This window comes from Lichenostomus cassidix, chromosome 20 (assembly GCF_008360975.1).
Source record: "Lichenostomus cassidix isolate B80296 chromosome 20, HeHo_3.0, whole genome shotgun sequence".
NCBI classification, from domain to species: Eukaryota; Metazoa; Chordata; class Aves; order Passeriformes; family Meliphagidae; genus Lichenostomus; species Lichenostomus cassidix.
In genome coordinates this window covers 3112656-3256026 of record NC_139500.1, presented here as the reverse complement: position 1 = coordinate 3256026, position 143371 = coordinate 3112656, and the positions used below count along the sequence as shown (strand labels likewise).

At 42.5% G+C, this 143371-nt stretch overlaps 4 protein-coding genes across 9 annotated transcripts; 2 read left to right on the top strand and 2 right to left on the bottom strand.

The window, feature by feature from the left end:
• Nucleotides 1-39545: 39545 nt before the first annotated feature.
• APCDD1L (APC down-regulated 1 like) lies at nucleotides 39546-59191 on the top strand. Its single transcript, XM_085079623.1, has 4 exons — nucleotides 39546-39945; nucleotides 50687-50798; nucleotides 51411-51969; nucleotides 54311-59191. The coding sequence occupies exons 1-4, from the start codon at nucleotides 39909-39911 to the stop codon at nucleotides 55073-55075; spliced, it is 1473 nt and encodes a 490-aa protein (XP_084935749.1). The 5' UTR covers nucleotides 39546-39908; the 3' UTR covers nucleotides 55076-59191.
• A 2398-nt stretch (nucleotides 59192-61589) lies between these two features.
• Nucleotides 61590-94139, bottom strand: VAPB (VAMP associated protein B and C). 3 transcript variants are annotated; one of them, XM_085079625.1, is made up of 7 exons: nucleotides 93740-94139; nucleotides 77981-78133; nucleotides 70454-70557; nucleotides 68148-68228; nucleotides 67832-67885; nucleotides 67533-67571; nucleotides 61590-65444 (listed from the first exon to the last, which is right to left on the bottom strand). In XM_085079625.1, the coding sequence occupies exons 1-7, from the start codon at nucleotides 93795-93797 to the stop codon at nucleotides 65286-65288; spliced, it is 648 nt and encodes a 215-aa protein (XP_084935751.1). In that variant the 5' UTR covers nucleotides 93798-94139; the 3' UTR covers nucleotides 61590-65285. The 3 variants fall into 3 exon arrangements, with proteins under 3 accessions (XP_084935751.1, XP_084935752.1, XP_084935750.1); XM_085079626.1 differs by lacking the exon at nucleotides 67832-67885 and having other exon boundaries at nucleotides 93740-94131; XM_085079624.1 differs by lacking the exons at nucleotides 67533-67571; nucleotides 67832-67885 and adding an exon at nucleotides 67600-67776 and having other exon boundaries at nucleotides 93740-94119.
• Nucleotides 94140-97762: 3623 nt separating this feature from the next.
• RAB22A (RAB22A, member RAS oncogene family) lies at nucleotides 97763-117083 on the bottom strand. 2 transcript variants are annotated; one of them, XM_085079627.1, is made up of 7 exons: nucleotides 116907-117083; nucleotides 115031-115110; nucleotides 111490-111571; nucleotides 107461-107532; nucleotides 107236-107342; nucleotides 105318-105427; nucleotides 97763-103984 (listed from the first exon to the last, which is right to left on the bottom strand). In XM_085079627.1, the coding sequence occupies exons 1-7, from the start codon at nucleotides 116940-116942 to the stop codon at nucleotides 103887-103889; spliced, it is 585 nt and encodes a 194-aa protein (XP_084935753.1). In that variant the 5' UTR covers nucleotides 116943-117083; the 3' UTR covers nucleotides 97763-103886. The 2 variants fall into 2 exon arrangements, with proteins under 2 accessions (XP_084935753.1, XP_084935754.1); XM_085079628.1 differs by lacking the exon at nucleotides 116907-117083 and adding an exon at nucleotides 116194-116423.
• Nucleotide 117084: 1 nt separating this feature from the next.
• LOC146428550 (serine/threonine-protein phosphatase 4 regulatory subunit 1-like) lies at nucleotides 117085-137783 on the top strand. 3 transcript variants are annotated; one of them, XM_085079620.1, is made up of 20 exons: nucleotides 117085-117284; nucleotides 117387-117431; nucleotides 120957-121089; nucleotides 121411-121517; nucleotides 121945-122087; nucleotides 122611-122757; nucleotides 124382-124489; nucleotides 125632-125697; nucleotides 126296-126454; nucleotides 126954-127147; nucleotides 127485-127903; nucleotides 128581-128813; nucleotides 129382-129474; nucleotides 129969-130154; nucleotides 130434-130595; nucleotides 131194-131294; nucleotides 132384-132504; nucleotides 133004-133138; nucleotides 133807-133948; nucleotides 134673-137783. In XM_085079620.1, the coding sequence occupies exons 1-20, from the start codon at nucleotides 117278-117280 to the stop codon at nucleotides 134825-134827; spliced, it is 2856 nt and encodes a 951-aa protein (XP_084935746.1). In that variant the 5' UTR covers nucleotides 117085-117277; the 3' UTR covers nucleotides 134828-137783. The 3 variants fall into 3 exon arrangements, with proteins under 3 accessions (XP_084935746.1, XP_084935747.1, XP_084935748.1); XM_085079621.1 differs by lacking the exon at nucleotides 117387-117431; XM_085079622.1 differs by lacking the exons at nucleotides 117085-117284; nucleotides 117387-117431 and adding an exon at nucleotides 117720-117865.
• The last annotated feature ends 5588 nt before the right edge of the window (nucleotides 137784-143371 follow it).

Genomic DNA, 143371 nt, shown 5'->3' with positions numbered 1-143371 from the left:
TGAATATCTGTTAACATTGGCTTTTTATCTACAGGTCTCTTTTCAACTGTGCAATGCTGTTGATCCATCATGAAGTCTTGTCATGTGCTTGCTAATTATATGTTTTGTTGTTCTTCAAATGAAAACAAATGATTTTGGGATTTGGGGTGGTAGGGAAAATTCCTGATGATCAAGTAAAAATACACTAATGGCACATGTGACAATTAAACCCCTAATTAAGTTTGTAAGGGTAGTATTTTTAAACACCCTGAGCACCTACAGCTCCTGCTGTCTGCAGTGTTATATGCTGAACTCCAACGGACCCAGCACAGCACTACATTAAATAAATGTCACATTTTATGTACAGTGTGAAAGAGAATTATCTGTGAAGCAAAGGTCAATGAAGTCAGATTTTCTGCTGTGTTTATTGGCGATAAACATCTCGAGAGAGAATGTGAGCATCTCCAAACACAGGGCAATAATGTTAATATAGTCCCTTATCGCTTTATAAACGATCTGTATCCTGACACGGGAAGTGAGCTTCAGTCCCACATGAATTACGAATGAGGGACTCCCTAATATAAATAAAAGCAGGAGGATGGGCCCTGTGGAGCAGTCTGAGCACAAGAGCTGGAAATAGGAGCCAGGGACTTATCTCAGCTTTGGAGAGTGAGCTGCTTTGGAGTCTGGTCCAAAGCTCTGGTAATTAGGTGGGAGTCATTCCAGCCATATCAAAGGACTTTATCACTCTTTATTAGGGCTACCATATGTCCACGTTTTTCTCTTACATTTGTCTTCTTTTTCTGCCCCCCAAGTTCTTTTTCAGTGGGTTTTTGATAGGTGCAGCCCATGTCAATGTCACATCAACACAGTGCCCCTGTGTGCTGCCAGTGCCTGCCTGGGCTGGGGGAGAGGGTGGCTCTACTTGTGGCCTTGGAAATGTCACCAATGCTCCAACTATCCTGCTGCATGTCAGGGTGAGTGCCATAGTCACCTTCCAGCCAGGAGAGCTAGGAGGTTCAGATCCTGTCTGTGAAGGCTAAGGGAGGAAGCCATGCTGTGTTATCAAACTGATCCCTTGGAGCAACAAAAGAAATGTCTGAAGCCTGAAATTCAAGGAAAAAGTTGTTGGAAGAAAATAGCTTAATGAAATGATATTTGGAAGTGGAGGCCTTTCCTGTCATAGCAGTGCAGATGACTGAGGCAGTGATGGTTCTTCTCCAGCCCCTCCTGCTCCTCAGGATGTCTGGCTGGGGTGGAACATGGCCACTGCACAGTGGGAGATGTCCAGGTGAGCTTTAGGTGGCTTCACCTGGTTCTGGGTTCACCCCAGCTGGTTCACAGCCCCTTCTCCCACTCCCTGCCACCAGATGTGTCTCTCCTCTCCTACACTTTACGTCTCAGACAAGACATCCTGTGACTTCATCCCTCCTCATGGATTTCCAGTGTCCTGCTTGCAGCTGAACTCCAAATGCACACATGTCTGGAGCTGGGGCTATTCTTTCCTCTGACAAATTTTTCAGACCTCACACCTCTACAGCTAAACAAATGTAATCCAAGCATCAGATCATAAAATTTTGGAAAAAAATGGTTTGAACTGCTGGCATGGTTTCTAGCAGTGCACTGGGGGCAGCTCTCCTTTCACATGTCTCCGGAGGCAAGTAAAGCATTTCACTCCTGGTAACTGAGCTATAACTGTAGGTCTCAAGCAGCCCATGTTCCACGTTACAACGTGAGAAACCTGAGGGCTTTTGCTTTTTGTGCAGGAGATTATCAAAGCACCTTTAAAGGGAGCCAGATTTCCTGCCTCACCTTTCCTCTCCCCTTGCTCCCACATCCACTCCTCGAGAAAGGAAAAGGTGTCAAACTTTCTTCCACACGTCCAGACAAGCCACACTGCCCGGGCAAGTGGGGAGGAAAGATTTTGGCCTCTTGAAGGCTCTGTGCTGGCAGCTCACAGGCAGGTAGCAGCTCTCTGGTACCAGTGACAGTAATACAGGGACAAAGACAGCTGATAACCACAGGCACAAAGCTTTATTTCCCTAAACTGCTTGTGCTCCATCACCACCAAACCCAACATGCTGCAGCAAGCAAGTCCCTTCGAGTTTTAGGGGAAAGAATGTGATTTTGCAACTCACTGATCTGCTTTTCCCTCTAGTTACTTGTGGTCCACACTTGGCTTTGCAGGAGTAAAAGCTTTGGGGAGTCAGGCTAACATATAGAGGGCTGATCCTCACTCTTCACCCAGGTCTCCCAATTACTTGAGCTGTTATTAATTAACTGTGAGAAACAGTTTATTAAAATCAAAATTTGGGCTTGTCCTTGCAAATGACCTTGGAAGCTTCGGATGTGGCAGGACTGATGGAGAGGGAGTGCTGGTGTCAGGGAGCTGGAGAAGCTGGTGGGTTCAAATCTGGGTCACTGAAGGGTCACCATGCCACTCAAATGCCAGGGACAACTGAAACACCAACAGTTACCTCTTGAGAAACAGGTAGGTGTCAACATTTGCTTTGTTTTGCAAAGGAATGAAATTGAAAACTCCTGGTGTTGGGTTTTTTTTAACGGGAAAAATAAGGGAATTGTTTTATTCTGGATGAATGCCTGAGGCAGCAGGTTAGAGCATCCCTCCCTCACAGTGAGGAAACCAGTGATTTCTCTGCTCCCTCACCCATTGGTTGGGGCACCAGGTGAAAGATTTTGCACCATTTATAAAAAAAGACTTGAAAATAACTTTCCACGGTGCAGGTGAGGGGCCTGGATACCAGATACTCTCCTGGCTGATGAGGACAGGAGAGACAGAAGGGGGAATGCTGCTGCTCTGCCTTCTTGCTCAGCAGTTTCACACCTTGTCTTGAGTTAAATTTAGCAGAACAAATACATTTGCACAGAACTCTTTGGTACTAATTAACTGCCATTTTCCAACAACACAAACCCCAATTCACTGAAAACTTGCTAGTGACTTGGATAGAACTGCCACTGGTTTGATGGTGCTCCTGACAGAAGGCAGGATCAGTCTCGGCAATGGAAGGATAAATAATCAATTTTCGCATGCTGGAGGAGCAAAACTGAAAGCTTTTGATGTGAAAATGCACCTGAACAATCAGATGCTGCATTCATAGCACTGGAAAATTCGACTCTGAGAATGGGCACTGAGCTTGAAGGAGCAAAGAGAGGTCACATGTATTTTTTTGGGAAGACAGTGGCTGCACCTGCCAGCTCATCCTAAGAACTCTGCTGAGATGGGAGGATGGAGCTTAAGGATGTGCCAGTTCTTTTCTGTGAGGTGGCTCTCTGCCCACTGCAATTATGGAAGGAGGAAAACAGCAGTTTTGTGAATAAAGCTGGCAGAGGCCCAACACAGCCCGGAGAAACAACCGTACCTTGGAGAACCCTTCCTTTTTCTCTCTGGGCTGGGCCAAGCTCTTTAAAGGAGTTTAGCACTCATGTAAGCATCTTCGTTTCAAGATGCTCATTATTGATAAAACCCATCCTGGTCCCTGAGCAGTCTCCAGCCTGAGCTGGTATGAAATGCCTACGATGCTAGTGTGGGAGGTTTGCCTGCTTTAGACGCTTCTTAATCTGTAATGAGTGAAACTTGGTTTCAGCTCAGAAGCATTAGGTTCAAAAATACTTCCAGGGCTTAACAGTAACCATTACAGCTCTGGACAAGTTTATTATCCTATATGGTTGCTGAACAAGCTTAATTCTCAACCACAAAGCCTTCCTCTGGTACTAAAATCTGACTTTTAATAAGGTTTCACATGGGAAAAAACCATCCTTGGATCAGTTCTGACCACACTCCCTTTTGCTGTGGCTGGATGCAGGAGGACTTTGTTTTCCCAGTCTGAGGCATCATGCACAGAGCTCCTCACCTCTGTGGATCACGTTGGTTTAAAAGCACTGGTTCTGAGCCTGCCTGTGTCCTTACAATCCTTCCCAATCCTTCCCTGGATCGCAAAGCTGTGCTCAAGTCTCTTTGCAGCCGTCCTTGGGGTTACAAACTAAGCCCATACACTTTGAGCTCCTCTCCATCATGTATTTCAGCAAGTTATTCTGCAGAGTGATGAGGCCATTTCCCACATCCCACACATCTCCTTACACCAGGGAAGTGAAGGAAAACAGTGTAAAGGAGTAATAATCCCCCCACATGCTGAGGCTGGAGGGAGAGGAACAGCTCTGCAGTTATTACTGAGTATTGGCAGCCTCCTGGTAACAGCAAAGCCTCCTCCAATGGATGTATCAATAAATCAAATGTATGAACATTAACACCATGTGGTTCTTTAAAGTGGATCTTTGTTCATATGGTGAGAAGCTGTATTACTGAAGTTTTACAAACAGAAAAGACACAAATTTAGTCTTCTGGAGTACGAATTTTGGCTCATACTGAGCAAAGGCCAACATTCCTTTGCTGATCAGTCCTAGTGGTTTTGTCTGCATAAAACTAACAAGAAAAAAGATTCAAGAAGGGCAGAGAAGTCATCAAGAAGATAAGATGAAATGAGAGGGAATGCAAAATAATGCAGAAATTTAGAAAGAGTCTGCTAGCAACAAAAGTTGCATAAAGGTTAAAGCAGAACTGCAGACAATGAAATGTGAGTTCTTGCAAACCCTTTTATGCAATTATGGCAGAAGGGCTAATGCGAAGAAGAACATTATGCAAAGAAAATAAATAACGTAGAGAAAAAGAAAGGTGAATCCAGGTTACGGCAATGTAAATAGCTTTCTGATATACACACACCCTCCATGTCCTTCATTCCTTCTGAAGAAAAGTATTACATTTTTAAGTCAATAGATGTGTTTATCCAAGTCACTCCTAGCTCAATTCACAAGGAAGGCTTTGGGGTTTTTACTTTTTTGTTCCAGACAAAGTAATTTTTCTTTGTCCTTTTTTTTTTCCCTTTTAGAAAAATGCAATACATTTTTCATATTAAGAAAACAAGAAATTGAAAGATTACTTTTGGCACTTCCCTTCCATGACCCATTTGCTGCTTATATGAGGGGAAAAAGGCAGGGGATGGTCCTTGCTGAGACTGCAATCCCTGCAAATACCAGTTTTTTTCCTTTGGAATATCTTCCCCCATGTAATTTTAAAGCAAACTGTATCAGATTGATTACAGAATTCCTGATGTGGCCAGATGAGGGGAGCATTTATGTCCTTTGCTTTGGAACCCCAGCCCTCACCATCCCCAGCCCTGGCTGACTGCTTTGCAGCTACTGCTGCCAGCAGGTCTGTTTCCCCTTTGGTTTCCTCATGAACATTCCCATCCAAAGTATATTTTGCATTTTTATTGGTCGTCCCCAGACGTGTGGCCTTTCATCTGCTGACATTGAATCCATATGCGGATCTCAGCGGGGCGTGCAGGCTGCAGCAGCTTCCCATGCCACACCTTCCACGCATCGCTGCTGATGTTCCAGGTCACATCCCATCCCCATCCCATGTTTCACGAGCCTCAGCATCCCTTCCAGGCTCTGTCCTGCACACCATGCAGCTGCCCCAAATCCTCTCTTCCACACTCCTGTGCCACAGCACTGCAAAGAGCTTCTCCATGCTTCCTCCCAGAAAATACTCTCATTTACCTGGTGACCACTCCTGCCCAATAACCCAAACTGTCTGTGGCCTCACTGACACCCACAGTGGGGATAAAGCACCCTGGTGACCTTCAGTCACTGGGGGATGGTTCCAACCCCCTCCAAAATCCACAGAGATTTTGTTAAACTATGGGGTGGTGCTCTCCATCAGCTTCTCCAATTGGCAGCTGTGGGAAGGGGATCACAGAGGGCTAGAGGCGATGCCCAAGAGCCCCAGATTTTTCCATACTGTGAATGAACTCTGCCAGGTTTTCCATTGGCCCTAAGCCAGCTCTGCTGATCTATTTTGGCCAGGATTTTGGTTAAACAGTCAAACGAAGTGAGGAGTGCTGGGAGAGATGGTGGAGGTGTGGGAAGAGCTCAGCCCTGACGTGGTGCCTTGGATGTACCTGAGGCATGACTGAGTCTGGAAACACATGGGCCTGGTCCTGAGTTAACATCTGCTTCTCCTGCCTGCCATGTGCGGCTCCAGCTGATGTTGACAGGAGTCCCATGTGTGTCTGGACAGAAAAGCTGCAGAGCCTGAAGCAGCACCACGGTGCTCTCAGAGTTTCACACCTGATTCTTCCTCACGCACTACAAAGCAAAAAAATCCCTCCTGCTTGTTCTGGTTTGATCTTTTTCACAGATCCCAACCCAGCAGGCAGCCTCAGAGCTGCCCCCAGAAAGGGTTTCTGCTCGGTTTGGATCGTGAACGAGTTGTCAGAGAAAATTATGCTGTAATCCTGGGAGATCCAATAAAACTGTCCCACAGGTTAGGGCCTTGCCAGTTGGAGGCAGTTCTTAATGCAGATTTCACTCTGCGTGTGTCACATTTACTAATTTTCCATGAATGATTCCTGATTTTCAATCGACCTTGGTCTTTAGGTTCATAAAACTTTGTTCTGCATTGAAGTTTTTTGGCAATGTGGAGTTTTGCCTGAAATAAAGCAGGAAAGAGACATCCTAAAATATAAATTCAGTAAGCTTTTGCATAGGGAGCAGCATTACTGTCAAATGGTACATTTTGTGCTGCTTCTACTGAATGAGAAGTTCCCATAGAGAAGGTGATAGGATTTAAGGAATATGGATTCAGCTTGTATTTCTGAAAGACTTTAGACTGAGTTTGTAAATGCTTTGGGACTCAACTTTTCCCCTGTAAATACAGTCTCTATTTTTCCTGTTGTGTCTGTACAGCCTGTAGCTTTCAAAGGGACCCAGTGGAATTGCCGTACAAGTTGCATGGAATAATCCATCTGTTCCAGATTCATTAAATGCCTCACTGATGCCCTTTCCTGGGAGAGTAGATCATTCTCCCTGCTTTCCTACACATCAGCCTGGCACTATTTACATGAGCTGACAGACTACCTGATGGAGCCATTATTCTTTTCTCACATACAGTCTAAACTATTTCCTCTTGCTGGGCACAGAGCAGTTTTAAATCAAGATGTCTTAGTTCATGGAGGCTAGGAACAGTCTTATAAAACGCCCTATTTCTTCCTTGCTTCTATGTAAATCTATTTTATTGGACAATTGGAAAACATAACACTTGGCTTGTGTGGATAACGCCCTATGTGCTTCCAAACACAATATACAGGGTGTTTTTCAGAATAAGCTTTTCATGAAAGCCTGTTTTCCCTGCATCCAGACTGAGCTTTTGGAGAGCAACCTGCCCTTCTGCCTGAAATAACACCCAAACCCAACCCTTGGCTGGGAACTCTGCACAAAAAGGCGTTTCAGGGCTGACATTCAGGTCACATCGAGGTGGTTTTGTGTGATTTTAAGCCTGAGAATACAGGTTGGAGCAGCGCTAGAATCAATGGAAAAACCTCCAAGGGGTTTTAATAATTCTCTATCACCTGCTCTGCCTGGTGAAAGGAGGTGCCCAAGCAGAAATTAACCCATGAAGCCCCTTTGCCCATTGCTCTGCCAGGCAGCCTCTCCTCCCTGCCATCCCTCCCAAATGTGTTCTGGCAGGCAGAGTTTGTTCTGGCCGGGAATTGGGTTTACAGAGATTAAAGAGACGCTGTGTGGTGGGCAGCGAGCCTCGGCAAGCCGGCAGATAAAGGCAGCATTGGAGGCAGAATGGGCACGGTGTGGATGGGGGAGCTGGGGGAATGGGCCAGCCAGGGACACGGGGGGAGGTTACACACCCAGAATACACATGGATTAGTGATAAATGCACCAATCTCCACACTTGGAGCAAGAAGTGCTGGCCTGCTGGAAGCCCCTGTCCCTCCTATCGCAGGGTCTGGCTCTCTCTCGGCTCTGGGGTGATACAGTGCAACCCTTATGCTCTGCAGGACTCCTTGTCAGCTGCCCAGCGCTGTACAAACACGGCAGGAAAACACCAACTGAATATTTAAAATCATCAACAGGCTCCTTTAATGCCTCTGCTTGACATTTAATGTTTTGCATTGAGAAAGAAATAGTTAACTGAAGCAACAATTCGCTTTTGCAGTCAGGCAGTATCTTGCACTTATTGTCACTGTCAAAAAATGTTTTCACTTAAACCATGCTACTGCAGCACAGGGCACAAAAAAGAAAAGGATTTACTGCTGAATGCTAAGTCATACTTCATTTTGCTATTTAAGGAGCTAATACAGTAATGGAACAGAGCAGAGGCCCAAATAAAAGTTCATATGTTACTGCCAACTCCAAGCAATTTAATTTTGTGACTCAGGCAGCATAATTGTGAAATTGGCTTAGAGCTCATTGCGTTGTTTTATTTTTATCTGTTTGTATGTTTAAATGCATGCTTGAGGTTCATTATGACCCAAAGGTTCATCTCAGTTACATATTGAGGATTTTCAGTGTAATTGTATGGGTTATGAGGCTGTTTTTTATGGCTGAGAGCAGAGATCCTCTCACGATTGTCTGCAAGATTTGGACTGAAAATAAAATACTAAATGCACCAAAACACAATAAAACAAAGAGGACATTGGAAGCCCCAGCACAGACGTGCTGTGGTTCTGTTCCATCTGGCCACCCACCTACCCTGCTCACCCACAGGGTGCAGGGATACAGGGAGAAAGGGATAAGCAAAATACCTTAAATGCATTTTCTGAAAGGGCACCAAACAGATTTGACTGTTTGTCTCCAAACCCAGAGATAAAAAAAAAAAGTGAAATTCTAAAACATTCGTTACAAAGAGGAGGGTGACAGCTTTGTTTGGTGTCAGGGTGCTTTCCATAAGGCAGTCTGAGGCTGTGTGCGGGTGCTGAGTGTTTTCAAATGTAAATCTGATGGCAGGCTGCAGCCCGTGGGGTAGATAAACAAGCTGTATTTTTAAACGCAGTGTGAAATGTGGGGGCTGACGTGACCATTATCAGAGCCTCACACATGACTTATGAGGCATCATAAAATACTTTCATATTGCAACAATGAAAGCTGAAGCTGCTCTGTGGTAGGCTTGTTTGATCTGATAGCTCACCCGGCTCCCCTCACCAGGGTCTAGCAGGAGGGAGAAATGTTTTCCAAGAGCTGAACTTCTGAATGCCAAGCTGTTCTCTCATAGATTTTTACAAAGAAAAAAAAAAATCTTGTTGAATGACTGATGAGGAGCTGACTATCAAGACAATGCAGGTAACATTTTCAGGGACTTAGAGACATTCCAGCCCTCCCATGAATCAGCTGAACTAATCACCTGGATCAGGGTTGTGGTATGAACATAAAGAATTAGCTCACTTCCTTTTATTAACTAGTTCATTAATGTATTATATCTGAAAATGAGTATTCTTAAGGTTTCTTCTGAATAGTGGTACATAGCTGGATGGATATAACAAATGCAGTCACTTCACCTCTTTTAAACAACCAGTTTCCAGATAACTTGGCGAGTAAATTCCCCTAAATTCTTAATGCCACAGATTTTCTGTTCCTCTGAAAGCCGCTTTCATCTTAATTTATTCTAAAAGCATTGGTTATGTAAGTGATTCTTCTTAGCCTTATTTGCATATCCAGGTGATATTTTTCAGAAAATCACAATATAGAGATATTTCACCTGCCAGCTGTATATTGTTTCTGTATGTTAGTGTCCAGTATTAGTGTTAGAATTTAGCTGTAGAGATCTCAGGTGCTGCATTTTATTCCTCCCAGTGATATTGGTTTCCTGCGTGATCTTGAATGAATCATCTGATTTCGCTGTGTTTCACTGCTGCAGTTAATCTGCAAACGCAGGAGACGCAGCTGTCTCTGAATTCTGTGAAAATCCTCCTGTGAAAATGCTAGGCTGGGTCACTCCTCCCAGCAGATGGAAATGCTTCCTTTCATCAAGTGACAAGTGGGACCAGCGGGGCAGGACAGCCCAGCGGTGCCACTGCTGCTGCGAGCAGCGGGGCTGAGATGCCCTGACAGCCACAGGGGAAGGAGGCATCGTGTCCCGGGGACAATTCCCACTCCGGCCAGCACCGACCAGGCATTGGCTTGCGGACTTGGCTGGGATCCGAGCGGCTGGGAGCTGCAGCAGCATGTGGCCAGCGCTGGAAGGGCTGCTGGGGCAGCCGTGCCCTTCCAAAGAGCCAGTCCAGCTCTGCGGTTTCTGGCACTGCAGGAATGACTTCAATGGCACGAACCCACGGGAAGAGCTGCACCTCGGAGAGTATTGCAGGGAGTCTAATTTGTCTTCCTGTCATGGGCATGAGGTTCAATTACCTTTTCCCCTTTCGTTCTATTTATTGAAGAATATGATGAAAATGTATGTAAGCAGTCAAATATTCAGAACTGTTTCAGCTTGGCAAAGTACCCTTCTCTTCTTGTTTTCACACCATTTTACTTCGGGGACACACAGGCACACCAAATTCATGTCTGTGGTGCTTTTGCACTGAGCTGATTCCAGTCAGCCTAATCGCAAAGCCGGGCAAAGGAAAAACTGAATTTTCAAACTGATGACACATTTATACCAGAATTGTAACTTTATAATATTAATGTATCATTTAACTTACATGTATACTTTGGAATGTTTATAACTACTGTAAATCACAGGCAAGAGGGGCCAAGAGAGTGCCACACAGCATTCCTAGTACAACTTGTAAAATAAATACAACAATCACAGGAGAACAACATTCCCTGTTTCCAAAGGGAAAAGGGAGCTGTTCTGCTGCACATGAGAAATGTGTTTGGTTAGATCTTCACCAGGAACAAGGAGAGGCAGTACTGTGGTCTTTTCTCTGCCACCACACTGGTGTTGGGCAGGGATTTCTAAGGATGAAATGCCATCGAGCCAGCACCAACCAGGAGCTGTGTCCATGGGAAAGGACACCAGGCAGTTGCTGCTGGCATCATTGTTGTCTTCAGCACAAGAGCCCAGATTTTGGGATGCGATTTTCCTCCCTTTCCCACACGGTGACTGCCCAAGACCATCCCACGTTTCAGACTGTGAAACTCTCTGACCTCGGTCCACCTTGTCTTGCAAGAACAAAACCTTGAAAGGAACAAAACCTGCTGTTCCCTGACCTGTAAAATTCTGTGGCTGAATTCTGACCTATTAACCTTCAGTCCTCCCTTTAAGATTTAACTGTACTTTTATGACTTGACCAGTGGACTGTAAAATACACATTTAAATGCATTCAACTCAGATAAAGATCTCATCATTAGAACAACCTAACTTTTTTGTTAGAAGCTAATCACTCTCAGATTCTTCTGGATTCATCAGCACACTTACCAATACCTGGTTTTTCCTCCTGAAGTTGGAAATGCAACAGGACACAAAGGCTTTCAGTCCTGAAAAGACATAAAAATGATGGTAAATCTTATAAAAAATTACCATCTACGTTAGAGACAAATCTACAGAAAACTCACATCCCAGTTTGAATTCAGGACAGCTTTAAATATTAAAAATGAATAAGTTTCTGTGATTTAGGTGAAAGGATGACCTTTTCCTTAGCTTTATTATGCTAAAAACACAGTTGAGCAGCAAGCACAATGTGGTAACATTGCACAGGCAGCAAAATACCAAAATAACACCAAGGACAGGAGACTGTTTTAATGTACTTTCTGGTAAGTTATTTAACATGCTTTTGTTGGCAGGGCAGATGGTTTGGGGCTTTGGATCAGGCCTGGATTATTTAGAACAGGCAGTAGGCAGTGCCTCTCACGTAATGGTTGTTCCCAAATACAGCTGAAAGTCGGTGTAATGGGACACTCAGTTCTGTTTCTCTTCCCTAACACTGACACCACAAGTATCCCGGCATGTCCTTAAGTTTGGAAGGAAAAAACCTCTCCATTTCACTGCGTCTGCAGATGCTGAACTGGGGTCCTGATCTTACCAAGAGGTCCCGACTGCCCCTTCCTGGCAGGAAGGACAGGACCCAGAGCTCTCTCCTGGGCTGCACAAGCCAAGTGAGTTATGTGGAGAGCAAAGCTGATGTCAGAAATGGGTTGGCAGAGCCCAGGGCAGGTTCTTGGCACTGCTGTCTGCCAAGGGCAGGTGGAGAAGAAGAGCTGTGAACAGCAGAATCAGCCCCTCTGCCTGTTTGATGTTTCTGCACAGTAACTTTGCCCTGGAAACACTCTGACAGGTTAACGACCCAAAAAATGTGTTTCCTTTTCTCCCTTATTGGATCATTTCTTGTTACAGTCAACAATTAAAAGTTTTATTTTAATACACTGCATAATCAATGATGGCTTCTGCCCATCATACACAGAAATGTCCATTTTTTGAGTCAAATATAACTGTGCCCGTGTTCATACACTTTCTCCACGCAATCCTTGGCCTCAGCATTTCAGAAACGTGACCCTGTGAGGTGTTTATAGAAGGCTAAATATAGGTTTATCTGTTCTAGTTTTCCATGAAAGATCTTTTTCCTTCAACACATGGAGATTAAACACACGGAGCAATATTAGTTAACACTTAAGTAATGGCATGCTGTGAAAAACGCCAGGAAATTCCGTTTTGAAGTTGACGTTCCAGCCCGAACTTCTGTTGATTTTATATTTCTTTTCTCCCAGAGGCATGAACTGAGGATAGGGTGTTGCTGGAAGCTGAGTGACGCTGCTGCAGACGGGTATTTGGAGACACACCTTGCATTAAGCTCTCTAGGTGCACTCTGAGGGTTCATTAGGGCCATGGTGGGAAGCAAGAGCAAAAATCCCACCGTTCTCAGCACCCCAGAACCTATTGAAAGTAATATCTGGAAGGCCAGTGTATTAACTCCGAGGTAAATAAAAGAAAATGAACCAAACTTGAGGGAATTAGTGTCAGGGCAGCTGTTTGCGTGCATCTTCTGCTGGTCTTAACCCTCACACATTGGGCTTTCCTGTTAGCGTTTACAATAACATCATTGCATCACAGTCCTAGTGTTTAATATTCCCTCTTTCAAAATATGAAGTTGCAGCTGACTCCCTGTATCCTTCTGGGATAAACGCAGAAAAAAGCTTTCCTTAACAGCTGCTATATATTATTATTATTACCTATTACATCATATCTTATTACAGCTCTATTACAAGTTTCCCTTAAAATCTAATCACATTCTGAAATTGTTTACAGCGAAACTAGAAATGGGCTCGAGACAGAAAGTTCACATCCCAGCATGGGCCTGAACTTTCTTGCAGTTCAGATTTGTTCAGACACAGCATTTAACTCTCTTGCTCCTGGAAGATGGGAGCGACTGCAGAGTTTGGATGAGCAGAACTACAGCTCTGAATACGTGTTGGAACACCTGAGAGGTGACAGGAGTGGTGGCAGCTGAGACAGGGTTTTACCTTCTGGTGTGTCAGATGGAAAAGCAGAGAGATAGGGAGTGAAATTGTGCTCCCATATGTGTGAATAGCAAAACATCACTGATTTCAGCAGAGCCAGAATGTCACTCCAGCTGAAGAGATGGATGACAGAGAGACAGACAGACAGACAGATACTAATTAATTAACTTATTTGAGCTAAGCTAGGCTTATTTCTCTGCCAGTGAGCTCTGACAGAAGTGTGTCATTTACCCATCCTCAGCTCCTTATGGCACATGTCTGGGAGCCCAGCACGGGGAAGGACAGAGGATTGGGAATGGTTTGAGGCTCCCAGGATGTAGAGAAAAGCTGTTCTGTGCTCAGATGTCCCTGATGAAAAGGGTCCAGAGCTCACCTGAGCCTCCAGAGGCCTGGTCCACCCCTCAGGAGCTACACCATGATGCCCAAACCTCTCTTGCCTCCACCTCCCAGCCTCCAGCCTCATGCAGAGCATGAAACATCCCCTTGGCAAGGCAGCAATGGTGCTGCTGCATGGAGCAGCTCCTGCTACTGTGGGCAAAGCTTCCCAGGATGGTCCCTCACAGAAGTGCAGGCTCATGACAATGGAATAAAGCCAGGTCACCAGTCTCATCCCCACTCTGACATTTCCATAGGTCTTTGCTTTACAGCTCTGGTATTAAGTAGTTTGGCTAACTTGGTAGAAATGTTACTATTTTCTCGACAAAATGTCAAGTAAGTTTTCAGGGGGGAATACTTCATAACTGAAGTATGTTTTCCTAAGGGCAATAAACCACTAAGAAATGTACTTTTTTTCCCACCCAGCCTTTGAGCCAAAAGTTTCACATGTTTTTCAAAGAAATAAAATTATAGGTGTTTTTCTGTAGTAAGGTGAAGTACCACCTGGGTGGCAGTGGTAGAAAGCTGGGCAAACTTTATAAATCTAGAAGGGGGAGATTGTTTTGGCATGACTTAGGGTTACAGCCTGGGTTTCCTATGCATAATTTTAAAAGGAATTGCTCAAACCATCAGGAAACTATGCCCAGTGTACAATTCCTACCTCTTCAGACTCATGGAAGATTGCCACGGCCATAGAGGACTTTTTCAGTGGAATGAACAATGGAGTCAAGAGGCAGATGTTTATTTCTTTATCTGACAAGCCCAAACCCCTGCACATGCTGGTTGAGGAACGTAGAGCCAGTTGAAAATAAAGAGTTGGTCAACAGGGTTTAATTTGGTTCCTATTCCGGGGTCACTGTGGGTTCCCATTGTCTGCTGGCCATGAGGACAGCACTGAACTGGGACACCTCCAGTCTACTTTCAGCTCCACAAGAGTGTGGGGGATTTTATAGTCACTGGTAAAGAGCTGAGGGGCTGAAAATGCAGTTTGGGTTTGGTCATTTTAATCTCTGGCATCACAGTGCTCAGAATGTGATGAATGTACTGAGAATGTACCTTTTCTGATTTGAATAATAGAGAAAATGAGCGTCAGTTAATCCACAATCACTTTACATTAGATAGGGAAGCTGAGGAAAGGTGACGGACAAAGAAAATTTTGCTAAACCCTTTGACAGTGGTGTAAGAGCTCTAAGGGTTAAGAAGGGCCTTGCAGGGCTGTCGGGCACCCCGAGTAATTTTTTTTAAATCAGGCAACATAAAATCCCTCTCCTGGAAATCAAACAGAAGGAAAAGTAAAGCTACAAAGGAGCTCTCGTTCCCTGGCCTGCTCTGCCTGCTGGCTTCCTACGTGCTGGGCTGAGGAAACTCTGAATCCTGTGGAAGAAATCCATGGAGAGGAAGCAACAGCCATCACACAGTATAAAAGATGTGGCTGGTTTTAATCAGGGCTGAGTCTTCACAAATAACAAACGGGAAGGAGAGGTTAAAGTGGGGCAAAAGGCTAAGCCAATAAAGCCTTTTCTGAGACAAAATAAGAAGGGTGTATTTCAATATGCCACCGAGGGGAGAGCTGCACAAAGTAATGTGTCCAGGAGGTACAAACCCTGTCTGACTCCAGGCTCACGCTGCTGCCCAGCTCGTGGCCAGCAGCAGGCTCCTAATTTAGGAGTTCTGAGTAACCCCTGTTGGAAGGCAAGGCTTTTTGACTATGTAACCGGGCCAGACCTTAATTGAATTAGACATCTAAAATTAGACAGTGTGAACATCCACACTCCCCCATCCCCTCCCCAGCCCCTCAACATGCACATGAATCACTTGCCTGGGAGCGTCCTGGCATTTTTCAAACTTTATTGCGGGAAAAAATACCATTTTTGGAACATTGAGTTAGTGAGAAATGTGTGAACAAGAGCAGTGCTTGGCTCTGCCTGCATCTGGGATGCAGAGAGCTTTCCTGCCCGGGTGGGTGATGGGGTCTCCTGCCAGGGTGGATTGGGGAAAGGGGTTACTGGTGCTGCTGGTGAGCCCAGTGAACATTTCCAGTGGGATGTGCATTTCCAGGGCACAGTTTTGAACAGTTCTGCTGCAGCCTGTGTCTAACACCAGCCCTTAAACTGTCATGCCCCTTTTCCTGATATTCTGCTGTGTTCAGAGCCTGGATAACCCAGCTGGAATCAGGAGAGTGCTGGCGGCAGAAAGCAACATTTCAGAAGATCTGGGTCTGTTGGCCATGTGGGGGGTTGGCACTAAATCATTAAGTGCTGCAGCACTAAGGGTAAATAACAATTCCAGCCTTGGGCACCAGCTGATGTGAAGGCCAGGGGGAAAAACAGCTTTCTGGATTTCTGTACCAGATATTGGCAACACCTTGGAACAGAATCTTCCAAGACCACAACAAAATTTTCAGAGCTTACTGGATTTTTTTTCAGCATAAAGCTGTGGTTTGTGTGGGTTGTTTCTTAGTGTCTTTCAAGTAACCAGCCTGCTGCTATGCAAACATTTGGGGTATGCAGTGGCCTGTGTGGATGCTGCCTTGATTTATATTAAACCTTGGGAAGAACTCCTACAGCACCTGAAAGCAATCTTTCAGCAGCTCAAGGAAGCAGAGTTGACTTTTAATTCCCCAGTGTTCAGTAAGAAAGCAGGAAACCATTTATAAATATATATATATTCTATCTCATATGTATAAATAAATATATATATGAGATATAGAAGGGAAGGGAAGTTATGAAACCAGAGGTACCCAAAATGCAAGCTATTAAAATGCACCTATTACTGCCTGCTAAACGGCAGGTGAGATCTTCTCTGGGTATTGCGGTATAGTATTGGAAATTTATTCCACATTTTGCAACACTGGCTGCTCCATCAACTGATCTCACTAGGAAAAAATCATCTCATAAAATAAATATGACCCCATGGCGTGTGCTAGCCTTTCAAGGACTGAAATCAGTTCCTAGAGATCAAATAGTTTTCATGAGCCTGGAATTTTAAGGTCCGTAGAGGGCAAATCTCAGTGTTAATAATCTTAAATCAGGGTCAAAATTAGCACAAAACTTAAAAGTAGGATAAAAAAAATATCCACATTTGCTTGATAAATTATCTGAAAGAAGTTGAATTCCCTAGGTATGCAGAAATTTTAATGAAGTGGATCACAGCATTTCCCTGGAAGGAATTACATGGCGCACTAAGGCATAGGTGGTTAAACAACAGGAAATTCATAAAGCCAAGCAGAAACTTAGTGATCACGCAATTTTACATGATCAGTTTAGTAACTTACATTTGTGTTGGACCAAATCTACCAAAGAACGTATTTTTCCCAGAGCGACTGAGAATACAGGGATCAGTTTCTCATAATGGAATTGGTCTTTGCTGAAGTGATTTGGAACAGATCTTCCAAAGTATAAATATTTTATTGAAAAAAAGAAATCATTAAAAATTTATCAAATACAAGCTAGGAGCCTTGCAGTAAGGCAGTGCTGCCTGTTATTCCCAGGATGCCAGAGATCACCCTGGTCTCCTCTCCAGTTTGCCTGGCTTGACTCAGAGAGCAACAAATGTGGGATGCAAACAACTATTCATGCAGAAAACTCACTGGTGTAAGATTGTTTCCTTCAAAGAAAATAACTTTTCTGAGTCTGGGTTTTATGATTCTTCACTCCTGAAGCAAACAATATTCAGCAATAAAGGAAAGGAAAACCCAGCGGGTCTGGAATATAATTTCCATTCCTAGAAGTGAAGGATGGTCTTGGCCAAAACAAAAAAGACTAAATCTGTCCTGAAGGTGGGAGGAAAGTGTGCAAGTGACACAAGCCAGTGCCTCACCTGCTCTCTGGCAGTGTGTGCATGTGCTGTGGAGAGAGAAACTGCAGACACACTGAGAGCCCACCCTGTGCATGCTGGGCTCCCAGAGCCCTCCAGGACACCCCTGAGCCTGTGCTTCGGTGCAGCTGAACCAAGCCATGTCCTCAGTCTGAGAAACTGCACTACATCCATCCCTCTCATTAATCTTTCTCTACATCTCATGTCTTAAGTGGTTTCTGAGGAGCTTTGAGTTGTTTTCTTTTTCCCAAAGAATACAACTTTGCACAGCTTGAAGGAAAACATCCATCCAGCAACACCAGTAATTGCAATAGTGGTTCACACAACTCCAGCTCTTCCAGCCCTGCTGCTACATGGAGCGAAGTGATATTTCCTCGGAGGCAGTGGCTCTCCACAGTGTTTGCTACAGGTGCTCCTCTTCACCTGGCTGAGAAATCTGCAGCACAGTCACTGAGATGAGGGTATTAAATTAAGTCTTTGGGGTTTTTGTGAGCTCAGGTGTCCAACTCACATCTGAGCCCAGGTTCTCTCCACGGAGAGCTGACTGGGGTCTGCAAGAGGGAGAGGAAGGAAATGGAAGTGCAGGGGATTTGACCCCATGTTCTGCATTGCCCATTTATTCACCAAGTCACACATCCCACAGCTCAGAGGATTCCCTGCAGGACAGCAGTGGTTCAGACAGGGTGTTGTTAAAGAAGGGACACTATTTGCTTTTATCCTTTGGGTATTTGCACTTGGGAGATTTATTGGAAACAACACGGAAAACAGCTAATCTCTACACCCTGAATAAAAAATCCTCACACTGCTTCCCTCTGTGAAACACGACATGTGCCCCGGTCATTTGGTTTTCCATCCAAAATCCTTGACCTTGAGTTCTATTTTCTTAGGCAGGCTTACACTTAATTAAAAAGAGAGTATCAGGCATAAAAGTCTCTCTCAGATATGCTGCATCCAGTCCCAGGCTAGGCCTGCTCATGACTTCTCCATGTACAATTTCCTCCAGGATTCCAGCCTATCCCGGGACCCAGTGTGATGCAACAGCACTTTCAGCACAGCAGATAGGGTAATGCTGGCCTGACAAGTGAAATTAATTATTGCATTCCATTAATTTTGAGTCATGAGCCCAGCCCATGGAAGCTGGGAGAGCCTTGTGAAAAACAAACTCACTACATTGTGCTCTGATGTTATTCTTGGCCGGAGTTTGAGGCAGCCTGCTGGGGTCCTCCAGAGCGGCTGAGCATCCGTAGAGCAGCTGCTGTCTTCAGAGAGAGGAATAGAGGCTCATTCTTCATCTGGGACTACAATGGGGACAGCAAGGGCCTCCCTGGGATCTTTAAATGCAGGCATGACTTGGGAGGGTGGTGATGTTGGCTCCTGACACTTTTGAGTGTTGAGCTCCAATTACATATTTACTTGCAATTGCTAAGTGACTGCTTTGAGCGTTTCCTGTGCAAAGCTGAGCCCCTGGAGCACGCTGTAGGAATGGCTGTGGTAGGGAAGGGACTTTGATACTCCTGAGAACAATGTGACCTCCACGAAGGCCCCGTGACAACTGCACGAAATCCTCTGTGCCGCAGCTCTCGGCTGGGACCCCGTGGTAGCATCTTCCCAGCCGTCAAGAGGAATGGCTCAGTGTGACTCAGAGCAGAAACACTGCCCATCCCAAATGTTGTATGGAAATCCTGAGCGTGACTCAGCCCAGGCCCCTCTGGGGAGCACAATTACTGTCAGCGAGTGTCTGCTAAGCAAGGCCCTGCTCAGGGATGGCGTCCAGGGGTTTCTCCCATGGGAACCTGAGCTGGAGACACCCGGGCAGGGCGCAGGGCTGGCGCTGTGTCAGGCAGTCCGTGAGTCACAGCAGTGTCTGCCTTGCAGTACTGACTCCATCAAACCTGGAGTGCTGATGGGCAACTGCCGGAGAATGGGACAAAGCAGCACTTCCCAGGCTCCTCTGTAGGTCCCACAAAGAAAAGACAGTTTGAGCCCTTGTCCTTCAGTAAGGACAGCAGCTAAGCCCTGAGGAGACAAAATTGATGGACAAGCCTTCTGCACCATCACAGTAAGGAGCAGACACCATGTCCGTAGCCTGCAGGGCAGGGCAACAGTCCCCATCCCAATCCCTGCTCTTTTCTTCTTTTTTCCTGGCTGACTGAACTGGGCTGGGTCTCTATATTGAATGACTTCACTCACTTTGGTAAACAAAGTAAACCTTTTGCCCTGCCTGCACGATGGCTTGTGCTCAGCAGTGCTCTGGGTTACTTCTGTATGTGCTGCTGGGCTGAGGAGACTCAAGCCTTGCCTCTCTCTGAGAGCCTGGACCTGCCACCACGACTTCCCCAAGGCCACCCAAGAGCCTCCACACTCACTTCTTCCCTACCAATGTCAACAGAGTGCTTCCCACCCCACCTGTTTTCCTTATCACCATTTTCCATCTCTGTCTGACAGATAATGAAGTGTATAAGTGCTGTCTTGTCTCAGGTATCTGTCTGGGGCATCAAAAGATGTGCCCTGCAGTGAGGGGAGGTGAGTTCAGGCAGTGCTGTTTGCACGCACCGCTGCTCCTGATGGGCTGCTGCTGTCAGGCTGCTCGTTCTGAGTGGGAACAGAAGTGAGGAGGTAAAATTACCTGTGCAGGCAACCTGAATAGCCTTTCTTTGAGCACAAGGACAAAGTGAGGGTGTAACAGGTGGAAGGCAGCAAGTCAGGAGAGATGGCAAGGTGACAGAGCATCTCCTTGTGCCCCAGAACAGCCTCCTTGCCTGTGTCCGTGCTCTGACCTCGTGGCATGAGAGGAGAGGATGAGAAGGAGCTCCTTTTCCCAGCACAGCCTGGCCTTGCCACCATTGCACCTTTGCTCCGGGGGCTCCTCAAGCCAGCAAAAAGGAGGCGCTGACCCGAGATGTGGGAGGCTTGGAAGAAATCCTGTTGGCATTTTTTTTCAGCGGAGGAATTTCCAGTTAGTAGAATTATTTCAAGGAGGAAAGTTCTCTTCTCACAGAGTCCCACCTTTTCAAGAGCTGAAAGATCTCGAGTTGCGCTTCTTCATTGTTGAGTATGAAAATTCTCTGCAAGAATATTCCAAGGAAATCACTGGTATTTCTGTGATTTTTTCTGCTTTCATCAGCTAGTCCTTGGAGGAAGAAGAAACAGGACAACTACCAGAAAAACAGCTTCCCTTCAGGAGAGCACATGAAGTTCTTTTTGCTTTCAGTGTCCCAACAGTTCTGTCTGTAGAAGATGCTGAGTTTTCATGCTGGTTCTGACCCTGCTGCTCAGGAACAGCTGAAGAACCACAGTGAAGACAACTCAGTGTACCCAGATGTCAATGCCACACCAGCAGGATGTACAGCCAAGTGCATTTATCTTTTGCAGCTAAACCTCTTGTATCAGGGCAAATGATACCAAAGTCATCCTAACTTCCTGACTTTTCATCTCAAAGGAAATTTCATTTCTGGATGAGTGAAATGGAACACGTTGGCTCCCACTTCACAGCCAAGAATCTGAATCTGAAGATGACGAACCCAAACCATGTGGAAGACTAAAGCCAGACTATTCCCATTCCTGTGCTAACCATGATACGAAATTCAAAGTTAGAGTAGCTCACCAACAGTAGGGAGCAACTTAGTCTTCCAGGTGTGAAAATATGGGTAATAAATATTAATAGAGCAAGGCTCTGAGAATAGCCAGGGAAAACAAGTCAGAAACACTTTGCAGAATCTCACTGATTAAAGTAAAATCTCATTTAAAATAGTCAAAAGAGGCAGTTCTGCCTTTACCATTTCATTTTTGTCACATCCAAATGTTTCAGTTTGGTAAGAAAAAGCAGCTTTGTTTTAACAGTCTCAGTTGGGCTACTTCTGATTTATGCTGCACATCAATCTTAGAATAGGTGGTTTGTTGTATTTTTTTTTTTTGGAAGAACTGCAGTTTTCAGTATGATGAGAAAAATGCCATTTTTGACCCACGGCTTCACAAGCTCCTGCTTTGTCCAGGGAGGAGCCAGGACCACATTGGTAATTACAGCCCCACGACCATCCCAGCCGGGCTGGAGTAGGGTTTTGCAGAATGTGCTGATGGATTTGGGAGACATTTCCCCACATTCTGTGCAAACCACTGCGGGAAACAAACCCGGGGAACAACTGTGATGGAGTGACTGCCTGTCCTTTGAGGACTCCATATAAATCTCTGCAGCCCCTGTAACCACTGACCCAGACAGTGCCCAGCTCTAATTAAGGCCTTGGAAGACTTCTTGGGGTGTGCAGTGGGATGTCCCTTAATGGCTCCTGCAGCAAAACCCCAACTCTGTCCTGCCAGCCTCCCATACTCAACTGCCCACTGGAGTCAGGAGGAATTTAGCATGCAGAGGTTTTTTAAGGTCAAGCCTTACACAGATTTTGATCCATCCTGGTCCCAGTTTTCAGGATGGAGGATTCCAGCACTATTTCACTGTCTGGACTGTTGAACACACAGGTATGAGACACCACTTTACCTCAAAAGGTTCAGAGAGGCACCCACAATGATTTGCTGCTGACTCTTTTATGGAATATAATCATATTACTCTGTTGTGCAGCTGCAACTGATGGCAGTAAAACTTGATGTATTGGGAGGACAAACAATTTTGCAATGGCCCATGAAAAATCAGTTTTAGAATGACACAGATTTTACCAAAAGACTTGATCTTGCTAAATAATGCAGAACTAAATGAATGGTTATAAAGGCTCTGAAATGGATGGTGTGTCCCATTTAATTTTATAACAGGAGACGATAATAAACTACATTTAAAAACTTATTACTTCAACATCATCCTTGGTGCAAAATGCCATGTTCTATTCATTAGCAGGTAGTTTCCTGGGATCACTCATCCAGGGACTGGGCATTTGATGCATTCTTTGACTGTAACAGACTGTCTCTCTCAGACTCCTTCCTTATGTATAGCAAGCTTGAAACAGAGCTAATGAAGGCCAGATGGCTGCAGGCTCCTTCTCACACCCATAATATTGATGGGAACATTCTGGAGGGAGTGGATTCTGCCTGAGTCTTTTCCTTGTGCCTGACATGATGATAACCACATTGCAGCCTCTGCACTGTTTGGTCCTAACTCGATTCAAATGTTTCCTGGATTTCCAGCAAATGAATGAAGTGCAGCTCAAAAGGAAATATATGCAGGCGTTATTAGAAAAGGTTGTACTCATCCCGAATCAGCTAAATACCTCGTTTCTGACAGTGGGGAAATCCTTTTATTACTGGGTTTGTTTGGAAAGATTTTGAATAGTTCATTATAAAAATGCATTCGTCTCTGCCAGAATATATAAAAGCAGCCAAAGTACAAAATCTGGCCCCACTCAAATCCATGGGATTTGGCATAAACTGGCAGAACTACTGGGCAGAGTACTTTCATCTGGATTAAAGTAGTACATCTTGTGTGCTAATGGAACCCACTGAAGTGTACTCTCCAACCTGAGAAGGCCTTGCAGTTAGGTTCTGTCTAACTACGCTAATTAAGAAGAATAATTAATGCCCAAATATAATTCTCTGGAATGCTGCAGATATCCCAGATATTTCACGATTGCACAGGATATTGCACAGGCTTAGATACTGTCTCTGTTAGTAAATTCCTCGTGGTTAGTAATCTCATCTTTTATATTTTGTTTTTAATAAGGAGCTGCCTTCATTCTGAAGCCAGCTCTGTTTAAAGCTGCAAGAAAAAAGTAATTAAATCTGACAGGACTCGCTTTCATGACATATATTGCAGGCTATCTCATGACACACAGACCTGGTCATATTTTTGTTATAAGGAGTTGATTTATTTTCACCAAGTATCTCTTTTAGAATCAGAGTTTTCCTGAATTCTGTATTTCTTTGGCAAAACAAGCCCTGCTGCCTGTCTGTGGCTCAGTGCTCAGCAGCAGTGCTGGCTGCACACCCTGGGTATGTTGACATGTAACGGTTTGAACATTTGACATTTATATGTGGCTGGCATTCGTTTTGTTGCCTTGCAACCATCTGGTTCCAGAAGAAACTCATAAACTTATCCCAGATCATACAACCACCAGACAGCAAACAGATAGAGCTGTAGGACTCTGACAGCACATTTATCACCCTCCTGTGATAGCTGACACAAACTGCACTGCACTGTCTTCTCCAGTCTCTGTCACACAGACCGGCCAGGGTGGCACTGGAAAAAGAGGATTTGATTCTTCTCATTTTGATTTCTTCTCAGAAACTGAGTTTCTGGTTCACCCAGACTGTGGTCCATCCTGTGTGCAGGCTCTGTGTGCCCCCAAATCTCTGCATGTGCCACTGGGTCCCTGCATATGGCATATGGGAACAAACCACCCCAAGCTGGAGGGGATGACTCCAAAGCCCAGATTTTGAGTTGAATTTTTCTGAACTTTGGAAATACCAGGGGGAAGATTTCAAGTCAGAACCTTTCATGTTTGTGCATGAAAAGAAAATGACAAATGTACAGCCCATGCTGGTCCTGATGGCGTTGGCACAGCTGAGGACAGGGAAGTGGCAGTGAAGTGCTGTCCTTTTCTGGCTCATCACCCAGGCCAGCAGCAGCAGGGAACAAGGCAGCCTGTTCTAACAGAGAGAATTTTAACCCAAATATTCTTGCTACTAAAGCTATATTCTTCATTGTCAAGTGTTTTTCTCAGTAGATTAACTGATACAGGAATGAAAAGCTTCTAGGAACAAAGTGCATTCTTTAAAATAAAGCAAGGGGAGTGCAATTGCATTTTTCTTGGCTGTGGTTTATTTAGGAGGACAGCAACTCCCCTGTTATTTCGCTTGATTGTCCTCTCCTTTTTACTTTCAGTTCCTAAATCTCTGACAGTGGTCTCATGTCCATGAAGAAAAGAGATCACTTTTCTCAATAAATACAAAAACTGAAAAATGCAGGAAGACCAGGTTATTAAATCCAAAGAACTTACACATTATGTAATACCAATTTAACAAGAATTTTGCTCTGTAATCAAATCCACATAACTGGAACCTGCTATTTCCAATTTAAACAGTGCTTATATTTATAATTGGATAATATGAGAGTACTGCAGCAATTTGGGTTAAGATTTCATTATTAGAATCCATTTTTATTTTCAGCTTCCACACGTGTATGCAAACACACACTACACACTAATGCAAAAGAATGACCTTTACAGTACAAAATTCAGCAAATAATAGTAGCAGACACTGGAGGGCACCTGCCTCAAATTCTCACCTGCTTAAAAATGCCAGAAAGGAAAAGTAAGGACTTACGGTGACTGGAAGGGCTTCCTTTTCAATTTCAATTCAAAGTGCCTGTAAAAATGTTTTATCAGGTTTACACTGGTCTTCTGAATCTTTAGGATATATGTGTGTATCAGAGATGGAACCAGACAGATTCAGAGCTGACCAAGGTCAGCACCTACATTAGTATTTACTCTGTTCATTATTCTTATCTTACCAAAAAAAAAAAAAAAAAAAAGAGGCCATATAGAGGCCATTCCTGTGCCAGGGATCCTTATATGTCTATGGACAAGACAGCAAAGGCAGGGAGGGATGCACAGGGAATTAAGGATCCAAAGCAGGAGCAGAGCTTTGTTATCAACACTGGTCTGAACTTGACAGAGGCAGGGATTCCCAGTGCCCTTTAATGGTATTGGCTCTTCAGGGAGGCTTAAAATCTTATTCTTGAAAACTGCATCTCTGTAAGTGGTAGATAAAAAGAGAGGCTTGCAAAGAGTCAGAGAGCTGCATCCAAGTCCTTTGCAGTATTTTCAACAGCCCACAGGAGTATCTTTGCACTCCTTCAGAGCATTTTCCTCCTGCTCAGGCCAGCAGATTGAACAGATTTTGTATTTTTACTCTTTTACATTCTGTATTAAAGCAAGGCAGGTCACAGCATCACTCACTGATGTTCAGATTGCAAAGGTATGGAATGCTGATCTGTGTAAATGTTCAGTGGGTCTTGGACATAGGAACTCTCCCTAGCCCAAATCTTGTCCACTACACCCTGTCTCTCCACAAACCTGAGTTCATTGCACCAGGCATCAATATATTTCAATACACAGATAGCAGGGGTCAAAAGGATTTTATAGAAAATAATTTTTGCAGGAAAAGAAGGACCTCTTCAACTGAAAAGCATTCACAAGTTGAGTTATTTGGATTTTAGCTTTAATTTAAACTATTGATTGATTATTCAAATTCTTCTAGTGCAGCAAAAAGTGCACTTTATTCCGTACACATATATTGGAACAGAAACCTTATTAAAAAGCCAGTGGAGGTTTCCAATAAGCAGGGCCATTTGATAGAATAAGCTATCTTTAGGGGAAAGCATGTTTGCTGTGTTAAGATTAAAAGTCCTAAGTTAGTGTCTGGGATATTGTCCAGCCCACCACGGAGATGTGCAGTAGGCATTGCTTGTGTTTCTACACAGCATGAAGTGATCTTTAGGCAGAGGAGTTCTGCCTGAACTGAGACTTCACATAGGTTTAAGAAAGAAAAGCACTGAGAAACAGATTGGGAGAGTAAATTATGGCAATATCTGAGTGTCTGCTCCCATGTGAGTGTAGCTGCTGGTGTCTATATTGCAGCTATGCACACTAAAACAATAGGAGATTGGAGTCTGGCTTTTCCCAGCACCAAATCAAAGCCTGGATTCCTCTTGCACCACAGTTAGGTGCTCCTGTCTTTCTACCTTTTTCTTCTTCAGAGGATGTTCAATTTGATTGTACAACTTCGGTTTTCCATGTAACAGAGCACACAGCTTAACCCCCCCACTCCACTGCCTCACGGACCTCAGTTGTTTTCCAACTTAGGCTGCACTAAATATCCTAACACCAGGTGTATCATTTTTTTTCCCCTGGCCTCTCAATTTACTGAAAAGCACAAAGAAATGCAATGAAATTCCTCTCCACAGAGAAATTCTCTCTCTTTATAAAACAAACTGAAAGGAAGAAGCTTTGTGAAAGGAAACTCTGGGAACTATTCACACAGCTACAGCTGTCCTAGGGCTGCTGTGTTGAAATATCTGTACATGACAGGTAAGAGCAACCAGGATAGAGGAGAATTACCCTGGCCCATTTTCCTCTGATTGCTGAAACTCAGTTGCTCACTAGGAGGAAACCACAGAAATGGGCACGTTTTATAGTGCTGTGTATTAGAAACCTTCATAAATGGGCACGTTGTGTGAGCTTTGCTCTGAGAGCCATTATTGTCACTGCCAATATGTCTGAGAAGCTGGGACAAGGCTGGAATGATGGCAGATGATGATTTAAGGCATGACAGCGAGGGGCTCAGGAGGGAGCCTGCTTCTGAGAGCTGATGGCAGCAGCAACTTCCAAAATGCACGGCAGGCTGCAATAACAGGGTGTCCCAAGGGCTCGTGGTGCAGGGAGAGAAAGGGAGGATGGCTGTGAGCTTCCTGCCTGGAGCAAGCCCCAGCACAGTGGCTCTGGCAGCGATGCCTGCTGCTCAGGAATTCTTTCTGGATTTCAGTGATCCCCCTGGGAATTGCCGAGGGCTTTTCCAGCTGAGGCTGGCACTGGGATCTCTCAGCAGCAGGGCAGCGTGGCTGGCATTTAGAAGCACAAATGGTGCGAGAGGATTCCTTGCTGTTCACCCCCATGACATGGCACAAGCCCCAAAGTCCTTTTCCAAACAAGATAGAGCATTTCCAAGCTATTTAAATCTATTGGAAAACCTCTCTATCCTGACTCTCCTGCTGCAAATGCCTCTCTGAGGGTATGCAGGCAGCAAACCACAACCGGAGGGGAGCACTGGGGGTGAGGAGAGAAAAATGAAATGTTTTGCAGGCTGTGGTGCAGGGAGGCTCTGCCAAAACTGCCTGTGCTTGGGTGCCTGTCCCCCACTGAGGACAGGGCTGCTCCTCCAGGACCAGGCTCCAAGGTGGGCTCTGGAAGGAGCTGGGAGAGCAGGATGGCCCCTGGTGAGAATTTCCAAGCTCAGACTGTGGTCTTGATGCTCTGCTGAGGCAGATGAGTGTGGAAGTGCTGAAGTACAATGTGCCCATCAAACCACATCTGTCACAGGATCCAGAGTCCCACGTTCTGCAGAGCATCCTGTCCCCAGAGGATGGATCCTGTGATACCCGAGCAGCAGAGCAAGGAACAGCCTGCCCCACTTGCAGCCAGTGGGATACCAGTTGCCAACTGGGCCATAACTCTTATCTATGCATCTTTATCTATGCCTCATCTCTTTCCCTACATGCAAGAAGCTTTAAAAATATTTAAGGATAATTTGTGTTGATCCTTCCAACACAGCTATGCTACTGCTGAGGCCTTGCTATGGCTGTGTGTCTTTGGTATCAAAAGCATTTGGTTTTATTATCTCTGAGCAACTATTTCTTATCATCAGCTTTAATAACTTTTTCTTATCACTTTCCCCTCCTGTGTTTTTGTTTATTTTCCTAAATTTTTTTTCTGTTTTTATACTACAGGTGAGAAGCTGAATGTCTGTTCAATCTCCAGTACCAGAATAAAATATCTATCAATGCAAACAAAGGAGAAGTAAGTTCCAGATTTTTTTTCACCATCCTTGCAAAAGACAAGACTGCAGTAACTTTTAGAAAGGTTTTTTTTCCTGGAGATTTTTTTTGCATTTGAACCAGCCAACACAAAAGTCATTCTTAGGCAATATTTAAGGAGGTATTTCACTCAAGTTCTGAACACTCCTGGAATGTTTTCAAAGGAGAAAATGAAGGAAAGTCCACTATTAACAGGCAGTTAGAGAAATTTTCAGATTACTTTCAGTTTCTTACTTATCTTGGCACTCCATTAAAATAATTGCATTTGCTGTAGTACCAGAGAGATTGATTAGACTGAAAACTTTATTGTTAGCCTGTTTAACGTTATATTTACCCCTTTTAACAGCTTTTGATTCAGAGTGAGGCACGAAGAATAAGAAATGGGAAGTAATGTCTCTGAAGAAGCTTCCATTTTAGTAGCTTTAGTTTAATAACTATAAAGGGGAACTCTGGTTTAATCTAGTTTTCTTGGGATTAGAAGACTTTTAATTATTGCTTGCAATCAAGCTTTCTAGCATTGCGTGAAGCAACACATTAAAGCTGGGATTTTAAAAGAGCCTAAGGAACACATTCATGATTAAAATTCAATGACACTAGCAGCTTAGCTCCCTGCCTCCTTTGAACATCTCAGGGTTTCCTTTTAATAGAGTAACATCTGTGAAATTTAGAAAATAATATTAATTTTGACCCCCTCTGGATTTTTAATGGGTCTATTGACCCAGTGCAAACCCATCTGCCACTCATGGAACTCCTTCCTGCACATTTCACTTTCCTGGGAGCAGTTTTTCATCCCAGCATTTTTTTAATAGGAATATGATGTTTCTTCAAAGTAGCAAACCTTCAGGGCCAGAGTGAGTGGATTCTCTAAGAATTTCCTGAGCTCTGATCATGGACCAGATGACGAAGTGGCTGCAGAGCATCCCTGAAATGTCTGGTCCAGAATTTGGCCAAGCTGGTGTCTGTGCATGTGTGTGTAAGAGTGAATGAGTCTGGAGGGCCTGACCTCTGTTTGTGCTAAATTCTTAATGGATAATGATAATTTTACACTCTGGGAAGTCACCCTGGTACTCTGGCAAAGGCTCCCAAAAGGAAACCAGCACACTCTCCTGCTCACCTGAGACCAGTCCTTAAAACTGCACTCTGCCAGCCCCCACCAAATATCCTTAGACAAAGCTCCTGCACTAAAAGTGGCATTTATCTTTAATTCTTTCTCCCCCACCCCGAGTTTCCACTGGATTCCCATTACAGACAGAAAACTGGCAACTGTTCAGATTAAACACCAGAGTGAATTTGCTTGGCTCCAAGGAAGACATTTCTGTGTCGAAAGGTAAATTATGTTGCTGTTTTTCCACCTGTTAATGTGCAGATTATATAATAGAGACATTTTTCAATTTATTTTTTTCTTCTTATGATTGCAATGACGTAGAAGATTTGACCTTCACAGCTTTTTCTTTGATCCATAGAATAATGCCAATGCTTTCGTCAAAAAGATCAAAAAGTAGTATTTGAAACCCTAAGGATTTTGCTTACTGCTTACAGAGATGGTTTTAGTGGTAAATCTTACAGAAACTTTAGTCCAAAGCCACTTTTTAGGTTTAAATCTTTGGCAATACAAGAGCTCAATCCTAAAATTTAGATGGTTGTGGGCAATGCTGTTAGAAATGCAGATGTGTGGGTCCCAATTTGTGTGTGTTTTGGGATGTCTTGATTTCAGGGTAGCCAGGCTGTAACATCTTTTGAAACTCCCAACTTCCTGGGATGGTGTAGTCAGGACATTTGAAGAGCAATCCCAAGACATAATGAAAGGGTGAGTACAAGTGGTGAGAACCCCAAATCAGTGGCCTTGACTTGGAAGTTGAACACAGTCTGAGCTCTAACCAGTGATGATTTCCTCCAGAGGACTCAAGCTACACACACAGCTACAGCAGGGATGTCACACACGAGCTTACTAAAGCAGCTGGGCTTTATATTTTCAGATTTCTTCTGAACATGCTATGGCAATTTCTTGTTCCTTTTTAATCTCTCCTTAAACAAAGTCATAGTTCTTACACAGTCACCTCGGAGACAGGGAGAGAAATATTTTCCTAACAATTACTGCAGTCAGCTTAGCTGGGCATTTGAAAGTAACAGACATTTAAAAATATACAATAACAGTAATCTTTAAAAATACTTTATTTTAAAAATATTATTTGGGGAAAAAAGTCCTTGCTCCCTTTATTCAGCAGGAAATGCCACACAATTATCTTTGTTTTCTTAATGTTTGTGGGATGAATTGAAAATCAGTGTTTTAGATAAATTTACCTAGCAGCAATTAACATTTAATTTCCTTTAAAAATATAGAAACAAGATTAAAATGCCCATTGGGGGTGATTTCTCCCTGATTAAAGTTTAGAAGTGACTGAGACAAGTTGATGCTCAATGCATTAATCAAGAAATAAGAGAATGAAAACTTATGCATGATATTCCAGAAGCAAACTTGGAAGTGGCTCGGAAACTGGCTAAGTTTATTTTTATTATCAGGGAAATAAGTGTCTTGCAGGCACACAGGGGTGACCACAGTGAAGCAAAAGAGCAGCTTTTCACTGAACCCAGTGATTTGGCACAGTCAGAAAGATGGGCTAATATTTGCACAGTCGGTATTTTCTATTTCCTCAGATGTTGAAGCACAGAAGGAATTCAAATGTGATAACCTGTGACAACTTGCAATGATCTGTATTAATATATTATTTATTACTATGATTATCTCACTGGAGAGTGACTGGATCTATGATTTAGCCCTGCCCATCTCTACACAAACTCTCTGTTTTTCCTTTGTGGGGATCTTGTCCAGCTCCCTGCACGAAGGGCTGACACCTCTGTGGACACAGTGATTCTGGAGTGGACACATAAAGATGGAGACAGAATCATGACATTTTTATGGCATTTTGACTCTTTGCAGAATGTCTGAATAATTTGGAATCTGGTCCATAAAAAATAATATTCCAGATTGTTCAAAATGCATATGCAGTTGAATAATCAGTTCATATGTCCAATTATTTGACTTGTGAGTAGATTGGGTAAAACTTGGCGCATTTTTTCCACCATATGGTTGTACTAACTTGTTTGAAAGAAAAAATGACCCAAAAATCACATAAATAACTGTCCCACAGTTTTTCCTGTCTGCCTAATTTTGTCCATTTTCCCCACTAGCAACCAGAGATCCAATAAACTTTTGAAGGCTAAAGGCTGATGTAAGTCCTTTTTTAGGGCAGTGATTTCAACAAAAGTGTATGAAGAGTTTTCTTTAAATGAGGGAAGAAGAGCAAACAGCTAGAAAAACAAAAAATGTAAAGTACTTATGCAAAAATCTGTCATGGACATCTGGACCACCCTTGTCCAGCTCAGGAAATGTAACACCAGTCATGCTTCTAAGTGAAGAGAATCAATTGCACTTTCTGTTTGCAGAGGATCAAAGGTCCCCTGTCAGCTCTGCTTTCAGGCTGGGCAGGAACTTGGGGTGCAGGTCCCTGTCTCCCCTCAGTCCTGCAGCACAGCCAGGGCATTACAAGGTGGTTCCAGCCCTGCTGGAGCTGTGGCTCCTCAGCATCCCTGAAATCAGCAGCTGTGCACTGCGATGCTGCAGTGGTGATGCAGAAAAAGGGAGAGGCTGGCCTGAAAGTCACAGAAGTTATCTCTTTTTGTGAACACTTGACTCTGGAGCCCAACTGTATCATTGTTGCTGTAGCACACATGCAGCCTTGCTGAGATACTGGTGTTTAAATCTTATTTCTGTAAATGCAGAGTATCTCTGCTTTATCCCTAAGATTTTGGGACAGAGGAGTACAGAGCATAGATTTATAACCATCTTATTTTTGGAATACCTAAACTGTTGCTGACGTGATAGACTGTATTGGCTCCAAAGGACTGGTATAACCAAACAGAGACACAGCTTGATTTAAGATTAGATACTTTTGTAAAAACAAAACTTTACAAAATATAAGATGAGGGGAAATTTGCCATATTTATAGTTCAAATACCAAAGAAATCTCTCTCCCCAACACTAATGGGTCTAGACATCTGTTTTTCATGCCTAAAATACAAATGCTGTAACAGCAAACCAGTTCACAACTGCAGGAATTGAAGCTGTCTAGAAACGAGAATAAAAATGACTGGTCCTCCACAGCAAGCAAAAAGCAGGAGGAAAAAACCTCTTGCAATTAGTGGTGGAAAATAAAATTAGGTTTTCAAAATTATTGCAGCCATATGTAAGATGGACTCCCTCACCACTGAAACCACAGGCAAAGCACAGTTTGGAGAACTCTTCATGCATGATCCCTAAATAGCTGGGAGCGATTGGGACTTTTTGGGTCCAAGCTATCCCATACAACCACATCAGAAAGTACCAGGAAAAATTTTCTCCATGTGTTCCCCCTCTCTCCCCAGTCCTCATTCCCACAGCAGAAGGTTGTACATGCAGTCAAAAGGCAGTCCCAATCCATCATCAGCTATCCAAGGTTACATCCATCTTCTCTCAGGTCTTTTCTTTTATAATGAACTCTGCTCTCTGCTGACCTAATCCTCATGAGAGCCATTGATTCACAGTTTCAAATGTAACATGGATAACATGAAAAGAATCATCTATAAAAAAATACAGATGGCCAACTTCACTGGCTAACCTGGACAATGTTCCTTTAAGTCTAAAGCTGCTATTGTGCTAAATACCCAGCTGTTAACAATCTCTTCTAGAGGCTATTGAACGCAGGAAGGACATGTTTTTAGCAATTAGAAAAATAATAGTACACTTACACATGGCAATATTTAGCAGAGTTTGTTTGGTTAATAGGTCAGCAGTTTGGGACAGTTGGTGGTTGTTATGGGGCAGCACAGAGGGTTTGTGCAATGAGAAGTCCTGGCAAGAACACTGAACCCCCAGGTACCTGTGGGGCACTCTCAGATGAACATGTGCTGTATAATCCAAAGCACTCAAAAGACATCCTTCATTCCATATCTTCCTTGTATACTTAAAAAAAAGCTTTGAAAACATTTTTGACAGGTTTGTACAGTGTCAGGGAAAATGCACATACATAAACCAGAAAAAATGCACATGGTAGAATAATATTTTGGGCACTCGGGGATATTACACATGCAAGGCTTGAACCAAAGTTCATATCCTTAAATACTTTTTAGGTGGAGCAAGAATTTAATAAGTGATTAAGTGCTTTCCTGACACTTTGGAAATGAGGAATATGCCATGCAAGGGGCTGGTCTGAGGGGTGAGCAGGTGCATGTTGACACTGCTGCAGGAGCAGACGTGTCTGCTGCAGCGATTTATGCTGCATCTCTCACAGCAGCTTGAGTTTGGCTGGTGGCCTTTGTAATTTATCTCTGCTGATATCATTATGTGCCTTGAGAACATTTATCTTCCTCAAAGTAAAGAGTAAATGATTGTTTTAACGAGGAGAAAACAAGCCTTATTACAACAGCCCTGGACTAGGGACCACAGAAAGGCTTGGATTTTTAACGCGCTCCAATCTGTTTTAACAGCTGCTTATGGTTACTATAGTCACTGAACAAAGATATGGTTATTTTACCTTTCCTCACTGATGGCCCAAGTTCCCTCTTATTTTCTCTGTCTTTGCAGAATGGCAGAGGCCATGCTTGGAGCTGCTGGAGTCAGACAGGTCTGCGCAGTTTTGTGCCTGCAGTGGTGCAACTGGCACGCTGAAATCTCACCCTGAAAATTACATAAAAGGATGTGAGAAAAGGGGCCACATCCAATCCAAATAATCCATCCATTGACCTTGGTGGTGGTTTCCAGTCTTTTCAGATTCATGGACCTCCATGGAGTCTCTGACAATAGACCTGCTTTTCTTGGTTATATTTTTTGCAGAACCTTAAAATTAGTTCAGTCACCACAAGGTCCATGGAAAACATACATAAAATCACACGTCTAAGGTATTTATAAGACACTGGCACCTAAATTCCTACAATCCTAATGGGTGAGCATTAAAAAACATTGAGGAGTTTTTATTACTTGCCCAACAATCAGACTAGATAAATGATTTTATTTCCCTGTTGTTTCTAAGCCACATGTTGCCCTAAAAAAACAATTCCAGCACAGACTATGTCTGAATCTATAGCAGATTCTCTTCTAGCCAAAGACAGAGCTAGTGGTAATTTTGCAATTCATCAGAATAAGAGCAATTTCTTTCCAGATTTGTTATTCTTCTCCCTTCCTGGGTATGGGCAGAAACATAAAAGAACAGGACCTCCCACTAATCTGAAAAAGCTAAATACTAGAGAGAAGTAAAATGAGATTTTCATAAGGAATCAGGGCTTTGGAGGTGTCAAGTGTTGGAATATGACTGTCCCAGCCCTCATGCCACTAGAAGGGAAAATAGAAATTAATGCTGGACTGCTGGGGTTGTGAAGGAAGCAGCATAACCACAGAATCAGCACCAGTTTTTTTGAATACAGGCCCAGTTTTTACTTTGGAACAAGAACTTGGACTCACATGAATTGTGTGAGGGCCTGGCCTTGGATAATCAGTGGGTGCTCAGTATCTGGCAGGATCAAGTCCATGGTGAACAAGAATCTTGGCCCAGATTTGAAACACCACTTCTTCTGCTTTCCAACCCCATGGTGTAACCACCAGACCACAAACGTCTTTCCCACTTTTTGCTGTTAAGAAGGAAGCGTCAGTTTTCAGGCTTGGAGAAATGTGGTGGACTGAGGGCAGGAAGGATCTGTCATTCATAAGAAAACGTGGGCTAGAATTTCAAGATTTATTTAAATTTTAAATTTCCTTAATGCTGATAGAGTCAGGGGGCAGAAGAAGGTTCCTTGCCCATGGCTCTCACTGCAGCATGCACCGAGCTCTCTCCTCTAGCTGCCTTTTAACGTGTCTGCAAACACTAATGACACATTTAATTCCTTCACACTTTGGCAAACAGTGGCACCTTGCACAAAATAGAAATCTGGCTCATTTTTGATTCTTCCTTCTTCCCAAGGCCCCAGAAGGGACCTTGAATTAATGCGCATTCCTGATTAGCATGATGATATAAACCACAGCAAGCTGCTTTCATGTGGAGATGTGAAGCCAGGCTCCAGAGTGCCCTGCAGTGCACATTCTCTCAGCAATGTGTAGAGCAGTGACACCAAACAAAGCTGCTGCTGGTGTCATGTGCTACACAAACTGTTGCAATTATCTCCAAGGATGTGGGAACTTTGTCTGTTTCAACCCTTTGCTCTCAGACATTATAAAGTTAATGATAAAATGTGCCAAGGGGGAGGCAAGGAGAAACCTTGTTAACCTTTTCTTTCTGCGGTTTTCCCCCCTCATTGCATTTACATTGGCCTTGAAGAGCTGGGACATTTTGCAGATGGTTTAGGGTCTATAAATTCTTATTTAAATCATCGTGAGCCAAGTATAACAGGTAGCAGCCCAGACTTCTCTAGAAAGGACAAACTCCAGCTAAGCATGTAAATAATACTCCAGTGCTTTTTAGTATATAAATACATCCACTGAGCCAGGTGCTCTGGAAGGTTTATTCACATTTTCCTATTGTTGCTCTGTAAAATGCACTGGGTATGCATTGCATGACGCTGCAATATTTTTTTAAATGCTGTTTCTCAGTGAATAGTGCAAACTAACAGGCTAAAGGAAGGTGATACTTCCCTCACTGCTCATCTCAGGTGTGTGGCAAAGACAACCAAAACTCTGCCTTTATCCACCAAGCCTCGAATGGCCAAGTCCAAATAGGCTGTTCCCAGTCATGGAAAACTGAGAGGAAACTACCTGCTCGCGATCAGGTTGGTGTAAGAAACTATGGGTGATCAAGAAGGACCGTGTTATGTTTTCTTTACTAATGGTGAAGAGTGTGGCAATAATACAGCAGGAAAGTACTGTTGTGTGGTGAGTTCAGAGAAACAGGGTACTCACTGCCACTCATGACTGCCCATTCCAGTTGGGAAATGGCCTGGGAAATGCCCTGATGGCACCTTTCACAGGTTTGACAAGACATATCCACCATGTGTCCCTGTGGGGAAGATGCTCCCATCTTCCTCTAAGTGTTTTGAGAGTTAAGGAATAAAGACTCTACATGTATTTCTGAAGACGAATCTTCTGTGCATATTAACTGTTTTTACTTAGGAGTGAAAGGAATAGCATTTGCACCTTATATTTATTTTTTCTAAGAAATTAAAGCACCTTTTCCAGGTTTGTTTATTTTTATACCTTTTTAAATTTTTTTTCTTCAGTCCCCACCTTCCAACTGCACATCATGTCCATCTGTTGGTGAGCCTAAGAGTGTTAAACGTATAGAGCTCCCTCCAGAGCTTCCCAGTGAGATTCAATGAAGTTCCATGAGGGACACCTTGCCCTTCTCCCACAAGTGGCCCAAAAGAGGGATATGTTATTCAATTCCATCTTTCTTTCATTGAGACATGACATAAGAAGCTGTAGATCAGAAGTCATTCACAAGCATTAAGAGGTTGGCTGTACCTTTAAAGTCTATTCTGAAGCAGAATAACTTTTTACAGGTGACCATCCACAGAAGCTGAAACCACCTGGATGAAAACAGAGTTTTTTCAAGAAAGAACTTTAATATTGTACCTTCACTAATATTTTGTAGTAGTCTTGTGCCTAAACCTAAAGGATATCCTAGAAAGCTGCTAGGGCACACTAATTCCCATTCCCCCATAAAATACATGCCTGAAATAGAATGTAAGTGGTTCTACAGGGTATATATTAGTTTTAAATGCACATACTCAGCACTTTCAGGTCACCCAGTATAACCCTTGGTACTCCCTCTTCTTGCTCTCCAGAAGCAGCATTGCTATGGCTTATGGATATGGCTTTTTGGGGACCAGAGTATATACTCAGAGTATCTCTTTATTCAGACAACAGTATTTTCAGGGCTGTTGGCTGATCAATCTTTGGTTTCCTGGCCTGATGCCTTCATGTGTGGTTGCCCATCCTTGCTGTTCTGGCAAGGAGAAGAGAAAATATTTGGCCTTTGGGAACTAGATAACTCAATGCCCTCTATAGCTAACAGGAGTACATGATCCTGAGTTCAAATATTCTGTACCTGTTTTGCACAGGAATGAATATTATACAAGGTGCCAGGTAACTGAAGCATAGCTAATGTAAAAACACCTTGGTCTGGTTCCCAGTTACCCTGCAGCTGTGTTAGTATTTACAGCACCGTGAGTGAAGTGCCCCTGAATCAGAATAGGAACAGCTTTTATTCTCTTTGAATGCATAAATAAGGCCACATAGTTCTGCTGGAATTACAGGCTATTTGCACTCATTTGTGTCCCTCCACGTGCTTTGCCCAGCAGGTAGCCTGTAATTATTTGATAATAAAAATTATAGGCATTTTTACATTGCTGGTCCTCTGCAGGAGCTGAAGATTACCCAGCAATTTTTACACGAGCTGAGAATGTAAGCCTGATGTCCTGGCAGGCTTCCAGATTGGAAGACTCCATCGCCTGTCTAAATCCTCCTGGTATTTCTAACAGGCTGTGGCACTCTTCTCATCCTCCCAGGGCGGTGCACAGCCAAACAGCTGCATCGCCGCACTCGGGCAGCTCTGCAGCATCAGGGTGGTGGGAGGAATTCTTCCCAAAAAAAAAAGTGTTCGCAGCTTGGTTACTTTGATAAGGTCCCTTGGGAGCTGCAGGGATGAAAGAGGCCATATGAATGAAATCTATCGCTATGCCCTGTGGGTCTGATATGTGATAAAAGCTCATGATAGTTTACATGTGATTATTGAAATTTTCAGACACCTGCATGAAAATTACTCTGCTTTGGTTTTATGCCTTCCCTCAAACAAACGTTTTTAAAATACTCCAAAAGAAATAAAGGAGATTAGTGTTAGAGGTTGGAAGTGTCATATGAGAGGTGTATAGCCAAAATAAAAGCTTGTTTGTGGTAAAAGATTACCTGTTCTATCATTTTTCTCATTTTAAGTTGGCGATGCCTGAAAAGAGTAAGTGCTGCTTTGTAAGGAAACTTCTTGCAAAATTATTTCTTTCTCTCTATTATCATTATAAAGGACAACTTTTTTTGTCTATGCATTTGATAATTTATGTATTTGTAAATATAATAAAACCACAGTGGTTTGGACATTTACCGAGAATGACTGGTTTGGGGAATTTGAGAAACAAAAGGAGATAAAAACTTCGGCTAGAAAAAGGAGTGCCTGCATTACAAATGGACTTTGTTATTTTTTATCTTGGCAAGTATCATTAAACTTTAATTCTTTATGCACCCGTGACAGATAAGTTTGTCCCATGTCGCATTAAAGATGTTATGCATTATTTTTGACAAAGTCATTAAACCCATTGCAGCGAGACCTCACCCCAGCACAATGAAGGTCCTGCTTTAGCAAATATGGGACTGTGTTATTGGGCCTCAACTTCTCCCCACTACAATCAGCAGGAATACTGCTGTGAACTTGGAGACAAGCTTCCTTTTTCCCCCTAAAGTTTCCTTTTATTTGGTGAAACAGCCAGTTTCACCAGGAAAAGTGAGTGTGCAGGGTCCTGGGGTTCTGCCGGGGGCATACATGTGTTTTGATTTCTTTGCCTCATTTGCAAAAACTGGACCTAGTTCTTCAGCCTGGAAAAATGCATTAAACTTCAGCCTTTTGTGCCAGCATTTTAAGTGTTGACCTGGCAGAGCCATGGCAGCTTGGCCTCTTCCCTCACTGCTTCCAAAGGCAGCCGAGCCCTCACACTGTGGGACATGGGTTATTTTACGCTCAAAGAGAGTGAACAAGCTGGTTCATTGATACCAATACAAAGAAAAGTGTTGTTCTGTCCCAGACACACCTAAGTTCAGATATGGGCTTTGTTTCATGCTAAGAGATGATTTTGAGTCCTTTATCAATCGTGGCTCCATCCCACAGGCCTGGTTTGAGGAATGGCGAGGGAATGGCTGGCATGGGCAAGCACCCGCCTGAGGTGGGCATTGAGAGTTGAGTGTATTTTTTCTGTGTAGAGTGTTGAGAGGGTTTTTAAGAGTTTTACCCCATTCTTTTGATGACCCTGGCAATAATGGAGGGTCTGAGGGAGCCAGAGACACAGTGGGAAGGAGGACAGGCTGTGGGGATGTGGGGACAATCCCCTCATGGCCTGGGGATAGAGGGATGATCTTGTCATGTTGTGGGGATGGTCCCCTCATGACTTGGGGATGGAGAAACGATCCCCTCACAGCGTGGGGATGATGGGATGATCCCCTGATGGCATGGGGACAGAGGGATGATCTTGTCATGTTGTGGGGATGGGGGATGATCCCCTCAGGGCATGTGGATGATCCACTCATGGCATGGGGACAGAGAGATGATCTTGTCATGTTGTGGGGATGATGGAACGATCCCCTCATGGCGTCCCACAGTGCAGATCTGGCCCGAGACTCCAGCGGCCTCCAAGACCTCGGGCAGCCCCACCGCCGCGGCTGGGGTGATGCGGGGCCCCATGCCGTGTCTGAGGGAGAAACGCCGGTTTCCAGGCCGGTGCCGGTCTCAGTCTGTGGTGCCGGGCCGGGCGGCCCGTCTCCTTCTCCTCCTCCTCCTTCTCCTCCTCCTCCCCCGCGTGTGCGGTGCGCGGCCGCATGTGGGGCGCAGGCGGCGGAGTCTCCACCTCTTCTGGCAGCGGGAACCTGTGGCTGCCAAGCTCCATTAAAGCCATCAGCAGCCGGGGGGACGCGCTCCGCGGCGAAGGCGGGGTGGGCTGTGGTGTTTTATTTTAAAATATATACTTCCCCCCCACACGCCCCCCGGCTTTTTCCCTTCGCAAGGCTCGGGCTGAGCAGGACGCCTGCGGGCTGAAGTCGGGGTGCAGCCGCCGCGGGCACCGGAACGCCGGAGGCGGCCCATGGCTGCACCGCCGGGCGCCGCGCCCCGCTGAGCTCCGCGGGCACCGGCGGCGATCGCGCCTCTGGCCGGGACACACAGCGGGCACCATGGTGCGGTGCTGGTGGCTCGCAGGGCTGCTTGTAGGTAGGTGCCACCGGCGGCCGGTGCCGTCCCGCGGCGGGAGGACGGGAGGGCGAGTGTGTGGCGGAGTCGGGTCGTACCCTCAGGGGGCTGCCCGTCACCTCCCTCACCCATCCGGGCGACGTGAAGGGGCAGGAGGGTGCAAGCAGGGTGCAAAGAGTTGGAGTGCGGCGGGACTGACTCCATGCAAAGGGACAGCGGGGAGTGTGCAAGAAGTGTGCGAGGAGAGCGCAGCGGACTGGGAAAGAGGATGCAGGAAAATCCAAGGGGAGTGCGAAGAGGGTGCAAAGAAGCGGCGAGGAGAGGGCGAGAGGACCAGGAGGGCGCTAGGAAGTCGCACGGCGTCGGGACGGGGATCCCGGGGTGCCCTCGCCCGGGCAGGAGGCACCTGGCGCCCGGAGCGGAGCCCGCTCGCTGCTCCCGCCCGGGTCACCCGCGGTGCCCGCCCGGCCCGGGCAGGGTTTCCCTCAGCCTCGGTGCCCGCCCGGCCCGGGCAGGGTTTCTGTCACCCTCAGTGCCCGCCCGGCCCGGGCAGGGTTTCCTGTCCGTGCGCCCGCGGAGTGCCAGGAGCCCCGCAGCCGCACCGCCGCTAGCCGGAGCAGGGACGGGCGGGGAGCGCTCCGGAGGGACCCCGGAGCCCCGGGATGCTGACCCCGAGCTGTGGGGTCGGGAGCGGGGACAGCACCCCTGAAAGCTTTCCCGTGTCCCGCTCAGAGTGAGCGCCGTGCGGGGATGCCAGAAGGGCTGGCGGTGCGGTGCTGAGCTGCCCAGGGAGGTGCTGGGCTGGGGCTCAGCCTTTGCCTCCCACCCGAGGCTCCCGAAGTGCTGAGGGTCGCTGTCCCCTCCCCGGAAACCCTGGGCATCCCCTGTGCCGCCGCAGCTCGCTCCTGTCCCGAGCGTGGTGCACGGTGAGCACTGAGCAGAGTTTTGCTGCAGGAAGGGCTTAGAGGTGATTCTCACCGGAGTTGGGAATTATCCCTGCGAGAATCCAGCACCTGCCCTGGCAAGGGAAAACCTCACAAGTAGACTCCTGCTCCAGGGACATGACACTGAGCCCCAGCTGTGCAGACAGACCCTCAGAGCAGCACAAGCTGCATCTTTGCGGCTCCATTTCAGAAAGGCATCTTTCAACCCCACAGTTCTTGGAGCAGTTTCAGAAGAAAAGGTTCTGGCTTAAGAGACCATATGGGAGAACAAAGGCAACTATGCTGGGAAAAAAAACACAAAACGATTTCTGTTTGTGACAAGGAGCAGAGTCTGAGGGGGACTCCTCCATCCTCAGACAGTATTTTCCTAGGAAATGCAAACGAGACCCTTGGTTGAGACTCAGCACTCCTGAACAGAAGGGGCAGGTGAAAGCAAGGGTGGGAGGATGTCCCTGAGGGCCCAGTGCAGTCTGGACACTGCAAATCCAGGCACCTGGTTCCTACTGCTTTTTCTACCATTTAGTTCACTCATCTGAGGTTTTGGGCAGCAAAATACCACACTGACTGGCCTCTCGAGCTCAGGACGTAATGATCATGGCAAAAGAACCATGTAGCTATTGGATGTTAGTTGTATTAAGTGTAAAGGACCAGACTGTAGAAATAGATTTCTGAGCAGGACACTCATATAGTTACTTTCCTGTTCTGTGGGATCTTTGTAATGTGTTGTTGGCAAAGTAAGCCTTAGCAGGTTGAGAAGTATGCATTCTCTATGTATATTACTAGCTCAGGTTGCTCTGCTCAGGCATCTGTTATGCTGCATTATGTAAGTTTACTCACTGAAGTCTAATTAGAATAATTGTTTCTTAAATCCTCATACAGTTTCTCCAAGTCCAGTCTAACTTAAACCCTCTGTTTCTTGCATCTGATGTCAGTGAGAGAATTTCCATCAGTTGTAGTAAGAACAGAAAGTGAACCTTAACTGTTTAAATACCTAAGTCAGACACAGAACTCATTAAAATCAAAGTAAGCTTTGCCAGTGACTTCACCGTGAGCAAGACTGGCATTCTGCATTTTACATAAGGCTGAACATCAGCATGAGCATGACACCAGTGCATAATTAGTTGAAAAACCACTTTAGTTAGGTAACTGGATCTGGCTTTGGAGTCTCCTCCAGAAAAGAATCACTCATTCCTGGAAAGGTCCCCAGAGACTTGCTGAATTTTACCTAAGCTTTCATTAAAGTCTTTACATTCCAATAACATTGCCCTGATATTTTTTCATGTGCAGCTTCTCCTACGTGGTTTTAGCATAAAAGATCTATTCTTGCTTTCAATGTTTGTTTTTAAATTTGAAAATGACAGTGTTGAGGTAAGATAAGATCACCAGTTGCATTCGGTTATGAGATTAGCAAGAGAATCCCATACGTGATAGAATAACATTCAGTATAAAGTTGTGTGGCTATTTACACATGTATATATCTGTACTTACTGTAAACCAACATCATTGTCTTTGGTTCAAATATTTATTTGGGAAATGTTTACTTAAATTTTTTTTTCCAAGTTGGTGGTTTTTATTCTTCATTTCTCAAGCTGGCCAAAAAAAATCAACAACTAATGTGCTATGCTGGATCGTGTGATATGACTCTGTTCTTTCAATAATTATAGGTTAGCCACGTTTCAAAGTATATGGATATAGATAAAAACAGGGCTGAGATGTAAAAAAAGCACAAGTGAAAAAAAAATCGTGTGGTTTCTATATTTTCCCCACAAGCACAAATTGTTGAGTAAGGAGATTTTCAAAAGCCAGAAATTGCTGTGAAGAAAACCAAAGCTGGAATCCAATGCTAAGGGAGGCTGCATCTGGCAGAACAAAGTTTGGAAAGAGATTCTGCTTTCAGTGGGATCCTGTGTTTCCCCACAACATAGCATATGTCATCTATAAAGACAACGCTTTCATGGGTGAGATACAATCACTGCTAAAATCAGCCTCAAAATTAGGAAGCACCTATACAATGCTCTTGCACAAGTGCTTTGGTTTTCTTACTCATTTGCTGAGGAAGATAAAGGTGTGAAAGAAGAGAAGCTTCCTGATTTTAAGATGGTGTATCTCAGATATAATAGTCCCAAGAAACTGACAGTGAGAACGTGAGAATTTCAATGTGTAACCCTTCTTCTGTAGGCTAAGAGTGCTGCCAGAAATTGAAAATATGATTCATAGAACAGCTCCTTCTCTTCCCATTTTAAATTGTGTAAGATCTGAGGGGTTAGTAAGCTGCAATCTGTGGGGTTTTTTTTCTTTAAGGAGTTAAAAGGTGTCATGGTTTAAAATGCAAAATTAGAAAAGTTCTGTTTCTGTGTCTTAGAAAAGAAACTCTGATGTCTATTTGAAAATGCCAGAACTTCAGAGTGTTAAGTGATAAGAGGGTTGAAATCCATCATTAGTTTTGAGTTTGAGCAGGGTGATGGTATAATAATTGTGGCTTTCATAGTGGTGCTTTCTCATTTTCAGTGAATAGCTTATTAAATCATCATGCTTTGAATTCAGCTGAAACTGAATGCTGCTCAGCTTCTGTGGCACTGTTAGATAGACATTTGAATTGGTGCAACAACAGCTCTCTGCTTACAGCTGGGGTGAGGGGACATAAATCAACAGGAGAAGTCTCACCACAGAGTGCTTGAAGAGATTTGCTTGAGTTTAGATTTTAAAATATGCTCTAAATTTGAGTGTATGTTGAGCACTGAAAAAGTCCCCCATGGTTTCTCCTGGGTTAACAAGAAACACTGACAAATGTGTGACATTTTGGCCTTGTCTAACTCCAAGACTGTGGTCTTTGGAAGCAGCTTTCTCCCTGCACTCTGGGATCAATGTATACACCAAGCTCCCCACTGAGACAATTGGATTCACCTTGTTCACACTCTCACTAAATCCACAAGTGCTGGACATGGCAGGTTATGGCTTGGCTCTCCCCTGTTGATACGAAAACACAATGACATATTATTTTTAAAGCTTTTTTGAGGAAAAAAAGAATCACTTTTTCCCCTTAGGCTGCCTGGAAAAGACATGAAGATATAAATGACAGCAAGGTTTTGCTGCAGAAAAGCTCCCAAAGTTTGTTAGTTTTGAGTAGCACAAGTCCCATTATTAGATTATGCAGCGCGTAGGTTGAATGTCAGCTTTGATTTTAGCATCTGTCGGCAGAGCTTAGGAGAACTGGAACACATCAAAACTTGGCTAATGTGGACAGGCAAAACAGTAGACTGAAATTTCAGGCTATCTAGAAACCACACCCAGACCCCAAAACACATGTTAGAAGTAACTTTAATTCTGTGCTTCAGCTGAACAAGTAACCTTTTTCTGTGGTCACTTGTGACTCTAAGTTAAACATGTGTGTATTGCTGGTGTGGGCTTTGGATCAGTTTCCCACCTTTCTGCAGAGCTTTTTTCCTGAGGATACCTTCTGTTACGACTGCTTTTGAATGCCCTTCTCATCCTTGGCTTCACAGGAGCCAAGTAACCTCAGAATATTAGATCCTATTAGATCCTATTTTTATTACTACAAACAGTATCCTTGCAGCAGCGCCAAGAGTCCTGTTGTGTTAGGTGCTAAATAAGGAGAGAACAAAAGGATTGTTCTTGCTTTAATGGGTTTATAACCTAATTTCCTGGACTTAGATTTTCAACAGTGAGTACTTGACATGGCAGGGACCTTCTGGGATTCCCAGCTGTATCCAGCAGTATAGTACCTATTGCAGTTGCTTGGGTCGCTACATCCCTAAAATGCCTTTGTGCATCCAGCCCTTATTTCTAGTCCCACAGAGGCCAGGCAGGGATTCTGGTGAGCAGGACAGTGAACAATGTGCTTACACAGGAGAGCAGCTGCCTCCCGTGGGAGCAGAGAACTGGGACGGCTCCATGGCAGTGGGAGACTGAAAGGCCACTCAGATTATCCCACCAACTCTCTGCCAAGAGCGGGTTGTTCCCTGCTGAACTAATGCTTTGCTCAATCCCTCAAAATCCTGCCAAGCAAGTGGACTTACGTTGCCTACTACACTGTGCCTCGAGAAGTTCACCCTGCCATACAAGCCACATGTTTTTCCTCTCTTCATTCACTCCCAACAGAATCCCTTTATTCACTGCAAGGAATTCCTTCCCTTCCTTGGTGTTTGTGCTTTGTGAATATTTATAGGCTGTTATCATATCCATCTTGCTCAGCCAGGCTATATGTACTCTGCTCTTTTAATCTTGCTTCGTAACTCAATCCCTCCCACCCCCTCATCATTTTTTGTTGTTCTACTCTCAACTCCCGCCAGTTCCAGTTGCTCGTTTTGCTTTGGGTAAACGCTGTATTTATGTTAATATTATGTGGTGGGTGGTCCTCTCTGCACTCTTGGTCCATGTGAGTGATTTAGATATTTGAAATGAGGTTGACATTCTATAGCCAAGCCATGGCTGATTACTGGTTCCGCTCTTCAAAGTACTCCAGGAAAAAATATGCTTAGCCATCACTATTAAAAATGGCCACGATAGCCACTAATAAAGTGTCTGTGCAGGGTTCAGGGGCATTGCCAAAACCTGCATGGGTGCTCTATACATTTGAAACAACAGTGTGGCATTAATTTCACATCTGGGTGCTATTTTTTCTGTTGACCAACTCATCTGAATTAAGGAAGATAGATGTAATATTTGCCATTTGGTAAGAACAGGAATTTGAGTTAGAATTTAACTGAGTCATGATAGCACTGCTGGGGTATTGTTCAGCATTGTCTTGCTTCTGTTTTGGAAAACAAATGCTTTCCCCCATGTGTTCTCCCTAGCCTCTCACTGTTTAGGTACCCAGGGGTTTAGAGATTCTCTCGCTATGGTCTCACCTATCTCACCAAACTGAAATTCAAACTTCCAGCAGTGCTCAAGCAAAAAAGCTCTAACATCACGTTTGCTTCCTTTGTTTTCCTTTGGGTCTTGGTTATATGTTCACCTGTGCCAAATGTACATGGCAACACTGATCAGAGTTTAACACAAGTCATGATATATTAGCCCTGTGAGTTCTCAGATTCTGGCTCACCACAGGACCCCATTCTCAGCCCTCTTGAATCCCATTAACAGTGTTAAGCTTGGTTTTATTTGGGTTAAACAGCCAGAGTGGCAGTTTTAAGAAGCCATTTTATTTAAATGTAGTTTATACTGAAGAAGATCTTTGAGGTAGTTCTCCTTCCTCCCCTTCTGTACCACAAATCCCATTTGTCTTGTCATCTGTTGCTGGACATGGCACTTAACAGGAAAAATACATGATTCCGTGATTCCAAGAGCAAAATATTTACTTCTCTAGTGCCTTAAAAACCTCCAGGCAACTCACCACAAGTCCTTCACTATTTTAATTGTGGATATGAGACAAATCAGGCAGTGATCACAGCCTTAGGACAAAGCCAGGCTAAAGCCATAGAATATGATGTCTGAACTTGTTTGCCATTGTGCTAAAAGTATGTGGTGAAAGTGTGTTTTGAAAACTTCTCTAAAATCCTGAGCTACTTGGGAATTTTGAGTTAGCTGAGTTTCCTCTTAGGACCTGCAGGATTTCATGTCTGATTATTCTCAGCTGTGCACAGGAAACTCAAGGTGATGCTCTGCAATGATAGTTAATGGGTAATACAGTTACTGTGCCAGCCCTGAAGGCATAACTGGGAAACATTTAGTGAATTCAAAGCATTTTACAAATAGCATGAACTGAGCACCAGACTGGTGAAACAGCTCAATGTGAATATACCCATTTTACAGACAAATAAGAGGAGGGGTGAATAATAGAAATACTTTTCCAGAAGCCAAACAGTGCTCCAGTGAAAGCACTGGCATCCTCCCTCAACCACTTGACCACATTCTGGCTTCAGTTCAGGGAGGCATTACTAATCAGGAAAAATGCTCATGCACTGGCTTAATTTCAAGCACATGCTTAAGTTTCACTGAAACCAATTAGACTTAAGCATGTGCTTAAGTCCTGTTCTGAACTGTGTTCAGTTTGCAGATAGGCAAAATGCAAGGTACTGCTGTGATACAGTTTTCTATCCCCAGTGGGTTATATTTAAATTTTATAACTTTATGATATTATAAAATTTATCTCTTCCCACAGAACTGTTCTCTTGGGAATGCCTTTTTCTGAGTGAATTAAAAGCACGACTAACTTCATCTCCACACAAATGCAAGAAAAATTGATTTGCTAAATACAACAGTTTTGTTTGCTTTTAAAAGAATGCTTATTCCTTTAGTGGCTAACCCAAAATCCATTCTGTCTGCTCTCAGGAGGGAAAAAATGCTAAAGAAACACAGTTTTGCTCTGTTAATGAAATCTGTGGAAAAGTACAATTTGCTTATGCAAAATATATTGATATATTTCTTATCATCCATTTCTTTCTAGTCTGAACATTCCTCAGAAAATATCAAAGGTTTTATGTCATCACTAAATGAAGAAATGTGTAATGCTCCATGACTTCAGGCCCTGATCTTATCCCTCTGAATGGGTGACTAACTGAAACATTAGAATTATAAATGGGAATGATAAATTCTGGCCATAGGAGGCAATAACATGTAACAGATTAAACAATCTAGCTCTGGAGAAGAGCTGATCTGCAGTAACTAATTTGGTGCAAATGGTAATATATGCATTTTTCTCCTCCATTTATGAAGAAACAGATGTGTGACTCAACTTTGCTTTTTTCCAAAGTCAATCTGCTTGGGGGAGCACAAACAAGATTTGTTTCCAAGGAGCAATATGACAGTATTTCTCTCTTGGTTGATGGTTTTTTCCTTTAGAAATGAGAAGTGGCTCTGCATCTGGAGCACGCAGCACTCATGTAGCACAAGGCTCTCATTTCCCGGCTTGGCCCTTGCCTCGGAATCTTTCACCTTAATTTTACCAACAATTTACTGTGTGGAGAATTTGAGAATTTCCACTTCTGCCTGTCTTATCATTTGATGCCGTGAGGTCTGATTTTCCTGAAAGTGGTCTATAAAAATGACAGTTGGAATAGCTGGTCAGCATTTGCTGCTGCTGCTGTTTTTTCAAGGCTTGATCCAGTTTATACTGATTGCAGTGATGAGTGCTTGTGCAGCCCCCTTGCTCCAAGATTTTGGGCTGGGTTTTGGGATGCAGCACACCCCAGGAAGCTGGAAAAAGCCCCTGTTTTGTCTAAGTGCTGTGCTGAGGAGCTCTCTGGAAATGCTTGTGGTTAATCGATATGGATGGACGGCAGAGCGAGCGAGGGGAAGAGATCACAGTTAGGCATTTTTTTAGATTTCCCTATGAATGAGGATTTTTGTCTTGAAGATGAATTGTGAGTAATTCCTTCCTCCTGCCCAAGAGCTTTACAGAGCAGTCAATTTGTGTCTCCCTTAAGAGAGAGGAGCTGCTCTGATGTGCTTTACGAGGGGCTGAGTGACATGTGAGTGACAGCTGCTTTATGCTGCTCTTGGAATAGAGAAGTGCTCTAACTACAGATTTTAGGTCTGGGACTGAACTTTTCCAGCTTGCAAGGATGTTTGGATCTGGTGGGGCTGGCATATTTGAGAGAAAAAAGCAGCCACAAAATTTGGACACAGGCCAATGGCTTTTGGTTTGAGGATGCATCCAGCTTGGAGTCTTGTGCACAATTAAGTAAGACAAAATCCCTAGGAATTCCCATAATGTCAAATATTTACATTCTGGAGGCTTTTCTGCTTTTTTTTTTTCTTCCCCATGGAGTTTGATCGCGATTATAAAAATTCCCTTTTCTATGGAATGTGTCAAAATGCAGTGATTGCATTGCCAAAGTGTCTTTGCTCCCAAACAATGTAGACTTTTAGTGTTTCTGCCAAGAGTAGCACGAAGGGTTCAGCGAGATATTGACGCTTCTGCTGCAATAAACATGCAGAGCTCAGTTTGTGAGTTAAGACTGGAGTTATATTGTGTATATTTTATGGCTGTATTCTATATATCTGTAGACTGCACTGATACCTCTGGAGTCTTTCTGTGTTTATGGGCAAAAGCAAATCTGACCCTTATGCCCATTATTACCTCTAATACAAATACAGTTATTTTTTAGTTTACTGTATTCTCTAGGATAATAATTTTGTGTTTGTTTGAAGTGTGGTTCAGTTTGAACTGCCCTTGTTCTGATGACTCTCAAGTATTTAGGCCTCTTAGGGCAAGCAAATGAATTTTGGCATTTCTGCACATGAGTTTAAAGAAAGCCCTGGGAGTAGGGAGCACACAGGACCACAGAGCAAAGTCATGGCAGAGCTGGGATGAGGATGCAGATCCCCAGCTCCTAATGGCTCTGCTAAATAGGCACCCATGGGGCAGCCTCACACTTGCTGCAGCTGCCAAATTAGAGGTTTAATTAATAGCAGTGGGTTTTGTCATCCCATATTTCCCCATTTTCATATGAAGAATCACAGGAATTGCATTTTAGGAAGCCTGAGTGCAAGCCATTGTGAAGGAGTTGGCTGTGCATCACCCTGTCCAGCCCTTGAGGATGGCAAGAACAGCACAGTTGTGAGTCTGCTCCCAAAAGAGCCCTGAACTCTAATAATGTGTCTTTCCAGCTGCTCCATGCCCTCCAGCACAGGGTGAGGTACCAGAAAATGCAAGGCTGCTTTTCCTGGCCTTTGGGTTCTGCTCTCCTGCTTCACTGGGGATTTCCCTTTCCATGCCTTTATTCCCTTTGTGGCAGTTCAGGCTTTGTGTGCTTGAGTCTACACAAATACATTTCAAGGACTCTGTTCCTGTGACGTGTAAAACCTTCACAGATGGCAGCACGGTAGTGAAGTGACTGAATTTTTCCATCAGGTAAAAGTCCTAAGTTACTGAGTGGGAATCTCCTTTGTCATGTGTTCAGGAGCCTCTGACTTGCACAGCAGACATTTAATTACCAAGTTCCCACTTGACTGGGGCTAGGGCTTGTATGTTGTGACTCTGTGTCCTCATCTCCTTGACTGAGGCACAGGGTGTTCAAACCTTTCACATCCTCGTTTTGTGGGAAGGTGACACATAGATGTTGCATCTTTTGTTCCAGCTGATAGGATGGAAAGCAGCTTGTGTCCTAACATTGGTAAGGAGTGAATAAAAGTTGGCTTCAAAATGTTCAGCACATTCCTGGGTAAAATGCAAAGTACAGCCAGAGCAAGCAAACCCCATCTGGGCTCATAAAGCCCCAGTTGGGCTGAGCCCCACCGGGACCAGGGACAGTCAGTGGGGTTTCAGGAGGAGCTTCACTGAGAGCTCGTTCCATGATGCCATGAAGAGGGAAATCCCAAGTTTCTTACAGCAGCAAGCCCACAATGAGTGCCACAGAGGTTTGCTTGAGTAATGAGTGAATAATGTATAGGAATATATGTACATATCTGTGTGTGCATGCAAAGGTCGTCAGGATTTAGCTGAGTGTTCACACATTCCCTAAGCCAATAACATCCGTTGTTATGGGAAATGAGGTAAGTGACAGAATTACTGTCCTTATGGCGGGCGACAGGCGAGGCCAGCATTCCCATGCTGTAATTCCCTGTTCCAGTCACTACCTCAACAATAGCACGAGAGGGGGGAGAACACGAACAAAGAGTGCTCGGTTTTATTTGAAGATTTCATCTAAAAACCAGTTGGATTCAGATGAAACTCAGGTCGGAAAACTTGAGTGAAATAAAAAACCCCGCGCCCTCAGCTTGGAGCTCGGAGTTTGCTGCTGAGCAAGCCCGGCTGGGGTCCGTTTAGGGTGCGGGGGGCTCGGGAGGCTGGGCGGTGGGTCGGGGGTTCCGTTCCGCGCTGCCCCGCGGCGCTCACCGCGCTTTCCTGTCCGCAGCCTGCGCGGCCGCGGAGCCGCACTGCCGCCAGCAGCTGCGCCACCTGCAGGACAGCGCCGGGACCGCCGCGCGGCTGCCGCCCCGCCTGGAGGGGCGATGGGTCTCCACCGGGTAAGACACCCCGACCCTGCAACGCGCCCCGAACCCCGGGAAGGCACAGCTCTCCCTGGAAAAACGCCCCAGAGCCCCCGGAGCGCGCCCCTAACACCTCGGGAAGGCACCCCGTTCTCCTGCCAAGGCACCCCCGTCCACCGGGAACGCATCCTCAGAGCCCTGGAGGACCTCCTGCCCCAGTTCCCTGAGAGCGACTGCTGCCCAGCCTCGGTGCTACCAGGACATAGCAAAGGGCCGAGCAACAAATGTGTTCCATTGTCCCCCTCCCCAAGCCCTCATTCCTGGCTAGAGGAGGGCTGAGACCCCCAGGTGTCCCTAGAGCCTCTCTGCCCCATCGGTGTGCAGCTCGAACGGGCAGAGCAGCCCTGATTCCCGCTGCCTGTGGATGTGCATGAAGTGTGAGAGCATCTGTCCATCACTTGCACATTTTGGTAGCAGATGCCCGGACTATAAAATCACCCAGAGGTGGCCACCACGTGTGGGAGTCTCTCACCGACAGTGCTGCTCCCGCCCGGGCTCATCCCTCTCTCCCCACACCCCGGGTGCCCTGGGGAGGGATTTTGGGATTTTGCTCTGCTCCGCGGTGGCTCAGCACTGCCTTCCCCGCAGGTGTGAGGTGCGGCCGGGACCCGAGTTCCTGACCCGATCCTACCTCTTCTACGCCAACCGGCTCTTCAAGGCCTTCCAGTTCTACTACTGGGACCCCTGGTGCCGCGACCCCTCCTACTCGCTGGTCATCAAGGGCAAGCTCCGGCTGCGCCAGGCCTCCTGGATCACCCGCGGCGCCACCGAGGCCGACTACCACCTCCACAAAGTGGGCATCGTGTTCCACAGCCCGAAGGCCATGCGGGAGGTGGCCTCCTGGATCAACCAGACGTCGGGCGAGGGCTGCAGAGGGTTTCTGCCGCCGGGGCGCAGCTGGGCGCCCGGAGCTCTGTACGAGGTGCTGAGCGCCAAGACGGAGCGCGACTGCACGGCCGCGCTGGGCTTCGCCATGCACGAGCTGAGCCTGGTGCGGGTGGAGAGGCACTACCAGCCCCTGCTGCAGCCGCAGCAGAGCGGGAGCCAGCTGGTGGAGGAGCTCTACCTGGGGGACATCCACACGGACTGGGGGGAGAGGCTGCACTACCGCCCCACCGGCTACCAGCGCCCCTTGCAGAGCGCCCTGGTAAGGATGAGGTCTTTGCAGGTCCCCTGGCTGTGGCAGGGCTTGGCCGGCGAGTTCCTGGCTCTTCCAGCGGCACCTTGCAGCATGCAGCCCCCTTTGTCCTGAGGACACATGGGTGCAAGGCTGAAGGGATGAGACCCTGACACCTCCATGGCATGTGGGGCTCACCCTCTGCCTTCCTGAGAGAGAGGGGCTGGGGTGGGTGAAAGCTCAGCCAAACCAACATGGGAAATGAGCCTGGAGTTAACGGCTTTTGTTTGGTTGTGTTTTCCTAGGAAATGCAGTTTCCTTGTTTTCCGCACCAAAGTCAGCGAAGGCTTCAGGCTGCACATTGTTAGAGCCTGTCTGCTCTGTCCTTCACCTGCTCTGTCCTTCACCTGCCTGCCCTCTCCTTGCTCCTTGGGGTGTGCTTCAGGCTGAGGGGAACAAAGGATCTGCCATTAACTCAGCAGTCCTTGCTGTAATGCCAGTAGCACTTGCCCCCAATACAATAATGTTATTACACAGAAATCAGACTTCCATTTTGACACACATAAAACTGAACAGTGGACCTAGTTGCCTTTTATTCTATTTTATTTTATGTTTTATAGCAGGTTAGTTTATTCCCAGGAAAGCACCTTTCCATCCAAATCAAAGCTGATCAAATCAGAAATGATGGAGCAGTGAGGTGGGGTGAAAAAGCCTCTCTGGACTTTGCCACACAGAAAGGAAATAAATGAAAAAAAATATATTTTGGGGCAACATTTCCCCACACCTCAAACTACACCAATTGAACTCTAAAACCACAGAGCAACACCCTTCTCCTTCTCAAAAGTAACATTCTCAAATCGGTTAAACTTGTGTCATCTTGGGCCAAAACCATATATATGAGCAAAACCAGATGGTAAACATAAACACTTCTAAAAGTTAATTTAAAACCAAACCTAAAGATACTGAAATTCACTCTCTGAATGTAGCCCTGTAATTAATCAGCCAACAGCTCTCCAATGGACCTGCACATGATGTCACCACTTGGCGATAATTAGAAGCTGCCATACATTAGAAATAACTTCACACGACTGGCTTAAGCAAGTAAGAGTTTTGGCTCCATGTCCATAGTGATAATTTTATTGGGCACAGTATTCTATTTCTTTTTTTCCCTTAAAAAAAAAATTATTTTCTGTGAACTGACATCCATTTGCCTGTGCTGGTGAGTTACACAGCTATGTCAGGAATTATTTTTTAACTCTCTTTATGAAAAAATCAGTCTTTTTCCCCTTAAATTTATATCTGTTTTAAAGAAACCCATTCTCCCCAAATTACCTTTCATTATCAAAGAATTTCCTGCCTAAGGAGAGCATATATATTTGCCAACTTCTGGGATTATTTAGCCATAATGTACTGTGTACTGTCAGCACTCATTACCGTGACAGTAGCAGTAAAGCAAGCTGAAAATGACTAAATTACAGTAGACTCCAATCAACTTGCAAGTAAATTACCCACCCTACAGTTAACTACTGAGTTATTTAACCTTCTTGCCTATGACAGTTCAGTAAAGATTAGCTCGTGTTCTAGAAAATTATATAATGTTCCAACCCTGCTTATTTAAAAATAAATCAGTTGTGATATATGAAGTATAAGAAAAATTTCCAGGCTACACAAAACCCCTGCTGGCACCGGATCAGGGGCAGGGCTGGTTTGACTCAGAGCTCTGCACAGGGCGGGAAGAGAAGGTCAGAGCCTCCTTCTGCACTGGGTCCTTTCCTTCTCCCGTTCTGGCTGCTGGGAAAATCCCATGTTTCCTCCCTCCTCTCCCGGCTCATCCCGGTCCTCACGCATCCCTGGATGTGGGAACACGGGTAGGAAGCGGCTGGGGGAAGCAGAACACCTTGGGCTGTCCTGGAGAGGCTGCAGCCCCAGGAGCCTCCCCACGGCCAGGTGTCACATTCCCACACTCCTTCCTTCCCAAAATCACCGCGGCATTGTTGTGTTCCGACATGTCCCAGCACCCTCATCCTCGCCCAGCTCGCCGTGGCAAACTGATGGAAAGCTGGCTGTCCCGAGGGAGCATCCCTGTCCTGGCAGCGCTCTGCCCTTGCCCTGCTCTCCTCCCGGGCTGTCCTCAGCAGCCCCAGCGCGGGGTGGCCGCAGGGCACAGCGCCGTGTCCTTCAGCCACCAGAATAGCAAAGAGCAGGACAGCGCTTGATCTCCCTTAATCTGCTCGGCTGCCTCCTGCCAAGCTCCCGCAGCTCCGCACCCTGCCGCGCACCCGGGCAGTCGCGGCTTTGGAAACATTCTGGGAGGGTTTGGTTTTGTTTTTGCTTCCCAGTTGTCAGAACTGTCATTTTCTGTCTCCCGCAGCACCACGTGCACCCGTGCCCGGCGTGCGGGATGATCTCCAGGGCCGATGAGCACCACCCGCCCATCCTGCCCGCCCGAGCCGCGCTGCCCATGCAGCTCAGCGGCAGCTGGGTCAGCACGCACTGCGAGGTGCGCCCGGCCGTGCTCTTCCTCACCAGGTACTTCACGTTCCACGGCAGCAACCACACCTGGGAAGGGCATTACTATCACTACTCCGACCCGCTCTGCAGGCAGCCCACGTTCACCATCTACGCCTCCGGGCACTACACGCAGGGCATCCCCTCCTCCAAGGTGCGCGGCGGCACCGAGCTGGCTTTTAAAGTCACCCAGGCTCGGGTGACGCCGATGGACCAGGTGACGGTGATGATGCTCAACTCGTCGGAAGCTGGAAGCTGCGGGCTGGCAGGCTCTTGGAGCGCCGGGGTGGAGCAGGATATAACACCCACGAACGGATGCTTGGCTCTGGGCATCAAGCTGCCCCACACCGAGTACGAACTGTTCAAAACGGAGCAGGACACGCAGGAGCGCAGCCTCCTCTACATCGGGGAGCGACCCACGGACGGCTCCAGCCCCGACAGCCCCGACAAGCGACCCACCTCCTACCAAGCCCCTCTGATCCAGTGTGCTGCAGCCTCAGAGGAATTCTCCAACTACATTAGTCTAAAACACGTGGGAAGAAAGGATGCTAATGGGAATGAAGCACTAAAACCTTTGCCTGTGGCCTTTTTATTGTTTATAGCACTTCTGTTTTTAAGATGGGACTAGTTATCTATTCAGGTACAGTGCAGAATTCAGATAAATCTTGGTGCTAGCGTGATTTTTATATCCTTCAAATGAGCACATCTGGAATCAGTTTTACTCAGATTTGGAAACGCTTTTAAAAAACACCCAATAGTGAAGGAAGCCAGGGAGATATGCCTGACTCCACACTGTTTGTCCTGTGGCTTTATTGCCTAATCTCCCCTCTTTGCGTGCAAATTTAATGTAGTGACATGGATGCGCTGCACATTGCAACAGATAATTCAGCAACAGAAGGGGGGAAAAAAGTGACATCAATTAAAATTGCTGCTTTGAGCTTTTGACATTGCTAAGATTTAATCAAGAGCTTGATTCAGATGTAATTCAAACATCCAAAGTGTTGGCTGCTGAGTTTCTTTGAGGTTAAGTTCCCTCCCATCATACTCCTTTTTGCTGTTCATGCAAATTTAATCGGCAGAGTCAGTCAGCAATAAACAGTCAGCAAGTGTTCTTGAGAAGGGCATGGTTCACATGCCTCTTGCAGTTTACAGATATTTTCTGCACTCTGCCTGTGTATGTCCCACACAGGGACCCACAAACAGTCCTTGCACTGGGAGATGCCCAGAACAACCCTCACAGAGGGTTTGACTGCTCCACCTGACCCTGGGCATAGATTGCAGTAAATGGAAAACCATTCTGTGCACAACAGCTCCAAGCCTCAGCATTCCCTGGCTGCAGCAACTGCATCCCTGCTGTGTTATCTATGCTCTCCAGTGCAGTGCTGGCCTGGCTCTGGGACATCAGCAGTGTCCCTGTGTTGGGCACAGGCATCATCACCACCCTGTGAAGGGAAAGATCCCTCACCAGCCTTCTCAGGCCATGTATTTTCCCTGTCTCCTTTTCAGTCAGTCACTGGCACAGCAGTTGTTAATCCAGCTCTCCTCTCAAAGTGTCACTTCCAGCCTCATTCCTGTACAGATGTTTTATAAATCTGCCTCTGGTGAACAATGAGCTGAAGAGATGCTCAGATCAGACAGCACAGTCAGGTCAAACTGATTCCTACTGACAAGAAGGACAAACTAAGAAATTATATTCCCTGTCTGCTGCAGCTAAGCATCATATAACTGCCTCGAGAAGCCCTTCTCCAGCAGCTAAATCCTCTCCAAATAAGCCTATATATCTTACCCACAAAGGGTATTTTGTTAAAGCAGCTATGCAATAGCCACCTTCTTAATGCTGTATTTACAAACTTGCAGCTTGTACTTAGATAAATTATGGGGTTTATAACATAAAAATACTTTGGGGGGATCTGTACATTAATAATTCAAATGAGATGCTTATTAAATGCATTACAATTGTGACATAAATGTTGTCAGCATGTTCACATGTTCCAGGCATGATCCAACATTAGTCATGCACATAAACAGTTTCTGGAGGTGATACACAGAAGGGCCAGGCTTGGCTGCCTTGCCTTGGGTTCCCTCCCTAATCCATGCAGGAGAGTTCTCCAGAGGTCAGTTCAGCAGGCAAATCCTGTTTCCAAGGGTGGCTGTGCTTTGTTCCCTGCTGCTGCACAGAGATCCACGGGCAAACATTCAAAGAACTGGAAGTGATCTTGAAGAAGGTGGTGTCTCCTTTGGGATGTTCCCATTAGGATGCTGTGAATGGGGCAGGAACAGGGAACAGCCTTGTGCTGCTTTTGGAGTGTGGGTGGAGGAGGGGGAAGGCAATTCCTGCCCTACATTTACCCCCACAAATCAGACTGGTGTGCAGATACTTTTTTTTTTTCATTTACATGGCATGGAAACGGATTAAACTTAACAAATGTCCAGGTCCTGCATGGTGTAAAAGCTCTTAAAAGGCTACAGATCCTTTCCAGGTGGGGATGGGATTAACATGATGTGCAACACACTTATGCAATGTTAGCAACAAGCCCTTGGGAAAACCCTGCCCTGCAAAAACCTCACCAGGAGCCTCCTTGTCCTCCTCCCCGCCTCTAAGGATACCTCTGAGAGGAAAAAAAGCCATGAAAAAGCTATTTGCATAAATATCATAACTTTTATTGTTCTGTTCACAGTTTTTGAAGACACATTCCTAAATTACACAGTTATTCTCTCTTAAGAATTTGTGCCTTTTTCCAATTCGAATTTGCCTGGCTTTGACTGCCAGTTGGTGATTCTTGTGTTGCTTTTTAAGATCACAGAGCTGCAGTGTGCAGTATTTTCTGCCTGTGAAGGTACTTGTGCACTGTAATCAAGTCAGTCTCAATTCTGGTAGAAAAACTCAGCCAACTGAGTTTTCTCTCACCCTCTCTAAGGCATTTTCACACTCCACCAGTAATTTCTGAATCATTTTTTTTGCATCCATTCCAATTACTCAGCTTCTCTTGTAGAATGTAAATATCCAAATTGCATCCAAAATTCCCAACTCTCCCAGCTGAGACGTACAGAAGGATAATCACTTACAGCTAACAGTAATTAAAAACAAGAACACATTCGTATTCATTAGGCTTTTACCCTGGGACTGCACTGGGAATGTACATGGAGCTGTTATTCATTCTGGTTCTGGCTATGGGTATTTTTTGTTATATCAGCAGTGATTTTGCATGTTTTCCTCAGTGATGTGGAACCACTGAATCTGCCAGGTCCCTGCAGAACCCTTCTCTGGGCATCCCCATTTCATTGTGGTTCTCTCTGAACTTCAGCAGTGTGTGATTGTCAGGGAACACGGAGCTTTGCAGGCCCTGACAGCCCCAGCTCACTGATCCCAGAGAACTGAAACCCAAAAGGCAGAATGAAAGGACTTCCACCAAGCTCCATCAGGAACATCCATCTCCTTTTCCATCCCTTTCCAGGGTGTCCCACTGCCCTGACCCCCTGACCATCCCCAGCAGCAGCTCAGACACTGCAAGGCTCCTCCCTTGCAAACACTGATCAAGGTTTCTGGGCCTACTGAATTAAAAACTGGTCATTTTAAGCACTAAGCATTGCTAAGGAATGACATCACCTTTCCAGTTCTCTTACAGCATCACCAGGTTTTACCTCCTGCATTTATTTATTAACAGTACTTAATCCTGTGCAGATTTCCTCTGAACTTCAGCTTGTCACCCTCTCTGAGCACTCCAACCCACACGTTTTCCTTTGGCTTGTGTTTTCCTTATTTTCTACACTTCCTAACTCCCATTTTGAATGGATTGCTGTCTGCTTCCCTTTTTCTTATTTGTTTTGTATTACTTTCCATCTAATTTTTCTCCTCATTTCATCACTGAAGCAGGATGGGCAGTTAGCCAAAGTTGTCTCCCTTCTCAATTGCAAAATTATTGGTTTTTTGGCCATTTAATACCTTTCACTTAGAAAACTGTCAATTCTACTTCAGTTTTTCATCTAATTTCCTCCCCACTCCCAGATCTGATATGAAATTTGCTCAGCTCTGGCCTTCTGAAGCACCAATTACATTTATTAGCAGCTCACATGGCTGTATGCTGAGCTCCACTGCAATCAGGATCCCAACCTCAGTTCTGCCATTCATTTATCTTTATCTGGCATAAACAAGACAAACCCAAATAACTTCATCTTTCATGTCTAACACTGTATTAGAAAAACAGGCCTGGGACACAGACCAGGAGCTTTAACCCTGACTACTGGGTTCCTTTCTACTACAAAACAAATAAATACCTTTTTACTGTCCCTGTGAAGAAAACCCAAGCCAATGTGTGCAGGAAGCTGATGGCAACAGGCACATGTGTCTTAGTAAACTCTTCCACATTCACTTCTCTTAGAACACTTTTTAAAAGATTTGTCTTTTTTTAATCACTGCAAAAAACAAAAATAAAATAATTTCCAAAGTCTCAAGTAATTTTCTGGCTTCCCGCACTGAGTCTGAGCCTTGAGTACCTTCTTTTAATATCATGAGCTCCTCAGACAAGCTGCCTTTCCAATTTTCTGCTTCTTTAGCAGGTGCAGAAGTTGAAAGCATGAGCCAAGTCTGCCAGACAAACACAGTCCTGGGTCTGACACACAGCTCAATTAACAGTAACTTATTTTTCCCAATTAACCACCTTCCTGCCTCCCTGTTTAAAATACCTTAGAATGCATTTTTGCTTTCTAGATTTTCCAAATAAAATGAAGCAAAAAAAAAAAAAAATCTGAAGCACATTTGGATACATTAGCAGCACTGTGCTTTGCTTGAGAAACGATCCACATGGAATATAAAAGCCTGTCCCAGACTATAAATCAATCCACAGCACTGGAAGAGCAGGAAGAAGCTGGAGGCAGAAAGCAGACAGGTGACAAGACTTACTGCTCAAAACTCCACAAAGAGTGAAGAGGAAGAAAAGACAAATTTGCTCCCAGAAGAAGCAGAAGGTGAGTGGCTGCGTGGGATGGGAAAAGGAGCAGTCAGACATCCATGCCAAGGGACAGAGAGCCCTGCAGGCAGCCTGGGGCAGGCAGTGCTCCCTGGGCCACAGCTCTGGGACAGGCAGGCAGGAAGAGCAGGACTGGAAGGGTGATGGGAAAAGAGAGAGATGGAAAACAGGCAGAGGGAAGTAAAGCCATTTAAAGATGCTTGGCTGAACATGAGTCTCTTTGCCAAGGAGCAGCGAAGGAACAAGGATGACTTGGCCTGGACCAAAGCGCCGAGGGAGGGAATGGAGTGAGAGATTTGACAGCTCAGGCAGAGCAGAGCAGGAAGGAGATTGGGCAGGAGAGTCTGCAGCCCTCACAGAAAGGCTCCTTTGGGCTCAGCACTGAGGCAGAGATTCCTGGCTCCAATCACACTTGTGTGTGGCCTCCCAGTGAAATGTGGAAACAGAAATTGCTGCTTCAGCTCCGAGTTCCTCCCCAGCACGTCGGCAGCTCAGGTCAGGAATGGGGATCCATCCATGCAACACAAAGAATTCCCTCTGACACACACGTGGGTTACACCCACAGTGCCACATGGCAAGCTCAGCTTTTAAAAACTTATTTATATGAAACTTAAGAGAACTTAGGATTCTCCAAGTCCAGGCACACAAAGCTGGGCAGTTTTGGGCAATTTCTGAGCTGCCTCAGCTCACTTTCTGACCAGACACTGAAATGATCAGGCACTGCAATGTGCTCCCCAAACTTGGTGCACAAACCTGGTTCTGCCATTTCCTAACTCCTGAGTGCTTGACTTTGTACAGCCTTAATAAAGGTCTTTTAAAAGTAGCTCTCTGTGGGTAATTGTGTGTGGGAAATTTGCCAATGCAAACATGAGGGAGTTCAAGAGGCTTTTCTAATCTTGTGAGTTTATCCACTAAAGAAAAAGATTTGATTAAAAAAATGAAGTACAGCTAAACTGGGAACAATACTTTACTACGGGCTGTTCTTCATAGGCACTTCGAAATCTTGAAAAAACCCCCCACAAAATTAGGAACTTATTAAATCAGAATGAAATGCACCAATGCAGAAACATAAACAGAAATGCCAGATGTATAATGTCAACTTGTAATACACAGCTTCAATTAATTCTTCTTAATTCATTTGTTTTCTTAACTTCTTTTGTTTTGCTCTCTGGAAAAGGCCATTTTCTAATGACAGATCACAGGAGGAAAGATCCAAAGTTCAAGTTTACTCCAAGGAAAAGCAGCCTCATTTCTGTGCTCACAGACTCCACGTCCTTTTTGCACTTTTCACCCTCACAGAGGCTTCAGGACAAACTCAGGCCTGGACTGGGAGGCAAAGAGATCTACGTGGAAGTTTAGTGAAGTTTTACTCTTCAAGTACAAATGTGAATTAGTTAACAGAACTGAAGCCACAGGAAATGGCAGAGTGAATGACAGGCACACAGTCACTCTGAAGGTGTGCAGGTGTGTGCTCATTAGAATATCATGTGCAAGAGATTCCTGGCTGGCTCTCTCTTGTGTTATTTTAAAAATAATCTCCATTTATCCAGTAAATTAAAAAATCAACCCATTAATAACACAAACAACTTTTATAGTTAGGCAGATTTGAGCAGTGGAAAGACAATTACTTTGTTCTCTGATGTGGATCTTCTCAAAATCCCAAACTCATCCACTGAAATTCACTCACCACCCGTCCCTTCTCAACTTGCTCACTCGAGGACTTGGGCAGTGGATGTTCTCCCATTCCCAAACCAGGGCACAGTGGCTCTCCAGGCCCTGTGCAGCACCAGTGCAGCACCAGTGCAGCTGTGACTCAGCCACAACAAACAGCAGCTTCAGCATGTTGTTTTACATGGGCTTTAATTTCAAATAGGGATTTCTAGTGGTGCTCTTTTCCTGAGTTACTTTATATAGAAAACTTAGGGTGTGGCATTTCAGGACATCACACAGAGCAAGAGAAATATAGTTTCAAAACAAGAGCACTACAGTGAAGCCACTATTGTGCCTGACAATTAAGGACATTCCACTTAAGAGAGAGAAGTGCCATTTTCTGAAGAAAAGGGATGAGTTTTCTTCCACTGGGCAATGCAACATCAAGTATGTCAGGAAAGAAATAATCCACTCCTTGCACACACCACGATGGAAAATTGCTGACAAGAATTGCAAGTTCACATGTGCAGCAGATACAAACCCTTCACAGTTTATTGATGAAAAGAAATTCTAGTGAATTGCAAAGTGAAGTTCCAACTTTATCCCACCTACAGCATTTCAGGAGGAAAAGGTAACATGGAATATCACCGTCGAGCTATTACAATCCTGTATTTTTAGAAAATGACATTATGGTACATCAATCCCCTTCAACAGAACACACATGATATGATCTTGCTCTTCAGCCCTCAGGCTACTCCCCAGTAACCTGAGCTGGTCCTGGCTTGCACATGCAGCTGTTCCAGCTGTGCATTCCCAGCTGACAACTGCCGATGCACAGCAATGGTTATGATCATTCATGCACGGAGTATTTGCTTTAAGATGTGGAGAACTACATAAAAATAGAAGAAACCATTTTCCATTCATTTCCCAGCGTTAGGCTTCCAGACATTTCATGTATGTTTATCCCAAATTCGCCCAAAGAGTGCACCAAACAGCCTCTACTGGGTGTTACAAAAATTAACAATAAATGTGCAAGTGGTCATCTTAAAGTAACAGCAAGGACAATAATTAGATTAGTAATACCTTGATTTCTACTACCATGAATCAATCACAGGTTTCTAATATCTGATGTTGTGTGAGCACCCCAGACAATAATCTTATTTAGCAACTCTATGTTTTGTGCACAACTTCCTAGGATGTACAATGTCCTTCAGAATAATTCACTTTTTGTGAATACTTCATGAGAACATTTGCTCTTGTGTTGTCATGGAAGGAACAACTTACAAAAAGATCCAGGTGGCTTAAGAAAATCCATCCAATCTATATTTGCACTGTATCTACAGACTGGCCTTTTAGGAACCTTGAAGAAAAAATATCCTTAAGATTTCTCTCTACTGCCTATGAAAGGTTTGGTCAAACAGGGAGTGAGGATTCCCCTGATCAGTCACTTTATTTTAAGCTCAGCAAAGCAAAGCATTACCCAGACAATTCTGGGCTACTGTGTTCAGGCTCTTATCAAAAATGGTGAGGGAAGACCTCAGGATTTTGTTAAATTCCAAACACAAGCAGTTAATGTTGTCTGGTTTAGGATTGATGGTGTGGGTCAGCCCAGCTGCAGATGTTACCAACACTGAAATCCTCTCCTGGTCTCCCTGATCTCACATTTGAAGGGAACCTGGAAAAGCATGAGAGGGTTTTGCAGGACCTCTTTATGATCCTGGAGTGCAAACACAAGGAACAACTTTGCTCATGAACGATTTACAGCTCCAAGCTGGCACTGATCACCAAGAGGGGATTGCTGAGCACTGGGGGAAGAGAGAATTGCTGCTGGCTTTGCCCTGGGCCAGCAAAGGCAGCTGTGGTAGCTTACACGGAGTGTAAAACCTGCCTGGAACATTACTACAGATATACTCACAGGAGAGCAGTTTAAAGCTTCAATCCTCCCCCTTTATCCTGCAAAGGCAGCAATTTTTTTGTATCAACCAACCTTTTTTAGGCTGTTTTTAAGTGGGAAAAAGAACTCTCAAAAAACCTTATTTTTTTTAAAGCAAATCAGGAATTCTGATAAGAAAACAAGATATTTACAGCTTCTTAAAAAAAAATCTACTTCATATCTCTGTCTCCCTTCAGCAAAGGTTCTCTCAAATATATTCTTCAAAGCCATGAAAACAAATTTTGCAGTATCACTCACAACCTTGTCTTTCTGAAAAGAATGCTTCATTAGAAAGTTTTCTTCAGCTTCTGCTGTCTGGGAAGTATCTTTCCCTTGATCAGTTCTGCCCAATTTGTCCCATAAACTCCCTGCTTTGTCCTTTCCAGTTCATCTCCCACCTTCCCTGCCCTTTGCAGGCAGGCTGCAGTGGCTCTGTCCCTTCCCTCTGAGCAGACAAGGCACCAGCACTTAAAAATGCTAAAAATACACCTTTTCCTTTCTACTGAATCTCCTAGAAATACTTCCAGAGTTGTGTTCGTAAGCTGAACACATCAGTTACGGGTTTTTATCCCACCTATTTTCCTATTAAGCCTCACATAAAATTTCACTTATTTGCACTTGCAGAGGAGGAAGCCCTTGAGACAAGAGGGACAAACATAAAGGTCAAGGAGTGCAGCAGACAGGCTGCAACCCCAACAGCTTTCTCACAGAAAATCCCAGGGATATGCAAGGAATGACAGAAGTCATTTTCAAAAGATTCAGCTTCACCTTGTAACGTGCTACAAAAATTTCGAAGGTTTTTGGGTCTACCATTTAAGAATAGATGTGAATTTACCTGCTCAAAAACTGTTTAATCTACTGAATGCATGTTAAAACACATAGAGTTTATTTATACACCTTGTGGTGAAAGGAAGCTTAGAAACAAAAATTACCTTCATCTGACTTCTGAAGGTGCTGTCAAGTGTCTGAACTCAACTAACCTGGAAAGTGGGATGTTCCCTTGTACCTCAGCAGCCAAAATGGTTACTCTGAACAACTTTTGTGTGTCAGGCTCATGGTGGGGTGGCTTGGCTTGGTTTTAAAATTAGTCTGGAAAAAAAGAAATTCACCCTGAAATAAGACTGCAAATTTCCTTATGCCATAAACAAAGCTGACAAGAGAACGCTGTTTCCTCCCCACCTCTAAAACTGTGAAAACAGGAAAAAGTAACAAAGGAAACATTAATTTGGGGGCTTTATTTAATTTTTCTTTGCTTTTTTTTTGCTTTTTTTTTTTTTAGATGCTACATAGTCAAACAGGATTGGTCTTTTACGGCATAGGACTAGTTTACTACTAATATTTTTGTGTTTCTCCCCTAGATAGACTTATTTACATACAAAAACAGTTTCCTGACCACTGTTTCCCCAATGCTCAGATGATCAAAACTCCCAACAATTGTGTAGTGCCCAAAACACCAGGAGGCAGAAGAATCTTGCACCACTACAGCAGCAAATTTTTAGCTCTAGTCACTGGCTTTGAACAGGTGCCTTTTCATACCACAAAGTATTAGTCAATTTTTGTGACAATAAGGAAACATGAGATGAAATACATTAAATAAGTCAAATATGCATTAAACATCTCTGAATAACATTTTAATTCAATTAAATGAACCAACAGCAATGTAGCTTGGTCCCTTGGTGAGAACAAGGCATTGACCTTTATTCTGAACCCCTCGGTGCTGCCCAGCTCCCTCAGTGCTGCCACAGAAAAGTCTTTGCAGCTTCTCACTACTCATTGAAGTGCCAAGAAATTGGTAACTTGCACAGAGTTGAAGACACTGACAGAAACTGTTAAATTTATGAGCAGAATGGTGGATTAACGTATTTTACAGAAGTTATCAACACCTCCTGCCTAACCCAGCTCCAAACATCCCTAGGGCCAGCTCCAGCAGTGGAGGAAGAGGTTTTTCTAGTTTTCCTTTTTTTTTTTTTTAAAAAGAGGTAATCCAGCAACATGTACCAGGGTCTAAGAATGTTTAAAATGACATATACAATATTCCATTGTAGTGTTAAATCAGGATTTTCTCCCCCCCTTCATCACTGAAGCATATTCTCTTTCATTCATTCCCTCACCGTACATTTTGAACTTTCTAGATTATGTTACATAGTATTTGTGCAGGGGTAATTTAAAGGCAAGACCTGTGAGATGTCATACATTAATTTTTTTTTTTTAAACATTGTTATGAATAAATTTAATCCAATGATATGGCAGAACCATCAAACCAATTTACAATTTCCAGCATGCTGCCTCTACAAGGCTATTTTTCCTATAATTACACCAAAGACAAAGAACAAAACCACCAAAGCAAGTAGTCTGGAGCTGAGCCCTTCGTCCTTGACAGCAGCTGCAGAAGGAGATATTGGGTTGTTTGTCTGGGGTACCTTCCTCATCCGCAGTCCATCTTCTTCCTAAAGGAAGAGATTGATTATTTCTACCAAAAAAAAGAAGCTTTAAATATTTACCCTTATCATATTTATTTAGGTGGGTGTTATAATGGGTGAAAGTTAATTTACAGCTAAGTTAGAGAGCTCTGTTTCCTGAATAATCCTGAGAAGGAAGGGAAATGAGGCAGGAGAGGAATTTTGCATCTGCAGCAAAAGCCACACACTTCTAGAAGTTTTGTCCTGCTAAGGGAATGGGGAGCAATGAGGAACCCTGCAAGAACTCTTGTCCAAAGTCTAGAGACAACTCCAGAACTTCAGAAAAGTGATGAAGAGAATGGCATGAAGGTGCTTTTCTTGCTCTGTAATCAAGTAAGATGGTGTTGGGGAAAATGTTTCTCAAGATAACTAAGATGAAGTTGAATATTTTTCACAACCCAAGGCAATTGCACTCATCATCCCCCATGTCAGATGTCACAAGCAGATCTTCCCAGCCCTTGAAGGGAAATCTGTTTCCCCCATCATATTGATGCTGACATTTTGACATGAAACTAATGGCAATAATTAGGATATTTTCTTGGTATGACTTTGGCAGCTCACCTGATTTAAAGATGAGACAAAAACAATGTCACACCAGCAGATATTCCCATTTCAGGTGGAGATGAAGCTCCCTCAGCTCTCCCTGAGCTGCTGTGCAGCACAGCTGTGTGTTAGCACACTCCAGTCACACACACACACACCCAGAGCACTTCAGGAAAGGGGCAAATGAGTCTTTTGTGACCTAATTTGTGTCCAGCTGAAGCAAGTGTTAGACTTTTTTATGTGATACAGTATTATAGTGCAAAAGTAGAAGGTACCAGAGCAAAAGTCTCCAGTCTGTACTTAAAAAAATGCTCAAGAAACAAAATTGTAGTAAAAGTTATTGCAGCCTTAAAAATTGTCAGATCGGTGAAGTTCAAAGGGCTCAGGGTATGTCAGTGTTTCTCACTTTTGAATTTAAAGGGGCACCTATATGATCTGGAGGTGAACTTACCAATTAATTAATTAATTAACTCTTTGAAAGCCACAGGCTACCTGATACCTCATGGCTGCTCTGAGTCTGAATGGGGACAACTGACTTTTGTAAATAATAAAATGTTGTTTACATACAAAGAACTTTGCATAGAAACAACGAACTTTCATTTTAAATATTTGAACTTTCTTCTGACAGTGACTCCAGCCTGACACTGACAGCACCTGGCAGCAGGCAGTGATTTAGCATTGCTTTCTGATGTTTTACAGATGTTTTTAACACTCCACAAAGGGAACAAAGAGCTCACCCATCAAGGACGTTACTGTAAGACATCAGCTCAACTCTAGATAGCTCCTGCAGAGTGTTTATTCAAGACTGATTTGCAAAAAAATTAAGTAAAATCATATAAACTTAAGAGTATTGAGTCGCTGGCAAAACAAGAACACAAGGAGAAGTTAGGCTCATGTCTGTTATATACACTTATTATTTCTGTGCAAAACAAAACTGTTTTCAAGAATTCCTTCATGCATCAGCCAGCCAAGCAGCATCAGAGCTGAGAGAACAGAGCTCCTTTCACTGGGCTGCAAGAGTCACAACATCCACACTTTCCTTGGTGCTGATATCTATGGAAGTAGACACTGACAGCAAATCAAACTACTGTAAAAAGGGATTTTTCAGCAGAGTGATAAAGGCTGCTCAATTACTGGATTTCCCAGCCATGTGCTGGATATGACAGGAAGCACATTTCCCATTCATCTGTCTTAATTTGGCCATTTCAGCAGCACATTACAGGTGCAATTACTGAAACACTCAGTATTTGCACAACACTGCCCTCAAGCTCCCATCGGTTTGGGAAAGCAGGGCCAAGTCCAACACTGAATGCTTAATTCAGACTGAGAAATTAGGTGGGAAAAGAGAAAAAGAGAGGGAATTCACTCCCTCTGGGTTGCTACCCAATCACCTTCTGTGATTGCATGACTTGTGCCTCCTTTCAAAGGAACCATTGATTTCAGCACCTTCTCAGAGTTTACAGAGAGAAACCTGAATTATCTTTTACTTTAAAGACAGTATTAAAATATTGTGCTAAGGTCAGGTAACCAAACCTGTAAGATGGAAGCTTCTTTTTCAGGAAAGGGGTAAATCTGAAAAGAAAACAACATTGATCTTTACCTTAAACTGTTTATTCTCCTCCCGTAACCTCTGAACTTCTACTTGAAGCCTCTTATAGTCTTCCATTACTTTCTTAACTTCAGTGTCATCCAAAGAAGAACTTATTGATTTAGACATTACAGAGGAATCTGTCTTTGTTGCAGTTGTGGATACAATTTTATTTATTTCTATGTCATGCTGTTAAAAAAGGATAGAGTGATTTTTGGTTAGTTATTAACACCACACCACACACCTGATATATAGGAGGTGAATCAGGTAAAATTGGCTGTGCACACCTGACACGTGCCTGTATCAAAAGAAATAAAAAACATTTTGCTTTCTGTAACTTTACTGCTGCACTTACAGTGTTCAAACTGGCTGCTAGTTACACCAAGGATTACCAAGATTTTAAACAGTTTATATTGTGTTTTTAAAGGGTGATGCCATCCAGGCAGTGAAACAGAGGGTTCTGTCTTTTGCTTATGCAGCTGTCTGAATAAACATGCCATTTTACAGGATTTACTGTGGTATTAAGTTAAATCACTCAATATGCATCTGAAAATACTCACAGGCTTATCATTTTCTGCTGGTAGCTCAAACACACACCTAAGTTTCGAATCCATGAGTTCTTCCGGTTTTGCTTCTTTCCACTGGAATAAGTTAATATTAATTTAATAGTAAACATATTAGTATAATAAAGCAGATTGGAAATGCAGTGCATTATGTAAACAAATCACAACATTTCGCTCAGAAAAAACCCACAGGTGTTTATCACATTACCATTAACCACAGACAGGATGAAAAATGAGATCAAATACATAACTCAGTGGTATCATAAAGACAGACCAGATACTATGAAGCAAATCATTCTAAATAGTCTGAAACTTCCACAGGTAATTTATGAGAGAATTGGGAGCTTTGTCAGAGTAATTAGCAAAGACAGGGGGAGTTATGGGCCTGCTTAAAAAAAAAAAAAAAAAAAAAAGAAGAAAAAGGAGAGGTGAATTCAAGGGAAGGGAAAGATAACAAGCCCCCAAATCAATCACAGCGTGAGTTCTCAGCTCTTTGCCCAGTGGAGTTCCTATTCAAACTTTCCAAATTTCATATGAGCTTTTCTTCCCAAAAGGAATGAACCACAGGACTGTTCCTCCCCCTCCTTGTTTTCCACATCCTTATTTTTCAGCATCAATGTCTGAACAGCACCAGATGTGCTACATACAGAGGGATAACTTTTCCTCACACCTTCTCTCCCCTTCAGCTGGGGAGTCTGCCATAAACAAGATTCCTTGCAATCTTTTAAGCAGGGATCAGCAATAATAAATCTTTGCTCAGTATCAGCTGTAACCCTGAGGTGGAAAGATTTATTCTCAGTGGTAATAAACAGCAAGAAGTGTCCACACTTATATCCTGGAGTTCTCACGTGCTCCTCTTCACTTTGACCATCCTCCTGGTAGCTTGGTATTCCTCAGCATATCTCAAGTAGGTGACAAATTATGGCTAAGCCCGTGCAACCTGGAGTAGTATTTAACTCATCCTAAATAGCTGAATCGTAGTTCAGCTCTTCTGGGGCTGAAGTCAGAGTTCTATTTCGAGCTCCTTGGCTGCCTGTGAAGTGTTGAAAGCTTTATAGTACTCCCATAACTGGTCTCACCTGTTCATCCAGAATAGGAAGAGATCTGGAGAGTGGTAACAAAACTGAGAACTGATCAAAGTGTTACAGGAAAAGGAATTGTATCGGTCTGGAGAGCTCTGGAAAACTGAAAGGCCCATCTAGGTACTAAAAAACATTCTTTGCTAGCAGAATAACATTTGTCATGGTATAAAGTAACTCATAAAAATTAAAGAGCTCAAAAGAAAGGCAGACTGGCTTATCTTTCTAGTGATGCAGACATTTTATTACTATTGCTGTTTCTCCCACTGGATCTTATTTTGAGCCCATTAAACAAATATAGTTCCATAAATCAGTTTCAGAAGGGAAATTATTAACCTGCAGAGTGCCCCGGCTTTAAGAAGCTACTCAGAAGAAGACACATATTGCAAAGACTACAGTAGAGATTTTCTGGGTTTCCTTTTTTGTTTTTAAGTAGCACACACAAGCCACAGACCTTTAGAGTAATGCTCTTTTTCCCTTTTTACATTGTGTCCTCAATAGCCACTGAGTGTTCTCTCAAGCTGACAACAGCTAGGCTAGAGAAAGCTTCTTGTGCCTTCTTCTGGGGGCAAATCTTGCTGCTAAAGGAAATCCACAGCAGTCAAAATGGTTTAGTCCTTTCCAGGTTCTCTTACTGTGGCCAAACATCTTATTTCTATGTCTTTTGTCCTTCTCTGCTCCAGCACCTGCATATTTCCACTGCTCTCATTTGCAACCCACAGGACAGATTCCACAAGGGCCTTTCATTTACCAAAGCCACAGCAGACTTAGGTGAGGATAAAGAAAAATACAATACTTGTGAATCATCCTCTTGCATCTTGCAAAAGGAGCTGCTCAAGGGAAGACTCAAGATTGAGAGTAGATGCATAAAACATAAAAGGTGGCACAGACTTAGAATATATTCTCTATATCCTTAGAATATATGGTTCAAGCTGGCCTTTCTAAAGGATATATTGCAAAAAGCTACAACTACTTGTTTCCTGGCTTGGCATCCCATTACTGACAGCAGCTTCCTAAAGAAGCAACCACAGACATCAACTCTCAGTGCAAGATTCCTGAGGCTCAAAATAACAGAACACTCCTTGCCATGCAGAGGTGGAAGTCTGGAAAAGCTTTCAAGGACCATTCCAGCGTGGCTTGACAACAGCCACAACAACTCAGTAAAAGGATGTACAAAATTATACTGTTAGAAAGAAATCAATTTAAATTAATTTCAATACTTACTACTGCTTCCATATCTGAAGTATCAGCTGGAGCAAACATAGACTGGACCATAAACTTGTGTTTACTTTTCTCATTAGGGTCATAGTCAAAAGGCTGTAGCATCACTGAAAGAAAAAACCCAGAATATATTACATCAACATTGCTCTGGTGCAGAGTCATGCACTGATGACACAGTACCAGATTTCAGAAAAACAAACATTAAAATGGTTTCAAGTTGTCTGTTGTTATGACCAAAGCAGCAGCTGTGATCAGGAACATCACTTCAAACCAGAATTTTGAAAGGAGGTAGGAGAAACAGATTTCATCTCTCTGTGTATAGACTTTTGTCTGAGAATTCTGGAAATGCTGATCACTTTACAATATTCTGTACACAGCTATGGCAAGATAACAATAGTAATTTATAGTAAATAGGGTAATTTACATATCCCCTGGGACAGAGGGAAAAATTTTCCAAGACAGCATCTTTTTGTCTCCTTCCATCCTTGGGGCAGAAGTAGCAAGCATTTTGATGAGCTGTACACACAGTACTGCTGATGGTGCCCAAGAAAACTACAGAGGCAAAGTCAAATATTGTAAACCCTGGGGTTCAAGTCTCGGGATGGAAATTTCCTCTACAAAGTTTAAGAGTCTCATGATATTTGCTTTATCAAGTACAACTATTTTGCTTTCACAAATAATTTACTGGAAGTTTGTTACCAATTTATAGCTGGAAGTTTATAGGTAAAAGTGATGCAAACTTTGCCTATGAAAGGTATGCAAGGAATGTATTTCTCTTCATTCAAAAATCAAAAGCATTCCAAAATTTACTTGTGCAGAAAATGACTGTGTTCAGGGGGCAGAGAGGAAGGAACAGCAGCTTTAGAGGGTGTGTGCACTTTTATTTAATTTTTTAATGCAGTATTAAGAATTTCCATGTCTTTGCTTTTGGGTTAAAGCAACCTGAAGAGGGGAGAGTTGGGTATTCCATTTTCATGGAATATTCTTTAATCAAAGTAGTCACTTGGAACCACTATTTGCAAATGACACCTGGATATTCAGCTATTGGGACATCAACAAACATGAATTTGGCTTCACCCTGAGATAGAACACATGAAAATAAGCAACACAGTTTACACAAACATGTTAGACACTGCAAAAAGCCACCACCCCCTCAAACTGAAAATGAAGCTTGCAAATACTGTCATTACTGCTAACAGAAAAAAACGGTGTTAGATTTAAAAAATCCACATTTTATGGCTGGTCTTACTTCAGCCCCTCAATTCAATCAGTAGGAAGAGAAGCAGTTCAAGAATTAGGATAATTTTCAAGTACTGGTGCTATTAACGTTATGTGCCCAAATTCATATGCACTAATTGCAGGGGTTTGTCATATAAAAGCAATATCCAAAGATCCCATTTGTTGCAAATGAAGGCAAGTCAAACCAATTTGCCTCCCTTAATGAGCAGAGTGTGTTATGGCTGTGCCATCTTTATTGTGCACACAATCTGTGGCCATCAACAACCACATGCCTTTTAAAGCCCAAAGAGAAGGAAGGCAGTAAATTCTCTCAGATGAGATGCTTTAAAAATTACTACACGTTTTTAACTCACCTTGCAGGAGACAGTTATTATTCCAAAATAGGGGTTTGCAAATTAACAGGCTACCTTTAAAACTGTTTTCCAAACAGAAGTGACTGCACTGTGAAAGCACATCTATTTCAACACTGCCTGACACATCACTGAAAAGCAGCAGCATCGTTTTTTCTCCCCTGTAGTAGACACTTGAATATTTTCAAATCTACATAATGTGTAAGATCCAACTGGATAGTCAGAACTATCCACCATTTGTGCAACTTCTACAGATTGTGGTTTTTTCAGCTCGCTTTGCTGAGTGCAACTATCAGCTCATTTGAAAATCCTCATTTCCCAAGGGACAGTGCTGAATCCATCCTGGAATGCCAAATAATCACTGCTCTGAGCTCCATTCACTGAACCACAAGAGCCAGAGTGGGCTTGACAGCACAGACGTTGTTAGCACTTGTATTTTTAGATCAATACATGAAAGCCACATTGACACAAATTATTCAGCAAATGTCTTGTAAGCCAGATGGGAAGCTCAAAAATATGTACTTTTTTCAAGAGGAAACCAAACCATTTTAATATTTATCCACATACTACTGGGCTTTCTGTGAAAGATCAGTTCCATAAAACTGCCCTAATTGCTGGAGAAATTGCTACTGGGAATGTGTCTCCTTTGTTCTGAATAGAAATCACAAACCTTATGCAAAAATTATGTGAAAAGTATGTTCCTACAAATTGCCTTATCACATCAGTCGTCCCATCTGGTCAGAAGTTTTAGCTTTCATCAGAAATCAGAGTTTTAAGAAACAAAATTATTAATATGATGTTCAAGTTTACTGTCAGCAGCATCCATCAAGCAGAGATATGTCTCAACCACTTCCTAAGCTGCTCACCCCACAGCTGAAGCACCAGCACTGTTTTACCACAAGCAAAAACTGCAGAGTCACTGAGAGATCAATGAACATCAGTTTTCTCACTCATTCCTGCAATATCCCCAGCATTTATGCTTTTTAAAGAGCCAAGGAGAGGCACTGACCACCCAATATGTTCCTTCTTTTCCACAGAACAGCTGACTGGCAAATTTAGTTACAATGACAGAAGCATCAAACTCCTCTGGTTTTCTTAGAATAAACCTACTTTTTCAAGGAACAGAGGAAATCTGAAGCAGGGAACACCTTTAACACCTGCTAGGATCTAGCTGTCCTTTCCAGGAGCAGAAGGAACAGAAAAGTCTCCCAGCTCAGATAGTCAGCAACCTTCCTCTAGTTTCCATCTCAATTTATTAATGGTCTGTTTACTTGGTCCTGGACCAGCACTGCCCTTATACTGAAATATCAGAGAGGGGGAAAAGTCACTTCTGGTGCTCTCCAAGACATCAATCACAGCAACTCTTGGCATCCTGGTAAACTCAGGCCAGACTTGGTGGGTCCTCTCTGGGCAAAGCTCCCCATTCATCCTCTGCACCTGTTTTGGTCTGAGCTCCTCTATTTGAGTTCCTCTAATTACACAGGCAGGAAACTTTACTAGTGCCTTCAACCACAGCACTTGTACCCTCCCATCTCCTTCTTTATCCAGAGATATGATGCTACATTTGCCTTATTCACAGCCACATTATGTCAGCATCTTGCTCACCTCAATCAGGCCCCTTCACTTAACAAGCCTGCAATTATAGCAAGAATACTTTATTGTCCAAATATGTGATTTTACATTTTTTCTAATGAAATTCATCCTATTTCTCTTACTGTAGCCTTCAAAGACACCTAATTCTGCTGCATATCTTCAGTCTCCCAGCTCTACAAGATTATCAGGGTATTCTTTGTTCTCAAAGTGCACTCTTTGCTCCAGAATTGCTTGTAAAAGTATTAAACAAGATTAGTACCAAGAATCACTCTTAAGAAACATCACCAGTAGCTCCCTGCTATCACATTTCCATCTACCACATCACTGTTCATTCTTAAGCAGCTCATTCAATAGACTGTCAATCTATTTTTCTTTTGTAAGCTTTATCAATCATTTTCCCAAATGGCACTGCATGGAATTCTTCATGGCCTGGATGGATCAAATCTACCACACTTGTGTCATCTTCCCAAAAATACCCCAAGTAGAAACAAGCCTTGTGGAATTCAATTCAGCTCTGCCAGAGGTGAGCAAAGGACACTCACATCTACAGAAACAGGCAGAAGCCATTGCACCATTCCACCTTTGTTTTATGTTTCCATAAATGCACACAGAGTATCTGTAAATATTTCAATAATACTAGTAAGTGTTGACTCTGTGAAGACCAAGACAGAATTTTAAAGCAAACAGGCAAGAACAACCCAAAAATTGGTAGTTTCTGCAGAGTGCTGTGAGATTCATGGGCAAAGGGCACAGGAGTGACAGTGCCAAGGAGAGTTTGGGAATGCAGCAGTGGATGGGACACAACCAGTGCCTGAGGGAATGGGGCAGACCCACTGTGCCTGCAGAGCACAGAGCTGCAGCTCCATTCCTGCTGAAGGCAATGCCTTTTCCAAGCCAGGCAAAGCTCAAAAAAACCTAAAAATTGCCTCCCAGCCTGGATATTCGACAGCAACCCCAGGATAACGTCAGCTTCTCCCCATTTTTAGGAGGCATGTTCAGCCTGCTCCCTTCAGTGGGACACTGGGCACAGATGGTACCATCTGCAATTTCTCTCTCCCTTTATCCACCTCTTGCAGCCTCACCAGCATCTGCTGGTATTCCTTCACTTTTCCTTCATAACCCATTCATGCTTTCCATTTCGATTTCAAAGCCACCAAACCAGCTATCTTTGCTGAGATCAGACATGCTCAACAGCAGTGAAATGTGTGCAAATACTCCTTTCCCCAGTATTGCAGCCCCAGTGCAAGGGAATCAGATGACAGTGCACACATACGCTTCCCGACAGTTACATAAACTCAGCTGTTAAAATTACATGCCATTATATAACAGGTGAAAACACGGGCTCCAAACCTGACATCCCAGCAGGCAGCACATGCTGACAGGGCCTCAAATGCTGCTATTTAGCAAAAGCTGTGATATGGCATAAGAAGGCAGCATTTGAGACTCCACCAGATTAAAGGGAGCTTTATTTTTCTAGCGTTTTGTAGGTTTTTAAATGAGCCATCATATTAGTGTGAAATAAAGTGGAACTGCTGCCTCTTAGAGCAGAATATCTTCTCAGATACTTCCAGCAAAATAGTACAGACACAGTTTCACAGGAGTATAACAAAGGCATCTGGTTACTACAGAGCAAGAAGGAAGAGGCTGTCCCAAATTCAGCTTCAGTCAGTAACATTCTCTGAGACTGGAAAATGCTTAGACACTGATTTTTTGGAGACAAGGTGCAGCACCAATGCAGTGCTATCAGTGGCTGTGGTAAAGCCAGTCAGCAATTGTGAAGGGTACAGATTGCATATAGTAAGTACAGCCCAATTAGTTTGAGTATCCAGAAGTTATTGAATTCACTGTATTTTAATAATTTCTCATCAGTAGGATTTTCACTAGGTTTGGAGGAATTCAAGTCCTATTTTTATGCCCTGTGCAAGACTTGAATTACATGACTGAAAAGGTAACTGATTCAGAGGCAAAGAAACAAATTCTATTTATTTTTCACTTCATTAACTCCAAAATCAGTCCTCTGTTCTCAAGCAACATTACTCCAAAGCAAAGGTTAAACACATCTTCCTCCCTTTCTGTGAAGCTGAAAACAATTCTATTCTGCAAGTTAGTGGAAGTCCCCTCTTTGATCCCTCCCATCCAAAGGATCCAATCTGATGATCAGAACTAAAAACACTGCCATCTCAAGTCCAATATTAGGTCCCATGCATGCTTTAAAGGAGCTTAATATATTACCTAAGGAACAGTGAAAGTGTGCTACTTGCATTTTAAAATATAAAGTTAATGTAAGGACTGGTGACTTAAGATCATTATTTTTCCTACTATTATCAGCAAAAAAATATGAGAACACATGTGAGCTTGTGATAAAACACACCACAGCCATTTCCCAAACTAACCAAATCATAAATCACTACAAATAAGGCTATCAGAAAAGGGAAATTCTTAAAGCTATGTAAGCAAGAGCAAAGCACAGCTCAGGGTTAGCACAGCAGCCTCAAAAGGGGATACTTTAAGCCTTGGACTAGATCCACACTCTACCTGGAGTGCCACTGGGAAGAGTCAGGCTGGAAAAGCAAGCTGCTGGTAGGATAAAGAGAGAAGCATCCTCCAGCACTTGCCTGCACTGTGTTTGCTCAAGGTGGAGCAAAGTGGCACTTGTGAGCAGAACTTTGAGAAACCACTCAACACTGAGATCAAGACAACATTTCAAAAAGCCTGCAAAGGAAGCAGGCTTTTAATTTTCAAAGTTCATCTGCAAGATGAAAAGCATCCACATCTTTATAGCATGAAGATAATTTGTAGCTAGAAACCATGCTAATTTTCATTATCATTTCATTGATTTCAATGCATTTGATATGCTTGCCTGCAGCTACTATAGATGACAGACAGCTTTACTTGGGAATTGTCCCGACTTTTAAAAATCTCCATTTCTCTCCAGAGAGCTTTTTCATTTACATATTAGTCATTTCAGAGCTCACTGGGTACGTGCTGGCCCTCTCCTGAAGAAGTGCTTTGCCTGCCCCACCTGCAGCTCCCACACTTCCCTGGTTACCTCCTCACTGTGACATTCCCCTGGGATTAACAGCACGGGAGGCACAATCCTGCAGCCCTTTGCACACTCAGTTTGACACCACAGAAATCCCAAAGGCAACAGATCAATGAGTGTGCAAATATGGGCATGCAGAAGAAGGCTTACAAGATTAGAACTGCTTACTTTCACAGTGCAAATTGGTTTTGGGATCAATTTTTATTTTGTTGAAGTAAGCTTTTCAATGGTGAGTGTTTAAATATTTTACATTTTATTAAGTTAGAAACTGAACTCTTGATTTTTTACATGTTGATTTTTTTACAAGTAAAAAGCAGTGGTTTTAGCTTCCCAAATTTTTTATTCCAGGCTAAAAAAGGTTGGTAAGAGACTAACAGCAAACTGTGTAACCTATCAATAATTTTTCTTATCATGCCAATATTAATTTTTTTTAGAAATAGCAAAGCAAATCTGCATGTTTAGAGAAATTATTTTCTTATCTAAAAAGTCTGACCTCATTCATCCAATATGCCACTACTATATGCTCTGAAAGAATTCTTTTTAAAGATCATGGATCAGAGAAGTCATTGAGAAGATACATCACCAGCAAATTAATAATATACAGACATTCTGTTTGTGAGAATACTCAGCTCTTTATGCTTTCAAAGTAAGCCACTCCTTTGCTCTTCCATTACCAAACTCAGGCAAGTCAAGAGCTACTGACTCATTAGAGAAAATCATTAACTTTTCCCATGCAACAGCAAAGATTTAGTCATTCGACATTTTTAACTCCAAAGGATACTGAATCTTCAAGGAGCACAGAACAAGCATGGTTTGCAAGCAAACGTTTCCATTGTTGGATGAATCAAAGGCAGTTTGGCATCAGCCCACAGCACTCTAAACCAGTGGCTACAATCCACCCAGTTTTATTCCTCCCTCGATGTGCTCATCCAAGCACTTGTTTGACCCCGTGGTGAGCTGGTTCAGGAAGTTAAGCTGGCAAAAAACTAACTGTACCAAAATAATCCCACAGGGAGGGCAGGGCTGCAGCAGGACTGGTTTGGATACGCTGGCTGAGGCTGTTAATGAACCATATCAATCATTCATGTACTTGCGCCCTTTTCCTCTCCAAAACAACATGAAAGACCAAACCTATTCCTGCTAGACCAAGAGTAAAGGAAGTAAGGATACATGAAATGGCTGCTACTCCATGAAAACACAACCTCTTGGATTCACCAAAATAATTCCAGGCTGCGAGGCATTCCAGGAAATAATTGATTAGAAGCAGCTACTTTCAATCACCAAAGGACTGCTTGAATGGCTTACCAGAAACATTAATTGATGTTCCTGCATCGATAATTCCACTGTTGGGCCTTACACAGTATCTACGTGGTGCTGTGGTCTTGACTTTGAAGCACACATTTCTGTCCGTGGGGTTGCCGAGCTTCAGGTTTGTAGTGACCACATCTGTGAAAGGACCTGAGGAGGAGAGCAAAAGCAGACTTGAAATCACACAGAATGCACTTTTCGAGCAGAGGCTAAGCAGGCTCTAAATCTCTGTTCACAAATCTTATAAAGTAATTAGATGTTCAATTTCCATCTGCAGATAATCGTGCACGCAAAGCCGAGGCTGCAGCCAGGCCCAGCCTGAGCTCATCATTAACAGCAAAACAAAAGGGGGAAATCATTTACACACTGTGCCAGCACCACAACATGGCATTCAAAGGATGCCAAATTCCCTGCTGTGTCACAGTTGCTCCATTCTCATCCCCGAATCCCAGCAAACCCAGGCTAGCAGAGACTCCACACACACCCATGTTGTAGGTGTTAAGTAGTGAGCACAGGACAGTCTGTTAGCCAGAAAGGGAATGGTAACCAAGGGATTACCACAGATCCATCTGCACATCAGCCTGGACCTTCACAGAACCAGGATTCCACCAGCTATTCAGGAGTGCCATACCCAAACCAGCAAGGCAAGCATCCAGGGTACATCTCCTTTCGCCTACCAGGTTTATTTATTAATTTTTTATAAGCTCTCTTGGCAACTAGAAATTATAAAACAGAAGAAATAAGGTAGCCTACTTCACCCATGACAGGAAATAACTGCGTGGAAAAAGGAAAATTTTTAGACACTGAAAACACTGGCAAAGATTTCCGTATTAGCAAAGCCAAAATAAAACCACTGTCAAGTTCTGCAACACCAAGTGCAGGCAAATCCATTTCTCCCAGGCTCACTACCTAATTGAAACTCCCAAATCCCTCAGGTAGAAGAAAGGCTGATTTCCTACAAGACACTGACAAATCAGACAGGTAGCACACAACTACAGTGCTTTACAGATGGTAAAGAAGTAAAATTAAAAGAAATATAACCACACTTTGATCAACTGTCTTCTCCATAGAAGTGATTAATTTGATGCTCGAATAAAATACCTTCATCTTTCCTCAGGAGTAAAAGCAAACTGGTCAAAAAAACAAGCATCAAACTTTTCCTTGCAGAAATGGCAGCCTTAAAATTGAAAAAGGGTGAATGACGATGATAATAAAAACACTGGCAGGCAGGATTCCACCATCCTCCTCTCACAGCATGGATGGCTTGATATAATTTAAATTTGCTTCTTTTTCTACGCAAATTTGTCTCCTAAGAAAATATTTAATGCAGCTGTAACAGTACAGTCCTGCAACCTCTGTCCTTGATTCAATTTCTTGTAAGTAATTAGAAGGGGAAAAGCCTAAAAATAATCACACACATAAAAACCCCAACCAGCCAACAAGGCAGCACTATTTCTATCTGCACCTTGAGCAAACCAGCTTTGCATTTACTTTGCAACACAGGAGCAAAAAAAATTGAAGCAATAAAATTTTCAGATCCCGTGGCAAAGGTTTCACTGTGCTTGGTGAAACAGAGATGTGAAAGAGAATGAAACACAGCTGTCAAGTTTTCTCTGTGCTCTGCATGCAAGGAGAGACTTTAAGCTAATGGAAAATAACTGGGCAGAAGCAGCCATAAGTTGTTAAAGAAGTTAAACAAGCCAAAACATCAGAAAAATCCAGTAAACACTGAGGTGTGTAAGGACAGCAGTGGATCTTCAAAATAGCCCTAACTGGGAAAAATCTACCATGTCAGAAGAAATTATAGGATGCCTAAGCAATAAGGATGTGTCTTTACTAAAAAATTACAGCTTGAGCTGTTCCAGCACAGAGGGAGGGTTGGCTGCACAAAGCCCTACATATGCAGCTGCATCCTCAGTAGTGCTTTACTGGTCTGCATGCTGGGATAGATTTCCTGGGGGAAATACCATGTTTTTACTTGGCTGATCCATGAATGTGTGCGGGATTTGTGTGCCCCAGCACAGAGCTGCTGTTTGAAATAGTAATACAACAACAATTCTGTGTGGAAAATAATTTCCAAATGGAGTTACTTATTGCTAACATAGATCATACCAAAATATTTGGCAGCAAAACCTTTCGGCAGACGGAACTCATTTCTTCTTGTCTGCTTGGTGTTTCCTCTTCTGTTCTGTCCACTAAACCTTAAACAGTTTCTTTAGCTATATTTCCCCCAAATTACAGGTTTTACAGCCACCACAACTGTACTAGAAGGTTGACATTTGCTTCCAGCAAACCTGTGTGCAGTCCCAGTCCTTATGGCACCGCTGTTCAAACACTGCAGCAAAGCAAAACACAGCAGACAAATGCAGATTAGCATGCCATTAAGGTGTCCTGAAGTATGTAAAAAAATAAACAGACCACAGGGTATTACTCAGGGGTAACTGGGGCATGGCAGTGAAATACTATCATTTGGCTGGGCTGTGTTTTAAGAGCAAGGCCCACGGATTGCCAGCTCCAGCTGAAATGAAACCTTGGTAGCCTGTTGGTAGATTACTGTAGCCAAGGTTAGAGGGTTTTTTGGGGAGGTTGGGGTATGTGGGAGAACCTCAGGACAGACACAAGCTAATTCTGCTCTGGAGATACACCCTTGCTTTCCAACATTTGGATTTAAACACTGCAAATAAGGCTGGGGTGGGTATTAACAGTCATATTCTCGAGATGAATCCATCCTGGAGCTTCATTTTCCAATGCAAGGCATTAGGACTTCTGGAATCATACCCAGATACAGTAAGAGAAACACTCTACACTTCTTTCTGATCACTCTGTCCTCATTACAAGTGGATGGACTATTTATACAAGTTTATGCAACACCTGGACAATGCCTGTACTCCCAAGGGGGGCTGAGAGCACAGTTAAACCTGACTGGTCCATCTGGATGGTACTTGAGAAAAAGCAACAAGTGAAGATTGACTCTCAAAACCCACAACCCTTATTTCATCCCATTACTTTGTTTTGAATGTTTTTTCAATTGCTCATAGTATTTCTGGATAAGTGGAACTCATACTAAGGCAGGGTGCTTTCCAAATGAGAATTTGCACTTTAAAGTTATCCCAAGTGTTTTTCTCATGTGTTTTTAAAAGATCATGAGAAAAATGCCACTGGTGTCATCCCAAGGACAAAGTTATGAGAAACAGGGTTTGTACATGCATCATCTGACATGGGGTTGTGATGGGAGCAAGCTGTCTAGAAGGAAGAATGTAGTAAATTGAATTTGGTGCTGAAAGTCTGAAATATTCCACAAGGACTTGGTGACTTTCTCCTGCCAAAATAAAGTCACCTTGTGTTAATGCAAAGTGGGTATCTGCTGATACACAATCTAGCAGTAGTACTGAAAGGAAACATCACCTGCTATACTCATGAAACAACAAATAGTAAGAAGTATCATGGTTTTTCATAGGAGTACTTTTCAGCAGGGTTATTTCCAAACTGTGGCTTTTCACCCAGGCACTACACATCCAACCCTTCCCATTTGAAGATCACTGCGTTATCAGAATTTTCCACACTCCATTTCCTGTTCAAACACCAGTGCAGTATCAATCTTCCCTAAGAGAGCCATTCTGCAGCATATGGCATTGTAATATCCCACACCATTTTAGTAATAATACAAAAGTCTGGGAATTAGGTCAGAAGAACATGATGTCAACTCTATTTAAATTTTAAATAACTCTCAGTGCAATAAAAATTGCCCATAATTGTACCAGCAAATCCATGCTGATAACTTTTTGATAAGCACAGTACTCACTGTGAGTTTCTTGCCACTCACTCCTCAAAGAAACCACATTACATAGCTACACCATTTGTACTATAACTCAATACATTCTCACCTTAACCACAGTTCCATGCTTTGGCATGGCAAATAATCAGTCCCCATGCTGTTTGGCAAGTGAAAGGAGTTAGCACAAGTACCAGCAGAGGGAAAGCTTTGATGGCACAGGCTTGGGCAGGAACATTCAAACCCAGCAGGGACAGTCCTCTGCAGATCTGTACCTGCAATTATCACTACATCTTTATAAATAACTACACACATCAGGTGGGCCACAGGGTTGCTTAACTCTTGCATGAGTCCATCTCACTGCTGAAATAGGAGGTGGTCTGGCCTCTCATCTCCACCAGCTGCATTGCAAATTGCACTGTGCTCCCCTGTATGGGCCAAGAGCAGAGCCAGGAGCTGCCAGGGCTGGAAATTAATCCACTTACCAGGCAGGGAGAGAGGGAGGGGGCACTGGAGAAGAGAAGGAGGAGAATCAGTTTTCAGCCAGATGAAGCAGCACTCAGACCTGGCATCAGGGAAACTGCATCTTCCTGCACAGCATTCTGCCAAGTTAAGGTCTCACAGTTGTAGGTTAAAGCTTGCAAGCACATCTGGGCATGTGTGCTGCAGTCGTACTGTTGGCATAGCTGCTGAAAGTCATTAAGGCACATGCATCATTTTTTTCTGTCCTTAAATTCAATGCAAATTCTCATCTCCTAAAAGCTAGGCATCCCTAAAAAATGTAGTGAACTTTTCAAAGAACAGCACTGCAGGAGTACTTGATACAATCATAGTCATGTTCAACTGGCAACCACTGATCTACGAGACTAAGAATAAATTCTCATCAAGCTGCCCAAGTTATTCCCAGAGTGTTTTAGATGCACTTTCAGCATCTTCCCCTTGAACAACTTTTGCAACTCCAGCTCACCACAGACATGTATCCAACAGCAAGGTAATTGGAAACAGCCAGAAATACAGGCAGAGCTTCTCATGAGATAAACGCTCCTGTACTTCCTTTGTGGAAAGCAGTGGAATGCAATAATAGGAGGGAAGGACGTATTTCACCATGGTTTAATCCCACTGATGTGTCAGATGAAAGTCATTAATCACCTGACACATTAATCAGCCATAGAAAGGAAACTGAAGAATCTTTAATAAGGGAGATGGTGGAAAGCAGTAGAGGGGAAACCTGAATTGTTCTGTGACTATTCTCGAGAGCCCAAATCCTACATGTGACTGGTAGATGTCCCCATGGAACAGTAATTCATCCAGCAAAAGAGCCACACTGACCCTGTGCGTGTGAGAGGATGGGGGCTGAAGGTGATCTTCATCCCTTCCCCATCCCACACTCCATGCTGGCTCCTGCTCCCATGGCATGAAGTGCCTCCCCCAGCTCTGTAAGCCCCTCAGACTGGGGATGCTCCTTGCCCTGCTCTGGAAAGAGGTGTCAGAACCATCAGAAAGTCACCACACCCATCTCTCCATCTGACGATTTCACTCTTTCTACCTGCAACTTTCCACATCTTCACACCTGAGTGGTTTCTCAGTTCCTTTACTGCCTCTGACAGCACCAAGTGATTTCATTTTATTTCCATGGGCTCTCCCGTTTTATTTTTGTGGATATCTATCAGCATTAGAGAGACAGGCAAAATAAAACCAGCAGTGATGTACAAGAGGGCTCAATAACAGGTGAAGAACTTGACTTACTGCACACCTCTTTTTTAAAGTCATATATAAAGCTGATGACCTTTGAAGATAAACACTAAAATGAAAAGAGCTGAAATGTCAAGCAAGACATCTTGAGCTATCAGCCAGGTGCCTGAGAATCAAGAACACCCAAGATCCAATCAAACTCTCCCACCACCTTACTTGTCTTTAGACAAATCACTTCAGGGCTTGATCTGCTGCTATTAAGAGCCTTAAGAGTTGACAGCAACTCCAAAACAGAAGCAGGTTTGGACCCTTATAGTTTCCCTCTCTGTCAAGTGAGGAGAATACTTACCTAATTACACAGAATCTTGTGAAGATTAGTGTTTTAAATAGTACCGTGTGCCAAGGTTTAATCATCATCATCATCTGGCTCTGGAGACTTTCATAATTAAGTGAGCATCCGCAACTTTTGAAATCAAAGAAGTCAAAAAATCAGAAACAAGAAGAACCTGCGTTGCATAAATATCTGATTTCACAAGTAACTCACTGAGAGGACCCAAAACCCCCAGATTTGGTAATTATTTTAAAGAAAAAATCCTTTTGTAAACCACTTGCTAACCTTTTAACCTCAGCTCAGATTTTAAAAGGAATTAGCTACAACCTCCACCCCTGTGGAATCAAGATCTTTACTCCCAGCACCACCTCCTCACCCAAAGGAGCTCTTGAAGCAAAGTGACAGGAGGGAAGTGGTCCCTTCCACTTCTGCAGTGTTAAGCAGTGAATGTCTGGATGAAAAAATACTACAAAAATAGCAGCAACATCCACATCATTCCCTATGCAATAGCTGATGCAGTGGAGCAATTTTTTTAAGATATAATCAATAAAGTGACCCAAGAGAAAAAAAAAATTAAAAAACGAAGATGCAGAAACCCAACAAAATTACATGATCCGGATGCCAAAGTTGGAGCAAGGTTGGCAGTAAGTTATTCCATTTAGATGGATTAATCAGTGTCCTTCCCTGGCCTATTCTGGCATAAACCATTTTTCTCAGAGCATGTCTCATGCTTAATTGGGAAAAATACCCAAAACCCAAACAAATATGAGACTGAAGACTATTTTCAGGGCATCTATTAATATGTGATTTTTGTCACCTTTTATCCCTTGGAGAATCATTAACAGTCTGACTTCACAGTTGTAAGAACTGAGAGGCCACACATAAGCTTGCCAAGAGAAACAGAAGAATATGTCCTTCATATAATTTTGGTACCAGTGTCATTTGTTTTCTCCCAGCTGATCTCTTCAGAGTTTTCTTACACCCAAACATTACCTACAGCAAACTTCAGCAACAAAATCACACAACACGCAATATTTTCTCTGCATCATAAATATCAAACAGATTTCTGCACACAATTGCATAAACAAGACACTGAGAGCAGCCCTGGGGAGCTTTCAGAGGTGTATCTCCGTTTCAGCTGTGCTTTCAGATCCTTTTAGAACCCAGTGCCAAACAGATTGGATTACTCTGCTCGTCCTGCACACAAATATCACATGAACCAGCTCTCTCCAGGTATGAGAACAGCTCAGAAAGCAGTGGCACAGCAGCTGCATCTCTCTCAATAACCATGATGTAGCCATATCCACTTAAGAGTAAGACACCTCCTTATTGTACACTGCCTGGAGCCACATCCATGGGAGATGGCAAAGACACAAAGCAAAAGGTCCCAGGAGAGGTGAGGATGCAGCAACAGAGCAGTGAAGCCCTGATGTGCAAACCTCACCGAAAAAACAATGCTGAAGATTGAAGTCAATGTAAAATGTTTCCCTGGAAGAACCATCCTGATTTTAATCACCAATCCAAGCTACACTTTTTCTTGTAAAGTGATTTTTTCCTGGTCTAATTTCATCACTAATCTCCATTTCAAATGCACATTCAAATGTTAGGGAAGGAGAAACTTGACTACTCTAATTTTACGCTCACATATACTCCTCAAATAGAGAAATTTGATGGGCAACTTAAATAGCAAATGAGCAACTATTTTAAGTGCAAAACTGCATAAGTTGAAAATACCAGAAGAAACAAACAAAATTAGAGATTCTGGGGATGTACAAAGAATAGCTGCTTTTCTAATAAGTTAAAAAAAAAAAAAACCCAAGCCACATGAAATAGGCAGTGGGATACTATTTATGGCTACAAATAAGAAGGAATCCTGAGTTTAGCACAATGTATTTCACGAGAGCCACTTGAAAACTAGCCTATTAACTGTACTTTAAGGACCAAATGGAAAAAAACGGAAACGAAATCAGAAATTTAGCCAGAAGCAGTATGAAAACTTAATCAGAAAAAAAAAAATCTGACACTTTATATGGGTGGCATAGAACAACACACAAACGTCAAGTTGTGTTCTTCATGCCTGAACTTCTGTCTTTTCCAACCAAAACAATTCCGTGATTCTATGATTCTATGCACCACTACATGACAAGAGTAAGTGCAGTGTCAAACCAGCTATACAAAAATTAAGGGGAAAAAAAGAATGCTACTGGCCTTAGATCTTTTACCAGATCCCAGTCGGGTAAAAAATGTAGGAATGCCGGAAGGAGAGACATCACAAACCAGAGGAAATGCAAATATCTTGTGACCATGCAAGAGGTATTGTTTATTCACATATCACAAGGAGCTCTAATTGCAAGAATCAACAGACAACAAACATGAAATTGCACAAGGGAGAGGGTGAACTGCTGGCAGAAAAATCAGAATCACCACTAAGGATGAAGTAACTGGTATGATGAAAAAAGGAGTAGTCTTGGGAAAAACAAGAAAGTGCAATTTTTTTTTCTTAAAAGAATGGCACAGTCATTTGACATGCCTTCTACAAGCACAACTAATTTGTCTTTTAAATTGCTTGCAAAAACATAAGATTTGGCTCCATAGTGATCCCCACACCTACATGATTTTATAATCTGCATCCTAAGTAACTGGATCACCAGGCAAACCTCCCCCTTCTCTATTTTTCCACCCCTCGTGGAAACCAACCAAGAAAACAGGATTAAATTTAGAATGATAAAATCTTTAATCCATGCACCATGGTATGAGGGACTTCGTTTACAGCTCAGAGAACTAGACACTAAAGTAGTTTAGTGAAAAGATTATTTTCATGAAGTATTTATAATAACGTGGGGTAAGTACTGCAGGCAGCAGCAGTACCCAATCTGTACAAATGTTTTTGAGGCCAGAAGAATTACAGCTGAACTGAGCAATTTTCAGAACAGCTCTAATACAGAAAGGACAGACTCAGTCAACCCTCAGTGTGGGTTGCCCTGCTGGTGTGAACACACAATCACTGTGATCCCAGTGCACCTCTGCCCTGCCCTGAATTAAACAGGGCAGTGGTGATTTGCTTTGCATACATTTCCAATGACAGCAAGGCTGGGACAGCTGTTCCAGACCTATGGCACAAATCTCTCTTTACAAAAGGTTGCCTAGCAGGCCAAGTTTTAAACTCAACAACATCCCAGGCATCTCAGACAATATCCTATATGGCTCTACAGTCATCTCAGTCTACAAAGCAGGTCTGAAGGGGTTTATATATAGAAAAAATTGTCAAGTGCTAGAGGAAGAGACAGCACGAGTGTGACCCCTAGCTTTAGACAAACTGGTACTCAAATATTCATGTATGTATGTAAAATAGGCTTCCTTTCTGCCTCTGGTCATCACACAGGAAGACAAAGGACCTTCAATGTTACTTGTGGCAGAACTGTCACACCAGTGCCAGTCCTTCAGCAGAGAGGAGAGAGCTCCAAGTGGGAAGAGTTCCTGACCTAATCAGTGAGGATTTACTTGCAGGGAAAAAACCCAACAAAACAACAATTGCAGCAGCAAGATGATAATGTTAAAGATCACGTTCCTTACAAATACAAAGATGAAATTTAAGTCTGAAACAACAGCTGTCACCACAAACAGAGCTGTTGCAAACGCCATCAATAAGGCTTTCAAAGCCAAGCAGCCACACTGACAGGGAAAGCAAAGAGACTGTTATTGTACCAACTATGAAATGCATTCAGTAGTTATTAGCTGTTCCCAGCAGGCAGCAAACATAAGACCAATATGGTAACAAGATAGTAGAAAATGAGTGTGACTGCAAGATGTGGGCAGAATTAGCAAGGGTCATTTGATTCCTGCGCCGCCTCAGCTGGGCAGAGAGCTGTGCTCAGAGGCACTCAGGAACAAGACAAACCCTCATTTGCCCAGCTTCCTGCAAAAATTGCATTATAACATATGCAGAAGTTGCTCATTTGAACCAAAACTCATTTGATGCAATCAATACCTTCCAGAGCTGGCTGCATAGAACAAATAAGGCTGCTTTTAAAATTGGGTATTTGTTCATAGATGTAAGCTGACCTGAGCTCATGAAGTTGGATCATTTGCTATGGTGATGATGCCTTTTTTCCAGTTGAGTTTCAAAACACATCTGACAATCTATTTAAAGGTTTGTACTTGAATTTTTACAATCCTAATTCTGAATTAGAGAGCAATTAAACAGAATTCACTCTTGTATTTAACAGCAGCTAACCTATTTTAAAAGTAATAAAGCCTTACATGACTACTGATAAGTTTTTAATTTATAAAACCTGTGCAGTGAGGAAAAATAGGTAATAATTTATTTTCCAATGAGAAGGCACTATCAAGAACTGCTGTATAAATTTCTACTCCATATTCCTTTCACGGGTGAGAGGACACTGCACATGGCATGCAGGGCAGCAGCTGGTAAATACAATTTACTGCTAAGCACCAGTGTGAACCTGCATCCACTCTGACACATTAACTCTGTCTTTATTTTGCCATGATAGCTGTGCTCCTAGGACTTGAGAGCCACCCCTTCCATCTGTATTTTCAATATAATCTGTTATCAGATAGATCTTGTGAAGTGATGAATAGAGGTCGCATCCCATCAACCAAATCAGACTGGCAGGCTGCCATCCTGATGAGCTTTAAATAACAAACTTGAAAAACTTTTTCACGTATCATTGCAATGGCTTCGTAGCTTCAAGTGAGCTGAAAATCCATGGACAAACACAGGATTCCCAAGAAACAGGAAGCTGTGAATCTATGTGTCCCATTCTGTACAGTAAAGGCAAGGAGTTGATGACATTTAAAACACAAAATCCCACAAAACTAAGAGAAGCAATGGCCAAGTAACAAATTCTATCACTGCATTAGGTCTTTCCCTGAAAAGTACTACTTTGAGCCTATTAATGCTTATAACTTCAACTGGAATTCTTAAAATCTGTCCAGTACAAAATTATTCAAAAGTCCTTAACCCATAAATCACATTGGCCAAAGCCTTCAAGGAGATTGTGGTATTTTTGGAAATAGTCTTGGGAGACCTAAATACATTAATTAAATTTAACAGAAGATGCAGTTAAACCTCCCTGACTGCTTCACACATCTCAATTGTTCTTTGGTGCTCTAACCATCCTACTCAGAGTTTCAAATTTCTGTGAGTCCCCACATGCACAATTCCTCTCTGCTTTCCCACTGGAGCTGTGAGTGTTGTGTCTCCACTGCACAGGACAGCAGAAAATTAAGGAAGCTCAAGAGTAACACAATTTTCAACTTATTCCACCTTTCAAAAAAATGAGATGCGTTGTAAGACATTCACAAGGCACTGCTACCCTCGTTTACCTCAAGTTTTTTCCCTCCTAACACCTCTCTTTTAAAGTGAAAAGACTATGCAAAGTGATGACTTAATTATAAAACCAACACAGCACGTGAAATCAGAATAATTCAGTGAGATGCAGCAGGCCTGTACAACTAAACAAACACTTAATAGAATAAATTATTGATTTTAGCTAAGCTGCAAGGAAAGTGAGTGTAACATGAACTGCACCAGAAAAGGAGTGATTTTGTTTGATAATTGGGATATATTTTAGGCTAAATTTGTTTAGATTTAGGAAGCCTGCCTGTTATTTAAATACTATGTCCTCTTTTAAAACCTCTAATTTGATAATCAAATTCAAATACATAGAGAGATGTAAAGGTTTACTCGTATTTAATGCAGTAACAATGACTTGACTTGGAATCAGGCCAGACAAAGGGAAGCAAGGGCTGGTACATTTTTCAGCAGAAAAGTAGACAGCCATTGGCACAGCAGTCTTCAAAGAGTAAAGAAACCTAGTACTGGCTGCCATTCTGCTGTGAATACCAGGAGGGCTCTAAGAGTTTAAAGAAAAGAGCACAGAAACGTTCAGCTTAAAAGATGCATATTAATTATCCTAAACAGGCAGCTTCTCACAATGCTGTCACTATTTTACATTCTTAAACACAGCCTGTGACTTGAAATTCCTATTTATCCAACACAGAAGGGAATGAGCAGAGAGACAAATTCCTCCCAATACCTTCAGTGCAGGAGTGATTTGACCATTCCCAGTGGACCAGGACAGGGACAGAGATATAAGTGTATAGCTCACATGCCTTTAACCTCTCTTCTGAGTCTTGGCAACTGCAGCTTCAGCAAGCTCTAATCTCACATCCCAAATGTTACTGGACTGCTGGACTGAAGAGCCTCAGCCAGGTATGTGGTAGGAATGGGATATTCCTGTCAGCCACAGGAGGCTTTGCACACCTGCACTGCACTGAACAGATCTGCCTCGAGTTTGCTCGGGCTGACCTGGAGGAGCTCAAAGTGGCTCAGCAGGGAGTGGCAGCCACCCAAGCACGGAAATGCAGGTTACACAAACTGCACAGGATTGTGGCTAAACACTAAACACTTCCAGGGCTGCAGATGTGATGTGCTGGACTGAGCACACCGGTAAGGGCTGAGGCCACACCTTTGGCTGCAGCTCGGATGTACCCACGGGATGTCCCTGAGTCAGGGACAGGTGACAGCCCCAGGCCGGGCTGAATCTGGTCTGTTTGGACTGGAGAGGATTGGCCATTCTGCTTTATTGCTGTGCCCTTTGCAGAAAGCAAAGCCACACAGTGACATATTGCACAGGTACAGAATCACATACTGGGGACAGAAACCTGCATTTCCAACTGGCACGACTTGCAGAGTTTAGCAAGGCACTAATCCCTGTTTGGCAGTACTGCCGGGAGCCACTTGGGGAGCACGGACAGAGTGCTGAGTCATAAGTCCAGCCTAACCTGGAGCAAACCTCCAGAAACGCCACCAAAATGTCCCTCAGCCTCTGCCACCTCCCATCTGTGTGACCCATCCTGAGCAGCACTGCCTCAGCACCCCACGTCTGCAAACATGCAGCAGCATCTCAAACACTACAAACGCAGCGAGGTCTGAAATATGCTGTATTTTAACAAAATTTTACGTGCTGACATTAAACAGCTGATCTCTACTCCTGGTGGGCACATATGGTGAAAAGACAGATCAGCCTCGGCGGGCAGCGATCCTGAGAGGTGCAGGAGGCATCCAGCAGCACAATTCCACATCCTTGTCTAGGTTTAAATCTAGCAATTCCTAAAGTCAGAGCCTTGAATGTTGTAATAAAATCTTGGCAGATGGATGTCATCTCTTACATCAAAAAAAAAAAAGAAGGAAAAAAAAGGGAAACATAAATGTAAACGTTGTCACATATAACAACAACAATGTTCTTTTTCTCCATTTGTTACCAATAAAGGCTGAGCTGCAAACCTTTAGCTGGATAATTTCTTTGCAAGCCTGCAACAACCAAGAAGTAGAAGAAGTCACTGGCAAGACAGTGAAGCTCCTATTTCCCATGGCATCAAAGACCAGGGCAAGGAAATGGGCACCTTCATCCACCTAATGGTGTCCAGCCTCCCACGACTCACAGCTGCATTTCAGCACAGCACACGCTGATGCTATTTTGGAGCATGTGTGCTCTGCTGTAGGAGATGCGAGGCGGGAGGAAAGACAACCCCTGCTCATGTTCACATGCTGTGAAAAAAAAATTCCAGCATGAAAAACTCCTTTGATATTTTTTTTTTCAAACGAGACACAACCACGGTATTTTGAAACGGAGCACCAAACGAATTTATGAGATTCATTGCAAAACCAAGGGGCTGCAAAAGGTTCTTTAAAATGGTCTTCAACCCTTTAGAAGAGAAAGTGCAAGCCATGGTTGCAACCCCAAAGTTGGGATACATTATAGAAGAAATCCTCATTCATTGTATTACTCCCAACATCCTATCTCCCTCCAAATTTTATGTTGAAGAGCTACACAGAGCCTTTAAGAGCATCAGAGCGCCCAATTTTCTGCTTTTTCTACCTGTCTGCATTTGGATTAAGCTCTTCACCATTCCCAGTGTTTGGTTTACAGTCCAATCTCATTTTCCTACATTAACCACCATGTCTTTCAGCACACACCATGAGGACGCCTGTACCAGCCAGCAGCTCCATGACCTCTGTCAGTCTGGATCTACTTGTACAGGGCCAAGGAACGCTCTGGAAATAAATACAACTATTTACAAAGGTGACAATATCATTTCAGCCCTATCACCAGGCAGTATGTCATCACAAGATCAGTAGGGCAAGAAATGCTCAGAGCAGAATTTCCTTCATGAATGCTTCAACCTGGTGTTTCCTGAATGAAGGACAGCGGTCAGCACTGCTGGCTAGAAAGGACTGTAAGGCAGAGCATTGCCAAAGCATATGAATGCTGCCTGCAGCATTAAGTCTGTTTGAACATCAATATTTAAGTGTACTTTGAAACTAAGCCATTTCATAGCTGCAGTTAGTCAAGTAGCATTTTATGTTATAAGGAGTATGCGTTGCTGGCTAAAGATCTGGCAACCAAAATTGCTATGGTTAGTTGATTTAACTTCAATGGCTACTGGTTATTTAGCCCAGAACTTCATGTGAATGAAAGACAGCCTGACAAATTATCATTATCACAAGAAAAAAACAGAGTCTGGCAAGGTTTATATCTACCTGTGATGAAATGAAGAAAGAAAAACAAACCCAGAACCACAATTATGTCTCATTAGCAAGTCAGTGCCAATTAAAGCTCCACTTTTTGCCCACCTGAGCTTGGATTTGCTTGTTTGCTGAAAGCAATTTTATCCAGAACAAGAGCTGATTTTCATCTAATCATACTTAACACAAAGAACGTCAAAACAACAATAGTTTCCTTCTTAAGCATGTTTGATACTGCTGCCATAACAACTTCAGCTTACAACAAAGATATATTCGTTCCACCCAGTGTTTATTAACAGGCTGTTTGATAAAACCCACTTCATATTATTAGTTCAAATATATTTACTAATAAAAACTGGTAAAGACCTCCCCTATATTTAAAAACATACATGAAAGCTTTTTTTTTAAAAGGAGTATTATTTTTATCAGAGGCCAGTATTTTTTTTGCAAAAGCACATTTGCCAGATAATCAAACGAAGCTATAAAACACCTCTGACTCTGGTCGCATAAATAAACTTGCTGATTGCTTATTTGTAATCCCAGAATATTGTATTACAGCTGTGCTGTCAGGCTGCAAGACAGGAATTTCAGCACCAGTGGAAGCCAAAACCCATTCAAGACTTATTTAAAGGATGGGGTTTTGCTATTCGTGACTTATTTAGCCAAATGGCTCGCTAAATTATTATTATAATAAGGAGGAGCAGCCAGGAAGCATTGCCCAGCACCTGGCCACAGGCCTCGTGTTTTTGGCCAAGGATATGATTGCAACCCCACGGTGCCTGGGACACGTTAGAGAAGAAACCCTTCTTCATTATCTTATTCCCTACATCCTTCCTCCCTCTATTTTATACCGGAGAGCCACGCAGAGCACTTCAACAGCACCACAGCCAGCAATTTCCTGATTTTTTTTTTTCCCTTTTGATTAAGCCCCTTATCCGTCGGCAGGGTTTGTGACACCTGGGCTCGCAGTCCCACCGCACGGACACCGCTGTCCTACATTACAGCACCAGATCTTTGGGGGCCGGGGCCGCACACCCCGCCGGGCCGGCGGAACGCTGCCCTGCCCCGCGGGTTTCCCGCTCCGGGCCGCCGCCCCGGGAAGGTCAGCGGTGTTCCCGCAGCCGGCCGGGCCAGGCGAGGCGAGGCGGCGGCCGGGACCCCCCCGCCCCGTGCCCGCGGGCCGCACCGCGGCTGCGGCAGCGCTGAGGGCGGCCCGGGGACACCCCCGCGGGCTGGGGAAGCTCCGAGGCGGCTGTGGGGACCGGCGGGGCGGCGGGCGCGGCGCTGAAGGACATTTTATCTGCCGGCTGTGCCCGGCCCCCGGAAAATGGCTGCCGGGAGCGGGGCCCGAGCGCGGCCACAGCGCCCGCCGGCGCGGCAAGGGGCGGCGGGGGCGGCGGCCGCTCGTACCTTTGAATTTGAGCTCGTGCTGCGGTTCGAGGCTGAGGACCTGCTCCGCTTTCGCCATGTTCCTCCTCCTCCTCCTCAGCGGTGGCGGCACCAGGCGGAGAGAGGAAGGGACGGGGAGGGAGGGGAAGGAAGGGGGGAGGGAGGGAGGAAGGGAGGGAGGAGGGAAGGCGGGCGGGGGGCGCGCCGGGCAGCGGGTTCACCCCTCGCCCTGCTGCCGCTTCACCCTCGCCCGGCGGCTGCTCGCCCGCTCGTCGCTCGGGTGCTGTTTCGCCCTCGCCCGGGTGGTTTCACGCTCTCTCCGGAGCGGGGACAGGCGCGGTCGGGCGGCGGCTGGCGGCGCACACGCTGCCGGGCAGGGCGGGCGGGAGGAGGCGGGATGATGCAGCACGGCGAGGCCCGCCGAGAGGCTGCGGCGGCTGCTGACGTGAGCCCGGCCCGCCGGGAGGGGCAGGCCCCGCGCCGCCGCTCCGAGGGCCAGCCGGGGGCCGGAGCTGCCGCGCCGGAACGGTGCGGGGAGAAAGAGGGCTAATAAATAACGTGTAATCGCCGCTGGAAAGCGCGATTTGTAATAGACGCCTTGTTATCCAGAAGCAGCGGGTTATTTTAGGCCTCGGGGCTGCAGGGGAAGCCCTGGGCACCCCTTGCCGGCTGCAGCCCGCGGGGAGCTCCGCCGGGCTCGGGAAGGGCAGGGCAGCGCTCCGGGAGAAGGAGGAGCTCCTTCCCGCAGGGCTCGGGGCGCAGCGCCACAGCGCCAGGGCAGCCCTGCGAACCGGCAGCGAGCTGCAGGAAACACTCGCTTTTTAATGAGCAAAAGCAGAACTTCTGGTCATCTCAGATTTTAAGGCATACCCCCCTTCCCCTTTCTTAACAGTAACCAAAGTTTTGGGCTGCTCTTTGGAGGTTTTGTGGGTGTTGGTTTGTTTGTTTTGGGGTGGTTTGTGGTGGTTGCGTTTTGGGGATTTTTTTGGTTGGTTGGTTGGGTTTTACTCCAATGGTTTAAAATATTTTTTAAATTTTACAGCATGGTTTAATATAAAATGCTGCTTTATTGATAGCCCTAGGCTGGTGTAATTACAGTAACACCACGCTTTTTGCTCCCCTCTCTCCTCAGGTTGTTTTAAAGATTTGAAAAGTTCCTAAGAATTTTTAAAGCACTGCTGTAACCTGTCAGAAGGAGGACTTTGGGATACCCCTGTTACCAGCAGAAACATGCTGTTCTTAAAACCTCATAATTTATATACACTAAAAAGCATTCATTGGACTTCATGCATACTGGATTTTATACAAACAGGACTTTAGAAGGAGATGCCATTTGCAGAAATAAAAAGCTCCAAAGAATAGCAACTCAAAGTACAGGGTTAGGTTTGGTCCTAGGCAGGACTGATGAGCAAACAGGTGAGAGGTGAATAAAAACGTTAAAATGTTGTGAAAATTCATTTTCTCACACCAGTACAGTCTGTATGATGCACTGCACCTCCCCCTCACACAAATTCTTTGTATCATGTTGTTTTGCTTAATAAATGCCAAAAATGCGAAAGGTAGCTAATAAGATCTGGAATTATAACAAGAGTGTTGCTCTGCTTTCTGGCACTAGGAGCAATGTCAATTGAGTGATGTACGTGTTAAAATTAACACCACTAAGCAGGACAGTGACATTCGGTGCTCTGAGCACATCTGCAGTGTTTATTCCACACCTTCAGCTGCTCCTGTCCACCACAATCCCTGTTTTTCTGCTCATGTGCTTTACCACCTCCAATCCCATTTCATCCTTTTTATTCTGAGACATCTTTCATTCCATGCCAAAACAAACCAAACCCATACTTGTATTTAGTACAAAACTGTTGGTTTTGCATCATACAGGTGAAAGCTGCCAACTCCTTCCAGCCAGGACAGCGGGACTGATTTTTTAAAGTCTCAGCACTGCAGGACATTGCACTCAAATAGTGCTTGTCTTCCTTAAATTCCTTCTCTTTTGGAGAAAGAATAGTCACATAACATCATAAAGGGGTGCGTTTTCTTTTCCAGGAAGCTAGACTTGGATGTTCCTGTTATTTTTGCAACTTGAGGGGAGGTAATTTTTAGTCTAAACTACAGGTTATGTCATAACATCTCAGATCTCAAGTCAGGAGAGAGTTGAGTTCACTCATACTTTGGAGTGCAGCTTTCTTGGCTGGAACTGTGGGAAGGTTACCTTCTTTTACCTAATCTCTTAGGTTTTATTTTATAAACAGATTCTCTTTCTTAGCCAGGCATTCTTAAACCAGTAATTAGTAGAAAAGAAAAGCTTTATACGCATCTGCAAGTTAATTGCAAACTAACGGCAAGGAGTAAGAGAGAAAACTTTACACAGCATATAGTCATACATAATAAAAAAACCATAAGTAAACAACTATTAAGTGTTGCTGCCCAGATCTTTCCGAGTTTTACTTTTCCTGAAAGAAGTACAAAGAACCCCCTGAGGCGTTTGATGATCCTTCTCTTAAAGGCTTTGCCAAGATGTATCGCCTTGCCCTAATTGGCAGCTCTGAATTTACCTGTTTGTATTTGAAGGACTCGCCCACGTTTTCATCCAGGCTGAAGTTTTTATAAAGCACAGCATTGTTTCAGTTGAAAATTTATGAAGTCTAATGAATGTAGGTTGTCAGGTTTTTGTTGCATGCAAATAATGTGTGAATATTTAAAGTTGTGCAGGTCAGATTCACTGAAATGGGTGTGTGTGTGGAGGCCATCTGCCATACCACATCCTTGTTCCACAGACAGCCCTTGCTGGTAACAATTCAGCCACAAGACTAAAAGGCAACTTGTTGCCTTCGTTGGTTTTTGATTAACAGGAGAAAATTGGGATGAATGCTATAGGGAAATATTGGAGAGCACCTGAAAGCTTTGTACTGAAACAATTTTAAACAAGCTAATCTGCTGCAAAACTTCTACCATAGAAGCTATGAAAGACTTGTTCCAAGTGAAGCATTCTCATTGTGTGTGTGGAAATCAGATGGTTTGCATTTTGTTCCCAAAATTCTCTATGCAAACATATGCAAATATTTTTCTCTCTGTTCCAGCATATTCCTACCTTCTTATGCTCTTCCCAATGCATGTTCATGCCATCTTAGACAAACCAATCTGACTCTCTTCAAAAGTAGCTTGTTCACATCTAAGAGGATAACTTCAAAATAGCAGGTAACAATAAATGTAAATTATTCCAGGACTCTGTTAAACAAAAGATGACACAGTATGGATTTCCTGCATGGGAACTGCAGCCACTTGCTTAGTAAAAACTTGTATCCAACCTTTTCACGTGGAACAGGAGTTCAGAAACAGAACTTTTTTGTTTATTTAGCTTTTGAAGGCTGCTGTTAACGTGTTAGATGTGCATCACAGATTGAAACAACAAAACCACATCTAAGCATCATCTAAGACAAGCAAATTAACTGTAGCCAACTCTGTATTTTTGGGGACGACATAAGCACCAGAGCAGAGGTTTAAAAAAAGCAAGCTACCAACCAGCTGGCTGTATTAACAAGAGAAGATCCCTTCCCAGCACAACAGGCCCCATGACACTATGCAGATATTAAAAGCACTTTACAGTTTTGATTGACAGAAAACTGGCTTAAGAAGTCAAGAACCGTGCATTTCACGCAGTCTAAGGTAAAAGCAACGTATTAAATAACTTGGCCCTGGTAGAATTTGTCAGGCCTTGCCCTGCTTGACAAGACTGTGTGTGGCCTGCACTTTCTCAGACATGGTGCTGCAAAGAAAGGAAGTGTTACACAAAAGCTGCATTCTCTCTGCTGTTTCCCCCCATCCCTTCTTTGCACAAGATCTTCTGCCTTTGTCTGTGTGTACATAAACCAGGGAAAAGCTCCAGTTTCTGCACACCAAGAGTCAGGACTTCTGGAAAACAGCTATTCCAGTCATTTGTACATGTAAGCTATTGCTTACATTCCTCTTCTATAATTATATTGCTATAGAGACTGTTTTTTAAGATGTTGAGAATTTTGGAAGCATTTATAAACACAGCCATCATATTTATAAACAAAGCTTTTTATTAATAAAATGTTTACACCTTTTTTTTTCTTTTGCACAATACATCAGATTGGTAGTGATTTAGCATGTTATTACACTATAAAAGTTTATTATGAATGCTTAGGCTGAAAAGGCTGTTTACATTATGTCAAATCAACATTTCTGTATTTGCATTCTATGCACTATATGGGAGTGTAACAATTCAAACAAAAAGGAGAGAACAAAGGCCTGGTTTTCCTCATTAGCATCTACAAACCAACAATACAGACAAACCTGTACACGCTCTCAGGACCAGCCCAAGAGAAGACTAAAAAAAAGTCTCAAAACATTCATAAGCTTGGGAATTCATCACTACAATATCTCATCACTAGTAATCTGACTACACTTCATGCAGTGAAGCAATGGTTGGAAATTTGTGCAGTTTACAGTGCTGCAAATGCTCTGTAACTTTGAGCGGCTTAAGTTTGTTTCAGTAAGAGATAATATAGTAAGAAGGCACAGACCTTTCAACCCTTGTAACAGGTTAACCCCATCCTAGAATGAAAAGGCAGAATGTTGTTATGAGTGACAAGAATTGCTGATACAAAGGTTAACCTTCACACCTAATTTTACAGGCAAACATTTACTACACTGCAAGAGCTCTATGCATATCAGGTTATTTTTGTGTCCTGAACACACAAATGCAGTTTCTCATTCAGACAAAAAATCCTTTTTTCTTCATTGTCCTCACTGTGGGGGGTACAAGTGGGAAGATTGCCAGGAGTCTTAAGTGTCTTAGCTACAGAAATGCCCATTTCTGTGCCTCAAATCAATTAATTCACTGTCACAGTGTCAGTGTTGGATACACAGTATTCAGAAAGAGGAAGTACAAGAAAGAAAGTTAAAACACAGAAGAGTTGACCAGAGGCTTACAATAATTTGCTCCTCCAGGTGAATGTGCTTTTAGCCTTCTTTATGTGGTAAAATACAGTCATGGCCCAGGTCTCAGCTGCTGTAACAGTTTCATAAGGCTGTACTAAAGAATTACCATTTTGCTTACAAATATTTGCTGCTGTGACAGATACTTCTAGAACTTTGTGGCAAAAAAGACACTCACCGCCTATTATTATCTAAATCCCATAAGGAAACAAAGACCAAATTGCCAAGAAAACATAATGGATTTAATAGGAAATACATACTGTAACACGAGTAAAAGTGAGGCAAGATAGTAGCAGTGAATCTATCAAGGTGTCAGAGTTACAGAATATTCAAGTGCAACAACTGGATGGAGTATCACACCCACAGCGATGAAAAGCATGACAGAAGAGTCGTCTGTGTCCTTCAGCATTTGAAAAAGGAGTAGCAGTTGGTTTGTTCAATAATATGTATGTGAGAACATCAACAGAAACGAAGCAAAGAAAACCCCAATGTTCTTAAAAGAAGAAAACCTTTACAAAGGTAATTAGCTCCTTAAATAAAATTTATAGTTAGTGTTTAAGGAAAAATTTAAGAACATCAGTTTGCAGGTTGATGTAACTGGAAGAGTAAAATTGTTTCTTCTAAGAAGTCTTTATTCTATGATGAGAAAAGTCATCCTACTGCCCTGATTCTCCATGTAAAATAGGGAGCACCAAGTAACTCTCACCCATTAGAACTCTTCTAAGTATTTCTGAATAGCTCTTTATAGCATGTATACTCTGACAACACTATGTTAGAAATTCAGGGTTGGGTGGGGTGGGAGGAAATAGGAGGAAGGACGAAAAAGCTGACCCTAGCAACATTTTGACATGTCAGAGACTAAGCTCATCAGTACTCTTGGATTTCTTATATCTCTTGAAAGATTTTTTTATCTGTGATACTTCATGGATAAGGTCTGGTAATGCTTGTTTGATTTTTTTCAAGTCGTGCATTTTTGACTGTAGCTGACCAAGAAGTGGTTTGCATTCATACTTTTGAGACTTCCAGAGTATCAGAAAGGATTTTTCAGAAACAAACACTGGTGTCAGAAGGCCTAAATAATGTTTGGGAATTATGTTTTGGCACCTGAATTTTTGTATGATATACAAAAATGTAGTTTCAAGCATATTCCTTTTGACAAGCTGGAGCCATATGACTCAAAGGAAAGCTAACAACTTTTTTTCAATACTAGAACCTGTATTTCCATCTTACATTGGTAACTCACACCATCACATTTCTGTAAATCTTCTGTCACCTACCATCACTAGGCTGTGATCTATTACTAGAGATGGGATCTGAACTTAAAACATTAACACTTTTGAGATTTTTTTGCAGATTTTTTAGAGGCTTAACTCCAAGTACCTAATTCTGCTTTAAATAACTGACTTATGATTTACAAACCGTCTCAGATGGCTGTACAATGACTTCCTGCTAGAAAAGTTAAGAAAGTCTTTCCTTCTCTCTTGACTATGAAGCAAAAAGCCTTTTCTAGAGGCTGAAAGTATTCAAGAGAGATACGTGAAGCCTTGTTAAAAAATGAACAAGCAGTGTAAAAGTTGAAGCCAGTGAGTTATGCAGGCTCTCCTCATGTTGGAGATGATTTTGCCCTGCTTGACTGTAGCTATTGCTGCTGAGGGAGGTTCACTTCAGGGTGAGCAACTCCAGCATTCTGACAGCTTCTGTCCTGTAAATCATCCATTCCCAAGATAGTCTTTGCAGATTGCTGACACAGCACACCACAAATAGCCTACACCATCCTTAATACACACTAAAGACTGTTTCACAAGCAAGTCATTCAAACATCACTGCTAAAGCTTCCTTTTCCAACTAATAATGTGTTATACTGGAACTTAACACTAATGTTAAGAAATAATTTAAACTTTACAGTGTAACAAAAAATCTTGCTGAGGCCAACTGTTAAACCATTCAAGATATTCACCCTTAATTACTTTTTGATAATTAAAATGAAGCTTTAACCAAGAACACAGTCCTCCCTCAACCAGGTTAAAGGATTAGACTTCCAAATCGGTAAGTAGGTCCTCTCTCCTCTCCTCTTACTCTCTTCCCAAGCAAGTAAATAATCTTTCTCGAGCAGGCTGCTAGCATAAAATGTAAAGCAACACATCAAAGCCTCAAGTCTGCATAAAACATCCTTCTAAGCCATTAACTGTCTGATCCTGCAGCACTTAAAGGAAGGGTCTCACTGATGTCAGCAGAGATCTGAAGTGCAGTGATTTGTTGGACCTAATAAGAAAATCTTTACCTTCATGGCAACAGCAAAAGTTGTTGGAATTGTAGAGCTTTTCAAAGCACCTAGAACAATTTTCAGTAGTATGGTTACTAGATACTCCTGTTATTAAATGTAAGCTTCCAAACTTTGCCTACTTGGGCACTTAATATACCAGTTTTCAGTATATAAAATATCTTACAGAACTACCTACAGCACAGATTGAGAGCCTGGCAAGTCAGCTAAGTGACTGTTTTAATAGTGTTAGATGAAGACACCTTCCAAAACTTGGGGAGCACATTCAAGTTGCTCCAAAGTTTAAGAATGAAATATTTATCAAATTGTATTTTTTTCTTCCAGTTCTGTAACTTTCATGAGAAAGAACTGGTGGTGTTTAGAAGTTGCAATAGACATATTTTTTTAGCTGAAAAAATGCTCTGGATTAATGAGATAACATACACCTCATTACATTTTTCCATACATGACACTTTACCCTTTCAAACTTGTTCTGCAGAAATTCATCTGTGCCATGTGCTCTGGGATGACCCTGCTTGAGCAGGGAGGCTGAAACAGATGACCCACTGTGGTCCCTTCCAACCTGAACCATTCTGTGGTTGTGTAATTCCCTTTGACAGTACCTGAAAGTTTAGTCTCTCTGATAACCTCCACTCATTAAACAGAAAGACATGGTGGAATAAAATGTTAATCCTGAGCTTTTTTAACAGCTTCTTACCAGGAAAACATTATTAAAAATTTAGCTGGAATGGTTGATAATCAGCACTCCAAACACTCCAATACTGATGTATCTCTGAATAGAGAAGCTATGTTAGGACAAAATATAACCAATTCCAGCAAGCCTAGTGCAAGATCAAAGCAGCTGACCTAACAAATTATTAACACAAAAGAAACCATTCTTCTCCACCAAAAATGAAACAATGAGCATGTGCATCTCATGCAGGGAAGACTGCATTCCAGCTTTCAGCAAGGCCAATGATCAATAAACACTTATCTTGACTCAGAAGAACTTACATCAACCGTCTGTCTTTTTAAATAGGCAACTGTTAAAAAGCAGCCTCACTCCAGGGCTGGGAGTTTGGTCAATCTGAAATGGCTGTTTCCATGTGTTATTACCTGCAGTAATTCAAGATCAGAACTGCAGAAAGAGTAGGATGTATGCCCATGAAGACGTATTTCTTGGGCTCTCTAGAAGCATGGAGCCTGTAGGACTGTGGCAAAGAAGGCAGAATTGGCCATGCAGGTGGGGTAAGGAAAAGGCATGACAAAAATGTAGTCACCAAATATCATTATCCTCACTGACCCATCCAAAAACCTCACTGTACCAGTTTGCCTGTTTTGCTCCAGCTCTTCAAGAATTTTCACTAACACAAATGAATCTGAAGTCCTTTAATTTCTTCCAAACTTTCCTACATTTCCTTCACAGAGAATACTTGAGATGATAGAAAACCAGATAAAAAGAAAGAACAAGGATCATCATGACCTCAGTTTGATACTAAAGCTAAACAGCATATTTTAGTATATACTCAAGACTATTAAGCTCTTTTTCTTCAAAAGTATAGAAGTTTCTCACTAGTGCTGGCAAGAAACAAAAAGTAAAAATAAATAAGAGCACAAACAGGTATGGTCAACCTATAGTTTAATTGAAAGCCTACCAAAACCAATACAGAATAAGCTAAACACTGATTTGCTAAAAACCCTCACAGATGAAAAACCCCAGGAGCCAAGAGGTAATGATCTACATTACCACGTCACAAGGTTACTTCCTATGTGTATTTTTGTGCCCAAAATAGGAAAGACTGGGTGCACCCCAGATGAAAGCTTGTTCAACAGACAGGCCTCATGCTGCCCCAACAGGATTCTCTATTGGCCCTTTCAAATGTGATTGAAAAAGAAAGAATTTCATCTGCCTCTGGATGAACTCACAGTGACAATACCTAAAATGCAGGAAAAAAACCCATGATGGAGATTCCCCACGAGTTTATCCCTAGGTGTGGAATGGAAGGAGTGTAGAAGATTGTATTATTTTTTACTGTTTTTACATAATTTATAACACTTTAAACACTGGTCTCATAAATATAATATGAACACTTTACACATGCTAAGCAATTAAAAGCTCTCCCCAAAAACTTGTAGGTCTTATCAGAACCACTGGCAGCATCTGTTTACAGCATCTCTTTTTAGTCAGTAACCACTTAATTTAGTCAGATCTACAAGCAATTTTCTTCAATCAACATCTTAATATTAAGAAACTTGTAACAACAAAAAGATGACTATAAGCATATCAGTTTGCCTTAAAGTGATTACAGTCAGCATGAAAAAGAAGATTGTCTGTGGTTTAAGATCTGTTGCATGTGTCCCCACCCCCAGTGCAGATCATCTTTAAATAAAAAGTGCAAATGGGATTTGGGGACTGGATGGACTGATTTGCCTACTGTTTGTCTTCAGCTGTGTATTCTGTAGCCATCTCACATCAACTGTCCATAGTTTGGATGAGCTACACCAAAATTTAAAATAAGGCTCACTAAAGAAAAGGAAGAAATGACTTCTAACTTCCAGACTCCTCCTCCCCCGATCTCCCACGAAAGTGCTCATTTCCCTTTTTACAAAACAACTCCCACAACCTTGATTACAAAACTAGGAAAACATTTCAGTTCTACCATCCATGTAGTCACCTTCCAATCAAGCAAGGCCAAAAAAAGTGATGATGGATTCCCTTTGAATGCAAGAGACACTGCACGCTGTGTAAGCCAGCAGGCTGTCCTGACGACTGCAGTCTTTTCTGCGTGCGTAGGGTGTCAGATGAGCTGGTCCCCTTTTTGGGGGACCTCGGGTGTATGAACACCAGCAGATAGAGATCTAAGACTGATAATATAAACCCAACGTGAACTATTAACTTCCAAGACCACCTACTGTATAAACAAGCTTGATTTTCTAAGGGGTCAGTCAACAGCAGCTGCGCTTTGTCACCGATGGCTGTCGTCGAAGTTTGAAGCCCTTTCCACTGGACTGGGGGTTGGTGTCAGTGGATGGAATTCTGCGACCTACAAGGAGGCAGGAAAAAGAAATTTATAGGAAATGTTATACTTGAAACTAATTCTAAGCATCCGGTGTGTGTTGTGTATACAAAAACGTGTCTTCAATTAGCTGTAGGTCATTAGGGATGACATTCCTGCCCAGCAGGATGGCAGCAACAGTCTGTGTTATGTCTGTAAGAGGGACTGCTGCACAAAAGGAGAGCAGAGGCAGTTTGAAGCCAATTTAGCAGCAGTTACACTTCAGGCTCATCTAGACCTGGACAGCTGAGCTGTAAAAGCACTTGGAGAATATCCTCTGCAGGATGCAATGCCATCTGGAATAGCTTGAGAACAACCATCTTGACCTGTATTTCCACAGATCACCTGCATTGGGCTTAGCAAAGGAGTGCTTGTAGAGACAGCTGCTTTAGTCATCTCATCACTCTTTAAAATGACTCTTCCTGGTTGAGCATTCTCTTCTGAGGAGGATTTATGATTTTTTTTCCCCCCCCATAATTTATTCAAGATCAATTTTAGAGAGCAACTATTAAGTCAGTAAATCAGGAAGCTAATCTACAGCACATACTTTTTGCATCAGCTTCAATATATGCAGCTGCTTCTACAGACTCTTATTTCTTAAGTCTGATGTTTCTGTAGTTAGTCCTCTTTTCACAAACAGGCTGACATACCTGCACATTGGTGCTGCTACTTGACACATATCTTCCAAATAATATTGCATGGAATTCACTTTGGAATACTGTTTGCTTTTTATTAATACACACAAAAAGCAGCATTTGTTGTCCTCAGCACAAATGAGACAGAAAAGATTTGCAATTTAATATTAAAAAACCCCAAGGTACTACAACCATACTTGTGGAAAATCTACATGCAGTAGTTGCTATTCCCCACACAGTAATCTGGCATTTATGAATTCTTGTATTTTTAAAAATACAGTATTTTAGTTTAAGTACCAACACTAAGAGTGAGAACTTAATTCCTTCTCTCAGATGTATGAAGTCTGGATCTTCCTTATGCAATTTCCTTTCCCTTCCATAACCTTGGAAGTACTAATTGGAACATTCAATAACAGACATGGTAAGATGACACTGACTTCTGACATGAGTGCCTTGATTGCTACTTATCCAGCAGCATCACAGTAGGCTGAAAATCTCTAGAAGGAATATTTAGAGGTCATTAGATGACCAGAAATTCATGCAGCTCATTTTGCAGTTTGTAGTCATGTCAGATTGTAACAAATTTAAGTCAGCATACTCTCACCCAAACAGCACAAAAATACAGAAATCAAATTTCTACTTGAACATTTTGCAGAAGAGAGTACATTAACTGTTTAAATACTTACTAATTTCTATAAAGAGTTCATTAATGTTTATTGCATTTTTCGCACTTGTCTCTACAAATATTGCATGAATGGAATCTGCATAGTCTTTAGCATCTTTTTCCATGACTTCTCTGGAAAAAAAAAAAGGAAAGAAAAAGCCATGAATGCAAAAGAACCCCATTATTCAAAACCTTAAGAGACAGATGAAGTTTAAGTGTCTCCTATAATGAATATTTTACCTGTTTGGCATCACAGTGCTCCCTGATGCTGAAACTGATGCTCATTCTTTACTCTGCCCTGTCTCCCTGCCTTGAGGTATGAGCACAGTCATGAACTACTCAAGGCCTTCATCCATCTGACAACACTGCAGTGGTTTTGTCTTGAGTGCTCTAAGCTCAGGTCTACAATCAATCCTTATGAGGTGTGTTATTCATCCCCCCAGCTTTAGATGTTCTGAGAAGATCCTAAAGCATTATTTCCAATGATCCTGTGCATTTCTTACAACTGTTTATAAAATTAAAGTATCTCCCAACACTGCACAAATCATCAGTGCAGCATTTACTTTGCATGAAGACATAGCTATGAAAGAAGAGTATTTTTATACTGAGTATACAGAAGAGTACTACTTGTTCTGTACCCCGAAGTAGGCAGGCAAGTTGATTATGTAGTTTCTTTCCTTATACAAAATGAAAAATACAAACCCCAGTAGCTGTAGGGAGCTCGGGACCTTATGCTGTATCACTTCCCATACAATTTTTACAGAACAGGCTACTTTCAGTAATGGGGGACTTGAGAATATCAAGAGCATGGAGATTGATCAGTGACTCAAATATTGCCTCTGAATAAAGTTCAAGGAATCTTCCTCATTAGCTTGAATAGCAATGTTCACATTTATGATGCCAGCTGAGCATGTGAGACAAGTACAGTTCTAAGTAATTGTACACTGTATTTCCTTCAAAACACATGCTACTTCTAACAAAATTAGTAGAGCTCACTAGATAACTGCTAGGTATTAACAATTTGTAAAATCATACTCAAAACCACCTTTGCAGTGGTTCTTTAAACATATAACCATCTGTCTCCTTTGAGACACCAGCTGTGGTGCCTTTTCCAGTGAAACCTAAACCCAAGAAGTTTACACACACCTTCTTTCTGAATTTTGGCTTATTTTACCAGGACATCAATAAAAAAGGCCTTCTTTTGTTTTTAGTACATGCCTTCCTGAAAGTTTGGCTGTTCATGAAGTTTCTCAAGAGCTTTTCCCGCTCGCTGCAACTATTTTGGTCACAGTCAATTCCACCCCAATATTTAAGCAGGGAAGGAAGGCACCTGAACAAGCAAGTCAGAAAAACCTACACAATGCTTTCCAACAGGCTTGATGTTTTTCCTAACAAAATGAGGTGCTACAGACTGACAGGGGCACTTCTCGTAAAGTGAGGTAAACAGCTTCTATTACACTATAGATTCACAGGCAGTTTAGGTTTGTGTAACTTGGCACTGCCACCAGAAAAGGTAATCCTGTCTCCCTGTAAACTGCTCATTCCTAACCCTGCTATCCCCACACCGTTATGCCAGCAAGTGTTCACAGTGGGAGAAAGACAAATATACTTGGATCAGTTTTCTTATTTTTTAAAGAGTTAGTTTTAATCTGGATCCATTTTACAGCCCAATTTACTGCCCAATCACATGTGTACTCACATCAGCACAGGGGAGGAAGTGGGTAAGACCATCCAAGGGCAGACTAACCACATCTTCTGACAGTAGAAACAGCTCAAACCCCACGTCCTCTGACAGTAGAAACCGCTCAAACCCCTTGTGAAATTACAGCACTAGAGCAGAACAGCTTAAATTGTTCTACACCTTTCAGCTGCTCTAAAATCTTAAAATATTTAACACTAGGGCTTAAGGGAAAGCCTCAAAACTGACAACAGTTATTTACCTTACATCATTAAGATCACACTTATTTCCTGCAATAGCTACAACAATGTTGGGAGGTCCATGCTGGCGAAGCTCTTTAACCCAGTTCTTTAACGTTGAGAAAGTTTCCTATGTGGAAAAGAAAAAAAAAAAGAAGTAAGACGGAAGGAATTAAGTCAGAACTGGCCCATGACACAAATAAAAAACCCCAGAAATTGTAATGCTGGGTCAAGATCAAGTTTCTTACCTCTTTAGTGATGTCATACACTATAATGGCTGCTGCTGACCCTCGGTAATACATCGGGGCTAAAGCACGAAACTGGAAGAAAGACACCAGACAACATAAACCTGATCTTCCACTGACCTCCAGAACCTCACTATCATTATTACTACTATTGAAAAAGGTGAAAACCAGTTTTAAAGATCACAGCAGTGGAAAAGTTTTCTTTACAGTCACAATTATTCTGTGCAGTAGAGCACAATCTCCCAGGAAGGCATTGGTCTACAAAGGCCAAGCAATAAATACTTTGGGGATCAGCAGCACACCTACTGCAAACAGCAGGAAGGCAAACTTCATCTTATTTTGCCTACATCAGAACCTCTCACTTAAAAGACTGTCTACACAAACATGCATGTGATCAACTTTAAACACCAAACAAGGGCAAAAATGCAGGAAGAAGCAAGTTCAATCTTGACTAAGACAAAAATGTCAAGAAAACGAACATGGATAAATATTGATCTGAAATATTCAGAAGCTGGGGTCCACCTCTAGCTCCATGAAACAGTCATCAGTCTTAAATGATAGAAATGTTGATTTCTTCATTATCTAACATATAGCTTTAAGGATTTTGCTTCAGTTTTTCTCTTAAATTTAGAAACATGTTTAAAACTAAAAGCTTCAAAAGCCCACAGCTATGTGCCCTGTTGCAAGCAGAGCTTTAAGGAACATACTAGATAAAAGGCTGCAGTAATTTTCTTGTGATTTTCAAAATTAAATCTACAGCAGGCCTGTTTGCTTGGTAGGGCCTGTACCTTTGTGTGGATAGAGCCTTATGAATCCAGGGCTAAAAAATGATAAAGTACATGATCAAGCTGCATCAAAATATCAATGAAGCATTCTTAAGAACAGTAAGATATTCTGCCAACTTAAAAAAAAAAAGCCAAGACAACTAATCTAGCAACCAGAACTCTCCATCAAAGCACACAGTGAACTGCATGTATTGGTTCTATATAATTATGTATGATTTAGAGCTTTTGTGCATCTTATTATTCAGGGTAAAAATAATGAATTGGATACAGTTTTTCATAAAGGCTTATTCATTTCTATATAAAATACCAATTTCCTTTTGCTTAGTACAGTTCAACTGAGAGCAATATAATAAATCATAAAAATCTTGCTATAAAGCAGAATTCCAGACCATTTACATTTGGCTCTCATATTCTGTTTTGAAAATAGGATTTTGAACACAAAGTTCAGAATATAAAAATATTTAATAGTGGCAAAGGGAAACATGGGCAGGCATTCAGTTCACATTGGGACATAATCCCTCTCTTCCTTCGAAGTACTAAAATGTAAAGGGAAACATATTTGGTAAACCACCACTTGGACTGGTTGCAACCTGGCTTTTTGATTATTTCACTATTTACATTGGGAATAAACCAACTTTCACTTGCTGATTTTGTATTACTCTCATTTCCTGGCTGCTAACGCTTAGATATTTTTTTCCACCTAAGAGCAGTCGGTAGATAAAATATATTAACAAAACAGATGTTACCAGAAACACTGGATTTTCCTTTTGCAATTTTTCCAAACACTTCAGCTTGCCCCCACAGCCTCCAATTTGTGTTTTGACAGAATTATTAAGACAACCTAAAATGATTTGCCAGGGAAACTCCAAACTGTTAGGTAAGAAGGCAAAAATCCTAATTACTGTAAGTGACCTCCTATCAATTTAACTCAGTGTAAAAGAAATGAGAGAAGAAATAAGGTGTGTGTGAATGAGCTGTGTGAGGTGACTTGGTGCACATTTCCACCTCTGCAACAAGGCTACCCAGGCATCCCTGAAGCCACTGAGAGCAAAGGGGTGCCCAGTGCAGCTCAGCACCATTTGCAGCTGGGCTTTTGAAATGGAAAACAGAGAACACTCCTCAAAAAGCCAGGACTATGAATTCCATGCATTCCACATCATAGCTCAGCAGAGACATTTCAGTTCCAAGAATGGTGTGGATATTTTTGGTACTCCAGATCTATTCCACGGAGGGAATCCCTTCCATAATTCATTGCCAGATTTGTTGCATGACCAGAAAACAGTGCTACAGATTTCAGGGCCAGGCAGGTATACAGCCCACTTGTGAGAGCAGTGATAGTGCTGTCCTGCTCTGGAGAAAGAAACAGCTGTGTAGATACTGAATAATTTCAAAGCAAACATCCTTGCTCACAATTCACTGATTTCCTTGGTTATACTGGGATCTCAAGTGACTTCTCTCAGATATGGCTCATAAGCTTCACAGGTATCACAGCTCCTAGGTCAGAGCCCTGGTAAGACACCTTTTCTTTTTTGATTTCAATAAAGGTATCAAGGAAGTTGTATGGAATAAAATTAAAGAGGTATCACTGAGAGTCTAAAAATAGACCAGGAACATGCTGGTCATGTACAGAGTAGCTTCTACAGATTAGATGTGCTGAATCCAAATTACAGGGTCCTCCCATTCCTTGCACAGTTAAAGTGAACAGGATGGAATGTTAAAATGTAATGGATGTTTCCTGCCAAATAGTGGCAGGAATGTTTATAAAGCTTTCCATTTGAGAGCACCAACCTCTAAAAATTCATCCTCTACCTCTCAGAATATCACTTTCCAGCATTAGCATCCCAGAATGGGTTACAGTGTACACTTAAGACAAACTATTTACAGCAAATGCTGACTGACTGCTAGGAATGGAAGGGCTCAAGATATTTTTGATAACACAGATACTATTGGACATACTCCTGGGAAACATCCCTGACAACTTAAGTTTGCTTTATATGGTGCTGTTGGAAGGAAATAAATTGTCATTCAAAATCTACAGCACTAAATCACAATACAAATATACTTGAGATACTTCCTAGCCCTCAAGGCTGTTATCAAGCCAAAAAGCTGGCAAGTCAGTTCCATCAGGAATCCTAAAGATTGAGTGCTCTGATAGGGATGACTGACAAAAGGTGTTTGTTTTGTTAATGGGGAGTTGTTTTGCTGGTTTATTTGTTTTTCTGTTTGGGCTGTTTCTTAAGCCAATCCTGAAAAATAGTGCAGTTGCATTTGCCAGATGTTACCCTAAAGTAATAACCCAACCTCTGTCACAGTTACCTCACATCCTAAATAAACTCATCATGAGTCATTGACAGTTGCCAATAGTTCACTTCCATCAAGGAACAGCAAGAATAAGCACTGTTAATACAGCTACTGTGATTTCTACCACTCTTATTAGTAATCCATAAGCAAGCAATTTCTCTAGCAAAGTCTTCCTTTTAAATTCCAAGTAAAAATCATGCAAATTAGTTAACTGGGATTTCTCCTGACTAGTTATGTTCTTCTAAGCTTTTGTTGCTTTCTCTCAGAACTATGCATACTGCAGAGATCAAAACCCCAAACTACTAAATCATAATTTAAATTTCAAAAGAGATTCCTTGACATAGCTTCTAACACCATCAGATTTGATTAGCAAAACTTTACAAAAGAATAAAAGAGCAGTTATCACCAGTAACATTGATTGGAAGTCTGCTTTGGAAAGCCTAAATCTACATCTTACACACATTTATAAGCCTAACAGTGAAGCTAATAGAATGTGTATATTTTTCCAGAATCAGTGCCTTACTTGTACTATGAAACATAATAATTCATTTCACTTTGATTCTTGTGTTGCTGCACTGGCTGCAAACATTGCAGTTAAATGTTTAAAACTCAACTAGAAATGGTACTAGAGACAGCTACTGGCTCTGCCCCCCACACCAGCCTTGTTTTCTTTGGAAAGACCACTCCCTTGCAGTGAATCTAAACCCAGTCTATTGTTTCACAAGCTCCTCTTAGGTAATCTTCCTTACATGTGTACTCGAATCATGATAACAATGAAAAATAAAAACATATCTACAGCACTCACATCTTGATAGAAACCTGCAGAGAAACAAGTGTTCTAAAACATATTTGTAAAACCAGATCCCTTTGTGACCTTCAGGGGCAGAGTTGAAAAGCAACCCAAGCTCTGGCCCAGACTTTCTCCACGGATATTGACTTTACTTACCCGCTCCTGTCCAGCTGTATCCCAAATCAGGAATTTATGCAGCTCATTTTGATACTGTACAGTCTTGGTCATAAATGAGGCTCTAAAAATAAAACCAACCATAATTCATGCTTTTTCAGAACTTAAAGATATCTTTAGATCATTCATTACCACCATGAGCTTTCAAAAAGGTTCACATTCCAATAAAAGTGCTTCCTCTACCCATAAACACCAAACTGATGAAGAGTTTCAGATATAAAGGCTGAAATTGAGAGAGGATGAAATTTCCTTTCAGAGGCTGGAACTCAACTAACAAAACACAGCATGAATGCAAATTATAAATTTTAGTTGTTCATAAGCTTTGGATAAAAAATATAGGATGTATGACCGAAAAACCTAGAAAGGTCAGCCTTTTAACAACATTCTCCCTCACAGCATCCCAACATTTACTTCAGTACACACTGGAAACTTCTGGGGGAAAAGAGGTCAAATCTCTCCCTTTGCATCAGCTTTTTCTATCTCTGTACTAACATTCAGATAAGTGCTGGTAAATCCATACTTGGGAATAAAATAGGAGATGAGTATCACTATTGGTAGGTGTTAACAGGACAAAGAAATCAATAGAGTAACTTGCTTGTCTGCACCCTGTACAGCTCCCAGATCCTGTCTGGCATTACATATTTTAGTTTGCAAAGGGTCTTGGACTTCCAGAGGACAGGGGGAAAAAAAAAAGTCTCTCCTATGCTCCAGGTGCTTCTCCCCTTGCACAAATTTAAGATGTTTTACAGTTAAATATTACAAAGTACTTTCGTGGTTTACTTGATCTGCTTTAGCTGAATGAGTCTATTTCCCACAAGAATACGAATTCAGAGAGCTACTCTTTTACAAGAGGAAGTTCTTTGCTGTACCTCTTACCAGTAGGGACATTTTTCACTAGAAAAACCACACACCAAATTCAAATCCTTGTACAACTGGAACTCTAGGTGACATATTTGTTTTAAGCACATGAGATCCTATACTGTGAACTTAAATACCTTTTGTGTGATTAACTCCTGTCACTTGAAAATACTGCAGACTTCCAAACTTCTTGTACTGTCAGTTTTGACAGGATTGTGAAGACACTGGAGCCTCTTATAGTACCCCAAACTTGCTGTACAGTCAAACTCAGACAGCAAGAGTCTTTCAGCATGATCAACAACATTAAATACCTGAGCCCAGGACTCTGAAGTTCAGTTTATCTTGGGGCTTGAATACATTTAATGATGTCCCTGACACTTTTGTAGCTAGTGTAACTGGAGTCTCTGGATATGTTTCAATGCTGCAGGAGGACAATTTAATAGCTATAGACATTAAATAAAAAGGAAAGGGAGCAGTTACACAATGTTTCCAGTGTTAGGAGGTAACCTTCTCCCCCTTCCTTAAGTCCAGATCATTTGTCACATAGTATGCCAATCTCCAAAGTTAATTAGACTTTTAAGAAGCCAAATATAAAGTTGCAACACCCCTAAAAAGGAAGAGCCTAATTGCAATGGATTTCAACACCATTAACTAGCTGATGTATTTCTGCAATGAAGAAAAACAAAGTGATAAGAGTCTCTCTTGTAAAGCACAGCAGAGACTTTCACTTCCTTAAGACTGCTGCAAATTATGCATCAACTCTGAATTCTCTGGTCAGTATGGACACAGTTTCCCAAAACATAGATTCTCACTGAATTTATCTTACTTGGTTCTGTAAACCAAAATATCCTTGTACAGTCAATTTGAACTGAACAGTTGTGTTTCTGTAATTCACATCACAACTAAACCATCACAAGTGGTACCTGACAAGAGGTTAAATGCTTCTTGAAATTCTTTGACAACTGGGTCAACAAAAACCTCCAAACTGGAGTACTCTTGATAACTTTTAGTAGGAATAACGTCTGTTTTGCTACTACATTTTCCTGCTGCTTCTCCCACCAAGCAGGCGCTGTAACTACATGAACAAGATGTACCTGAAAGCAGTTTGATATTCCTTTTTGATGCTAGAATGAAAGACTAGATATTCTGCAGTACCCAGCTGTATATGCTGCTTAAATGTGCCCTCAGTATCCTGAGAGGACCAAAACTGGCAGGGCTTCTGCAGCTGCCCATATCTCAACCTGAGCAGCGAACATTGACAACAACAGTGTGATTGCTCAGATAATTCTAAGAGGAATGAAAACAGAACAGGAAACAAGATCGTATCTCATGAACTCAAAGACCCAGGGATAAAGTTGAAACATTCTTAGCTTTAGTTTTGCAAGACACTCAGAGCTCTTCTAATCCTTACTTTGTTCTTTCCACCCACTAGTCTCAATTAGGAAATAAATGCAAGGTATGAAAAAAATGTCAAAATCAATTTGCTTTAAATTTTGGGACTATGTATCTTATTAGAGATTCACACAACCCCTGCATCTGGCAAGTTTGGATTCATTTACACCACTACAGCAAATCACCAAAATACCAGTCCTCAGACCAGTGAATGATTCTGTTAAGACTGGTGAGAGATAGATTTTCAGTCTGTCACTTCAAGCAAGTATAATGATGTCAGTACTGTCAATAAACCTCTGTTAACAGGGAAATTTAAACAAAAGCCCACTTCCTACAGACCATCTTGCAACTCAGTATTAATCAAAAAAAGAGAGGGGTGTAAGGGAAAAGAGAGAGATCATGGGCACACCAATTTTTCAGAAGGACAGGATGAGACACAGCTGATCTTTATCAGGAGGATCTTTTTTGGTCAAAGCTGTAGCAGAGCCTGTGTGACACCTGAGAGAGGAAGCTGTACTGACACCCCCACACGTCTCTTGTCATCAAAGTCTGGCCTCCCATAAGCCAAAAATTGCTTCTTATCAAAGCAGCCCAAAAGACACTTGCTAAGCAAAAGAAATAGGCAGGAAAAGAAATTAAAAAAACCCAAACAACCACTCCAAGAATTCCTAATACTTGCCTTTCCTTCTATCTATGAAAAGATTTGAGATCACTAATGTTGCTACTCTGAGGCTCAACTTTCAAATTACGTATTGGACCTTATGTATGAGACCAACTGCAACAACAGTTTCATCAATTAGCTTTGTGTGTGCATTGCATACAGAAGTGTAACACTTTAACTAATTAATGGTGAGACCTACCTGAATTAGAATGTTACCCACCCTCAAAAACCTAGGAGATTTACTGTACTTGAGTCTTAAAAAAAATAAATTAGAAACCGTGGAGTTGCATAATAATTAGATGTTGAAATTTAAGGGCTGTGCATGAGAAAAGCATGCTGTCCCTTTAGCAGAAGCATCTGTAGTGTAATTTATTCATTGTTAGCTTAGATTAACAATACAAAATGGGTCCAGACCTTACACATGAAAATGGAAGCTGCAGGAGTCCCGAGAACACTCCTACATGTCCTGAGGTAGCTCACGAGCTTAATTAAGGCTGCAGTCATGTTTATTACCACATTTAGCTGCCACACACGAAGAGCTCCCAAGTGATCTATTCAGGTAATTTCATTTTATTCTTGCATAAATCAGATTTACTTTGCTTGGTTTCTTACCCTATTGTTGGGTTGATGTTGGGATCAAAGCTATCTTCGACAAATCTCCACACGATACTTGATTTGCCCACACCAGTGTCCTAAAAAAAGAACAGAAACAGTTGAAAGTGATATTAGTTACTATAAACATTATTGTTTTTGTCCTCAAATCCTGCAGTACCTTATGATGAATAATACATTCCTGCAGAGAATCTCAGCGAACTTGTGAAATACTTCAGGTATTATGCTAATTTAGTAGAAAAATGAAAGGTCTGTGAACAGATACAGTTTTCTAAACAAAATTAAATTTTTTGGCAGGACTACAAAAATCTGCATTCACATTTATTATTACTCAAACTTTGCTTTTCCCAAAGCTGTGTAGAACTTGAAATGGAACAGCAGTAGGAAAAGACCACTTTTAGTAAAATATACAGCAATTGAGTGCAGCTTGTCAGGATGGAGGACCAGTGGAGCACATGAAATTATACAAGTGTGACACATGCATTCAACCTCTGACTAATGCTGTCCCACCCTGCTTAATGAAAGACTTGAAATTTCTTCTGTGACACACCTGAAACACGTTACTAATGCAACTCTACAATGGTGAAAATGGTGAAAGAAGGAACAGAACATGAAAATTCTGGGTTGTGGATATTGTCGCACCACCAACTCCATGGTTAAAAAGCAAAAGATATAGAGAAGTCACATTTAGAAGTAAAATAAAGTATTAGGAGTAAAACACTTCTCAGTAGAAGCTGGGCATTTGTAATTGTATTTTAATGAGGACATACGAAGACAAATTATTTGCTTTACATTTCCTGGGATATTAAACTTTTAAGCAATAAAACCATGAGGAACTGCCTCACTGAAAATGAAATTTTATGTCATTCATGCATTTTTTAAAAAAACCCTCCTGATCATTGCATTAATTTGGGTACAGCATTATGATTGTGTTCATCCTGTCAAGCTGTTTTCCTCTTGAGGAAGAGCACATTATCATAGCTCTGTATTTTATACTATTTGCAGCCTCATTAATCAGAGCAAATCTTAAAAAGAGAAACACAGATGTGGCTCCTGGCTCAGGAAGTTCAAGCCCAAGTTTTCCTGGGAGCTTATTCTCCTTTTCTGCCGTGCCAAAAGGTTTCTCAGGCCAGGTGAACACAACCAGTAGTTACCCCAGATACCTCCGGAACACGAAGGACATACGAACACATAATCTTCCCCTCTGAAGGGCAACGTGGCCATTTAGAAGCAGAAAACAACTCTGAACAACAACGTTTCGATGCAAGCGGTGACACCTCCACCTGTTCAACGTGGGGCTCTCAGTCCAAACCAAGTAAACATAGCTTCACAGCCTTTAATTTTTAAATTTCTGCTTCACTCCGCGTCTCCTTCTTCCACCACCTGCAAGGCTTCCAAGCCTACCCATGTTCTTACAATACAAATTCAGGCCCCTCCCTCTCTCCCACCAGTTTCATTTCAGGTGCTTCAATTTATTTTGTGAACTCCAAGCCCGAAACAACCTGGGAGGAAGATACGAGCACACACTGGATACTTGTGCTTCCTCTCTTATATGTTTTAGAAGGAGAACAGGGCAAAAAAGGAGCGATATTGAGCCCTGGCAGAGGGAAGGGAAGGCGCGTCCGCCCGGTTCCCTCAGAGGTTCGGGGCGAGGCCAGCCTGCCCCCGGGAGAGCTCCTCAGCCTCTCCGGGCTCTGACAGAGCCTTCCTGAGCTGGGAGAAGCTCTCCGCCATCGCCACAGAGCCTCTCCAGGCTCTGACAGAAGCTCTCCGCCATCACCACAGAGCTCTGACAAGAAGCTCCCCGCCACCACAGAGCCTCTCCAGCCGGCCCCTCATTCGGCTCCCACCCTCCCTCCCGCCGCCCAGCACTTACCCCCAGAAGGCAAACTTTCAGCTCCCTTAGAGCCATGGCCGGGCGGGCAGCGCCTTCAGCGAGCGCCTGAGACGCGGCCCAGCACGATCATCGCCGTCCCCGCGGCGGCCGCCCCCCGCCCGCCCCGGTTACCCGCACACCGCGCTCCTCCTCAGGCTGCGCGGACGCGCCGCCATCTTGGGCGGCCGCCGGAGTCCCGCCCGCGCCCCCCGCTCGCTGCTGTCCCGCTCGGGCGCTGAAGGGCCGCCGGACCCCTGGCTGCTGCTGCTCCTTCACCCGGTGGCGTTTCGGGGCTGACCCGGCGGCAGGAAGCACCCGCGGCTCCTCCCTGTGCCCTCCCGCTCCTCCTCCTCGCCCATGTCCATTCCAAGATGGCCGGTAAGTGGGGCCGGCGGGCGGGAGGGCGGCTCGGTCGGGGCTGCCGCCGTCCCTCCGAAACCAACCCCCTGGTATCTCTCTCTTCTGTTTTTTTGTTTGTAGGGATCCCTTTGTATTTTGTGGATTTGCAGGATGACTTAGATGATTGTGAGTAACTGTTTTTTGTTTTTCCGCTCCCTGTTCAGGCCCGCGCTCCCACCCCGGGGTCCTCCTGTCGCCCTCTTTCCCTCTCCTCATTTTCACCCCGCTGAGGGCGAGGGGAGGATTTTGAGGCAGTTCTGGCAGCTGAAGGTTCCCAAGGCGTTGGGACTGTTCTCGCTGGTTGCAGTGGCCGCTGAGCTCGGTGTAAACAGCAGCTCCAGCAGCGCCCGAGCTGGGGAAGAGGCGCACGGGGGGATGAGGGGATCAACCCCACTCCTGCTGTAGCTGGAAATTAGGATAACTAGCCCAGGGGTTGCTCAGTTGCCGTGAGACTTTCCAAGGCTGTAGAGTCTGTGAGGACGCGTGTTCTGCTGCTCCTGCATCCCGGGGATGTGCTGCGAGCGCACCTCGGGATAAAGGGAAGATCGCTGTGTGCTCCGGTGGGTTTGGGTTGAGTACCACGTCCTGGGGCAGGGAACAGCTCCATCACACGCTGCTGTAGTCAGGGCTGTGTTCCAGGAGAGATGGACACCTGTCTGACCTGAACCAGCCCGGTAACGCTGTGATTTCAGGAGATGAATCTTTGATACTAACTTCTATTGCCTTAGAAAGCAGCTCTATCTAAGCAGCTCTCTTCATTGGCACGTTGGATGCTGGATTAACTTTTCAATTAAAAAAGAAAAATGGTACTTGTATTCGTTGCTTGTGAGAAACTTTATCACAAGACCTTTATTGTTTAATACCACTTGGAAATATGAAACAGGTGGACCCATCCCACTCACCTTCCCAGCTGAGCATGAGAAAGCCAAATTAGGAAAAAGGTGGTCTTTAGGACCACCAGGTGAAATGTTGGAATACAAGTGGGATGTACAGTCTTCCTTTGGGAAGATGTGCAGGGAAATTGCCTCTGTGGGAGGAGCTGCTTCTGTGGAAGCCTGTTAGTTGTTGCTCTCAGTCTTTGAGGTTTCTGCTTTTCCCTAGTAGGTAACAATGTGAAAAGTGTGAGCAGCAGAAACAAATGCAGACTTATTAGTGGTTTTCTTGTGGGTGTTGACCTTGGACCAGGAGTGGCTATCCCTGGAAGTGTTTGTTGTTCACTAGTGTTCAGTCCTTGGCTGTTCTGTTTAGACTGTAACAGATTAGTCTGGTAAGTTTACTAAAAAGTTTGATACTTGTAAGGCAAAACTCTAGCAAATAAAAATGTCCACATAAAGACAGTTTTGCCATAAATGGTAATTCAAAGAAGAAATTATCAACTTCAGGATGAACATGTAAATAAATGTACCTTTTAGAGCTTTATTAAAATCTAATTCTGTGATTTAAAAATATTCTTTGATTATGTTTGTTAGTTTGACAATGCCTTTAGAATTATGGAATCAAAAGCTCTCAGTTGTAGCAGAGTTCAGGTGTCCCATACTGAGATACTGTTGTGCTAATTCAGTGACTAGGCTAGCAAAGAGTCCAGGATGTGTTCTAGGAAAGCCTCAGTGAAATAAATCACAGGAACTGGATTTTTACTTGCTTAACTAAATTAATGAAATAATATCATGCCCACCAAAGATTAATTCTGTTGAAACACAGACTCTGGGGCCTTATTCTGAGTGTGGGAAAAAGCTGCAGTAAAATCTAGCTAAATTCAAGTGCCGCTTGAAGCTTGTTTTTCTTAAGATGAGATAGTGGTCATCTGGAAAAAGTAATTAGCTCATTTATGCCCTTTGTACAATTAGTAAGAAAGTATTTAAAGAATTAGTTTTTCCTTCTACAAACACAAGGAGGGAAAATAACCTCATTGAACTCATTAAATCATTGCTGGTATTTACTGGTTTGTGCTGTGAAATGTGAATGGTGACACTGGGTGATGACATTGAATTGCTCCCTTAGGTCCTGTGACTCTGAGTTCCTTACACCTCTGAGCAGCTTTTGAGCACAGTGTATTCTACTTCAGCTGTGAATACTGTCACATTTATTTCTGTTTATAGGTGAACAGATTTCAAGGTTAGTTGTTTGATCTAGTTAGAGGAAAAAAACCCAAATATTAAACGTACCTGTGAAATAACATTAGATAAGAAATGCTAGCTCATTATTTGGGATTTACTTTATTGTACATGGTGTATTCTGAAACTTGTGAGTACCTATGGTGTCTTATTTTATGGAAAAAGAAAACAAAAATTCTTGAGAGAAGACAAAATGGATTCTGCCCTGATTATTCCTTACTTATGTGTAGTGAGAGTGTGTGGAAAAAATTTCAGGTATTTAACTCTCAATCCTGAGCATAAGTAGTAGTGCTCTGTTTTCTTTCTGCTCTTGGAAGCACTAGTGTGTGCTTAAGTACTTTAAATGAATAATGGAGCTACTCCAGGTAGTAAAATTAAACATGTTCATCATGTTTACAAAATTAGCCCCAGGTGTGGTATTGTAGTCAAAGTTAGAATTGGGATTTATTTCATTGTCATTTGAATTGGTAGGAATTCTGAAATATGTGAACTAATAGCTTTAATTGTTAAAGTGTTTCTAATTGGGGACAGGTGGGAACTACTTAAAGCTAATGACAAGTGTATTGATTCGAATCAGTCTTTCTTTGTCTAACAGGTGATTAACATCAAAAATTTGCTAGGGAATGTCTGGTCTGTGTGGATTTTCAAATATATGTACTATAATTGCATGGATAGAAGGATGGCCAGAGTTTAGCTATGGAGAGTTTGTTGCAACCTCAAAGGGAAATCTGCAATCCTACAGACACTGTAACTTCCCATGAGCTGTCAGGGATGCAGCAAGTTTCTTTTGAAGCAGCAAATCTGGATGTTCTCTCTTCAGATGCTTTGATTGGGGGAAAGTCCCAGAGCAGATCAATCCCAGACAGACCTGGGCACTGTGAATTGTTTACACTTGTGCAGATAAATGTTCTGAACCTCACAGACCCTTCTGTAAGGAGCAGCCATGGAAATAATAATGACCAGTGGGGTGGAAATAAAGGTGTCAGTGCAATATGTCATTATTCTAAAAAGCCACGAGTAATTAGCATCTGTTTTCTATTGTATAGCTGTGGGTTCACTTGTAGTATCTGTGTGCACATTTGACATGTCAACATTTATTCTAATCCCAGAGTTTTCTTCTCTTTGAATTCTGCTGAATTTGTTGACCACATTGTCTGCAGGAACAGCAGAATTTTGAATTTCTCTAGTATTTTAACTCACCTGGGGTCCTTGGAGATCTTAAATCAATCTGATTTTTTTTCTTTTTTTTTTTTTTCTCTGAAGACCCAGATACAACATTTTTCTCTGAGTGTGTTCAGGTGATTTCCTCTTTTACTGAGCTGTATTTAGAGCTTGAATTTGCAAGTCTATATGCAAGTGTTGCACTCACCTTCATTAGATACAATTTAAGATTTTTTTGCAAGCTGTTTCCAGTGATGTGCAAATACTTTTAAAGAAATTGTTATTGGTATCTTGTATTGTACATTGTAGCTTCTCTTTCTGACTCTTGGATTTTTAAAAAATTTTTTTTTTTTTGTTACTTTGCATGTCTGTCAAGTTGGCTTTGAAGATTATGGACCAGACTGTGATAGCATGAGGATAACAGCATTCTTGGATATTCCTGGGCAGGATAACTTAACTCCACTGGCTCGTCTAGAGAAATATGCTTTCAGTGACAATGTATTTAACAGGTAAGGGCACAACAGGCACACTTGATGGTACCTGAGTGTACTGTGGATGTTAAGGTGTCACTGTGTCTTTCATTAATCTCCCAAATGCCTGATGTTATTTCTATCTGAATAACTTGTATAACACTTCCATGAGAAGAGATTTTAATTCTTGGCTGTCTGAATAACATCTCTCAATTCCATCTTTGTTTTGTTGGTATGTAGAATGTTCAGAGACGAGCTTGATCTTTTTTATTATGCCATTTACATTTGTTAAGTTCCTTTTGCATCCCATCTAAGTGTCATTGGCTGGATATTAAGGCAATTAATGTGTTCACTCCACAGGCAAATTATTGCCAGAGGTCTTTTGGATGTCTTTCGAGATTTCAGTAACAATGAAGAAGACTTTCTGACTGTAATGGAAATAGTGGTCAGGCTCTCTGAAGATGCAGGTTTGAAAGTTTGCTTTTGTTTGTGTTTTAATTTGTTATTTTATGTAAATTGCAACATAGGAAGTACTGACTTCCGATTTTGAGGAGGCGATGAGTGAGCTAAGGAAACTGAATCATCTAGCAGGAAGATCTGTCAATGAAAACAGATTCCTTTTTTTCTTTGTTTTGGAAGTATTTTGTATGGTAAATGTTAAATGAAAGGTTCTTTCTTATTATAGGGCCTGAAACAATATTTTTCAAGGAATTTGTTAAATTTTATTTGCTATATCTGTTGCAAGTGGCACAGAGCAGTTGTGGGTTTTAATATTTCTTGTGCATACATTATGAAAAACATAATGAAAACATTAAAGAAAAATGCCACTTTTTTTCTTTAGGTATCTGATCTTAATTTCGTATTTAGTAATCTATTTCTGACTTTCATTTCCAGAGCCAACTGTACGTACAGAGCTGATGGAACAGATACCTCCTATTGCCATTTTTCTGCAAGAAAGTCGACCAAAATTCCCAACAGCATTTTTTGAATATCTTATGCCCATAGTAGTGAGATACCTCACAGATGTTAACAATCAGGTAGGAAAAACAGACAACCGGAATTGAATCCTTGGAAAATTCTGTGTGGTTCAATGAATTTAAGGCATGAGGAAGAGATAATAGGAAATTCCATGTTGTTGATATCTGGCTTTTATGTAGTGCTCTGTATTTATTGGTTTCAGAATATTGCACTAGGGAGGTCTGATTTTTTTTAAATTTTTTTTTTTCCCTGGTGGGTTTTTGGTTTTTATTTTTAATACTTCCCTTAGCAGATAATGGAAAACTTCAGGATTTGCCTAACATCACATGGACTGAGTCTGTTACAGGAGTCATGACTTGTAAATCCTGTCTTCTACTTTATCTTTTGCCTTATTCTCAGAAGGTGATGAAATCATTATATTAAACTTTAATGTTTATTGCTAATTCCTTGTGATAGTAAAACTAAGACCTTTTTCTGGGTTTGTTTCTGTGTGTTCATTCAAAAAATAGGGGGTTTTGTGGTTCTTGTATCTGTAAACATTGTTTTTATAGTGACAGGCTGGTTTTGTGTGTTTGTTTATAGGTCAGAAAGGCTGGTCAGGAAGCACTGCTGATACTGCTGGAACAGGACCTTGTGGCTCAGAGTGACATTGAAAATAAAGTGTGTCCAATTCTGCTGGACCTCTCTGCTCCTGACAGTGATGATGAGTACAAGGTGGAAGCTGTGAACGTAAGTTGATAACATTAGTTTATAGTGGTGATTAAGATGAGGTCCAGGAATAGTGCTGACATTAAATAAAGTAAGCAATCAAACTTTTATTGTTTATTCATTAAAATGTTTGGATTTTTGGTTTAACAAAACAAGTCTTTAATTCTTATTCTGAATTTTTGAAAATATCAGATTTAAAAAGAGACTATCCTTGTACTTCAGGATGCTAAATGGCGTCAAAATAGTAGCTGAATAGCTTTAAAATACAACTGGTCCTTGGCAGCCTTTTTTGAAATTCTTGTTAGGATTGTTAAATTCCCCAGAGTGTTCTTTACATTTGCTTTACCAGGTTTCACAGTAATGTTGGAGAAATATGACCTGATCTCAGTTCTGAAGTGTTTTGAAAAAAACATTGCCTGGTGACTTTCAAGAAATCAGTTGACTCCACAGAAAAGTGCTGGTGTGTAATTACATTTCAGCATGGATATCTGACACTTGACCTGTAAAATATTTTACCAGCTAGATTTTCCTCTTCCTTGTTTGGGAGTTGGGAATTGCTTAGGCAATTTTCCAGGATGACATCTGAGCACCAGATGCCTTTTAGGAGTTTGAAAATTTGTAGGGAAGTCCTTGAATGGTGTCTTACCTAGTTCTTATTTAGCACTCTATTACAAAGGCAAGCATTTATTCCTAGAAAGGAGTAAAGCTTTTTTTGTGAAGGTAGAAAGCTCCAATATTTTTTGAAAAGTAAAAATAGAAAGATGAGGACTGTTAATCTGATGACACTTGTGTAAGTGTTAAACTCCTGGTGCTGCAGACAGAGCAGTTGAGGAGAAAGGTGCCTGGACGCCCCTTGATTTCTACTCTTACCAATACAAGAATTACAGCAATTCCTCCCAGAAAGTGGGAGCTGAAAGGAAACACACAATCCAAAGCACATGATTTTCACAGCAGAAACATGGTTTGTGTTGGTAGTGGAAATTGATAGTTCCTCAGAGAAAGCTGAAATAATGAGTGTGTTACTAACTTCCTTTAATTATGCACTGCTAAATTTTAAAATTCCTGGGGATAATTCCTATAAAGTGTGCATTAGCTCACATATGTAACTAGTTTTTCTTGCTCTCCCTTTTGTCTCCTGTTGTATGGCAAACTTCTGTTTTATTGTGGTATCTGAGCCTACAAGGAGCTGGGACTGTGCATGTTTGGGTGTTAACAGTTCAGATACTTTAAATGTCTTACTTACATGCTGAAGCTTGGGATATTTCTAAAATGCTTAAAGAGTGTGATTTTTATAAGGTGTTTAGTGAAAAGGAATGTTTTGTCTTCTCCATAAAAAATACTAGTATTTGCCACATTGCAAACACCTTGAAAACAAATCTATTAATAACAGTCTATTTACCAGATAAAAAAGACAGAGAATTAAATGCAGAAATGTTATATTCTGCCACAGAATGATTTAAAGTAAAACTGTATTTGTGCTTCACTTAAAACAGGTGTATGAAAATACAAATAACATGTAGCAGTTAAATCTGTTTGATTGTAATCACAGTCTTGCTCTCAGTGGTAATTTTTAGGAGGAATTTGGCTGTGCTTACAAGCTTTATAATTTTCTTCTCTTTACACTTATCCCTTTCCTGATTTTCAGATAATCTGTAAAATGGCTTCCATGTTGAGCAGAACAACAGTTGAACACATGCTGCTTCCTCGCTTCTGTGAACTGTGCAGTGATGGGAAATTGTTTCAAGTCCGAAAGGTTGGTTTTTGTCCCGCCCTAAACCACCTAAAAATGAGTTTATATGTTGCTGTTCGAATGCCTTCCTGACTGAATAATTTAGTCATAACTTTAACTGATGAACTTTCAAAGCATCTGGGAGAGAAGTTCTAAATTTATTGACATGGTTCTAGGTTCTATGGTTCAATAAAGAAACAGATAACAGACCTTGGTCAATAGCTTTGGTCCAGCAGTTAAACTGGTCTTGCACATTTAATAGTTTTGCACAGCCTTTTTTTTTTAAAGCTGCCATGCTTGGTTATAGGATGGATGCAATTTACATAATTTCTACCTTCTTATTTCAAAATTCAAAAGTAGTAGAAATTTGAGACATCCTTCCTTTTCAAAAAAAGCCTGTTACTATTGAAAGGAGAAATCCCACAAGTGTAAGACTCACTTTAATTCACGTTTGAGTACAAAAGGAAACTTGTAGCATAAGAAGTATTAAAATATTTGAGTAGACTTAAGGGTCACACAGAGCTTCAGCTTGGTCTGCAACATAAGCAGCACATGCTGGAATTTGAGCTGCTTTATTGCCTTCTAAATAAGCATAGAGAGTGACTAAAATGTGTATTAACACAGTTTTATCTTGAATGATTTCAGATTTTGACAACATCTTTTTCCAGCATGAGGGGATGTCCCTTTTGCCCTAATTAGAGCTTCTGTAATGACCTGTAAATGGCATGAACTTGAGACCTTGGTTAAACTTTACTTCAGCAAAGCACTTAAGCCACCTTGAGCTAGAGCAGCGCTGTCAGTACACCTAAGTCCTGACCCTGGTATCATGTTCTGGCCTGCTCTGGGTTTGACAGCTGCTGCTCCAAGTGATTTAAACTTTCATGTGGGCTTATTGTCCTTTCTGGTGGTTACTGGGGCAGATGATGCTCCTCATGCAGAAACCTTTATTACTATTGATTCCAGAGACATGTGGTATATGGACACTTGCTCCAATGACTCTTTGTTTGGGATGGGTTAATATTACATGATGCAGTTACAGGGCTGAAATTGGAAGAGTCAAAACATGTGCAGTTGTTTTGTGGCATAAATAATGCATGGTGGAGTTGATAATCAAACTAATGTCCTTGAAAGAGACACAGTGTTATTAATGACTTTTTATTTCTTAGATTTGTGCAGCTAATTTTGGTGACATTTGTAATGCAGTTGGGCAAGAAGCCACAGAAAGACTGCTGGTATGTAAAAACCAAATCAATTTGCAAGACTTGTATTTCTCAGTTCAGAAAGTTCAATAATGAGTTCTTTTATTGTCTTCTCTATAAATTAGTGTGCATGCATTTTTTAATTGATTTGGCTAAGGCCTTGAGTGCAATTACATAGCAAAACTGGCAATGAAGAGAAATGCAAAGTTCGTGTTTTGCAAAACATGTTTAAAATGTAATTGACAGTAGATCTATATATACATACATATATATACACACACCCACACACAGCCTCACTTTAGAATTACCACTTTTATTTTTCCTTGAAGTAGATGATCATTCAATGATCGTCAATTATGGTTTCAGGAAAAATAGACCATTAATAATCCTTTCTATTCTTTCTTATTGCACATAGTTATACATACAATCCTAATGAAGTAAGAGACACATGGGGTTTTTTCCAATTCCTTTAATTAGTGTATGCATTTAACCTGTCCCTGTTTCTTCTGTTCTTCACTTATTTTATTCTCTTTTGAATTGTCATTGTCTCCAATTTTCAAGCAAGTACTTTGATATTGCTGCAGTCTTTGTTTAGTCTTTAATTAGCCTTGGATTGGCTTATTTTTGGCAGATTCCCAAGTTCTTTGAACTGTGTTCTGATAGTGTGTGGGGGATGAGGAAGGCTTGTGCTGAATGCTTTATGGCAGTGTCTTACACCACGTCCCCAGAAGTTCGCAGGAGCAAACTGTCCCCACTGTTCATCAGCCTGATCAGTGACACCTGCAGATGGGTGAGTAACTCACTCTGGAATTGATGCATCCTCCCAGGCAGATCCTAAACAAATAATGGACAAGTCAGAAGTGTGCTTTAGTAGTCCTCTGAAGTACATTTGCTGAGATTGGAGCCTAATGTGCTAAAAATGGATCACCTCTAATAAGGTAGTGTCTTATTTTTTTCTCTCTCTCAACAGTTTGTAAGTGTAAATAAGGTTGCTCATGTTAAATAGATGAGTTGAAGTACACAGATGTCCTTCAAATGTGTAACTTCCAAAAGATTTCTGTACAATGGCTGTAGATACATGCCTAGGTGTATCACCCTTTGCTTAAGTGACAAAGTTACTAATTTAGTAATTAAATAAGTTACTTATTTAGTAATGGGTTATATTTGGTATTAAATGAAGCTGTTATATTAAGAACCAATTGGTTCTTACTGAAAATTGCACCAAATTTAGATTTTTCAACTCTGTGAGAGTTGCATGAAGCCTGAATGTTGCTTTTACACCACCACAGGTTCGTCAGGCTGCTTTTCAGTCCCTTGGCCCATTTATTTCTACCTTTGCAAACCCTTCAAGTGCTGGTCTTTACATTCGAGAAGATGGGACACTGAGTATTCGACCATCAGCTCAAGATGTGAATTCCAATTCCTGTCAGCCAAGCAACAATATCACTTTGATGTCTTCCAATGCAAATGCTGCAATGGCCAGGTAAATCCTGGGAAAGGTGGGGTGTAGTGGAAGGGGTTAAAAAGAAGGTAATTGTTTTTGTTGCCTGTCAAGGCTAAAAGTCTCAACTTGAGAATGCAGTTCCAGAAAAGAGTGAGGTCATGCATTTGAGTGTAACCACATTATTGAAAAATTCACTTAGGCTTCACAGGAGGGCAAAAGCAAAACTGGTGAAGTAAAGCATAGTGGTAACACAAATTCTGTCTTTCTGTAGACAAAAGCTTCTGTTCTTGCTGCTGTCTCTTTTGAAGTATTACTCTGAAAACCTCTTGTTACAGAGTACTTAAAGTTTTCTTGCAATTACTCTGTCTTTTACCAGCTCAGAACAACCAATGGAAATCAAACTGGAATCACCGACTGAGGAGACTTCAGCAGAAGTTCATACAAAGCTCTCTGAGAACCTAAATAAAAACCCACGGGAAGAAAGTTCAGATTGTCATGCCAGCCTTGGAGAAGTGTCTCGCTTGTGTCAGGGTGACAAAGCTGCTGAAGGCAGGAAGGAGAGCAGTTTTCCCGGGATGAGCTTGAGGCTGCCATCTGCCGAGGATGTGTTTAACACATTCCTCTACTGGCGCCCTCCTCTGCCTGACATCAGTCAGGACCTGGAGTTGCTGCAGTTCAAGGCTGAGAAGCACAACGATGCCTGCTCTGTGCCATGTAATAACTGTGTTGCTAGCAGTGAAATAAAAAAGGTTCTAGAAAGCTTACAGGAGCACATAGATGATCCAGATGTTCAAGGTGAGACTCTGACAGTAAAATCAGGTTATCTCCTGGCCTTTACAAAACATTTGTCTGAATTTTAATTGGCTTGGTATTCATAAGGTGATGAGCCTACCTTGAGCATTAAATTATAGCAAAAGGTTATGGAACACCTTTTTCCATAAGACCTGAGTTATTTCTAGACGAGCTGGGGAAGTGTTCCTGGCTTCTGTTTGCATGAAAAATAAATCGATCTAACTGCAAAAGGGAAAATAGGTTGTTAAAGACATTTTTAACAGGTTTCAAGTATTGTGGGTAGTGTGGTTTTAGTGACAGTGCTGCCTGTTACCAGCTGAATCCATCCAATATTTGGCTGAGTGGGAATGGCCCTAATTTCAAGTTCTTTCTCTTTAGCCACTCAAATCAGGCCCATTGTTGAACATATTGGAAGGATAATAGCCTAATAGTGGGATCTGTATGTATTTCGTGGACCAAATCCCTCTTGTCATCCATAGTCAGCTCAGTTTCTTGTTTCACCAAGTCTTTTGAGTGCTCTAGAGTAAAAGGCCTTTTCTTTCTGAGAGCAAATGTTTGCTAATACACCATTTCTGTGCAGCTCATACTGGGCTTCCTTTTCTCTTCAGATGTGTTAATTACATATTTAACGCTATTAAATGCAGAAGGGAGACTAAACACCTGTCCTTTGCTTTATACAGCTCAGGTCCAAGTGTTGTCTGCTGCTCTCAGAGCTGCTCAGTTTGATTCTGTTGGTGACTGTGAGACCAAAAAAATGGAAGAAAGCACTGACAGTCTTCAGAACAAAATGATTTTGGATGACACAGCTGTTTCAGATGCTGCCTGCAACCAGGTGCAGGGGGAGACACTTTCATCCCCTGCCTCCCAGGGTGACATCAGTGACCAGTCAACCACCAGTGGGCTGAAAAGCACAGTAAGTACACAAAGTGCTCCATGTCTGTGGGGTTGTGTAGTCCCTGGCCCACTTTTGATCCAAATTGACCCACTTTTGATCCAAAGCCTTTAAACATTACTAGGCCCTAACTATCATATTCTACTTACTCAAATAAAAAAATGAAAAGCCATTAAGGGTTATCGTTTCTGTTTGTGCCCAAATGACCCAGGAGTTAAAGTTTTGCAGTAGTCTTGTAGGTTTTTTTTCTAATGAAATTCTGTTGAATATAATTTGACGTCGAGAATAAAAACTATTGAAAAGTAACCATCCAAAATGTGTATGAATGTTGGGTTTCTGATGTTAAATTTAATTGATTTCTGTAGAAGTAAACCTAACTACTGCTGCCCTTGTTGCTGCTACAGTCTCTGCTGTTTTCCTCAGTGTACAACCGTTGTCTTTTTGTACTTGCATAAACACACTGAACAAAGCTCTGCCTGTGCAGGGCTGTTCTGGATCTGAGCTCCATTGTTCTGCACTGTGATGCTTTGAAATATCCCAAACAGCACCAAGTCTCATTCATTTCACTACCTGGTACCTCCTCTTACAGGACTCAGAGGAACAACAAAGAGGAACCAGTGTATTTTTGAGGAAAGAGCAAGAAAATAATCCACCACTTGAAGATGACAAGTCAAAATTACAGGTGATTAAAATAGCATCAAATGGATTTAGTGGAGTACTGGATACAGTTCATCTTGCCCTTAATGCAGTGATACCTTCTGCAGTGGATCAGCTGTGGAATATGAAGGAATGCTCCAGAATTCAAGGAAAACTGTATTTTAAATGAGAAAATTAGAAACATTCTGTTGCCTTCTTGGTGCCTTAGAGGCAACCTGTGCAACCAAGGTAGGCACTGACTGTACTGTTGTGTCACTGATTTACTGTTTGGCATCAGCAAAGAAGGAATGTTCAGCTTGGTTGATGCAGGATGTTGATAAAGCAGTAATGACTGTTCATTGCTGACTGCTCTGTCCTAATGAGGGGACAAATAACCACTGGGGTCATGTACCCTTGGTGAAGGTAACACATCCAAGGGTTGTCTTGTCTCTTGTGTTTTGGCTCTGGCTGGTTGGTAGAACTGTAGCACAGCAGGTGTATGTTCTTTCTGCTCTTAAATTCAAGTGTCTCTGTCTGTAGGACATCATCCCTCAGCCTTTACTGGACCAGTATCTGTCCATGACTGACCCTGCTCGGGCCCAGACTGTTGACACAGAGATTGCCAAGCACTGTGCTTACAGCCTGCCTGGGGTGGCCCTGACTCTGGGCAGGCAGAACTGGCACTGCCTCAAGGACACCTATGAGACACTAGCCTCAGATGTACAGGTAAGAAAAGAAAGTTTTGTAACAAAAAAATCTGCATTTTGAGCAGTTTTTTTTGTTCCATTTGTACCGCAGTTGTGAGATCACATAATTTCATATAAAGGAATAATAGTGCACTAAGAATATAAAATACTAGATTTAAATCAGACTTCATAAACATGATTAACACTTTCTACTAGCCCTGTTTGTCTTGCTCTTTCAGTCCTCACACAGGGGTGGTTCAAAAGTTTGTTTAATGTAGTGATGGTGTCTGATGCAGTTCCCTTGTTGGGCTGTTCGCAGTGGAAGGTGCGTCGCACTCTGGCTTTCTCCATCCACGAGCTGGCTGTGATCCTGGGGGATCAGTTAACAGCTGCTGATCTGGTGCCAATTTTCAATGGATTCTTGAAAGACCTGGATGAAGTGCGTATTGGTGTCCTCAAACATCTGTATGACTTTCTGAAGGTAGGAAAGTGTAATAAATTTCTTAACATAAATTTTGTTCTGACTCCATTATATGACGAGTTTTTGAATGAGCTGTGCATGTTTCAGTATGTAAATAATGTTTAGTTTTTTGCAATGCTGCCGTTTTGTGTGTGTGCCTCTATTCCTACTTTTAATGTGTCTCACCTCTCTTTTCTCTCATATCCCAACAAAATATCAAAGCTGAAAACCTTTTATAAGCGTGGTAAAGGCTGCTGGATGTTGTAAACTGGAAAAATTGGCCCATTAGCAATTTGTCTTTGAGGCTGGGAGAGAAGAGAGCAGATCCTGGTGGGCTGCTGTGTAATTCACACAGATCCTTAGCTTTTGGTTAAGGGCACCTCTTATGCCCAGAGATGGTGCTTTGGGTGTCCTTGGCAAGGGGAAGACTTCTTGTACTTTGGATGTCACTCGTGTGTGTCCAGGCACTGAGCTGATTGTGCACAGTTCTTAGGAAGCACCTTGTCCATAGTCACTTATTTCAAGCAGGAAAATGCACATAGGTGTGGATTAGTGACACACCTGAGAACTGCAAGTTTTAAGTTTTATCAGTTTTATACCAGTAATGTTTTTCCTTTAGCTACTTCATGCAGACAAAAGGCGAGAGTATCTTTACCAGCTTCAAGAATTTGTGGTGACTGATAACAGCAGGAACTGGAGGTTTCGTTACGAGCTGGCAGAGTATGTAATTTCGTTAACTTCTGATTTTTAACCTGCATTACTAACTTGGAAATAAGTAATTACATTCAGAAGTTAGCACATCTCAATTTGGAGCTAAAAGTTTACAACCATTCTTTAGGAAGGCAAAAGCCACTGGCTGTTAAGAGTTGTTTGGGGGGAGTCAAGGGTGTCTGGGGTTTTTGGGTTTTTTATTTTTTACAAGTTGTGTTGTAAAGTGTGACTAAAACTTAAATGTCTGTGATTAGACTAAAGTGGAGATCTGGTTCACACACAGCTAATGGAATAGACAATCTGATAGATACTATTCAGTGAGGTTTGACAATTCATTTAGTTCTAGACTCCCATGCAGAAATTAGTGAAAAGCATAAAAAAAGTAATTTTTTTAATGCATAGGAAAGAAAAACCAGTTCTTAAAAAATAAGTTTATTCTTTTGGTACTTCTTTAAGACTGGGTATATAACAGAGGTAGATTAACATCCCACAGGTCTTTTTCTACAAGCCCTGTTGATATTCGAAGCACCTTTGTAGGCATAGTTTGCAATTAAAATCTGACCTTTGTGTTTGTCATGTTGCTGTGTTTGTGCTGTTGAGGACTTGCTCTCCCTTTGTAGTTTGGCACAACAAACTCACAGTGGTGCAGACGTTACACAGCAGCTCCCTGAGCCCTGGTAGGGAGCTGCCACTGGCTGGGTTGTGTGTGGCTGCTGGCTCTGTGTGGTTCTCAGATAGCAATTATTTTCTGAAATGTAGATTTCTACACTGAGGTAAATGTTCAGCTTTTGCTTTGCAAGAATGTACAGGGTATTGGTTTGAAGTTGAAAAAAACTTCTCATGCTTCTGTTTGTAGCTTTTGGTTATTATTTTGGATAGTGTTGATGCACTGATATATGTAATTTGGATCAGAATTTCTCTTGGACTCCCTGATGGATTAAAGTGTGTACCTCTAACAAGTGAAGAAAAGAGCAAACTGCTCAAGGGCTCTGTAGTAACCCTGGTGCTTTGGTGCTCCTTCCCCATGTGTAGGAGCTGGTGAATGGCAGCAGGTTGGTGCTGCACGTGGTACAGTTAATGATTTCCTCTGTGTTCCAGGCAGCTGATCCTGATCCTGGAGCTCTACAACCCCAATGATGTCTATGACTACTTAAGGCACATTGCACTAACTCTGTGCTCCGATAAAGTTTCAGAAGTTCGGTGGATCTCCTTCAAACTGGTAGGGGATTTAGTTCACTTCCTGGCAGGAGAGCAGGAAAATTATCATGGAGAGGGTACCAGAAATCCAGTTTTTTTCAGATGAGTAGGGTGAAGAGAGCCATGTTTTAATAAACATGGTAAACAATATGGAAAAAAGTGAAAAGGAAAGTTTTGAAAATATTTTGAGTTGTCACACTGCCACAGGTATTGAAATTTTTCTCTGTGGATGTGAATGAGAAATCTTTTCAAGTGAGTGAAAGCCAGTATATGTGATTTGGAAAAACTTCCCCTAGTTCTGGGGAAAAAACCCCACAACAAAACACAGAAGAACCAAGTACTGATCTTTCCTCGAAGTTGATTTAATTTGTTATGAAGCCTACAAGCAGAGCTGACTACACTGAATACAGTGTCTCTTGTGCAGTTCAAATTAAATTACGTCTTTTTAATTCTAAGGGCTGCAGCTGTAATTTCATTTCTTCTTTTTGTTCCCCTCCATTTCCCCTTCCTTTGGCTCACAGGTTGTAGCAATACTACAGAAGTTCTATGCAAACAGTGCAAATGCCCTGGGATTAAATTTCATCAATGAGCTCGTAGTGCGGTTTCGCCACTGCTCCAAGTGGGTGGGGAGACAAGCCTTTGCCTTCATTTGTCAGGTTGGAATGTTCTCTTTCTGTTTTGATGTGTAGATTTAATTTGGGGCTTTGCAGCAATGTGGGCAAAACTGAAATTTGGACTCACAATTTGTTGGTCCTTTATGGTTTGGTCAGAGTCAGTGTGGTCTTTGTGCAGACATCCTGCTGTCCAGCTCCAGGCTGTATCCCTGTCTGGCTCTGTGCTTCCAGCTGCTATAGCTGATCCTTGGACTTTCTGCTATCCCAGTGGCAAAGCCAAGAAGTCCCAAATAGAGATGCATTTGTTTAATACTTGGCCATGCTAGAATAAAGGGTCACAAGAGCTCTTCAAGCCACCAGTGGGTGCTGGATGCCAGGAACTATTTCTGTCTTTATTGCCACTCACTCACCCCCTCCAAACCAAAAATGCTTACTTGGGTAGCAGCGAGGAGCAAGGGTTGAATGTTAAAAGGCAAAAGGGTGGTGACAGGCCAGAGAGCAGTATTTCCTAAAACATTCTTGAAAGAAATTCATCTGCTCTTGCTGACCCATCTTTGGCTGAACTTTAGAATGGTAAGACACAGTTGGGGTGTACTTGTTCAGAGCTTTTTTTAATAGGCCAAATGAAGGACATGACGGAAAGAAATTAAGGGAATGGCAGAGTGTATTTTTAACATAAATCTTGCTTTTTTTCTGTTGTGTGTTTCTAGGCTGTAGTAGAAGAGGAGTGCATGCCTGTGGACCAGTTTGTTGAACACTTACTCCCCAGCCTTCTAAGCCTTGCATCAGACCCTGTGCCAAACGTCAGGGTCCTGCTGGCCAAAGCTCTCAGGCAGACGCTGCTGGAGAAAGGTGTGGTCACTGATTTCCTTGGAAAGATCCAACATCTCGGGAACACTGGCTCTCCTCAGTCGGTGCAAGGCTGTGAAACAGAATCATACACTATAGTCTAGGATTTCAGCTCAGATTTGGGAGCACTCGAGTGGTTTTGCAGCTTTGGAACGTGGGATGCTGATCCCTGCTAGGCCAGGCTTGGCAATGCTGCAGGTGCCGAGTGGCCCCACTAGGGGGCAGTGCGGCCCCGCAAACCGCGCTTGGGATCCAAATTGCTCTGAAACACCACCTTGGCTTGTTTTGGTGGATCTCAAATGTGATTTGTGTGCTGCTCCCTGATTATTCAGAGGAAGAAGCACAGAAATCGCCCATCTTTTTTTTTTTTTTTCTTTTTTTTTTTTTTTCTCTCACTCAAGAATAAAGTGTTGAGAAGGTTTTGGAATGTATTGGGCAGTGGCAGCTTCCTGAGCTTCCTGTTGCTCATTGGTACATTTCTATTTAGGGCTCAGCAAAAAGAGTTTATCTTAGAAGTGTTTAAGTACTTAATAAGATGAATCAGAAGCAGCATATTTTTATTTTTCTGTCAGCTTCCTTAGCTTCCTGTAGTTTCTGCAAGGAGACTATAAGCTGGATAAGCTGCCCCAGATGGTTTTGGCATTCTCTGTATTTCTGCACTACTTATGCACTAGGGTTTATCCTTTCCAATTTGATTAAAATTGTCTTTTTTCTCCCCTTATTCCAGCTTATTTTAAAAGTGTTGGTAATCCTCATCTAGAAGCTGCAGAAGAGACCATTCTAGCCCTGCAATCTGACAGAGATCAAGATGTGTCTTTCTTTGCCACCATCAAACTGAAACAGGGTAACATGGACAATATCACCATTGAAAAACAAAACTAAGCTGTTGTTCTGCAGCGATGGCTGAACAGCAGGATGGTTTTTCACCTCGTGTTCCTGTTAGTATGAGTAATGAGGACAGACAAGGTGGGTTTTGTTACCTATTTGAGCAGGAAAGGGGCTGGTGAGAAATGTTAGTCTTCATTTCATGACCTTGTTTCATCTACACGGAGTGTTTGATTCTTGTGAGTAATTCCTTCCTTTTGGTTTTCCCTTTGTAAATGTGAGTGATAACTCTAACCTCACCTGCACTTAAATATTGCCTGTAAAGTCTTACACCACACTCAGTGTTTCAGCATAATTGGAATTTACATTTCATTTTTTTAACAAAGCATTTCTGTTAGTACAAGTCTGCTACAAGCTTTAAAAGGTTTCTGAATCTTAAAACCTGATTATAGCAAACTTCCCCGAAGCTGTTCTTTCCTCACTTTTATTACAGTCTTCGTACTGTGTCAGCTCTTGCATTTATTTGGAAAAAAAAAGTGTATATATGTGAATAGTTTTGAATTGTAACAAAAAATTATGAAGAACTTAATTCTGTATTGGTGGAAAAAGCTCAAAAATCATTTCATTTTTTAAAGTAGTTACACTGTTAGAATTGAGCATGAGTCATTTTTATGTGTGACGTTTTTCAAAGCACGGAGAGCTCAAGATTCTTTGTATATTGTGACGTTTCTATTAATTTGTTACTTCTGAGTTATATCTTTGTAGTGTTAACAGGTCGTAACAACAACCTTTGTAATTTCTGACTGCCCTTACAGGAGTTCACAGGTCAGTTTTTGTCACTGCTGCCTCTCCCAGGAGCAGGTAGACTGGAGATTTCCTAAGAGGAAAATTCCTTGTTCTGCCCTAGCAGAGGTCACTTGAGGTGAGAGATTCAGTTCTGCAGCAGGAGCTGGACAAGAGTATTACAGAGTTGCAGGTTAAAGGCTTTGTTTGTTTTACATGCACACCTCATTTAACAAACACCTTTTAACCTGCCCAGTGTTTAAACCCCTAACAGCTTTTCCTGAGAAACAAAGGATCTCTAAATTCTGCACAACCCCAGTTCAGAAATGCTCTGGGGAAAGGTGGTGCCACAGTTTGCTCTGTGACCTCTGTGGGTTGTTGGGGAAGGTCTAGGATAACACCAAATAAGACATGTAAGGTGAAGTGGGATGTCTCCTGTCTGTTGGAACAGGGCTTGGAAGAAAGAGCAGAATTGTGTTAGTCAGATTGAGCAGCCTCAGAAAAATTACAAAGCTTATACTTCTGCTGGACCCTGTCGTCTCTTGGATCCCAAATCTGCAATAATGTGGGTCCTGGGGGAAAAAAAAAAAAGTGGTTTTTAATTTTTTTTTAGTTGTGGATTTAAACTTTGTCCTGCTCAAAAACTACTGCTTAGATACTAAAGTAATTGTTTCCTGTGATACTTTTTTTCTGAGAGCCAAGTCCTTTTCCCTGAGCAGACCTGTGTAAATACTTGCCCTCATTTCATATTCCATAGTAAGTAGTTCACATGGGTGAAGGTTTTCACAGCAATACCTGTTTTGTTTTAGTTTGGATGTGGCTTGTCTGCAATACAGTGAGTAGGTTCCTCAGCTGGGTTCTGTATTTCGGGAGGGCTCACTTTTGTATAAGTTAACCAGTCATGTATTATAATATGTACAGTATTTGTAACAAATGGTTTTCTTGTAAGATCACAGAATGCTCTTTTGAAGCTGCAGGCAGAAATATATCACTGCTATTGCAGCAAACAGTGTAAACTCTGCAACATTCTACGTTTAATTTTTTACAGGTTTTTTTTATAATTTAAAACAAATGCTTCCTCAGTACAGACTTTTTATGATTGCATTTTCTTAACAAAAAAGACCCCTCAAGTTAATTTTTCTAGTTCGAATATCTTTTTCTAATGCTGGCATTATACTGATATTTTCTAACAGTTCCAATTTTCTAAGGCCTTTCTGACAAGGTTTTACTTCTGTTTTTTATTATCAGTTCATTAAATTTCTCAGCACTGAACAGATTTTTTTAAGTGTGTGTATATGTAAGTATGTTTGAAATATACTGTATATAAATTAAATACCTTGAACGTTAACCCAACCCAGGTTGCTGTTTGTCAGATCACCTTAAATAGTTACCTTGACTTGCAATAATCCACTGGAAAACACAGGCTTCCATAGGTTTTAGCATGTTTGGTTAGTGTTCAGTAGGAGTTTTTGTGTGTAAAGGGTAAGCCACCAGCTATAAAAGTTCATTACAAGGCTGAACAAAGTTGTTTTTAACAGTATTTTGGTACCTCTCTGACTCCCAAATTCATGTCAGTTTTGAACAGTGTGATTTCAGTCGAGCTTCCAAAACCTCCTGTTACAACTCCACACTTGCATGTACTAATGGGGGTCAGCATAGTTCTGGGGTGGGTTTTTTATAAACAATGTGCAGGTCTGTCACACAGATTTACCCTCTGCAAGTTTGTCTTTTTGGTTTAGTTTTAAACTAGAAACGATTTCAGCATGACTAAAGGCCGCACTTTATGTCTTGTACTAGACAAATGTATGCAATGAGTGTGTTCATGTGCAGTTCTCTGGGTTGTTTAAATTATGCAAAAAAAATGTATTTAAAAAGCCAGGTGGAGCAAAGTTAGGTAGTCCATCCACTTTCACAGCAGTAAGAATATCACTTTTCAGCATTTCTAGCTAAGGAACATGACAATAACGGTGGTTGGTGCAATATTGCTTGGATGCTGTAGGGAATTTTCCAGCACTTGGAATCCAAAGCATGTTGGTCATGTTGCTTAGGTTTGAGGCTCACAGGTGTCCCTGGTGGGATGTGTCTGTGGCAGCATTCAGGTCTGTACACGGTGGTGTTTAGAGCCCAGTCAACTGGGGACACTCTGGAAGTGTCATTCATTTGTCAGAATAAAGAATCTATGTAACTTTGTATTTATCTCAATAAATCCTGTGACTGTTTTATAAACCAACTTGTGGTAACTGATTTTTGTTACGGGTGAGATGTGACTTCATTCCTTGGTTAAGGAAACATATCCCAGGTGTAAACACTGTTGGCTGGCAGACCAGGCCTGAATGTGGAATTCTTCATGCTGGGTAGTAAAAGAATCTTTTAAATGTGCCATTTACTGCTGGAACTTGCCCTGGTTGTGGGGATATGGCTCCCTTCAGGCTCAGGCACCACCTGAGCAGAGTTTTGTGCTCATGGCAGCCTAACACTACTGTTGGTCTTGTCTCACCTGTGAAATCCAGGCTGCAGCAGATTTCACAGTGGAAACCGAGTGTTGGAACCAGGGAGGAGAGAGCTGTCCTTGCTTCAGCATTGCACAAACAACTTGTTAGCTCAGGGAATTTTTAAGGAGGAAGAAAGAGAAGCTGTTGTTTCACCTGTTCCATATTTATCAATAGACACCAGAGGCTCAGAACACTGTGGCAATTGTTGCATTCCCTTCTTAAAGTGAACCAAATGAACAGACATCGTTAAATGCCAGAGCACAATACAGCTTATAAAACCCAACAGACATCAGGAAACTGGTGCAGATTGGGCTCTTATATGTTTTCCTCTTGCTTAAGGAAGAGAATTGTAGTCAGCTTGCAATCTCCCTGACATTGTTCCTGATGGAAGCAGACAAAAAGTACCAATGAAACAGAAGGGCTGCAATTTAGTTAATTTATGCAAAACAAAATCAGCATTCAAACTGGGAGTTACCAAGCAGAAATGTATTGATAGAAAAGCCAAAATACTCTCTGTGCATAAACTGTGAAATATTAAAAGAGGATTTCAAAGAGACTCCTGGAATTCACATAGCTATAGGCCAGAGAAGATGCAGGAGGGAATTTTGTCACTATCAAATTCATGAGGAGGGCACAGGGGCTTTGATTTAATCCCCAACACTCAGGCCATGCCCTGTGAGCTACAAACCAGCACAGCTCTGCTGTGGCACAAGAGCTTGCATCAGTAAGGAAAACCAGAAACAGCTTTTTCAGTGGGGGGTTTAGGAGGGAGGATGATTGCTTATGAAAGATGGTAAAGGATCTATGGGAGGGAGAGGAAAGAGCATGAGGAGGTGGCAAAGGACTGAGAGAAATGAAACTGCAGAGCAGCTGGGGCACACAATTCCAAAGGTATCTGTCTGTAGCAGAGCCCATGTCCACACGCTTTCTCTGCCTTCAGTTTTCTGAATTTGCAGTGTTGTTGGGTTGTAACCACCAAGTGTGTTCAAAGGCAAGCAGAAGCCAGCAGTGAAGCTGTGCCTGAGGATCTGCTGACCAGTAATGTTTAGGGAGGGTGGTGGTTTGCAGAGAGGAGCCAAAAGCTATTAATTCCCTACTCTCCTTCCAGCAGCCCGTTTAGGTTGGTCTGATGCCTAAGCCAGGCTGCAATTGAGGTTTGTGCTTTGGTTTCCCTTGAAGTTCTAGTTCCCTGTATACTGTTGTTTGCAGCATTTGCTTGACATGACTGTCTGGTGTGGATTGCTGGTGTTTTTCTGGAATTCCTGTGTGTACAGGAGCTAATAAAGGAACTGTCAGCTCAGAGAACCCATCTTAAAATACAGTTCTAGTGGCTTGGGATAAGAAATGCAGAGATCCCTTGGCCAAGCCTCTTCCATGGAATTTCTGATGGTATCTCAATTCATTTGGTTTCCAGTAGCCAAACAACCACTGGGGTCAAGCAAGAGTCAAGGTATAAAAATTCATGGCTATGAGCTTCCTTACCTATGAGCTGCCATATGTTAGAGGAATGATCTAGGCCATAGCAGTTGTCTTCTCTCCCCTGATGAGTGTTTGTATGCATAATTCAAACGTGTGCATGTGTTTGAATTCCAGCTTTTATTGATTGAATTGGGCTCTGATAATAAACAGTATAAATAAATCAGAAGGGAGTTAGAGCATTGATGTGCTGGGGGGGGTTGGAATTAAAATGAGTGCAGTGACCTCGAGCAGAATGTAATTTCAAAAGTGCCTGAAATATGCTGATGACATAAAATAAGGCTGAGGAAGTTGGAGGGGCAGAGGAACAAAACAAACTCATTCACAATGATTTGGATTTATCAGGATTACAGGCAGGTAAATGGCTTATGCAGTTTATTGTAGGGAAGCGTGAGGTAATGAGGCCAGGGACCAAAAGTAATCAGAATATCCATGGAATATGGATCAGAGCTTGTGGGAGGGCAGGTGCAGCACTTGTCATTGGTGTCAAACATGCAGAAATCCTCTCACACTGCTTTGGTAAAGCACAAACCTTTCAGAGGCTGAGATATGTCTGGTAGTTTTACATGAAGAGAGGAGAATCCAGCTTTTGATGTTACAGGAAATGTGACCTGTAACTGAGCTGCCTAATAGTTGATCATGCTGATTTCAGGCTAGAAAAATAAAAAGATGCATTATTTTGGATTAATGAGTGCCTTGACAACCACAGGAAAGCAAAGAGAAATTGGTGAATCCTTCCAGTTGGCTAACCTAGAGGTAAATTCTGTGGTTTTGAAAGTACTTGTTTTCTTCTGGGTTTCTTTCCTTCTTTTTTAGTCCTAATGTCTATTTTCATTTTTTAAAATGTTTCATTTATCCCCTAAATTGTAAGCTTTGGATTTTTCTCAGTTGTGGCCAAGCAGCTTTTGAAACCAAATCAAAGGCAGAAGCAATAAAAGGAGATCTCTCTGTGTTCAATCCTGTCCATGTCCTCGCAGCTTTTATTGTTCTGATAGATTCCATATTAGCTGTCCCTGGTTAAAAGTGCTTTTTCTAACTTGACTTATATCTCTAAATGTAACTTTTACACTTCTTTTTCACAGAAGATACTAGATATTTGAAAATGTATCCTTCCTGTTTTAGTCCTGCAATTTCATTAATGCCCAGAAAGTTCCCCATAGTTGATAATTTCCCATATTTTAATACCTAGGGCATATCAATATCACAGAGGCTTCTCTTTTCTTTTGAGTCCTCCCTGCTTCATGCTGCATCTTATGAAATCCTTTGTTTTATGTTGTCACAGTAATAATGACAGAAGGATGCTCTCCATCTTCTGGTATCCATTGGATCTCCACAGCAAAAGATCAGTGTTGGCTACAATCTGCAGCCTCAGAGTTCTGTTGTCAGCTCAGGCTGTTGTCACACACTTAGCTAATACCCTCCAGTAATTTTATTTCTTATTCACATGCACACTTAATGTCCTCAGTCATTAGACTGAAAAATGTTAACCTTGTCACAGTTAGTGACTGGAAGCAGAAAAGTCCATTTAATTCTCAGAGGAATGAATTCTAATTTTCTGCTTGTCAGAAAGTGACATTTTACATATTTTTCTCTCTTTTTCCCCACCAGTTTAGTGCTAAATTTAAATGTGTGTGTCACAGGAATAGACCTTTAGTCAGTGCTAAACACCCCAAAAGCCTTGGCGAGGGTCCAACGTATGGGAGTCTTGACCAAGAGCTGCTGCTGAAGCTCCTTTCAGGCACTGCAGAGAATGGGGGGTGAGAATGAAAAGAGATAAGAGGTCAGCACAGAGGGCACATTAACATTGCCTGTCAGGATGCATTTTTTTCCCCCAGCAAATACAGATGGATGAAAAGCAGCTCATCTGGAATAAAATGTCCAGTGAAGAAATAAATTATGTTAATCAAGCAGACTAGTACTAATATTTGTCGTTAAGATGTGACATCTTCTAATTAATGTCTCAAACTACTGGGAGCCTTTAGAAAACATACTGGTGGGAAGGGAAGTTGTCTGCAGATACTGAGTTCCCTGTTCTGTGAAAGGGAAGAGCTTGTCTTGAAAATTAGATGGCATTTATGGCAAAAAGAAATAATCCTCCCACAGATTACAGCTGTTCACTGCATTGTTGTGCTGGTGGTCCTGTCTCATCAGTGGATGTTTTATATGGTTCTTTTTTTAAAAATTTTTTGATACATTTCCATAAGGCTGGTTTGAGGAGGACACTGTGTGCTGGGCGCTGGATGTATTTTGAGAAAGAGACACCACTACAAAGAACTCTTGAGTCTAAATTGCAAAGATGGATGAAGTAAAAATGAGGGATGGTTATTTTGCTTTTTACAGATGGGAGCTGAAGCAGGGGAGGTGACTGTTGTGGCCAAAGTCACCCTGGGAGTCTGTGGAATTGCATCCTGATCTTTGAAGTGCACTTCCAGTATTTTACCATATATTGTCTCTCTGTTCCCTTGCTGCTGAATGTGGACTTGATATGCACATGTTTAATGAGCCAAGCATGTTCTGCATATGTTTAGCCAAATTGTGACCTCAGGGACACGAGGGGAGCACTCCCTGGTCTGGTTAGGAAAGCTTCCACGGCTGGGCTCATCCAAGGACTGCAAAGCAGTGTTGGCATTTACTTTATGAATTTTAAGCCCCTCTGCTGGTGTTTCAGCATCTGTGTGAGTTGTGGAGAAGCCTGGCAGGGCAGTGGGTGATGCACTGCATGGCTGACTGTGTGACCCCTTGCACTGTCTGTGCACCAGATGCTGATTCATGATTAGTGTGTAACAAATTAATAAATCAATACCTCAGACAATAAGCACCCATTACAGGGGCCTCTCAAGTCTCTCTCCTCTGGGGGAGAAGGGAGACCTGCAGGCATTACATCCTTCACTGGACAAAAATGCCTCTGGACTCTGTGCTATCCTGACACGTTGCAGAGGGAGTGTACACATGAGATTAATTATATTCCATAGGTGGTTCAATATGTACTGGAAAAAATGGATATTTTTGGCTTATTTTTGTTGTATGCAGATGTTCCTGCAGGGAAGGGTGAGTGGTCAGCACAGTGGGCTCAGGAGGAACAAGTCCCATGTGCTGCCTTCCTGCCCTGAAGGGGTTTATCCACAGGGACTAATTTCAGACAATACTTTTGAAGTCTAAAGATAAAATCTCATTGCCCAAGCTTTCTCTGTAGCTTTGTGCAGAAACCAGGATCCTGTGGTGTATCATTTAAAGGTCTGAATTTGGACTGCAGTCCTGAATCATGGCCAGAGTTTAAAAGTAATGCATGTGGCACATCAAACACCACTGCCCTGAGCCTCTCTGAGCCAAAATCAGGCAACAAATTGAGTTACTGTGTTGTCATCATTAGGCTGTCAGAAGCACAAAAACTTCTGTGCATCTGGCCTTGTTTTTCAGAAATAAAAACCATTTAAAGGTGTTGTGATACATTATGGAATGCAGGTAATTAATGCCTTAGTGACAACCCAAGAGACAATTCAGACAGAATTCAGATGTGGTTTCTGAATCTGTGCAAACACCTACAAATCCAGAATGGGACAGGGGAGCAAATAAATTCCTGATTTGCCTGACTGATTTTTCCATTCTTCTTACACAGAAAGTGTGCAGGTACTTCTGTGTCATGCTTGGGGCATGATTTATGTATTGCAATAAATAAAAAGCATATGTATGCATAATTAGAAGGGACAATAAAGAAAAGTTGATGAAATTAAATTATGCATAATAAAGGTGTAATTTTTCAGGGAAGGCTGTAGTCACCAGGAGAGAAAGTGAAGCTTGTTTGTTTTACTAGTGTTGTGAGAGACTGGAGCTGGGACTATAGTCTGGTAAG

What these genes read in the sequence shown, in the direction of transcription:
- LOC146428550 (XM_085079620.1), top strand. An exon ending in GCAGGATGACTTAGATGATT is followed by an intron (nt 117,432 to 120,956) that starts GTGAGTAACTGT and finishes ATGTCTGTCAAG; the next exon opens with TTGGCTTTGAAGATTATGGA. An exon ending in TCAGTGACACCTGCAGATGG is followed by an intron (nt 126,455 to 126,953) that starts GTGAGTAACTCA and finishes ACACCACCACAG; the next exon opens with GTTCGTCAGGCTGCTTTTCA.
- VAPB (XM_085079624.1), bottom strand. Translation starts at nt 93,797, where the DNA reads ATGGCGAAAGCGGAGCAGGTCCTCAGCCTCGAACCGCAGCACGAGCTC. An exon ending in AACATCAATTAATGTTTCTG is followed by an intron (nt 70,558 to 77,980) that starts GTAAGCCATTCA and finishes TTTTTCTTTCAG; the next exon opens with TGATGCTACAGCCTTTTGAC. An exon ending in AGGAGAATAAACAGTTTAAG is followed by an intron (nt 65,445 to 67,599) that starts GTAAAGATCAAT and finishes CTCTTCCTTTAG; the next exon opens with GAAGAAGATGGACTGCGGAT.
- APCDD1L (XM_085079623.1), top strand. Translation starts at nt 39,909, where the DNA reads ATGGTGCGGTGCTGGTGGCTCGCAGGGCTGCTTGTAG. An exon ending in GCTCGCAGGGCTGCTTGTAG is followed by an intron (nt 39,946 to 50,686) that starts GTAGGTGCCACC and finishes TCCTGTCCGCAG; the next exon opens with CCTGCGCGGCCGCGGAGCCG. An exon ending in GCCCCTTGCAGAGCGCCCTG is followed by an intron (nt 51,970 to 54,310) that starts GTAAGGATGAGG and finishes TGTCTCCCGCAG; the next exon opens with CACCACGTGCACCCGTGCCC.
- RAB22A (XM_085079627.1), bottom strand. Translation starts at nt 116,942, where the DNA reads ATGGCTCTAAGGGAGCTGAAAGTTTGCCTTCTGGGG. An exon ending in TGTATGACATCACTAAAGAG is followed by an intron (nt 107,343 to 107,460) that starts GTAAGAAACTTG and finishes TTTTCCACATAG; the next exon opens with GAAACTTTCTCAACGTTAAA. An exon ending in TGTGATCTTAATGATGTAAG is followed by an intron (nt 105,428 to 107,235) that starts GTAAATAACTGT and finishes TTTTTTTTCCAG; the next exon opens with AGAAGTCATGGAAAAAGATG.